Genomic DNA, 144179 nt, shown 5'->3' with positions numbered 1-144179 from the left:
CGTATCGACACATGTGATACAAATAAGCTGGAGTGGGTCAGGTTGGGAAACCTGGTGAGTACATAGGGTTTTCAACCCACAATAATATAACTATATTATATTTAATCATCAAATAATTAACCCAATTACCCATCCCCATTATCTTCCTTATTCTTAAGGATCTACCCTAAGAATCAGCTATTCCTCGTTCATTCATTCCTAAGGATCATCCTAAGGAATCGGCACGAAGTCCATCGTTGCCATAGTTTACACAACGGGCACTAAGTCTGCATAGTCGCCAGGGTTTATACAACAGGCACTAAGTCCGCATAGTCGCAAGGGTTTAGGAACTAAGTCTGCATACTCGCCAGGGTTTATACAACAGGCACTAAGTCCGCATAGTCGCCAGGGTTTAGGCACTAAGTCTGCATAGTCTCCAGGGTTTATACAACAGGCACTAAGTTCGCATAGTCGCCAGGGTTTTGGCACCAAGTCTGCATGATCGCCAAGGTTTAGGCACCAAGTATGCATGATCGCCAGGGTTTAGAGTGCACCGGGTGAACACATCGTTCACAACACCTACATGTTGCGTGCCTACTAGTGTTCCACTGGACTGTCTAGAATAATATGTGGTTGTCATCCATACTCTGCTAGATGACGGGGACATCATTTGGGAAAAAGGCTTCTCACATCGTCCACCTCTCACCCTTACCTCATGGTCTATATCACCTCTCAACTCATCATCCAACTCATATTTCATCTACCCATGTTTTACCCAACATATTATGTAGATATAAAATACATATACAGTTTAAATCATTTAAAACATGTATAAAATTGTTCATCCATCATAGATAGCAAGTATACAGATAATATGCACACATAGCACGTAATTTATATAAAATACTTCATATCTATGTGTAAGATGAAAGTAACTATGCACTCACTTGTTAAAGTGATGATTCCAAACTGGGGCAGCGCTTCGCTTTTAACGATTCTATTTTCCTTCGACGAAACCTAGCATTATTATCGCTAAAGTTTAGTCTAATATTCATCGAGACTAATTAAAAGTCTAGCTATTATTACTATTATATAAGCGTTAAACAATAATATTCACCTACTATGTACAGACAGGGGCCAGCCATGGAACACCGGAGGGCAGGATCATTTTGGCATATAGCACTTCTGAATCCAGCAACCCAAGCGGCCCTCCAAACCAGATTCCCCGTACCGCGAGTGGTTAAAAAGATATTATAACGACACTTATATAACCCATAATAATAGCCCAAATAAATATTATAAGGTCCTAATAACATTACTATATTTAAATAAAAGCTATATTAAATATAGTATAGACGTAGCTCACTTACAACGGGTTTTTATTAAAAGTCGGGCTTCGCTGGAGCAGCGTTTCCGAGCCGAAAGCTTTTCTTCTTGGAGCCGTCGGGCGCTCCGTGGCTTCCTTCTCGTGCTAGGGAGGTTCCCTAGACTTGGGAGGGGTTTAGGGAGGCTAGAGAGAAGTTAGAGAGAGAGAAAGAAAGGCTTATGGTGTGAAGAAAATATGAAGAGTTCACTCTTTATTTATAGGGATTTTATAGTAAAGTAGTCCCTAAGTTTCATCCGTATCTTCCGCGTACGAGCTCCGTTTTCTACGTTCTTTATATCCACACGTTGGTATTTACGAGTACTACAACTTTCATTTAGACCCCTTCGGCTAATTCTCATTCTATCTCGGATTTACAAAACTATATCGAATTCGTCGCGCTCGAAAAGTAGAGACTAAGCTTCGTCCATAACTTTCGCATACGAGTTTTGTTTTTAACGTTATTTATATCCACGTGTAGGTAAAAATAAAATCTACAACTTTACTTTTTACTCCGTCGGCTAATTCTCGACCGATCTTAAATTTAACAGTAGGAGGTGATTACACTGTTAAATGTCCGCGTAAAATTCATAACTTCTACATACGGACTCCATTTTCGTCTATATTTTTATTGTTGAGTTCCTATTAATAACATATTCAACTCTCATTTAGGTTGCGTAGGCCAAAAACCGCTCGAACTAAAATTCGAGTTTCGGGCCATGCATTGCTATGCCAAATCTTAGAAAATTCATAACTTTCTCATACGAAGTCAGATTTTGGCGTTTTTTATGGATGTTCTCAGTTTAACATATTCTATGACTTTCGTTTAGATCACTAAGGCTAAAAGTCGCTCTATCGTAAATTAACTATTTACGTCTCCCGGTGCCGTGCCGGTTTTGCCGAAAAACTTCGACGGGCCATAACTTCTTCGTTATAACTCGGATTTCGGTGTTCTTTATATGTACGGAACCCTTGAAACATATTCTACAACTTGGTTAAGATTATTTATTCTAAATATTATTTTGTCGAAAAGTCGTTTTCGACCCCTATTATCTCTAAATTGACTAGCCCGGATCTACGGACGTTACAGATAGATATCAAAACTGTTTTCCTTAATGTGAACTTAGCTGAGGATGTTTACATGAGCAAGATATAAAGTGTTATGCACGCAAAGTTTCTTAATAAAGTGTGTAAGCTTGAGAAATCCATTTATGGATTAAAACAAGTGTCTCGCAGCTGGAAACTTTGTTTTCATGAGAAAGTCAAAGATTTTGGTTTCTATTGGAGCGAGGACGACTCATGTGTGTATGTCAAAGCTAGTGGGAGTATAGTAACTTTCCAAGTATTGTACGTTGATGACATACTCCATTTGGGGAATGACATTCTAACCTTGTAAGAAGTGAAATGTTGGCTTGGGAAGTGTTTTTCCATGAAGGAGCTAAGGGAAAGAGCCTATATTCTTATGATAAGAATTCTGAGGAATAGAAAGAAAAGACATATTGGTCCTAGTCAAAGTACATAATTGGATAAAATAACCAAAGCATTTTAGTATGAAAACTTCCATGAAAAGGGAACTACCTATTCAGAATAATGCCAAGTTGTGTGAGACTCAAAGCCCTAGTAAAGCTAAAGAGATAGCTGATATGAGTCGATTACCATACGCTTCGACTATAGGTTTGATCATGCATGCTATGACATGTAATCACCCTGATGTGTCTTATGCTTATTGCATGGTTAACCGGTTTCAAAGCAATCCTGGCAGAACTCACTGGAATACAAGAAAGAACATTCTTAAGTATCCGCGGAGGAAGAAGGATATGATTCTAGTCCTTGGTGCCAATGATACGTTATGAGTGACTAGATATAGTGACGCGAGCTTTTAGATAGGTCAAGACAACTTTTGTTCTCATTCAGGCTGGGTGTTTCTGTTAAACGGTGGAGCACTAACTTGGAAAAGTTCCAATCAGGATACAATGTCTATTCTAGTTATGAATTATAGTACATTGTAGTGAGTAAGGCATCAAAGGAGGTGGCTTGGTTGAAGAACTTCATCGGCGATCTCGGAGTAGTCCCGACCATTCAAGAACCATAGGAAGTTTTCTGTGATAATGAAGGAGGGGTTGCTTTGACCAAAGAACCTAAGGATCATGATAGATCCAAACATATTAACAGAAAGTACAATTACATCAGGCATGGTTTTTAAGAAGGTTATCTCCTGGTGAAGAGAGTATCCTCAGAAGATAATCATGCAGATCCTTTCACGAAGGCTTGAGTCAGATTAAGCATAACTAGCATGATAGGAGCATATGCTTAAGAGATGTAGTCACAGCTGGCATTTTAGTCAGGAAATTCTGTGATCATGTAAACGTCATCTATGATAATATTTGTAATTCTAACTTGATATCCTGCACTATGTTCATTCTATGACAACAAACTTAGTCAAGATCCACAATTGTAGTTCAAAACTCTATGCAAAACATTTCAGAAAGTCAATTGGGAGTTGAAAACCCTAAAAATCCCGGTCCAAGTTCTTTATGGACTATGATTTTCTTATTGGGCCTAATGGACCAATAAGCATTCAATTTGACTATTTCGGGCTTAGAAACCCTAATTGGGTTCAAAATGGACCCACATTCACAAAACTTAACATTTTTGACCATTTGGGCCTAGAATGATTCATTCTAACCCTAATGGGCCTTATTGGACCATAAATGAATTAATTAGCCCTAATAGACCATAAACCCCTTCCTTTATACCATAATGGGCCATGAACCACCTTAAGAGCCTAATGGGTCGAAAAATAATATTGGGCCTATGAAATTCGAACAAAGCCAAGAGTTTGAGCCCAAAAACCATTCTTCCTTCATTCCATTTGGCCATTCTCGGCCCAAGTGTCAAAAAAAAGATTAAGGGAGGATTAAGGAGAAGATGACAACTCAAGATTACCCACCATGCATCTAAATATTATCCTTCACACATCCATGCAAAAATATCATGTATCTAGGCAACTCTTATCATTCCTTTCATAAGACAAACCCCGCCTTCTTCTCCCCGCTTATCCTCTCGGCCTAAAAGAACACCAACACCCACACTTCCACTTTCAAACCTTCTCAAAATATGATCTCAAAAACTCTTCCTTCTTCCATCAAAATTTCGAGATTGTGGGTGCTTTCAAGAGGATTCTTCACCAATATCATCATCGTTCGTAACTTTTTGCTTAGATCCATGGATTAGCTTCTTGATTTCTTCAAAAATCTCCTCTTAACTCATGTCATTTCGTAAATCATGCATCTTAGAGCCATTTAAGTTCTAATGTTCTTCAAGAAGCTTGCTAGGACCAAAATCTCTTCACATCTTCACCAAAAACCGAGAACAACAAATCTAGGTGAGTTCATACGCCCTTGTTTTCAGTTTCTATATGTTTTTTTTAGGGGAGAATACAAGTTTTTATGTGTAGATCTATGTATTTATGCATGTTATGAGTGATTTTCTTGGTTTATGTTGTGAATATGTGATAAATCTTGATGAATCTCGAAAACTCTAACAAAAATGGGTGAGATTCATAAACTAAATACTCTAGTCATCATACTACAAAGAATAAAAGTGTTATACATGCTTAAGATGTGAAAAACAAAACAAAAATCTTCTATAAGGATTATTCTTGACAAATAAACAAAAGTTGAGAAAATTATGTCACTTTCGGTTTTATAAGGATTAAAAAGGTCAAATTTGTATAAAAATGAGTTTTCATAATAATCATACTTTTCAAAGGGCCAAAAGTATAAAATTTAGCATTATGGGCCTCAATTTGGGCCTTATGCCTTTTTGGCCTAAATTTGTAAAAATATCAAATTTTAGGGATTAAAATGTTATTTAATGAAAACTTGAGCCAAAAATGAAATAAACGAAAATAAGTGCTGAAATGACTCTTATTTCAAAATTGGGCCAAAAATGTTAATTTTATAAAAATTGGGCCGAAAATGTCATTTTATTCAAATAGGTGCTGAAAATGTAATTTTCCGCAAAAATGAGCTGGAAATGTCAATATATTTATTTTTGGGCAAAATCCGTCAATTACTAAACATTTGGCGCGAAAATATAAATTTTTACAAATTAATGGGCTAAAATGTTATTTTTAATTAAAATAGACCAAAAATGACATTTTATGTAAAAATAAGCCTTTAAATGTTCAAATTAGTTCTTAAGGGACCTAAAGTGTAATTTTTATTAAACACGAGTTCAAATTATAGAATTTTTACGTAACGAGCTAAAAATATCATTATAACAAAACACTGGACTTTTTATAACATTATGGATAAATGTTTTGACTAAATGAACTATACTATAACAAACAAACGAAATACAACAACGGTACGACTATTGTGCCTAGTACTCACTATACATGCTTATTGGGCCTTCGTGATCTATTTGCATGTTTATTGGGCCCAATATAATCATTTCATGTCTATTGGGCCTTCGCGATCCAATTACATGCTTAATGGGCTTAAATTAGCCTTTACATGTTATTGGGCCTGAGTGGCCATTTACATGCTAATTTAGTCTGGAATAATTCATCATATGCTTAATGGGCTTTAAAGTGTCCATTTGCATACTTAACAAGCCTGGAAAATAACTTACATGTCTAATGGGCCACAGTTGTCTTTTTTTTCATGTTTGTTGGGCCTTATCCTTTCACATTCATGTATCATCTGGTGTTCGTAATTCTAAATACATATAACGTTATACATATTCATGTTGCAATAATTGGGATATAGTGAGACTTGTCGGTTGAGACCATTGAGTGTATGGCCGTAGCCTGTAGTTATAATCAGAGTATCCTGGAGGGAGAGCGAGAGTTTGTGTATAGATCTATACGCGGGTGACTCCCCCACACCTGAGTTGTTCGCTACAGTTAGACTAGGCCAGTCTAGGGTGACAAAACCTTGATCAAAATCCGGCGGTTGGAAAAATGCCAAGACATGCGAATCAGTCACTATCATGCATGGTTATAACGACTCATATAGAGATCCATTACCATCACAACATTACGGAAATCAAAACTCGTAAATCATATTGATACAAAACAAATCATATGGTAATGCAAGGACTGCAACATTTTTATAAATCAGAAAATATCGGATTTTCTGGGGAAATACTATCATTCAATTACCTTCTACTCACAACTGAAAGAATGCAAAGAAATTTGGACTGCATACTTATATATGTTTTTACTATGAAATTCACACATGCATCTATACTCGATTTTCACATCATTTTTCAAACTTTTTACAAAAAATATCGGATTTTCTGGGTTTTACAAACAATACAATGACTTTCATTCAAACATGCTTATGAACTCACCAACATTATATATGTTGACCGTTTTCAAAATAACTTGTATTCTCAGGTAATCGTTAAGAGGGGAAACTTTCAAGTGTAGGAACTTATTTTGTGTAATGTCGATCATCGTACAATTAATATTTTGGGAATATGTAATCTAAGACAATGTACTTGATGTGAACAATACCAGTTGTAATATGTAATGTTTGGTGATGATTGTGTTATGTTTCATGTATATTCATTGTGATGATATTTCAATTGATGGTCACACGAGCCCCTGACGATTCAGCCGTCTGGTTCGGGGGTGTGACAGATTGGTATCAGAGCATTGTTTATAGTGAACTGGGATATCTAACCATACTTGATATGCAACTATAAATGCAATGGGACTTAAACACTCTGAATAAAGCTCATACATTAAAAACTATAACATTAAAAGTCTCTGGAGGAAATGGAACACTGTGATTAAACCTGGGCAGTTATGTAGTTATATTGGGGGTAAATATAGCTTGATCAACTATATTTATTCAAAATATGACCAACATGTGTTTGGGGGTAATCATGGCGGGAAATTGACCTAGAAACTTACCTCATATCCAAAACTTCTCAAGAATTCAAACACAAATAATTAAAATACTATAGGAGTAATTTGAAATTTTATACACACCCCCCTTTACACATTTCTCACTCCCAGTTTCTCGCACAGTCGCCATGGACGAAGCACAAAAGGGCATTCTTTTCTACCAGAACCTAATGGCCCACAGAGTAGTTGAGGAAGACCCCGTGGTGGAGGCGGCCCCCGGTGTCGGGCCCGAAGAATACGTGGAGACGGATTATGAGTTTGGGGAATACGATGAGATCACAGAGGGGAATGGGAAAATGAATGAAGAACCTAGCGAACCTCCTACTTCCGAGACAGTGCAGGATCACTCCATAGCACCACGGGATCCCGTAGATAGGACTCACTCCCTAGAGGAGGAGGTTTCCACTCTTCGACAACAACTTTTAGCGACAGAGGCCCAAGCGGTTCAGGCCGAGCATGAGAGAGACGAAGTGGTCAGAGAGATGACCGAGATGGCTAATCTAGTCGCACGACATTTCGGCATATGATATTGTTGGCAGACCCATCCCATCGTAGTTAGCACCTGTTCACGTACTCCCGTTACGATTTCCTTCTTTATGTTTTACTCTATGTACTATTGACCATATGTTTAAGTGATTACACTACTCATAGGTTCGCCATGCTGCCGGATTATATGCTTCCCCATGTACTGTATGCGTTTTAGCAAATTTTCATGTATTAAAAACAATTATGATTAATGGAAATGCTCTATGTTTTTATCGTGATGTTGTTATCTGTTATGTGTTTTATTTCCTTGTTTTATGTTAATACATGGAATCACTTAGATGCACACTCGATTCGCCGACTCTATGGAACTCTAAACTCGGAATAGGATATGTACTCAACATCTTTCCGTTCTTTGATAGAAAGATGCCTCAAAGACCCAACCGTGGAAACAACGCAACACCAACCCCACCTAAAATAAACTCAGTTGCATTCCAAGTAGCAGTGTCCGTTGCGGTCACTGAAGCACTTGCACAGATTCGTAACGGAAACAACGGGGAAGGCAACGGACTGGGAACCCGAACCACAAATCAAGGAACAAACCATGGAACCACACGAACCTACACATACAAGGACTTCACCAACGCCAAACCTCGAACCTTCAATGGAACATGAGGCGTAATAGCCCTGAGGCGATGGATTGAGAAGGTTGAATCAGTTTTTGAAATTTGCGGGTGTCCGAATGGGTGCAAGGTCAAGTTTGCGGCCTGTACATTCATTGATCAAGCTCTCTCCTGGTGGAATGGTCACGTAGAGGTCATGACACTCCCGGTGGCGAACACAATGCCATGGGAAGAGCTTAAGGAAATGATGTTGGCTGAATACTGTCCAAGAGGCGAAATTCAGAAGATGGAACAAGAGCTGTGGAACCTCACGGTTCAAAACTCCGATATCGACGCGTACATATCCAGGTTTAGTGAGCTATCTCTCCTATGTCCCGGAATAATCACATCTGAAGGGAAGAATATTGAGAGGTTTATCTGGGGATTGACCGCACCTATTCAAGGGAATGTCATTGCGGCAAACCCTGAGACGTATTGTCACACCCCCAAACCAGAACGGTGGAATCGTTCGAGGGTGGATGACTTCATGTAGTATCATAACAGTTGAGTAAATAGTAAAGAAAGCAAACACAACCATCATAAATATAATTTAAAAAGTTACATTGTTGATTGTAATACATGTTTCAAAAGAAATTACATTATGATGATATAATAAGTTTGAAATTGACGTCGTAACGTCCCTTCCCCAAAAGCTGTTGTTTACATGTATTACTGAATCCCTGAGAAATACAAGTAGTTTTGAAAAAAGTGTCAACAATTAAGTTGGTGAGTTCATAAGCGTTTTTTTGTATAAGAATTTTATGCCTTTTTGTATAAAGTAACCGAGTTTGTTTCTAGAAAATCCAATATTTTCCATAAATGAATAGTAGTTTTTAAAAGTTTCAAAAACCAGAATGCATAAGTATTTTCCATACCTAAATTACTGTAAGTAGATTTATATATTTATATATAACCACTAAGGCGTTTGATAGTCCCGTAAATCGAATTTTTTAATACTTCATGTGACTTTTATAACCATGCTAATGACCCAGACTGCCTGTAACAATGTTCTTCATGCGTTGAAATGATATGACGTTAGTCACCCCAGACCAACCGGTCCAACTATAGCTAACAGTTTAGGTGCGGGATTGTCAATCCCGTATAGATCTATACACAAGTATCACGCTCTCCCTACATGATATTTTGCTTTATAACACAGGACTTGAAATGCGTACTTGAAAGTACGTGAAGTTAAATGTCTCACAAAAGTTAGTATCAAATAGATTTACTCATGAAAAGTTCATTTTTCTTGTAAATGTAAGTATTTCCTTTTTATAGTGTTCATAGAGTGTAAAATAGCATGAATAACTCGTAAACTATACCTATTATAGTTTTTCAAAAGTGTGTTTCATTTGAATGATAAACCTTGGTGTATTATCAACCTTGCATGTAAAGTATAACATTTGTGATAACGTTATTTTACTTATTTAACATTTATACATAAAATGTAGATAAAGTATTAGAAACTGTATATAACGATTTGCATTTTAACATAAGTTTTTCTTGCGTTTCACTTGTATTTTCCCCACTAAAAAGTAGTAAAGACGTGAAAATATAGGGGTATGAAGTCACCTGGAAAGTGTGATGATTTGAAGAAAACGAGACTTTTCTTGGGCAGCACTTCGACCGGAAAGTGGAAAAGTTCTTGGGAGTTTCGGACCTTCGTCGGAGTTTGGATACGTAACCAGGATGTCGGTATAGTCTCGAGAGGATAGAAGTATGAGATTTGGGAGAGAAGGTGGTAAATTTGCAACTAAAAGTCGGAACCCTCGCATCCTTTTTATGGTGCTGGAAGAGGTCTCGAACGCGGGGCGTTCCCGAACGCGCGACTTTCCCTCGTAAGCAGTGCGTTCCGGAGCCTAGTACGTCACTGCTTACGAACCTCGGATTGGATGGCGATGGGACTCGGTTCTGATCTGCGAACGCGAGGCGTACCTTAGGGAACGCAGGGCATTCCCTTCGGACCAGCCTCGAAGTTTGTGCCCCCATCTTTGAAATTCTGTAACTTTCGCGTACGAGCTCCGTTTTCGACGTTCTTTATATGCACGCGAAGGTGAGCATATACTCTACAACTCTCGTTTAGAATTCGTCGGCTAATTTTGACTTGATTTTTAATATTATATTTTTAAAAGGCCGGGACTGGAAAAGTCCGTTAAAAATCCATAACTTCTTCATCCGACGTCCGTTTTCGTCTGTCTTTTTACCATTATATTACTATTGTCGAGATCTTTAATTCTTGTTTAGGTTGTGTTGGCTAAATATCGTTCGATCTTTATTTCGAGTTTTTAGATGTCCAATACTATTCCGAAACTTAGAAAAATCATAACTTCCTCATACGAAGTCAGATTTGGACGTTCTTTTTATGTACGTTCATGGTTTAATGATATCTATGACATTCATTTAGATACCTAAGGCTAAAAAGTATTTTATTGAAATTTCGCGTTTTACGCATAACAGTGTTTTACCGGTTTTACTGTGGATTTTTGATTGGTCAGAACTTCTTCGTTATAACTCGGATTTTTGTGTTCTCTACATTTCTGAAAACCTTGTTACGATATCTATTACTTTATGCAACCCAATTGAGACTTTTGAACATTTCATTTTGTCGCTATTTTTATTATATCAAAAGTAGATTACAATACTTGACTTAGGTCATTACATTGATTTGAAATACCGGGTTGTCACACGTATGATAGTGAAAAGAGGCCGGCCAAGAAATTATACGATCATGGCAACAAAAAGGGTGCCAAAACAGGAGAAGCGGAAGTTAAGAAAGAAGGTGAGAACAAGAAGGGGAAAAACAACAAGCGGAAAGGAAAACAAAACTCTGAATCATCAAAGAAACAACAACCTGTGACTGTCCATGCTGCAACTCAAGCTACCACCACACCACATGCTCCAGCCTCATCCACACCAAATAATCCCAAGCAATACTCAGGGACCCTACCTAAATGCAGCAACTGTAATTTTCACCATCAGGGAGAATGCAGAGAGATGCATTGCACGAGCTGCAACCGAAAGGGTCACACTGCCAGATTCTGTAGGACTTATCCGCAACAAAACCAACAGTCAAACAACAACAACAACAACAACAACAACAATCACAACAACAACAATAACAACAACAACAACAATAACCGTAACAACAACAACAACAACAATGTTGGGGCCAATTACACCTACTATGAGTGTGGAGAAACCGGCCATTTTCGGCGCAACTGCACCAAAGCAAACTATCAAGGGGCAGGAATATCAGGAAGAGTGTTGACAATGGGTCAAGGCGAAGCAGTGCAGGACCCATAAGTTGTTACTGGTATGTTCCTACTTAACAACTCGTACGCATGCATCTTATTTGATAGTGGTGCGGAGCGAAGTTTTGTTAGAAATAAATTCAAACACTTACTAAATCAACAACCCCAAAAGCTCAACGAAGCCTTCATGGTGGAAATGGCTAATGGGAAAACTGAAACAACCAAAGATATCTATGCAGGGTGCACACTAACGCTAAACAATTATTTATTTCAAATAGACTTGATGCCAGTAAATATTAGGAGTTTTGATGTGATAATCGGCATGGATTGGTTAAGCCCCCACCATGCTGATATAATGTGTTGCGAGAAGGCCGTTTGCCTTCATCTCCCCAATCACAAAACCCTAATAATCTATGGCAATAAACCTGGTGCCAACCTTCGCCTTATCTCGTGTATCAAGGCATAAAAGTGTCTACACAAGAAGAACTACACATTCCTTGCTCATGTGGTGGATAAGACCAAAGAGGAAGTGAACATTCAAGACATTCCATTGGCATGTGATTTCCTGGATATATTTCCAGAAGATCTTCCGGGAATACCCCAAGAAAGACAAGTCGAATTCCGAATCGACCTCGTGCCTGGAGCCACTCCGATAGCCAAATCACCCTATAGGTTGGCTCCCGCTGAAATTCAAGAATTATCAAGCCAACTGAGTGAACTCCTGGATAAAGGATTCATAAGACCAAACTTCTCTCTATGGGGAGCTCAGGTTTTTTTCGTTAAAAAGAAAGACGGGTCCTTCAGGATGTGCATTGACTATAGGGAACTGAATAAGCTCACCATCAAAAACTGGTATCCACTTCCACGAATCGATGATCTGTTTGACCAGATTCAAGGAGCTAACTTGTAACGACCCAAAAATACGACCCATAAATATTTGTTTTAATATTACTAAAAATCACATCATCCAATGTCATATATAACAAGAACCATGGAATGAGTACTCAAAAGTCATAGTAATTGTGTCAAAACAAAACTGAATCAATCATAACAAAATGTCTGGATAAAACTCCTAGGATAAAACTGAAGCTGTGGTGTGTGCGATGCCATCAACCCGAGCTCTTCCCTTTGCTAGCGGAAGTACCTGAAACCAAAACTGAAACTGTAAGCACAAAGCTTAGTGAGCTCCCCCAAACTACCACATACCATACAACAACATATAAACACATATTGGGCCTTGCCCACTGCATCAGACCGAAGTCCGGAAACTGCATCGGACCGGAGTCCGGAACAAACTAGGGCCTTGCCCTCTGCATCAGACCGAAGTCCGGAAACTGCATCGGACCGAAGTCCGGAACTAACTAGGGCGTTGCCCTCTGCATCGGACCGAAGTCCGGAAACTGCATCGGACAAAAGTCCGGAACTAACCAGGGCCTTGCCCTCTGCATCAGACCGAAGTCCGGAACTGACTGAACATAGCATAACATAATCATAACTACTAGCATAAACATAGATACTGCATACTGCATCAGACCGAAGCCCGGAACACATAACACAAAGACATGCTTGAATCACAGAGACATCAAGCACACTGAACTACTGCATCGGACCGAAGTCCGGAACTACTGCTAACTAAACGGGCCGGCATTGTGGCCGTAGACCCGTTCCTACTGGAAGGAAACTCACCTCGTAACGCTGGCTGCCGAGATGCTAAATCTGAAACTGCCTGACTGCTGCTCCGGAACTCCCCGGCTACAAATCCCATAAACACTAAATCAAAAACTGAATACTAATCTCAGGGTAAAATGACTATTTACCCCTGGTCAAGTCAACTTCCTGGTCAAAGTCAACTTCCAGTTGACCGGACTCACCGAGTTGGGCCGCCAACTCGCCGAGTCGCTATCATCCATTCTAATCCTCTACTCGCTTCTACTCGTCGAGTTTGGCAAAGACTCGACGAGTTCTTCTTCGATGCTATCATCGAGTCTAACTTCATCCGACTCGCCGAGTTGTATGAACAACTCCTCGAGTTCTCCTTCAACATATGAACACGTCCAGTCTGCGACTCGCCGAGTCGTATGAACAACTCGTCGAGTCTGAAGAACAACCCGCTGAGTTGAAGAACAACTCGTCGAGTCCCAAGCATGCTATTACTATACAGTCGGTTCTAATCGATTTCAGTGCTTCCAAATCATAGATCTGAGCTTCTAGGACTCGTTTTACACGTAAAGTTTCCAACTTTACGTGCATGCACAAGAGTATGAGGCTAAAATGCCCAAAATCAACAAATACTAAGCACTTAGGGTTTGGAACAAGGCCAAGATTGCATAAAGGTGGCTATAATGAGCTCCTGGAGTTCAATAACGTCCAAATCTAAGGTTTCCATCCAAAGGAGAGTCCATATCTCAAGTTTTGAATCATAAAAGGCTCCAAAGAAGACATAACAAGCATAAAAGAGGGTTTAATGGAGGAATACACAAGGTAATAACTTCATTACCTGTATGAGAAACAGATGGAAGCTAACTCCTGGATCTCCTTTCTCTTCTATGGACCTTCCTTCCTTCCTTCTCTTCCAAAGCTTCCAAACTAGCACAAACACACTCAAACTCAAGAATGGGGGCTAGGGTTTACAGGGGAAATGCTTTAAAGGTGCTGGAGGCTGGGGTGGGAGGCTATAAGGATGTTTAAATAGGGTACAAACCCTTGAAATTAGGGCTTTATTCAGACAAGCAGACTCGCGGAGTCCCAACATATGGACTTGCCGAGTAGCCAACTTAAATCGCGAGCTCATCCCGCTTCTACTCGACGAGTCGGGCTACAGAATCGTCGAGTACCCCTTAAGAAATGGAGATACTTTAACTAAATTTACATACCTGAAATGGAGCGTTACAACTCTCCCCCACTTATCTTAGACTTCGTCCTCGAAGTCTGCTGCCGTTGAATCTGAAAATAACTCAGGATAATGCTCCCTCATCTCCCTCTCGGCCTCCCACGTCCACTCTGAACCCTTTCGGTGCTGCCACTGCACCTTCACTAACTGAACCACCTTGTTCCTCAAGGTCTTCATCTTCCGATCTAAGATCGCAACTGGTCTCTCGATATAATTCAGGCTGCTATCAACCTAAATATCCTCTAACGGTACAACTGCTGACTCGTCCACCAAATACTTCCTCAACTGAGAAACATGGAAAGTGTTGTGGATCTGGCTAAGCTCTGCTGGAAGATCCAACCGATAAGCAACCCGACCCACCCGGGCCAAAACCCTAAAAGGACCAATGAACCTGGGGCCCAGCTTGCCCCTCTTCCGGAACCTGATAACACCCTTCTAGGGTGATACCTTCAGGAGGACCATATCGCCCACCTAAAACTCCAAATCAGAACGCCTCCTGTCGGCGTAACTCTTCTGCCGACTCTACGCAGTCTGCAGTCTGCTAGGGACCTGCTGGATCAACTCTGTGGTCTTGAGTACCACCTCTGTACTCCCCATGACTCGCTGACCGACCTCACCCCAACAGATTGGGATCCTGCACTTCCTCCCGTAAAGCATCTCGAAAGGAGGTCGGTCTATACTGGAATGATAGCTGTTGTTATATGAAAATTCCGCTAATGGAAGATACGTATCCCAACTGCCACCGAAATCCAGTACACATGCCCGAAGCATGTCCTCGAGAGTCTGAATCGTTCTCTCGCTCTGTCCATCCATATGGGGGTGGAAAGCGGTGCTAAAATGAAGACGAGTCCCCATCTCGTCATGAAACCACTTCCAAAACCTGGAAGTAAAACGGACGTCTCGATCTGATACTACTGATACAGGCACTCCATGCCGTGCCACTACCTCACGCACATAAATATCGGCTAGCTTCTCGGCCGATATGCTCTCCTGAATCGGAATGAAATGCACGCTCTTGGTCAGCCGATCCACGATGACCCAAATCGAATCAACTCCACGTGTGGTCCTGGGAAGCTTAGTGATGAAATCCATAGTGATATCCTCCCATTTCCACACGAGAATGTCTAACGGCTGCATCTTGCCTTGGTGTCTCTGATGCTCTGCCTTGACCTTCCTGCAGGTCAGGCATCTCTCCACATACCAAGCTACGTCCCGCTTCATGCAGGGCCACCAATAATCGGGTCGAAGATCTCTGTACATCTTCGTTGCCCCTGGGTGAATGGAGAACCGAGACTTGTGGACCTCATCCATCAGTACCTGCCGTACTCTGCCCTAGTACGGTACCCATACTCTCCCATGAAGGGTCCACAATCCTCGACTGTCATAGTCAAAGGAAGCTACTCGGCCCACAATCCTCTCACACTTCTGCCTCTCCTCCTTCAGGCCCTCAACCTGTGCCTCTCTGATCTGCTCCAACAATGGAGTAATCACTGTCATCCTCATACATATATACCTGATTGGGGCTGCTACCGCCTTGCGGCTCAGGGCGTCGGCCACTACGTTGGCCTTGCCCGGATGATAAAGGATCTCACAGTCGTAATCCTTTACCATGTCCAACCATCGGCGCTGCCTCATGTTCAGATTCGGCTGATCCATGAGGTACCTCAAACTCTTGTGATCCGTGTAAATGATACAACTGACCCCATAGAGGTAATGTCTCCAAATCTTGAGGGTAAACACCACTGCCCCCAGCTCTAAATCGTGCATCGGATAGTTAGCCTCGTGAGGCTTCAACTGTCTAGAGGCATAAGCTATCACATGCCCTCGCTGCATCAACACTGCTCCCATACCTGTGATCGAAGCATCACAGTAAACTACAAAATCCTCTACTCCCTATGGCAGGGTAAGGATTGGTGCCTCGCATAATCTTTGTCTGAGGGTCTAAAATGCTGCCTGCTGCTCAGGCCCCCCAGCGGAACACCACCGACTTCTTGGTCAGTCGGGTGAGTGGAACTGCTATCTTGGAGAAATCCTGAATGAATCTCCTATAGTACCCTACTAATCCTAGGAAGCTCCGAATCTCAGTTGGAGACCTCGGGACCTCCCACTGCATTACGGCCTCTATCTTGGCCGGATCTACTAGTATGCCCTTCTGGTTGACGAGGTGTCCAAGGAACTGCACCTCTTGCAACCAGAACTCGCACTTGGAGAAATTTGCAAAAAGTCTCTCCCTCCTCAGCGTCTCCATCACCTCTCTCAGGTGCTCCTCATGCTACTCCTGAGTCTTGGAATAAACCAAGATGTCATCAATGAACACTATCACAGACCGATCCAGCATCGGTCTGTATACGCGGTTCATGAGATCCATGAACGCGGCTGGAGCGTTGGTGAGCCTGAACGGCATCACCACAAACTCATAATGACCATAGCGGGTCCTAAAAGCGGTCTTCTGCACATCCTCATCCCTGACCCGCATCTGGTGATATCCTGACCGTAGATCAATCTTGGAGAACCAAGATGCTCCCTGAAGCTGGTCAAACAAATCGTCTATCCTCGGGAGTGGGTAACGGTTCTTCACCGTTACCTTGTTTAGCTCCCGGTAATCTATGCACATACGGTGCGACCCGTCCTTCTTCCTCACGAACAGGATCGCGGCTCCCCATGGTGAACTGATCGGCCTGATAAATCCTTTGTCTAGCAGCTCCTGCAGCTGCATAGACAACTCCTGCATCTCGGGAGGAGCCAGCCGATATGGTGCCTTGGCTATCGGAGCCGCACCAGGAACCAGATCAATCCGAAATTTGACCTGTCTCTCCGGAGGTATTCCAGGCAAATCCTCTGGGAATACTTCTGGATACTCTCGTACTACTTGCACATCGTCAACTGTCACCTTACCCTTCTCCCGGGCATCTATGACATAGGCGACGTACCCTGTGCAACCCTGCTGAACGTAGCGTCTCGCTCTCGCTGCTGAACACAGAATCGGTCTGCGCTATGGCCTCTCACCCTGAATCACTAACTCTCCCCCACTGGGAGTGCGAACCCTCACTAACTGCAGCTCACAATCAATCACTTCGCCATTGGGGCTCAGCCAATCCATACCCACTATAACCTTATTCCCTCGCAGGGGAATGGGAACTAAGTCCACTGAAAACTGCTCATCAAATAACTGCAGCGAACACGCCCTATGTACTCTCCCGACCCTGACGGTCCTGTCATCAGCTATCTCAACCTGAAGTGGGCAATCTAGCTCCCCCGGAGCTCTGCTAAACCTCTTGCTAAGTGCAAGCGAAACAAATGATCGGGTAGCCCCAGAGTCAAACAATATTGTAGCTGAAATGCCGTTCACTAAGAACGACCCTATACGACAACATATAACCATGAGAAACAATCAATATCAATAAAGAGATAAGAGGAAAATACATACCCGTCACCACATCAGGAGTCGCTCGCGCCTCCTCTGCTGTCATCTGAAAAGCTCTACTCTTCGCCACTGGCGCCTCACCCCGGCCCTGACGGCCGTCTGTAATCCTCAAAGTAGCAGGGGCAGGTGCTGCCACCTTCCCTGCCGCTGCTAGACTCGGGCATTGGGACTTTTTATGTCCCCACTGATTGCAATAGAAGCAAATCAGATCAGCTGCTGTGGTGGTGGTGGTGGCTGTACAATCTCTACTCATATGCCCGGTCCGGCCGCACTTATAGCAACCGACACTACCTGCCTTGCACGCCCTATCGTGCAATCCCCCACACTTGCCACACCGACTGTGGCTCTGCTGTCCTCTAGATCTGTGATCTGATAACTTGGGCTTTTTGCCCGAACTCCCTGTGCCAGATACCGCCTCCGCTTCCTCTTCTTCTCCATCTCCAAATCTATCTCTCTCTCACGAGCCCTCGCAATCATATCATCCAGCATTTTACATCCGGACCGGCTCACAAACTGGCGGATATCACTCCGCAGCATCTCATGATAACGGGCCTTCTTCATTTCCTTATCAGCTGCATACTGAGGAACGAGAAGAGGCCTCTCCCTGAACTTGGCGGTAATCTCCGCCACTGTCTCTGTAGTCTGGGTGAGATCCTGAAACTCCTTGGCTAACTGCTGCACCTCAATAACCGGTGCAAACTCGGCTCTGAACTTGGTAATAAAATCAGCCCAAGTCATCGCATCAAGCGCTGCGTCATCCCCGATGACATGCCCGATCTCCTCCCACCAATCTCGTGCCCTGTCCTTCAGAAGACAGGATGCTAGTCTGACCTTGTCCCCCTCGGGACATCTGCTGGTGTGGAACGCATTGGCGACATCCGCCAACCACCTGGTACTCGCAATGGGATCCCGCGACCCAAAATTTTTTGTTTTAATATTACTAAAAATCACATCATCCAATGTCATATATAACAAGAACCATGGAATGAGTACTCAAAAGTCATAGTAACTGTGTCAAAACAAAACTGAATCAATCATAACAAACTGTATGGATAAAACTCCCAGGATAAAACTGTAGCTGTGGTGTGTGAATTGCCATCAACCCGAGCTCTTCCCTTTGCTAGCGGAAGTACCTGAAACCAAAACTGAAACTGTAAGCACAAAGCTTAGTGAGCTCCCCCAAACTACCACATACCATACAACAACATATAAATATATATTGGGCCTTGCCCACTGCATCGGACCGAAGTCCGGAAACTACATCGGACAAGAGTCCGGAACTAACTAGGGCCTTGCCCTCTGCATCGGACCGAAGTCCGGAAACTGCATCGGACCGAAGTCCGGAACTAACTGAACATAGCATAGCATAATCATAACTACTAGCATAAACACAGATACTACATACTGCATCGGACCGAAGCCCAGAACACATAACACAAAGACATGCTTGAATCACAGAGACATCAAGCACACTGAACTATTGCATCGGACCGAAGTCCGAAACTACTGCTAACTAAACGGGCCGGCATTGTGGCCGTAGACCCATTCCTACTGGAAGGAAACTCACCTCGTAACGCTGGTTGCCGAGATGCTAAATCTGAAACTGCCTGACTACTGCTCCGGAACTCCCCGACTACAAATCCCATAAACACTAAATCAAAAACTGAATACTAATCTCAGGGTAAAATGACTATTTACCCCTGGTCAAGTCAACTTCCTAGTCAAAGTCAACTTCCAGTTGACCGGACTCGCCGAGTTGGGCAGCCAACTCGCCGAGTCCCTATCATCCATTCTAATCCTCTACTCGCTTCTACTCGTCGAGTTTGGCAAAGACTCGACAAGTTCTTCTTCGATGCTATCATCGAGTCTAACTTCATCCGACTTGCCGAGTTGTATGAACAACTCGTCGAGTTCTCCTTCAACATATGAACACGTCCAGTCTGCGACTCGCCGAGTCGTATGAACAACTCGTCGAGTCTGAAGAACAACTCGCCGAGTTGAAGAACAACTCGTCGAGTCCCAAGCATGTTATTACTATACAGTCGGTTTTAATTGATTTCAGTGCTTCCAAATCATAGATCTGAGCTTCTAGGACTCGTTTTACACGTAAAGTTTCCAACTTTACGTGCATGCACAAGAGTATGAGGCTAAAATACCCAAAATCAACAAATACTAAGCACTTAGGGTTTGGAACAAGGCCAAGATTGCATAAAGGTGGCTATAATGAGCTCCTGGAGTTCAATAACGTCCAGATCTAAGGTTTCCGTCCAAAAGAGAGTCCATATCTCAAGTTTTGAATCATAAAAGGCTCCAAAGAAGACATAACAAGCATAAAAGAGGGTTTAATGGAGGAATACACAAGGTAATAACTTCATTACCTGTATGAGAAACAGATGGAAGCTAACTCCTGGATCTCCTTTCTCTTCTATGGACCTTCCTTCCTTCCTTCTCTTCCAAAGCTTCCAAACTAGCACAAACACACTCAAACTCAAGAATGAGGGCTAGGGTTTACAGGGGAAATGCTCTAAAGGTGCTGGAGGCTGGGGTGGGAGGCTATAATGATGTTTAAATAGGGTACAAACCCTTGAAATTAGGGCTTAATTCAGACAAGCAGACTCGCCGAGTCCCAACATATGGACTCGCCGAGTAGCCAACTTAAATCGCGAGCTCATCCCGCTTCTACTCGACGAGTCGGGCTACAGACTCGTCGTGTACCCCTTAAGAAATGGAGATACTTTAATTAAATTTACATACCAGAAATGGAGCGTTACATAGTTATTTCTAAAAAATAGACCTGAGATCCGGTTATAATCAACTCCGAGTTCGGGACGAGGATATTCCCAAAACTGCTTTTCGAACACGATACGGTCATTACAAATTTGTCGTGATGCCCTTCGGTCTGACGAATGCCCCCGCTGCATTTATGGACCTCATGAATCGAGTCTACCGCCCATTCCTGGATAAATTTGTGATTGTTTTCATCGACGATATTCTTATTTATTCTCGAAGCGAAGAAAAGCATGGTCAACATCTCCGTCAAATTTTGAAAACCCTAAGAGCTGAAAGGCTTGAGGCAAAGCTTTCCAAATGCGAATTCTGGATCCGCAGTGTAAACATTTTGGATCATGTAGTTAGCAAGGAAGGGATCCATGTACATCCTTCCAAGATAAAGGCCATATGAAGGCTGGGCTATCCCGAGAACCCCAAGAGAAATCCGTCAATTCTTGGGTCTCGCAAGCTACTACCGAAGGTTTATCCAGAATTTTTCTAAGATCGCCAAACCCCTTACATCCTTGACACAAAAGGGTGTGTCTTTCAACTGGGCAGAAAAGCAAGAAGCCACCTTCCAAACCCTTAAGTGAGCCCTTTGTAGCGCTCCAATACTATCGTTACCAGAGGGAACCAAAGATTTCTTGGTCTACTGCGATGCTTCGAATCAAGGTTTAGGTTGTGTCCTTATGCAACGCGGGAGGGTAATTGCGTATGCGTCCAGGAAACTAAAAACTCATGAAGTACATTACACCACCCATGATCTCGAGCTGGGAGTTGTGGTCTTCGCCTTGAAGATTTGGAGGCACTACCTTTATGGTACCAAGTGCACCATTTTCACCAATCATAAAAGCCTCCAACACATTTTAAATCAAAAGGAACTAAACATGAGGCAACGGAGATGGGCTGAGCTGCAAAATGATTACAAGTATGAGATCAAGTACCACCCAGGCAAGGCTAACGTGGTAGCCGATGCCCTGAGCCGAAAAGAATATTCAAGTCTTCGCGTGAAAACTCTATCAATCACCATCAAATCTCACCTAACCTCACAGATCAAGGAAGCCCAATTGGACGCATTGAAACCTGAGAATGTCACTAGTGAATCACTGCGTGGAATGGATAAGGGATTTAAAGTTAAAGAGGATGTAACTCACTACTTCATGAATAGAATTTGGGTTCCTAAGATTGGGGGATTCAGAGAAGTAGTCATGCATGAAGCTCACAATACGTGATACTCCATACATCCTGGTTCAGATAAGATGTACCTGGATATCAAGCAACATTATTGGTGGCCAAACATGAAAGTAGAAATTGCCACTTATGTAAGCAAATGCCTCACCTGCGCTAAGGTAAAAGTGGAATATCAAAAGCCCTCGGGACTATTACAACAGTCAGTGATACCCGAGTGGAAATGGGAATGGATTACTATGGACTTTGTAACCAAACTACCCAAGACAAGTGATGCGTTGGATGCCATATGGGTAATTATCGATAGATTAACTAAATCCCTATGTTCCACATCTCGAATCTGAAAAAGTGCCTATCAGATGAAACTCTTGTCATTCCTCTAGAAGAGATCGAGATCAACGAGAATCTCCTGTTCGTCGAAGAACCAGTGGAGATATTGGATAGGGAAGTGAAGCGTACGAAGAAGAGCCGCATTCCGATTGTGAAGGTTCGATGGAACGCCAAGCGTGGACCGGAATTCACATGGGAACGCGAAGATCAAATGAAGCAGAAGTACCCTCACTTATTCTCTCCTTCATAATCCTAGCTTTCAAAAGAATTTTAGGACGAAATTCCCTCTAAAGGGGGAATGATGTCACAGCTGGCATTTTAGCCAGGAAATTCTGTGATCATGTAAACGTCATCTATGATAATATTTGTAACTCTAACTTGATATCATGCACTATGTTCATTCTATGACAACAAACTTAGTCAAGATCCACAATTGTAGTTCAAAACTCTATGCAAAACATTTCAGAAAGTCAATTGGGAGTTGAAAACCCTAAAAATCCCGGTTCAAGTTCTTTATGGACTAGGATTTTGTTATTGGGCTTAATGGACCAATAAGCATTCAATTCGACTATTTCAGGCTTAGAAACCCTAATTGGGTTCAAAATGGACCCACATTCATAAAACTTAACATTTTGGACCATTTGGGCCTAAAATGATTCACTCTAACCCTAATGAGCCTTATTGGGCCATAAATTAATTAATTATCCCTAATAAACCATAAACCCCTTCCCTTATACCATAATGGGCCTTGAACCACCTTAAGAGCCCAATGGACCGAAAAATAATATTGGGCCTATGAAATTCGAACAAAGCGAACAGTTTGAGCCCAAAAACCATTCTTCCTTCATTCCATTTGGCCATTCTCGGCCCATGTGTAAAAAAAACGATTAAGGGAGGATTAAGGAGAAGATGACAACACAAGATTACCCACCATGCATCTAAGTATTATCCTTCATACATCCATGCAAACATACCATGTATCTAGGCAACTCTTATCATTCCTTTCATAAGACAAACCCCCTTCTTCTCCCCTCTTATCCTCTCGGCCCAAAAGAACACCAACACCCACACTTCCACTTTAAAACCTTCTCAAAATATCATCTCAAAAACTCTTCCTTCTTCCATCAAAATTTCGAGATTGTGGGTGCTTTCAAGAGGATTCTTCACCAATATCATCATCCTTGGTAAGTTTTTGCTTAGATCCATGGATTAGCTTCTTTTTTTCTTCAAAAATCTCCTCTTAACTCATGCCATTTCGTGAATCATGCATCTTAGAGCCATCTAAGTTCTAAAGTTCTTCAAGAAGCTTGCTAGGACCAAAATCTCTTCACATCTTCACCAAACACCGAGAACAACACATCAAGGTGAGTTCATACCCCCTTGTTTTCGGTTTTTATATGTTTTTTTTGGGGAAGAATACAAGTGTTTATGTGTAGATTTATGTATTTATGCATGTTATGTGTAATTTTCTTGGTTTATGTTGTGAATATGTGATAAATCTTAATGAATCTCGAAAACTCTAACAAAATAGGTGAGATTCATAAACTAAATACTCTAGTCATCATACTACAAAGAATAAAAGTGTTATACATGCTTAAGATGTGAAAAAAAAATCTTTTATAAGGATTATTCTTGACAAATAAACGAAAGTTGAGAAAATTGTGCCACTTTTGGTTTTATACGGATTAAAAAGGTCACATTTGTATAAAAATGAGTTTTCATAATAATCATACTTTTCAAAAGGCCAAAAGTATAAAATTTAGCATTATGGGCCTCAATTTGGGCCTTACGGCTTTTTGGGCCCGAATTTGCAAAAATATCAATTTTTAGGGATTAAAATGTTATTTAATCAAAACTTGAGCCAAAAATGAAATAAACGATAATAAGGGCTGAAAATGACTCTTATTTCAAAATTGGGCCAAAAATGTTAATTTTATAAAAATAAGGCCGAAAATGTCATTTTATTTAAATAGGGGATGAAGATGTAATTTTTGCAAAAATGGGCTGAAAATGTCAATATATGTATTTTTGGGCCAAATCCGTCAATTACTAAACATTTGGGGCGAAACTATAAATTTTTATAAATTAATGGGCTAAAATGTTATTTTTAATTAAAATACACCAAAAATGACATTTTATGTAAAAATAAGCCTTTAAATGTTCAAATTAGTTCTTAAGGGACCTAAAGTGTAATTTTTATTAAACACGAGTTCAAATTATAGAATTTTGACGTAACGAGCTAAAAATATCATTATAACAAAGCACTGGACTTTTTATAACATTATGGATAAATGTTTCGACTGAATGAACTATACTATAACAAACAAACGAAATACAACAACGGTACGACTATTGGGCCTAGTACTCACTATACATGCTTATTGGGCCTTCGTGATCCATTTGCATGTTTCTTGGGCCCAATATAATCATTTCATGTCTATTGGGCATTCGCGATCCAATTACATGCTTAATGGGCCTAAATTAGCCTTTACATGTTATTGGGCCTTAGTGGCCATTTACATGCTTATTTAGCCTGGCTAATTCATCATATGCTTAATGGGCTTTAACATGTCCATTTGCATACTTAACAAGCCTGGAAAATAACTTACATGTCTAATGGGCCACAATAGTCTTTTTTTTCATGTTTGGTGGGCCTTATCCTTTCACATTCATGTATCATATGGTGTTCGTAATTCTAAATACATATAACGTTATACATATTCATGTGGTAATAATTGGGATCTAGTGAGACTTGTTGGTTGACACCATTGAGTGCATTTTCGTAGCCTGTAGTTATAATCAGAGTCTCCTGGAGGGAGAGCGAGAGTTTGTGTATAGATCTATACGGGGGTGACTCCCCCATACCTGAGTTGTTCGCTACAGTTAGACTAGGCCAGTCTAGGGTGAGAAAACCTTGATCAAAATCCGGCGGTTGGAAAAATGCCAAGACAGGCGAATCAGTCACTATCATGCATGGTTATAACGACTCATATAAAGATCCATTACCATCACAACATTATGGAAATCAAAACTCGTAAATCATATTGATAAAAAACAAATCATACGATAATGCAAGGACCGCAACATTTTTATAAATAAGAAAATATCGGATTTTCTGGGGAAATACTGTCGTTCAATTACCTTCTACTCACAGCAGAAAGAATGCAAAGAAATTTGGACAGCACACTTATACATGTTTTTACTATGAAATTCACACATGCATCTATACTCGATTTTCACATCATTTTTCAGACTTTTTACAGAAAATATCGGATTTTCTGGGTTTTACAAACAATACAATGACTTTCATTCAAACATTCTTATGAACTCACCAACATTATATATGTTGACCATTTTCAAAATAACTTGTATTCTCAGGTAATCGTTAAGCGGGGAAACTTTCAAGTGAACAATACCAGTTGTAATATGTCAATCATCGTACAATTAATATTTTGAGAATATGTAATCTAAGACAATGTACTTGATGTGAAAAATACCAGTTGTAATATGTAATGTTTGGTGATGATTGTGTTATGTTTCATGTATATTCATTGTGATGATATTTCAATTGATGGTCACACGAGCCCCGAACGATTCCGCCGTCTGGTTCGGGGGTGTGACAGATGTTATTAGTTTTAGTAGTTATTTAATATTTTGAAACTTGTAACAAAATAAATGTAATTGACTTTGGTTATTAAATAATAGAGATTATTTATGAGTATGGTTACTGCCTTTTTCAATTATTTATTATTTTGTTTCGTTTTACATGTTTTACTTCCTGAATGATTTGATTATTCAAAATTCCACAGTCGCTTATACATTTAGAAGTAAGTAGTGAATTAAAACTGTCATGAATAAATTGTAGATTGTATATGGTGATTAGACATTGCAATGGTTGGTACAATATTCATGAGTACTTAGAAAATGGAGATTTTGAGTATTGGATAAAACCACACTTGGAGAATTACTTTATATATTATGTCAAAAGCAACTCTGAGATGATAATATCTTATATTCTTGAAATGGAGATATATAAGTTGTAATTTACATGTCGGTTGTACATTGGTGTTATGAAAACGCATCAGTAATATGATGTTATAAATCATAGCGTCATGCATGATTTGGTAAGTAAAAGATATATGCATATGAGTTGAGGTGTATTCGTTCCTTTTTTCCTAATAGGAAAAGTGGTATTATTGGGCCCCTCAGCGATTTATTGTTGACATTATAGTGCCAGGCCCAACCAAGACTGAATTGATGTGTTCAATTGGTAGTCTTATGAGGTCATCAAAAATCAGGAAATCGGGAAATAGAATTTTGGACAATAGATTTATTGTAATCCATGTCTCATGTCCATACCATATCTTGTGGAACAATGAAATATTCGATCACTTATCTTACGACCGATTTTTGATCAAATCAGAATATGGCAATTGCTTTGTAAATCACACTTTGTTGTTTAATTTAGAATCAATACTTGCAATTGTAGTTATAGACTTATCCAAGTGGGAGATAGTTGGATTCGGTGTCTAAGCTAATAACTAAATTGGTATACACTTCAATTAAAAGCAAAGTCCTTTTAGGTTGCCCTCAAATCTGGTAATCGACTAGAATTACTTTTGGAGAGAGAGGCTGATTTATTGTTTTATTATATGATTAATAAATAACAATAAACAATTTTTTAATATATTACGAGATTAATATATTAATTAGAAATAGTATTATTTAATTAATAATTAATCATAAATTAATTGAAATTAATTTTGAGATTATTTGGATTAAGTAAATGTGCAATGACCTAAGCTGTATTTGTTCAATAGTTGAACAAGTGAAAATTCTCGAATATTGTAAAGAGGGCCTAAAATTTGGAGCCTTCTTATGGTTTCTGGATAATTCCATATGGATAATTTGGATAATAAGGAAACTAGATAAAGTCAAGATTTTAAATAATATTATTGTATTTCAAACTAGAGTTATCTAGGGATTTCTTATCAGCTATAAATAGAATCTTAAGCCTATGAATTTCGGCCACCATTCATACCCAAGGAATTGCCGAAAAACCTTCTCCTATCTCCTTTATCATCAAGTGGTCTAATTGTTAGGGTTTGGGTATGAGACATCAGAGGCATTAGATTTTTGGTGCTTACTTTCTAGAGCTTGTTCAAGAAGAATTTGATTGATTACTTACAATAATAATCAAAAGGTATGTAAACCTTAATCCCTTTGTGAATTTCGATTATAATACGATTTTCCTAGGGTTCTTTGATGTTGATAGATTATAACTATCAAAAGAAAAAACTTAAATCCAAATAGGTTGCATGTGAACTTAAGGGTTAAGTTTTTCTGCCACATGTTTTAATTATAACTTATAAAACATATCGATCTTATAAAACATATCAATCGACACATAGGACACCAACTTGTACTCATTTTGATGTTTCTATTTTTACTCTTTTTTATTTTTATTTTTTTTGTTGTAATGGTGATGGTGCCTATATTTCTCATATTAGTTAGCTTAATCAAGACAATCAAGTTGATGTTTTATTACCCTATGTTTCTCATTCAGAACTTTCACAAAAAGTGTAACATCCGGGATTTACCAAGTATTAATATTATTTATTTTATTGAATAATGGGTTGTTTTGTTTTGGTTTATGCCTATTGTATGTGTATGAGAACTGCATGCTAGAATAGGGCTAAGGATCTAGGAAGATGCCTGATATGCCTGTTGTATGTGCTTATTGAGCTGCATGATAGTACTGATTAGACAGTGATATGATAGCCTGAATAGGATATGCTTGGTTTGAGTTACTCAATGCCCGAATGCTGCTTGCCTTGTGCTAATAGGACTTCTAGCTATCTTTAGCCAACTAGTAAACGAATACATTACATTACATATTGCGAGGACTAAATAATTTCAGAAGGTTACGTCTAGCCCTATTTCGCATCTCTTGTTTGAGTCCAACCGTTGTAGGGTAGGATCTCTCATTCGAAGAATTATCTGGTCTTAGTGATATGTAATGGTATTCGCGAGATAGTTAGGTGAAGGTGGCAGGAACTTCTTACGTAGATGATGACGGAGAGTGGGTTGGAGAGTTACCCTAGGGTGAGCCTAGGATGAGCTTAGCAAACAGTGAAGTGGTAGTAGAAGGGACCTGGTGAAGTCGAAGCAATCCTTAAGGAAAGCACGGATAGATGTGGAAGGTAGTATGAGCCCGTACTACTGAAAGAAGAGGATCCATACTCGAATCAAGGAGGGTCGAGATAGAATCGGGGAACTTGTAGAGTGTGTGAGACCACTCGAGATTATGTATGACCCTGACGATTATGTGTTTTTTTTCAGAATGGTGATGATTACGTGTCACGGAGCAGGAGGATCAAGATCAGGATCAGGATCAGGATCAGGATCAGGTTCAGGTTCATGATCCGAATCAGTTGATGAGAGACTGCGCGAGTTCATTGCTTCAGAGATCACGAGAGGCATCCTTGAGGCGACCCCCGGTGATTTTCGGGTCGATCAAGGAGGGGATTGTCGAGTTGATGGAGGATTGCCTTAGGGCGTTCAGGAGTGACATGGCATCCAACCAGTTAGGATCGTGCACCCTGTCCTTCAAGGACTTCAGGGGGTGTGGTGCGCCAGACTTTCACGGGGCGAAGGACCCCATTGTCGCCAGGAGATGGATTGCAGACATGGAGTTTGCCCATTTGACGAGCTTCTGCCCTGAGGGTCGAAGGTCCGGTATGCTGCAGGTTGTTTGAGAGACAGAGCCAGGGATTGGTGGGAGTCAGTTGGTGATTCTTTGGGAGCCTCAACTATTGAGGCTATGACCTGGTCTGACTTTGTGACCAGGTTTAGGGCTTAGTTTGCGCCGACTGTGGAGCTTCAGCAGCCGGCCCGGGAGTTTATCGACATGAGACAGACTACTAAGATGGTGGCGGAGATTACCCCAAGTTTCGGGAGAGGGCCTTACTGGTGCCTCAGTATGTAGGAGATGAGGAGATGTGGAAGACCCGCTATCATGACATGTTGAGATTTGATATTCAGGAGCATGTCAGCTACTCAGCATGCGCGACCCTGGATTCCATGATTACCAGGGCGAGGGAGATGGAGATCAATTTAGAGAACCTCAGTAAGAGGAAGGCAGAGACGGAGCAGGTTGTTGGGGTTTCGGGAAAGAAACCCAAGGGATCCGACACTAGGTCGAAGGGCCATCAGGGTCGGAGCCGCTGCGGAAAATGCGGCAAGCCACACGAGGGAGTACGCAAGGCTGGGGTATCGAGCTGCTACAAGTGTGGCAAGACTGGACACTTCAGCAAGGATTGTACAGCCCCTACCCCAACATTCCACACATCAGATCTGATTTGCTTCCATTGCAATCAGAAGGGCCACAAGAAGGCCGATTGCCCGAGATTGACAGCAGCAGTAATGCCAGTGGTGGCGCCAACTTCAGCGCCCCTGCGGATCACTGATGACCGGTAGGGCAAGACAAAGGCTCCAGTGGCGAGGAGCCATGCCTTCCAGTTCACTACCGAGGAGGCGCGCGTCGCACCCGATGTGGTGACGGGAATGATTTCTTTTCCCTAGATCTTATTTTATGTTGCTTATGATATTTATGTATATATGTTTTATGTGCTGTTTAGGATCGTTCCACGTGAACGGTATCCCGGTCCAAGTGTTATTTAATGCGGGGGCTACCCGATCATTTTTCTCTCTTGCCCTGAGTCCTCAGGCATGTTGGATTGCCCTCTAGAGGTCGAGATTTCCGACGACCGATCAGTGCGAGCATCAGAGGTTTTTAGAGACTGTGTTCTGAGGTTGTATGAGGAGCACTACCTGGTAGATTTGGTTCCCATTCCGTTGTGTGGGAACAAGGTTATTATAGGCATGGATTGGTTGAGCCCCAATGGGGCAGTGATCGACTGCGCGCAACAGTTGGTCCGGGTCAGGACCCCAAGTGGGGGAGGGCTGGTGATTCAGGGCGAAAGGTCACAACATGTACCAGCTTTATGTTCAGCAGCGAGAGCTAGGCGCTATCTCTAGTAGGGATGAACATGGTATGTTGCCTATGTCATGGATACCCAGGAGGCGGGTAAAGCGACGGTGAGTGATGTACCAGTGGTGCGAGTGTATGCGGATGTATTCCCTGAGGAGCTGCCTGGGATACCTCTGGAGAGATAGGTAGAGTTCAGGATCGACCTGCTCCCTGGTGCGGCTCCGATAGCCAAAGCACCCATATCGGTTGGCTCCTCCTGAGATACAGGAGGTTTCTACACAGCTGCATGAGAGGCTAGACAAGGGGTTCATTAGACTGAGCAGTTCACCCTGGGGAGCCCCGATCCTGTTTGTGAAGAAGAAGGATGGGTCACATCGGATGTGTATAGACTACCGAGAGCTGAACAAGGTAACAGTGAAGAACCGTTACCTACTCCCGAGGATTGATAATCTCTTCGACCAGCTTCAGGGGGCATCTTGGTCTTCCAAGATAGATTTGCGGTCAGGCTACCATCAGATAAGGTTTAGAGACGAGGACGTACAGAAGACTGCTTTTCAGACTCGCTATGGGCACTACGAGTTCGTGGTGATGCCCTTCGGGCTCACCAATGATCCTGCCGCGTTCATGGACCTCATGAACTGCGTATGCAGACTGATGTTGGATCAGTCTGGGATAGTTTTCATTGATGATATCTTGGTTTACTCCAAGACGCAGGAGCAGCATGAGGAGCACTTGCGAGAGGTTTTGGGTTCCCTGAGGAGGGAGAGCTTGTACACCAAGTTCTCCAAGTGTGAGTTCTTGTTGCGCGAGGTGCAGTTTCTTGGGCACCTTGTCACCCAGAACGGTATTTTGGTTGACCCGGCCAAAGTGGAGGCCGTGATGAGGTGGGAAGTTCCGATGTCTCCATCTGAGATTTGGAGTTTCCTGGGGTTGGTAGGCTACTATCGGAGATTCATTTAGGACTTCTCCAAGATAGTCGTACCCTTGACCTGGTTGACGAAAAAAGTTGTGTTCTTCCGTTAAGGGCATGAGTAGCAGGTAACGTTCGAGACATTGAGGCAGCGGCTATGCGAGGCGCCGATCCTCGCCCTGCCAGAGGGCGTGGAGGATTTTGTGGTATACTGCGATGTGTCCATCTTAGGGTTAGGTGCGGTATTGATGCAGAGAGGGCATGTTATCGCCTACACCACCAGGCAGTTGAAGCCTCACGAGGCGAACTACCCGACACATGATTTGGAGTTGGGGGCGGTTGTCTTCGCCCTCAAGATTTGGCGACACTACCTCTATGGGGTCCAATGTACCATTTACACGGAGCACAAGAGTTTGAGGTACCTCATGGATCAGCCGAATCTGAACATGAGGCAGCGACGGTGGCTAGATGTGGTGAAGGATTACGATTGTGAGATCCTCTACCCCCCAGGGAAGGCCAATGTTGTGGCCATTGCACTTAGTCACAAGACAACCCCGATCAGAGACATTTGCATGAGGATGACTGTAGTGACTCCGCTATTGGAGCATAACCGAGGGGCGCAGGTCGAGGGTTTGAAGGAGGAGCGTCGAAAGTGCAAGAGGATCATAGGCCAGGTGGCCTTGTTTTAGTACGACAACCGAGGGCTGATGACCCTGCACGGGAGGGGTTGGGTCCCGTACTAGGGAGGAGTATGGCAGATCTTGATGGATGAGGCCCACAAATCCAGGTTTTCTATCCATCCCGGGGCGACGAAGATGTACAAAGATCTTCGTCCTGACTACTGGTGGCCCTGCATGAAGCGGGATGTAGCCTGGTACGTCGAGAGGTGCCTGACCTGCAGGAAGGTCAAGGCAGAGCACCAGCGGCCTCACGACAAGACACAACCATTGGACATCCTCATGTGGAAATGGGAAGATATTACCATGGACTTCATCACAAATATTCCCAAGACCGCACGGGGAGTGGATTCCATATGGGTCATCGTGGATCGGTTGACCAAGAGTCCCCATTTCATACCGATCCAGGAGAGCATTTCGGCCTAGAAGCTGGCTGACATCTATATTCGAGAGGTGGTAGCCCGAAAAGAAGTGCCAGTCTCCGTGATTTCTGACAGAGACGTGTGGTTCACTTCCAGATTCTGGAAGAAGTTTCACGACGAGTTGGGTACTCGTCTGCAATTTAGCATCGCTTTTCACCCGCATGGATGGTCAAAGCGAGTGTACCATTCAGACATTGGAGGATATGCTACGTTCTTGTGTTCTAGACTTCGGTGGTAGCTGGGATACCTACCTTCCCTTGGCAGTGTTTTCCTACAACAATAGCTACTACGCGAGTATTGATCGTCTTCCCTTCGAGATGTTATACGGGAGGAAGTGCAGGACCCCGATATGCTGAGGTGAGGTTGGGGAGAGAGTCATGGGGAGTACCGAAGTGGTACTCAAGACGACAAAGGGGATCCGACAGGTTCAGAGCAGGCTTCAGACTGCTCAGAGTCGGCAGAAAAGTTATGCTGACAAGCATCGTTCGGACCTGGAGTTCTGGGTCAGGGATATGGTCCTCCTGAAGGTGTCACCTTGGAAAGGTTTCATCCGATTCAGGAAGAGGGGCAAGTTGGGTCCTAGGTACATCGGTCCCTTTAGGGTTGCATCCCGGGTGGGTAAGGTTGCATATAGGCTGGATCTACCAGCCGAGCTTAGCCAGATTCACAATACTTTTCACGTCTCCCAGCTGCGGAAGTGACTGGTAGACAACTCTGCAGTGGTGACTCTCGAGGATATTCAGGTGGATGACAGCCTGAACTATACCGAGTGACCGATAGCCATTCTAGATAGGAAGACGAAGGCGCTCAGGAACAAGGAGGTAGAGCTGGTGAAGGTGCAATGGCAACAACACAAGGGTTTGGTATGGATGTGGGAGCCGGAAGAGGAGATAAGGGAACACTACCCCGAATTATTCCCAGTAGCAGCAACGGACTTCGAGGACGAAGTCTAATTCAAGTGGGGGAGATTTGTAACATCCGAGATTTACCAGGTATTAATATTATTTATTTTATTGAATAATGGGTTGTTTTGGTTTGGGCCAGGAATAGTTGGGCTTCAAGAAATGGGGCTGAGAAGGGCGTTACGCGGGGCGTACCATGGCAGGTACGCTCAACGTACTCAAGAGAATTGGGCGGGGAGGCCATGCACGTACGCCCAACATACTAAAGGGTACGCGCAGCGTACGCGTGCAGGTCCTAAACCCTAAATTTTTGGGTTTGATCCCTATTTAAAGGACCTTATGACCTTGGTCCAGCTTCCCTATCACCCTTAAGCAGCCACCTCGAAAACCCTAACCCCCTTTTGTGTATTTTTGCTACTTGAGAGCTTTTTTGTGTGATTTTGGTGTTTTAGAAGAAAAGGAGGTTGAAGAAGGAGCAAGGACTCAAAAGGAGCTTGTAGATCCAGAAGATTGGCACCATTTCTAACTCATTTGAGGTATCTAGCTTCAAACTTGATCATTGCATGTTTAGATTTGATGTTGGGGTGTTTTATGCCACTTTTGGACTCCATTGTTGAGGATTCTTGCATCTTGACGATTTCAGACCATAAGAGTTGTCCTTTTAGTCTTTTAGAGGCACTAAGAGTCATAAAAATCGGACCTTGATGGTCAAGCCACAACCATGCAAGTGTTTGATGGTCATAAAGCTTGTTAAAGGACCAAAATTGTGTTTTGTACCCCAACCACGCATGCAAGCACATAAAGTTTGTGACTTTATGGTTTAGAAGTCTTAAAGGACATGGATCTACATTTTGGACGTGAAGACTTAATGGATTAAGTCACAAATGAATTCCCAAGAAAGCTGGCCAGTACGCTAAGTGTACACCCTGGTACGTTGCACGTAGTGGGTCAACTTCCCCGTTTTTAGTCAAAGCCAGCGTACGTTGGGCGTACGTGCCAGGTACGCCGCGCGTACGCATGCAGAATGGCTACATTGGGCTTTTGGGCCTTAGAGGCTGGGCCTAGACTATTGGGCCCCATGGGCCACTGTGGATTATAGTTTTGGGCCTGGAAACCTGGTAGTAGAGCACTGGGCCTATTGGGCCATGTTGGGTCCTTTGAAATTATTATTGGACTTGTAATGGGCCCATTTGGGCAATACGGCCCAATTCAGAAAATTGGGCCATTAGTGGGCCCTTAGAGAGCCTTTGATTGGCTATAGGTTGGCGGGGTTTAATAAGTTAGAATTAGGCCTTAAGAATGGTTCAAATTATGCCAAGGGGTAAAATGGTCACTTTACCCTAATTAGTATTATAGATTCTGATTGAGTGTTATTGGGATTAGGATAGCCGGGAGTCATCGAAGCAGCTATTAGAGATTACCTTTTGTGAGATTCGATACACAACTTTACAAGGTGAGTTACCTTCCGGTAGAAGTGGGTCGAAGGCACCAATGTCGACCCACTAGTAGTTGATTATAGTTGAGATGATTGTCTTTTTGATAATTGTCTGGTTTGCCACTATCTGTTATGTTTTATGTGCTAGTATGATATGATGCTATGTGATAGTGGTAGTAGGGGGAATAGTCCCCATATCCGGTTGATAGGGCCAAGGGGTAGGTCAGGCACCCCGGTGTGCTTGACAGTATGACTATGTTATGCTTTTATGTGGTAGTAGTAGGGGTGAAATAGTCCCCATAACCTGTTTAGATAAACTGGAGGGGTAGGTCGGACAACCCGGTATGTCTGACAAGGGTAGGTTAGGCACCCCGGTATTGCCTAGCAGGGGTAGGTTAAGCACCCCGATATGCTTAGCAGGGTAGGTTGGGCACCCATATATGCCTGGCTGTATGTGTTATGTATAGTATGTGGTATGATGGGGAAACTCACTAAGCTTTGTGCTTACGGTTTTCAGTTTTGGTTTCAGGTACTTCCTCTTCGAAAGGAAAGGAGCCGGCACGGTAGCAACGTATCGCACACATGATTTACGCACTATGATGTTCATGGGATTGTACTATGACATTATTATTATTCCACGACATGTTTTATGACATTTGACTTATGGGATTATGGATTGATATGATATCGATGATGTTTTTCCGTAAACAGTTTTATAAGTAACATAATTAAAAATGAAATTTTTTGGCCTTGAATTTTGGGATGCTACACAAAGAAAACACTTGCACAAAACATGGCTTATATGTTCTTGAGCACCGTCAGGAAGAATTTTTTGAAAACATTCTTCCAAGTGTTTTCAAGAATTTCATAAAATATGGGGTAGTCAATCAGATCACGTCTCATGGAATTATTTCAATTTTAAAGAAGTTGGGTTGTTTTTCTATTACATTTGTTTTTACCGAACCCACACGTATGCTATTCTTGTTAATTTTCAAAGAGCAAACATTAATTTTCTTTTGACCTCGTTCATTGCACGTCATGTATTTAGTTAACTGTGATTTATGGGGTCCATCTCTTCTTGTGTCTATGGATGTTTTTTGTTATTATACAACCTTTATTGATGATTAATTTAGATTTACCTCGCTCAACCCATGAAGAATAAATTTGACTTTTGTAATGTTCTTGAGATGTATGTTGCCTTATATCAAACTTAATTCTCATGCAAAATTAAAGCTTTTCAATCAGATGATGGGACAGAATTCACCAATAACAGAGTTCGTACCTTTTTCTCCAAGAATAGCACATAAAAGGTTAGCATGCCCTTATACACCTCAAAAAATCTAACATCCCATAAATACAGTCCAAAAATTTCTTTCTTAAATCATTAAGTAAAACCATAGTTATCAAATCTTTTCATCAAACATAGTCAATATCTCAAAACATTATAATCAGAGTATCAAATTATCAGAGTAATTCATCCCAGGCTGAAAACTATGGTGTGTGTCATGCAGTCATCCCGAGCTCTTCCCTCCGCTACCGGAAGTACCTGAAACCAAAACTGAAAACTGTAAGCACAAAGCTTAGTGAGTTCCCCAATCTACCACATACCATACACACAAACACATATACTGGGCCCCCGCCCGCTACATCGGGACTTCCCCGGCATCGGACTTGCTCCGACATCGGGCCCCGCCCGACATCCGCCCCCGAATGGCATCGAGCACCGCTCGGTATACAAATCTGTTTGTATTAGTACTCGCCTGTCTCTGGGCCCCGCCCGCTATACACATGCAAACATATAATCATAATCAAGCTAGTACACAACAAGAAAACACAACACTATATATGCTAGTCTCAAGGCCCCGCCTATCTTGGGCCCCACCCCTACTCTGCTACTAATGTGATACGGAACCCCGTCCACACTCAGCAAGTGATGAGATACGGGCCCCCTCCCACACTCATCTCCCTACCAAACACATACAAGTATCACAAAGACAACAAGTATAACTAAGCATGCATTCCTTCCTCGGGTACTACCCGACATCGAACCTTAGTTCGGTAAAATACATATAATCCTTCCTTGGGCCTCGCCCGACATCGGACTGAAATCCGGAACATATAAACTACATCGGGCTAACGCCGACATTGGATCTAAATCCGGTACACACTAAAATACGTAAGCGGGCCGGCATTGGTGCCTTCGACCCGTTCCTACTGGAGAAAACTCACCTCACAAGTTGACTGTAGAATCCTGCGAGTAACCCTCTCGTTGCTAGCTAGCAGATCCCCGAACTGCTAATCTCTCGACTCCCCGAGCTACTATTACCCAAAATAACAATTAGTCCAAACCAAAAGTCTCCTTAGGGTAAAATGACTATTTTACCCCTAGTCTGACTTGGTCCACATCTAAGGCCCAAAACTATCAATCCATAAATATCAGTCAATGGCCTAATTTTCCAAATTGGGCCCAAACCCTTACATGGGCCTTTCCCTAAAAGCCAATTACTTTTCTGAACCAATGATTTTCCGATGGCCTAAAGTCCAAGCCCAATAGGCCTAATCAAGGCGTAACTACATTGGGCCCAGTAAGGCTCATTTCATAATTTGAGTCCCCTTAGGGCAAGCCCAACAAGGCAAGCCCAACCAGAAGTCCATTACTCTAAAATTCTTAGCCCATTATGAGCCCAAACCAAAAAGACAAGCCCAAAACCAAGCTAGCCCACAATCAAATAGTCCAAAACTTGCACATGGGTTGCTCACATCATGAGCTCTTCATGCTCACATCCTGAGGTCGTGTTTTTCAGTCCAGGAACTTCCTTGAATACGTACTCACATTGTGAGGCTTCATACCTCACGTCGTGAGTCCACTTCTGACCAAAAATGAGCATTAAGCTCTTAATCCTTTAAGCCATAACATGGGACAGTCTAGAGGGTCTTCCTTGACCTCAAGGACCATAAAAATCGCAGCTTTTTAGTCACATATGTCCAATACATGACTTAAATACTAGTTAGGTCAAAAGATGGGTATAAAGATCAAAATTCAAACTTGAAGCCCATAACTTGCACCAAAATCCAGATTTAGGTGTTCTAGCATAGCAAATGACTTAATGGTCCATAAAGTTGCTAAATTCATGGACCCCATGCATGATACTTCAAGATCCCATGCAAAGAAGGTCACCAAAACCTAGATCTAGCAAGATTGAAGGAAAAAGGTGGGATATTTGAGACTTACAGAAGCTTATGAGCTCAAAAGTGTCACTAGGATGAGCCTATCTTGCCAAAAGGAACTTCCCAAGAGCTTCTTCTTCTTCTTCTTCTTCAAAGAAATCAACCACTATAACACACCAACACCACCAACAATGGCTCAAGGGCTCAAGAATGCCGAAATTAGGGTTTTTCAGTGATTTGGGAGTGAAAGAGGCTGAGGAGAAGCAACCCTAATCATCCATACCTTTAAATACCCGAAAATAAGGGTTTTTGTGCATCAGGTGCTTCTCTCGTCGTGAGCCCTTAATGCTCACATTGGGAGCCTCAAATGAACTTGGTCAACAAGTCAACGATCACTCACCCGAACCACTCCAACTCCAAATGACCATAACTTCTTCGTTTCAACTCCGTTTTTGACGTTTTTTATATCCACGGAAATGTGGCGAGAAGCTCTACACATCTATCAACTTATCCTCACCTCAAAACCTTCCAAACTAAAATTCAAAAGTCATAAAAAGCTCAAACTGCCACTCTTACCGATATACCCCTTGGCTCCAAGGCACACCCAAACTCCCGGATCACCTCAATTACATTTTCCGTACTTAAATGGGTCTAGATCTCTCTTTTCCAAAGGCCCTAAGCCTTATGATAACCCATCTTCAGGCCACAGTACCGAATTAGGAAAGCGATTCGGAACATGGCGTTACAAAAAATGATCGAGTTGAATAAAAGCACCATCATATTATTAAAATTGTTTTTGATTTTTTTCCAAACAATATATTTAATAAGAATTGTTATCTGACAAATTTTATGATAATGGATAAATGTCCTAGTCCTTCATGGATGATTAAGTAGATAATCGTCTCACAATTATTTCTTGAGTAAATTACACGAATGGTCCTTATGGTTTACGGTAATTTGCGCGTTTGGTTCCTAACTAATTTTTTTAACTCCGAAGGTCCCTACTATTTGTTTTTGTTACGCGCTTGGTCTCTGTGTTACCTAAAAAAACTATTTTGTCATTAATTTTTAATTTATTTAAATAAACACACACCTAACCCCATCCCCTCACCTTACCTTATATGACCCACCATTTTTCCCTATTTAAATAATAGTCTTTTTAGGTAAGACAGAGACCAAACGCATAACAAAAACAAACAATAGCGACCAAGCGCGTAACAAAAACAAACAATATGGACTTTCCGAGTTAAAAAAGTAAGTTAGGGACCAAACATGCAAATTACCCCAAACCATAAAGACCATTCGTGTAATTTACTCTTATTTCTTATAAATTAAAGAAAAATATATTAATTTTTAACTAAGGGCGTATTTGAAGGAATTGTCATTCTTTGGCTAAAGTCAAAGATTTTAGATTCAATTTCTTATATTTTATTATAAAGAAAAAAAATACACACTTCTTCTTTATTTGTCTTGATTTATAAAATCAAAACATATTATCAACATCTCTTTCACACTAACCATCCATGCCCATCTACCCATCAGTATCACCACCACACCTATCCCCACTCTGCACCCACAAGCATATGGCTACCCCTATCCACCCTAATACCCACATTCCCAAGCATCCTCCCTACTCTCACCCACCATCATTCCACCCGCATAGGCACGTACCCAAGCATCGTCCCTATTCCCACGCCAACGCCAACAAGCTCTACGTCAAAGTCAACGTCCAACACACTCGTACAACCCCACACCCACATACCCACCCCACCCGTGCACTCTATGTATCCCGCTCTACCCCACTCCATCCTACCCTACACCCACCCACTTTTCAATTTAATCATGATTACTTATAAAAAAAGTAAGTTACAAAAATAAACAAAAAGTCATTTTTGTAAGGTCACATAATTTAGTTTTCTATTCATTTGACAAATCTACCATCTAAACCAAAAAAAATTCCATTACATAGCCAAACCCTTAATAGATTCGAATTTCTTCACATTCGAATTCGATCATATTTCAATTCCCTTGACCGATCCAATTCATTTCAAAAACATTATGTGAACTGAAGGCCCCTAAAGTTTTCTAACATGTCCCAAAAAAAAAAAAAACTCAATGACATTGATGAAGAAATAGGTTTGATAGGTAACTCTTGATATTCATTAATCCAATGGTGTCCGGTATCCCGTGCATCAGAAATGGAATTTATTGATTTTCTGGCATGGCCTCATTAGCAATGTCTTGTAGTTGCAATGCAAATTCTAATCCCCATACGACATCCTCCATAGTGGGTCGTTCAGAACCTTCCTCATGCAAGCAACTATTTGCCACCTCACCAAACTTCCGTAAACACTCCCGTGCAATCTCACCACTTAGCTTTGGATCAATTATTTCATGCAAGGTTCCCCTTCGATAGCAAGACTTGCCCCATGTTACCAAGCTCACTTGTTGGTCACTCAGTCGTCGAAGTATAACAGGTCTTGAGCACAACACTTCAAGCAAGACCACTCCAAAAGAGTACACATCAGACTTGTCCGTAAGTTGTTTGGTTTTGCAATATTCCGGATCTATATACCCAAGACTACCCTTCACCAATGTGCTAACATGTGTCTTCAAAGGATCTTTGGACCCGAGTTTTGACAAACCAAAATCAGACAACTTAGCTACCCATTTTTCATCCAGTAAAATATTGGTAGACTTGACATCCCTGTGAATTATTCTGCGCTTTCCACATGTGTGGAGATAATGCAACCCTTTGGCTGCGCCAATGCAAATACGAAGACGTGTTTTCCATGACAAAGGAGGGTTGTTTGTGTTGTAAATATGTTCCTGTAGAGTACCCTGAGCCACGTACTCATACACCAGTATCATCTCTCCATTCTCATCACAGTACCCTATCAGGGATACTAGATGGACATGTCGTAGTTTCGACAGCATCGCTATTTCTGTTTGGAATTCATGAAAACCTTGACTGGATGATTTGTTGAGCCGTTTGATTGCTACAGTGTTTCTAGTCTTCTCCATATACCCTTTATATACTTTTCCAAACCCTCCGTTGCCTATTACACAATTTTCATTAAATTCATCGGTAGCAAATTTCAACTCTTTGAGTGTATAACGATGGCAGCGATCTGATGGAAGTAATGAGCAGAAAGACTTTGGAGACTTTGAGTTACTACAAGTTGGTCGCCATGATGATTTGTCTGTGGCTTGCCTTCGATAACATAAAACCATAAGAACTAGAACAGACAACATGACCAATCCTCCCCCAATAGCTCCTAGTATCAGGACATACGGAGTTTTCTTCTTTTTCCCTTTTATAGGATGTGTCAGCCTTTCTGGTGGGGTGTTACAACAATGTTCTGGATTAGGGCTAGAAAGATTACCAGTCATGTTCAACTTAAAGAGTTCCAAACCGTTTAAATAACCATCATGATAATCTCCATAGAAAGGATGCAATGCAAGCCACAAATCTTGCTTGCTTCGTTTGCCATCTGGGTCTACTACATACACACCGTAATCCTTGTATACCGGACACCCGCTACCTTGAGTCCAAGAGAATGGATCAGCGTCATGCTCAGCAGTTTGATTATTAATGAAGATCTTAAACACCATCTGAAATTTTTTCGTATATTGTGGGATAATGTTGCAAAAATGGAGCCTGAGCAAGTAATAGAACCCAGAATCAACCGGAAGCGCCCACGTTAGGTTGTAGTGCTGAGATAATGGGCCCATACTCCTTTGGATTTGATAAAGTAGCTCAGGTGCTGTATAATTGGGTGTGCTGGTGGTGTACACGATTGAAGTGTTCATAGCCCAAGTTATTCCAATCGAGGCGGCGAATATGTAATTGTCGTCTCCATCCCATGATCGATAGAGACCGGTATCATCCTTACTTGATATTTGTCCCCCACCAACGTTTAGACGATAAATAGTTTCAAGAGCCGTGTACTTATCAATAAAGGGTCCTGAAAGTTGACCAACGAATTTAAATTTTTCTGCATTAAAATGAAGATTTTCGGGCATAGAAACTATTTCAATACCATTGATGAATGCATACGAGTTGGGTGAGGGTGTAAACGTAACGTTTAGAATTTGGGTATCTTTTACATAGATGATAAATTCTTTGAAAAAGCTAGAAACTTTGGGACGTGGTTGAGAGAGAAAGCAGGAGGTTAGGGAAGCGCTGAAGTTGGTCAGGAGAGAGTAGCCATTGGATGATACCGAGAAGAAAGATTGGTTTGCCTTGAGGTCAGAGTAGGTGGCGGGGTAGAAATAGAGGCGGAGGAATTTGGGTCCCTGGGAGACCGGAAACGTGTAGGTGAATGAAGTAGTGTTGAAGATACGAGCGGTGGTGTAAAGGGTTTCAGGTGGTGGAGGACATTGGGCGGTGGGGGTGGATAAAAAGGATGTGACGGGGCTGTTGGAAGGCAGGAATTCAGAATGTTCATCGCCATCCCATCGCCGGGAAAAACTTGTGGTGGTGGAGGATGCACCACAGTCTAAGAGCAAGTGGTCGGTGGCCTTGTAAGGTTGAGCAGTGGCGGTGGTGGTGGAGAAGAGGAGCAAAGAAAAGAGTAGCAAAGTGAAGGTGAACATGGTGTGGTATATATATAGCTTAGCTTAAACAAGAATATTACTCGTCGCTATATATAGTAGTCTCACCAGCATAACTATTGTTCTGTTTCAATGGTACACTTGGATATTGAATTAGTTAAGGCCTTGTAGAAGCTTAACAGGATAATTGCTTTTTAATTAAATATTCACACACTACCTTTTTTTATTGATTGTTCCTGCACATATATTGGCTTTTATCTTTCTCTCATTCTCTCGTCAGAACACCTAGCCGCAAACACTTTTCGACTTATTTACAACGTTCAAACTATTATTTGTATACACATACAACGTACCGATCCAATTTTTTAAACCAAAATGCCTTTGTTGCAAAAGCACTCTCCAATTAAAGAGTTTACACCCACCTAGAGCATTGATTTGTCTCCACTATAACAATGAGAAAGTGACATGTTTAGTTGACAATTTCTGTAGAAAAGTTATGAAGGTTTATATTTTAACGATTGTATTATATCTAACAAAAAAATATTAGATATTATATAAATTTTGTAAGAAATCTAAAGTTTAAGTGATGGTTATCTCTCCATCAAGTAATAGTTTATTGGTGAAAGCTATTAGGACATCCACAATGTATTGAACTCATTAAAGTTCAATAAAGTTTAATAGATTTTCATATTATTTTTTTATATTCTATATAACTCTATCTACTTTTTTCCTACAATGCATTGAACTCTACAAAGTTATATAAAAAGTTACAAAAACTAATTTATACTTCTTCCCATCCAAATTAATTGTCTACTTTTGACTTTTGAAGTATTTTTTTTTCAACTTTCACCTTAAATATTTTTATGTGTTATATATTACTTAACGAAACTTATAAGAATAAAAAGACATTAAAAATAAAAACCGGAAAAGCCAAATATGGACAATTAATTTGGGACGGATGTAGTAGTATACATATTTAAGATTAGAAAAGTTTCTTTTTTTCCAATGAAAAGTCCAATGGTCTTTGAAGTCAAAATCCATTGCATGTCAAGATGACATCTTCATTACGATAGAATTTCATCAATTGAATGACAAACTAGGTTTGTCATCTCATTCAACCTCTCATTAAAGTCACCATTATGAATGCTCTTAGCAAGCTTATGAAGATAATCCAATCCATAGATCAATAATTCTAACTTAATTTTTGTGTATTTAATGTCATCATCGTGGACTACATTTCTTGCTACCTGATCTTCATCCACTTCCGTTTGACTTGATTATCTATTTATGATATTCGATTATATTCCGTGAAACCATATTTTATCCCATTAAAATAGAAATAAAAAGGAATATTTTCCATAGTTGCTATGGGACTAGAATCAAGAACCTCTGGGCAGCAGAATTGTGGCAAAATTGCACGATCTTATCCAACTTTGCAATGTCGTTCAATTCACAGTTGAACGATAAATGGTAGTGGGCCTTGACAACGTCCAAACTTTCTCAATAGGATCACTTAGGTAGGAAATCGAAAAGAAAACTTTTCCTTCGGGAAACGTAGATTTGTATTAGTGGAATAAGTTGGTACCTGGCAAACTATGTATTCTCATTTCGCTCTTTAAAAAAAACTATGTATTCTCATTTGGCCATTCATTCACAAGCGGTCACCTAATACTACTAATCTTAATCGGCTTGGGGTTCAACTTGATGACCTCAAATGCCCCTTATGCAAGTTTGAAGATGAATAGAAAGACCACCTGTTTACAAAATGTTGGTTTTAAAATTCATTTGGGCAGAAACAGCAAAATTGTGGCATATATTTCCATAGACCATAAACTCTTTAGACAAACGTATAAAGTTGGGGTCTAATGTGACTGTTGGATTCTTGAATAAAATGGTGATGGAGGGAGTGGTTTTGTGCTTTGTTTGGGCTATATGGAAACTGAGAAATGAAAGAGTGTTCTCTAAAAGCCATAATCTCAAATGACAAATTGATGTTAGAACTTAAAATGAGTAAATAGAGTACAAAATCCAAGTTTTTATGGAAATGAAGGTTCATATTATAGCATACAGTATGTATGGGCATCCATGCAGCCCGTATTTGACATCTTTGACGTGATGGAACGCAATTATGAACCGTATGGTTTGTGGGAAGAGGGTACATCTTATACAGGCTTGTGCACGTCCTATAACGAACATCTACCAGTTCTTATAATATGTTTCTGGATGACTGCGTACTAAATAAATTGGTATGGTTTGTGTAGGCAACATACAACCCTATGCATAAATTTGTATACTATTGATATGTCATGCATTCAATGGTCAAACATTTGGCCATATTGGTTCCATTATAAGCTTTCAGTGTCCATGGCATGTAAGCAGCTTCTACCTGACTGTGTAAGCCATGCATATGACCTATGAAGTTTGTACAAACTAGAGTAGTAAGGGGTATTAATCGTCTCCGAAATACACTACTAAAAAAAAGGATTTACCTACCGAAAATTTCTGTAGCTAATTACCAACGGAATACCTACGGAATGAAATGTCCTAATCTATTAACGATATTATGATGAAATGGCTTGTAAATAGTGATGAAACTAATTCCATCAGAATCTAATTACCGACGGAAGATGTAACGTCACAAAAATAAGACCTGAAACATTTCATTTTTTAAACCGATAAACCATTAAATCATATCATTTTCATAAGACCAAGGTAATCAAAGTTTTATCAATACAACATCATTATCAGAGTAAAACAAAGGATGCGGAATCATGTGTTGTGTACCTGCAATCATCCTGAGCTCTTCCCTTAGAAAACAAAAGTACCTAAAACATAAAAATGAAAATCGTAAGCAAAAAGTTTAGTGAGTTCCCCACAATACCACATACCATAGATATCATACATATAACGGGCCCCTCCCAAAGTCGTATAACGGGCCCCTACCACTCAATATAACGAGCCCCGTCCAAACTCATATAACGGGTCCCGCCCAACATACCAAATATACAAGCATAACATGATAATCATATGAACATACAAACTCATGCGAAAATCACAAAGGTAATAGCATACCATATAATCATTGGGCCCCGCCTACTAAGTATAACGGTCTCCGCCCAAACTCGCATAAAGCCCCCTCCACCCCTCCCCCCCAACAAATACAAATCATATACAAATAAACCTGATACTAGCATACAAAATAACCATCGGTCCCCCACCCAATAAGCATACAAGCGCATACACATGCAAGAGTCACGCTGTTAGATGCATTTCATGCATCCATTTTATAGTTTTACTCCATAAAAGTGCATTGCATTTAGGTTTAAACTCATTCATGTTGCATATTTTTCGGAATTTTTCATAATGCAATTCCATTCACACGCTTTTCTGATATTTCAGGGACTTTTGGAGGTATGATCTTAGTTGAGGTGATGAATAAGAGATATGGATGAAGTTTCGAGACTTGTGGAGCATCGAGGAGGAAGCTATCAAGAAAATGAAGATTTTAGCTTTACAGAGATTTACACGGCCGTGTAAATGCAAGCCTTGTGTTTACACGGGCCGTGTAAACGCATACTCATGAGCAGTGTACTTCGAAGACCTAGCCAAATTAAGCAATATACGTTTTGTGTTTACACGGCCGTGTAACTTGGTAGTGTTTGTTTACACGGGCCGTGTAACTGGGTAGTGTTAGTTTACACGGGCCGTGTAAACGAGGTCGTCAGTTTAAATCAGTTTTTCTCCTTTCTAAAATGATGCAACCGGTTCCAGAAGAGAAGAGGTCGATTTTGTGAGTTCTAGGAGGTGATTTTGGGAGCATTTTGAAGACAATTGTTGCTTGAAAACATTTGGATTTCACTTGGATTTTAATTTGTAAGACTTTAACTTCAATTTCTAGGTTTGTGCTTGTTCTAGTCGTGAGTGGCTAGAAACTTAACTCTCCAACTTCATGTGTTGACAATTGTGTGTGTGAATTCAATCATTTGACTTGGTGTTTGTTTTAAATGCTATCTAGTGAATTTGATTTTGTTTTAATTGAAGGTTTGATTTCAATTCTAGTTCTTTTTGGCCAATTGAGTTAGGGTTAAATCACTCATGTTATCTATTATACAAAATCCATAATTGTTTTGTAAAATAGAACAAGTAACATGTATTAAATCATACTACTTGCAATGATTCTAGTACAAATCAAATTCATACATTCTAACACTCCCAAGCTTATGAGGAGTATTAAATGTTGTTGGCAAAATTCACATAAATCATAATGCAATCTTTCACCCATTCTAAGAACTTGTTTAGATTAGGTTAGTTAGATTAGAATTAATTAAAGAGCTTATTTTAATTAATTAAAATGGTGAATGTGAATTGCTAGAGCTTATTAGCATTTCTAATACCAACTTAGATGGAATTAAACAAAAATATCATTTCATATTTTGAATCACATTGCTAATTAGTCTTGCATAGAGTTGGAGTACTTACACATCTTGAATTTATTTTACTTAATCAATTGCTATTTATTACTTCAGTCCTTTATTTGAATCATTGTATCTAAACCCCCCTCTTTTGTGATCTCATTTATACCTTACGCAAAAAGGGTATAAGCACTTATCTCGTGTCTCTGAGGATCGACCCTACTTACCTTGTATTATATTTTTAGTACAAAGTAGTAGTGTTTAAGGAGTTATTTTTACCCCTTTATTTGTTAGCTTTGACACGCTTAACAAATTGGCTCCGTTGTCGGGGACACGGTAGTACTAATTGTTTATGCCAAGATCTTTTCGTATAGGTACACCTTTACCAGTTGATTTGGAGATAGAGAAATCTGCAAAACAAAGAAGGAAGCAAGCCAGACTTTTAAAGAAACAACAACAATCCGGAGCTTCTTCATCAAATCATTCAACCACATCTTCACCAACATCAAAAAGTACCTCCCCACCATCTTCACCTTTACCCGAATCTCATACTTTTATCCCTACTCCTACCATGGGAGACAACCATGGAGGGAATCAACCTCCAAATCCCCCACCCGATCAAACCTTTAGACAGTGGGCCACTCAACATGTTACCCAACAACCATTATGCGTCAATTATCCAGCAGCAATAAACTTTGAACTCAAATCCAGACTCATTCACTTGTTAACTTCATTTCGTGGTCTTCAGAATGAAGACCCACATAAATTCCTTAAGGAATTTCATGTCGTTTGTGTAGGTATGAAGCCACATGAAGTTACAGAATATAAAATCAAGTTAACGGCATTCCCCTTTGCTTTACAAGATTCAGCCAAGGAGTGGTTATATGACTTACCACCGGGGTCAGTCACAACATGGAATGAACTTGCAAGGATGTTTTTGGATAAATATTTTCCAGAAATGAGAGCTTCAAATTTACGCAGAGAAATAATTGGTATCAAGCAATAAAAGAGAGAAGCCTTGCATACTTACTGGGAACGATTTAAGAAGTTGTGTTCAGGATGTCCAAAACATGGGATTTCAGAGTATCAATTGTTGCAATATTTTTGTGAGGGAATGTCATCTTGGGATAGAAGATTACACAATGCATCAAGTGGTGGATCAATAGCTGATAAAACTCCAACAAAAATCAGAGCTCTTGTCAACAACATGGCAGAAGAGTCCAAGCATACAACTCAAGAAGAAGAATGGTACAGTGATGCACCAAGAGGAGTGAAAGAAATTTCTACCCCAAAAATTGAGAGTCAACGTTCTGAGTTGACAAAAGTAGTGATGATGCTTGCTAAGGACAAGGGTGTGCAACCACCAGCAGTTAGACCTTGTGGTATTTGTACACAAGTTGGACACCCCAGTGATATGTGCCTAATGTTATAAGAATATATATAGCCAGTTCAAGCTATGGGATTCTCAAGTCAACAACAAGGAAACTTTCAGCCAAGAAGTAATCCAAATTGGCACCAACCCAATGCCAATTTTCAGCCAAGGCCACCATCTTTTCAAGCAAGACCTCCATTTCAAAATCAAATGCATCATCAACAAAATTATCAACCACATTTCCAGCCAAATCAACCACCTCATCAATCTCAATTCCAACCTCAAAACATGCATCAAGGAAGTAGTTCAAGCGGATCAGAAATGTCTTTGGCATACATTGTCAAGAGTTTAGCCACAAGTACTCAAACATTTCAAAATGAGACCAAGGCGAGTATAAAGACTTTGGAGCAACAAATGAATCAACTCGCCACTTCTGTGAGTCAAGGTTGCAGAAATCGCTCGACGGTAGCTCGGCGGTGGACTGGGGTCAAGGGATTAATCGGCTAGGCGGGGATCAATCGGGAGATTAATTGGGGACCATTAATTATTAAAAAATTAATAAATAAAACATTAATCCTAAGAATATAACATTATATCTATTTAAAAGTTACTACAAATTAATAAATATAACATTATAACATGATACTATGATTACAAAAAACCTTTTGATCCCTAATACATCAGATCTAAATAACCAACAATTGCATTTGGATCCAAGTCTGCAGAAAATGGGGAGAAAAAAGTGTTATGAACAATGGGTTCCAATAGCATCGGGAAGAGATGTGGACCTGCAACCTGTTGTCTACTGCATTTGTAACTTTGTGAATGTTGAGGGAATTCAATAGCAGGAGGCTGTGGATATGTGGGAATTCCATGATCGATTATTCCATCCTGATTATTGCTATATAACACACAGGAGGCGGCGACTATTGTAGAAGCTTCAGAAGGCGAAGACCGGTTTAGCTTCGAGGATGACGACTGACGGACTGCGACGACGTGAATGGAAGAAAAAGACGGTGTCGGAGGAGGGAAAGATGGCATCGAAGAAGAAGATGGCGTCGTTTTAGAAGCTTCAGTTCATGCTTTCTTTCGTTCCTTCAGACTACAGAGAGAATTTCAAAAAAGAAAAGAAATGAATGCGATGGAGTGAGAAGAACCCTAGCAGCAATTCTAACAATTTGACACTTTTAACCTTAAAGTTTTTTTTTTTTTTTTTTTACCGATTAGGGCGCCTAGACCCGCCTAGACCCGATAATCTCCGTCTTTGACCGATTTTGACCACGTCCGATAATAGGGTCCGATTAGCTATAAACGTCGACGGTGGAGGACCGCCAAACGCCTAGGCGCCGATTAATCGGCCGCCTAGGCCGATATTTGCAACACTGCTGTGAGTAAATTGGAGTCACAACGCAAACTACCGACACACACCGAAAAGAATCCAAAGCATAGTGCATGTGCCATCACTTTGAGAAATGGCAAAGAATATGAAGGTCCAAAGTTGATTGCAGAAGAAGAAGAGATGGAGTTAGAAAAAGAAGAAGAGAAGTCAAAAGAACCTTCAAAGCAAGTTCCCATTGAAGCAAAAGTCACTCCTCCTCCATTTCCCACAAGGTTAAGCAAGTCAAAGCGTGAAAGGGAAGACAATGAAATCATGGAGATGTTCAGAAAGGTTGAGGTAAATATTCCTCTTATTGACGCCATCAAACAAGTCCCTAGGTATGCTAAATTCCTTAAGGAATTATGCACATCTAAGAAAATATTGAAAGGGAATGAAACTGTCAAAGTGGGTGAAAATGTATCTGCAGTGTTACATAAAAGATTACCTCAAAAATGTAAGGATCCGGGTGTTTTCACGGTTCCTTGCAAGTTAGGTGATCTTCATGTTCCACGAGCTATGCTAGACCTTGGAGCTTCTATCAATGTTTTGCCATATTCTATTTTTAAAACCTTAAATATTGGCACATTGAAGAAGACCGGGGTGATCATTCAATTGGCTGATAGATCTTTAGTACATCCAAAAGGTGTGCTAGAAGACGTGTTAGTCCACGTGAATGAATTAGTACTTCCAGCAGATTTTTATGTACTTGACATGGATGATGATGACTCACCAAATTTGAGTTTAATTTTTTTAGGAAGACCCTTTTTGAAAACAGCCAAGACAAAAATTGATGTTTATGATGGTACATTGTCCATGGAATTTGATGGAGATGTGATAAATTTCAACATATATGATGTTATGAGATATCCAAGTGATATTTCATCTTTGAGTTTTTGTAGATGTCATAGAACCATTAACCGAAGAGTGTTTTAATTTGTCTAATCTCGATGTGCTAGATATTATTTTAGACATGAATCTTCAAAAGGATGGAGTGGAAAAACTTTCCAAGAAATTCAAAATTGATGAAGAGATTTTGAAAGTTGTATCTTGCATGGACCAAAAGAAGAAAATGAGGTTTGATGTTCCAAAGCTGAAATTACCAATGTCTAATGAGAAACTTGTTCCTTCTATTGTGCAGGAACCTGAATTAGAACTCAAGACTTTACCCGAGCATCTCAAATATGCGTATCTTGGAGAGAAAGAGACTTTACCCGTGATCATCTCCACAAAGTTATCAACAAAAGAAGAAGAAGAGCTTGTCACCACCTTGAAGGAGTATAAGGAAGCTATTGGGTGGACTATAGCCGACATCAAAGGGCTAAGTCCTTCACTTTGCATGCACAAAATCCTTATGGAAGAAGATTACAAGCCCTCCCGAGAAGCTCAAAGGCGTTTGAATCCTCCAGTAATGGAGGTTGTGAAGAAAGAAATTTTGAAGTTGTTGAATGCGGGGATGATTTATCCCATATCGGATAGCAAGTGGGTAAGCCCGGTCCAAGTTGTACCAAAGAAGACAGGTATAATCGTTACAAAGAATGACCAGGTTGAATTAGTACCTACTCGTGTGCAAAACGGGTGGAGAGTGTGTATTGATTATAGAAGACTCAATTCCTCAACTCGGAAAGACCATTTCCCAATTCTCTTCATTAACCAAATGTTGGAAAGGTTAGCGGGAAAAACTCACTATTGTTGCTTGGATGGGTATTCCGGTTTCCATCAAATACCCGTTGCACCCGAAGATCAAGAAAAAACCACTTTCACATGCCCCTTCGGAACATTTACACATAGGCGAATGCCTTTTGGACTTTGCAATGCTCCCACCACTTTTCAAAGGTGCATGGTAAGCATATTTTCGGAATATGTTGAGGAAATCATTGAAGTGTTTATGGACAATTTCACTGTATATGGTAATTCTTTTCATGAATGTTTGGGTAATTTGAAAAAGATTTTGCAAAGATGTATTGAGACCAATCTAGTTTTGAATTATGAAAAGTGTCATTTTATGGTTGATGAAGGTCTCATACTGGGTCATATTGTGTCTTCTAAGGGTCTAGACGTAGACAAAGCAAAAATAGATGTCATTAAATCTTTACCTTATCCCACTTGTGTTCATGAGGTACGCTCATTTCTTGGTCATGCAGGATTTTATAGAAGATTCATCAAAGATTTTTTCAAGATATCTCGTCCCATGTGTGAGCTCCTACAAAAAGATGCAGAATTCAAATTTTCCCAAGAGTGCAAGCAAGTTTTTGATCAGTTGAAGGAGTTGTTAATCTCAGCACCAATACCTCAATCACCGGATTGGAGTTTTCCTTTTGAAATCATGTGTGGTGCTAGAAATCATGCAGTTGGTGTAGTGTTGGGGCAAAGAAAGGATCAAGTTCCTCGTGTCATTTATTATGCCTCAAGAACACTTGACAGTGCACAAGCCAATTACTCGACAACTGAGAAAGAGTTGTTATCTATTATTTTTTCTTTGGAAAAATTTCGTCAATATTTGTTAGGTTCTAAAGTGATTGTGTATTCTGATCATGCAGCTATTAGGTACCTACTTGCAAAGAAGGATTCGAAGCCTAGACTCATTCGATGGGTATTACTTTTGCAAGAGCTTGATATTGAAATCAAGGACAAGAGCGGAAAGTGAAACCTTGTAGCTGATCATCTTAGCAGGATTGTTTCTCCCGATGACTCGACTTCCATTCATGATGCATTTCTCGATGAGAACCTATTTTCAGCAAAAGTTGCCCCATTGTATGCCGATATTGTGAACTACATCGTCACAAATCAATTTCCATCAGATTTGACTCGATGGCAAAAAGACAAGATCAAGAAAGAAGCCAAGAGGTACGTTTGGGATGAGCCATATTTGTGGAAATATTGTGCTGACAAAATGATTAGACGATGTGTGGATCAACATGAGGTGCCTTCTATCTTAAGATTTTGTCACTCTTATGCTTGTGGAGGGCATTTTGGTCCTCAAAGAACTACAAGAAAAGTATTAGAGAGTGGATTTTACTGGCCAAGTATTTTCCGTGACTCTTATATCTTTTGTGCAAGTTGTGATAAATGTCAAAATATGGGCTCTTTAAGCTCAAAGAATCAAATGCCCCTCAATCCCATTTTAGTTGTGAGATTTTCGATGTTTAGGGAACTGATTTCATGGGACCTTTTCCATCATCTTCGAGTTTTACTTATATCCTTTTGGCTGTGGATTATGTTTCTAAGTGGGTGGAAGCAAAAGCTACCCGTACTAACGATTCAAAAGTTGTGATAGATTTTTTGAAGGCTAACATCTTTTCCAGATTTGGTGTTCCAAAGGCCCTAATCAGTGATCGTGGTACGCATTTTTGCAATTGTATGCTTGGAAGTGTGTTGAAGAAGTATGGTGTTACTCATAAAGTCTCCACAACATACTACCCACAAACCAATGGACAAGCCGAAGTGAGAAATCGACAAATCAAGGGTATTTTGGATAAAACTGTGAATACAACAAGGAAAAATTGGAGTACACATCTTGATGATGCTTTGTGGGCGTACTGCACTGCATACAAAACTCCAATTGGGATGTATCCATATCGCATTGTTTTCAGAAAGCCATGTCGATTACCCGTTGAGTTGGAACATAGAGCATATTGGGCAATCAAGCAGTTCAACATGGATCTAAGTGAATCGGGAAAGAAGAGGAAGCTTGACCTACAAGAGCTTGAGGACATTCGCAATGAAACATATGAGAATGAAGTTCTTTACAAAGAAAGAACAAAAGCATACCATGACAAGATGATTTCACACAAGGTGTTTGAAAAAGGTCAAAAGGTATTACTCTACCATTCTCATTTTAAAATGATTCCTGGTAAATTAAGGTCCGGTTGGGTGCGACCATTTGTTGTCACTAATGTTTTTGAGCATGGTGCAATAGAAAATAAGTATAAAATTAAAAAAAAAACTCACTAACCAAAACCACTCACAACCCAAATAACACCACCACCATCGCCGCCCACCACTCGTCACCGCCACCCATCACCCACCACCCACGAAAACCACCACCAACCACCATCACCACCACCAACTACCGCCAACCACAACCACCATCCACCACCACCACCACCCGCCACCACCACCCACCACATATTACCATCACCCGTCACCACAACCCATCACCACCACCTACCACCACCCACCACATATTACCATCACCCGTCACCACAACCCATCACCACCACCTACCACCAACCCCACCACCCACCACTACCACCACCATCCATCACCGCCCACCACCACCACCCGCCACCATCAACCCACCTACCACCCCCTAAAACCACCACCCACTACCATTACCGCTACCTGAAACCACCAACCCACCACCAATCCACCTCCACCACCCATCACTACCACCCACACACCACCCACCATTATGACCACCACCAACCACTATCCACAAACCGTCACCACCACCCATCACCACCATAACTACCACCACCAGCCACAACTACCCACACCCATCACCCACCAAGACCACCACCACCTACCCACCACCCACCATTATGACCACCACCAACCACTATCCACAAACCGTCACCACCACCCATCACCACCACGAACCACCATAACCACCACCAGCAGCCACAACTACCCACACCAATCACCCACCAAGACCGCCACCACCTACCCCCATCACCATCACCACTGACCACCGACCACCATCAACACCAACCACCGACCACCACCACCCACCTCCAGCACCCGTCACCACTACCCCTACCACTAACCATCACCACCCATCCACCACAACGCGCCTCCACCACCCATCACCACCACTCGTCATCGCCACTACCACCACCAATCATCCACCAAAATCACCACCGACCACTACCACCCAGCAACCACCACCCACCTCCACTACCTAACACCACCAACCATCGATACTACCCACCACCATCACCCCCACCACCATAACCACCACCCACCACCACCCATCCACCGCCACCCAACACCACTACCGGTTTCCACTATCTATCACCACCACCCGTCACCACCATCCTACCTCCACCACCCGTCACTACTACCCACCACCCTTCCCTACCACCACACACCACCACTCATCTCCACCACACGACCACCACCCACTACCTACGACCACCAACACCACATGTGATTAAATGGATATAATGGCATAAACCATGTGTGATTATATGTATTCAATCTCATAAATCACATGTGATTAAATACATATAATCGCATATGATTATATGTATCTAATCACATATTATTTATATAAACAAGATTCGTTTTCATGTTTACCATTCAATTATTTTTCTCATGTATTTAATCATATCTGGTTATATGTAGTTAATAACATATCATTAATGTGAAAAAAGATTTGTTTTTTCTTTTTTGATTCAATGGTTGTTCCCTTCTATATAATCATATATGATTATATGTATCTAATCACATATGATTTATATAGATAAGATTGTTTTTGTCCATATAAATCATATGTGATTAAATACAGATAATCACATGTGATTAGATGTATTTAATCACATATTATTAAAGTTGACAAAGAACAATTACTAAATCGAGAACAGGATAATGAATCATGTCCACGTAAAGCATATGTGATTCAATAGTTGTTCTCGTGTATTTAAATACATATAATCACATAAATCATATGTGATTATATATATTTAATAAAATAAATCATATGTGATTAAATATATATAAATGCATGTGATTATATATCTCTAATCACCTATTATTTATATAGACAAAATTCGTTTTCGAACTTTCGATTCAATAATTTTATCATGTATTTAATCATGTGTAATTATATGTATTTAATCACATATGATTAATATGGACAAAAAACAACTTTTAAATCAAGAACACAAAAACAAATTTTGAACACATAATTCATATGTAATTTGATACATATAATCATATCTGATTAAATACACGAAAACAATTATTTAATTGAAAACGTCAAAAGAATATTGTATATATAAACATACGTGCTTAGATGCATATAATCTAATCATAAGTGACTAAAGTAAGTAATAAAAATAAATAAATAAGACATTTTTGTAATGTTACATAATTTAGTTTTCTATTCATTTGACAAATCTGTCAGCCAAACAGAAAACAAATTCCATTACATAGCCAAACGCATAATAGATTCTAATTTCTTCACATTCGAATTCGATCATATTTCAATTCCTTTGACTAATCCAATTCATTTCAAAAACAATATGCAAACTAAGGCCCCTAAAGTTTTATAACATGTCCCAACCAAAAGAAATTCAATGACATTGATGAAAAAAATAGGTTTGATAGTTAACTCTTGATATTCATTAATCCAATGTTGTCCGGTCTCCCGTGCCATTACAAGAAGATTGGGCAACAGCTGCGACACGTGTCGCCGCTAAAGGTTAGGCGTGTCGCCGCTAATACCTTTAGCGGCGACGTATCGCCGCTAATGCGTCGCCGGTATTGTTTCGTCGCTAATACACTTATTGTCGCCGCTAATACTCATTGTCGCCGCTAATACTACGTGTCGCCGCTAATACTCATTGTCGCCGCTAATAGGTTGTCGCCGCTAATACGTTCCTGTCGCCACAATAGCTGTCGCCGCTAATACTCTTTTGATTTTTTTAATTTTTTTTTAGTTTATTTATTTAACATTAAATTTATAATCAATCCAAATATTAATCCATATAGCATTTGAAAAATCTGATAAGTTTTTATAGAAATATTAATACATAATATACAATCAATCCAAAATATTAATCCATATATACCAAATTAAGTATTCTTCCAAATTAGAAAACGTTTCATAAAATCCTAAAGTAACTACTCGTCGTCATCATCATCTCCTTCATTATTTGGTGGCGGCAATGAGCAAAACCACTCTTGCAATGCTGCAGAACAGGCCGGGTCCTGTAGTATTGTTTGCAGCATTTGCAACTATAAAGAAAACAAAATATATTAACAACATATCAGAATAACATTATAATTAATTATACCATTCTACAAAATATCAAAATATCAACATATCAAATACACTTAAACATACATCTACTTTCCATTATAGCATTTACTTTCCAAAATATTACCAAACTACAAAATATCAACATATCAAACCATAACCAACATATAATTATACCATTCTACTTTCCATTACAGCATTGTACTTTCCAAAAATTACCAAACTATAAAATATCAACATATCAAACCATAACCAACATATCATTATACCATTCTACTTTCCATTATAGCATTACTTTCCAAAAATTACCAAACTACAAAATATCAACATATCAAATCATAACCAACATATAATTATAGCATTCTACTTTCCATTATAGTATTTACTAACAATTACCTGTGATTGTGGTTGTTCTTGTGTCATTGGTTGTTCCTGATCGTACATGGACACAACGGTAGGGGGTTTACGCCCAATGCCTCTGATATGTCCGCGTCGAACACCCAATATTCTTTCAAAACAATCTTTATATCAGTTGCTGCTAGACCGCTTGCCTCAGAAGAAGCTTGAGTTCGTTGGTTTATCTCTTCGAGTAAAGCATTCTGTATTTTTTAAAAATAATAGAAATCATAAAAATTAGATTACTAAATACCTTTGACGATATAAACACTTATATGAAAAATACAAATTAACCACTTACGTATTGTTTCTATAATTAAATTAAAATTATTAGAAGTACGTTGCTATTAATAACCTAATTAAAGCTAAAGTTGTAATGACCAACATTAAGTCACTAAAAGTATGTTGCTATTAAGTTGGTTTTATAATTGATTTAATTTGATTTTATAAAGGTAACTTAATTTGATTCTAAAGGTAAATTAATTAGATTTTATAATTAATTTAATATTTTCTTTTTTGTTACTAATTTAATTTATTAAACTAATTTTATTTTATTTTAATATTAACATTAACTTGATTTTGAAACTACTTTAAGTTGATTTTACAACTAATTTATTATTTTTTTAATGTTTTTTTTAAATTAATTTAATTTTATTCTATAATTAAATTAAAATTACTAGAAGTACGTTGCTATTAATAACCTAATTAAAGATAAAGTTGTAATGACCAACATTAAGTCACTAAAAGTATGTTGCTATTAAGTTAGCCAAACATTAAGTCACTAACAAAATTAAGCACTTTGAAACCATATACAATACATTACTAGAAGTAAGTTGCTATTAATAATATCTAATTAAGCCAAATGTATACATCCAATTTGCATATTCCAATTTCATCCAATTTCATACAATTAAGCCAAATGTATACATCCAATTTCATACAATTTGCATATTCCAATTTCATCCAATTTGCATATTCCAATTTCATCCAATTTCATACAATTAAGCCAACTGTATACATCCAATTTGCATATTCCAATTTCATCCAATTTCATACAAATATATACATATAAATTTCATTTTAAGGCAATGTGGTATAAACATAAATTACAATCCAACAAATGTATATATTCATGTCGAATTTCGATTTTAAGCCAATGTAATCTAAACATAAATTACAAAACATACACAAAATGCATAATAAAATTCCCACAAATCTGAAAAAACACACAATCCAACAAAATGCATACAATCCAACAAAATAATCCAACAAAATGCATAACCACTTCATATCTCAAAATACAAACATCATCACTCAACAAAATTGAAAAATACTCACAATTTATCATCTAAATTAACACCAAAACAGAAAAATCATAAAAAAAGAGGAGGAATTCGACCTTGATTGGGGGCAATTTCGGAATGTAGCTAAATGTCGCCGGTTTTTGGGGCTGTGGCAGTCTTGTGGCGGTTTTGGGGGAAGGAGGGGCTAGCACCGGTCTAACAAGCAATTCCTAGTCCACCAAGTTGGAAAAATTCGCGAGATTGCAGAAAGAAAGAGAGAAAAACGAGAGAAATGGGTAGTGAGAAAAAAATGGCAGAAAGGTAATCTGGGAAGGGATATCTGCGCCAAGCATTAGCGGCGACGAGCAATAGCGGCGACGCTAGGGCAATAGCGGCGACACGAGGGCAATAGCGGCAACACGCGGAGGGAAAAGTCAGCGCGCCTTTTCGCTTTCCTCTACAACCGTTGGATTGAAAAGTAATCGGACGGATGTGGTTAGAACGACGCGGATCGCTAAAAACAGGCATTAGCGGCGACACCAAGCAATAGCGGCGACATGTAACGCGTCAATTACATGTCGCCGCTATTGCTTGGTGTCGCCGCTAAAGGCGTCGCCGCTAATGCTTTGTTTTCTTGTAGTTGGAATGCAAACTCTAATCCCCATACGACATCCTCCATAGTGGGTCGTTCAGTCCCTTCCTCATGCAAGCAACTATTTGCCACCTCACCATACTTCCGTAAACACTCTGGTGCAATCTCACCACTTAGCTTTGGATCAATTATTTCATGCAAGGTTCCCCTTCGATAGCAAGACTTGCCCCATGTTACCAAGCTCACTTGTTGGTCACTCAGTCGTCGAAGTATAACAGGTCTTGAACACAACACTTCAAGCAAAACCACTCCAAAAGAGTACACATCAGACTTGTCCGTAAGTTGTTTGGTTTTGCAATATTCGGGATCTATATACCCAAGACTACCCTTCACCAATGTGCTAACATGTGTCTTCAAAGGATCTTTGGACCCGAGTTTTGACAAACCAAAATCAGACAACTTAGCTACCCATTTTTCATCCAGTAAAATATTGGTAGACTTGACATCCCTGTGAATTATTCTGCGCTTTCCACATGTGTGGAGATGATGCAACCCTTTGGCTGCGCCAATGCAAATACTAAGACGTATTTTCCATGACAAAGGAGGGTTGTTTGTGTTGTAAATATGTTCCTGTAGAGTACCCTGAGCCACGTACTCATACACCAGTATCATCTCTCCATTCTCATCACAGTATCCAATCAGGGATACTAGATGGACATGTCGTAGTTTTGACAGCATCGCTATTTCTGTTTGGAATTCATGAAAACCTTGACTGGATGATTTGTTGAGCCGTTTGATTGCTACAGTGTTTCTAGTCTTCTCCATATACCCTTTATATACTTTTCCAAACCCTCCGTTGCCTATTACACAATTTTCATTAAATTCATCGGTAGCAAATTTCAACTCTTTGAGTGTATAACGATGGCAGCGATCTGATGGAAGTAATGAGCAGAAAGACTTTGGAGACTTTGAGTTACTACAAGTTGGTCGCCATGATGATTTGTCTGTGGCTTGCCTTCGATAACATAAAACCATAAGAACTAGAACAGACAACATGACCAATCCTCCCCCAATAGCTCCTAGTATCAGGACATACGGAGTTTTCTTCTTTTTCCCTTTTATAGGATGTGTCAGCCTTGCTGGTGGGGTGTTACAACAATGTTCTGGATTAGGGCTAGAAAGATTACCAGTCATGTTCAACTTAAAGAGTTCCAAACCGTTTAAATAACCATCATGATAATCTCCATAGAAAGGATGCAATGCAAGCCACAAATCTTGCTTGCTTCGTTTGCCATCTGGGTCTACTACATACACACCGTAATCCTTGTATACCGGACACCCGCTACCTTGAGTCCAAGAGAATGGATCAGCGTCATGCTCAGCAGTTTGATTATTAATGAAGATCTTAAACACCATCTGAAATTTTTTCGTATATTGTGGGATAATGTTGCAAAAATGGAGCCTGAGCAAGTAATAGAACCCAGAATCAACCGGAAGCGCCCACGTTAGGTTGTAGTGCTGAGATAATGGGCCCATACTCCTTTGGATTTGATAAAGTAGCTCAGGTGCTGTATAATTGGGTGTGCTGGTGGTGTACACGATTGAAGTGTTCATAGCCCAAGTTATTCCAATCGAGGCGGCGAATATGTAATTGTCGTCTCCATCCCATGATCGATAGAGACCGGTATCATCCTTACTTGATATTTGTCCCCCACCAACGTTTAGACGATAAATAGTTTCAAGAGCCGTGTACTTATCAATAAAGGGTCCTGAAAGTTGACCAACGAATTTAAATTTTTCTGCATTAAAATGAAGATTTTCGGGCATAGAAACTATTTCAATACCATTGATGAATGCATACGAGTTGGGTGAGGGTGTAAACGTAACGTTTAGAATTTGGGTATCTTTTACATAGATGATAAATTCTTTGAAAAAGCTAGAAACTTTGGGACGTGGTTGAGAGAGAAAGCAGGAGGTTAGGGAAGCGCTGAAGTTGGTCAGGAGAGAGTAGCCATTGGATGATACCGAGAAGAAAGATTGGTTTGCCTTGAGGTCAGAGTAGGTGGCGGGGTAGAAATAGAGGCGGAGGAATTTGGGTCCCTGGGAGACCGGAAACGTGTAGGTGAATGAAGTAGTGTTGAAGATACGAGCGGTGGTGTAAAGGGTTTCAGGTGGTGGAGGACATTGGGCGGTGGGGGTGGATAAAAAGGATGTGACGGGGCTGTTGGAAGGCAGGAATTCAGAATGTTCATCGCCATCCCATCGCCGGGAAAAACTTGTGGTGGTGGAGGATGCACCACAGTCTAAGAGCAAGTGGTCGGTGGCCTTGTAAGGTTGAGCAGTGGCGGTGGTGGTGGAGAAGAGGAGCAAAGAAAAGAGTAGCAAAGTGAAGGTGAACATGGTGTGGTATATATATAGCTTAGCTTAAACAAGAATATTACTCGTCGCTATATATAGTAGTCTCACCAGCATAACTATTGTTCTGTTTCAATGGTACACTTGGATATTGAATTAGTTAAGGCCTTGTAGAAGCTTAACAGGATAATTGCTTTTTAATTAAATATTCACACACTACCTTTTTTTATTGATTGTTCCTGCACATATATTGGCTTTTATCTTTCTCTCATTCTCTCGTCAGAACACCTAGCCGCAAACACTTTTCGACTTATTTACAACGTTCAAACTATTATTTGTATACACATACAACGTACCGATCCAATTTTTTAAACCAAAATGCCTTTGTTGCAAAAGCACTCTCCAATTAAAGAGTTTACACCCACCTAGAGCATTGATTTGTCTCCACTATAACAATTAAAGAGTTTACACCCACCTAGAGCATTGATTTGTCTCCACTATAACAATGAGAAAGTGACATGTTTAGTTGACAATTTCTGTAGAAAAGTTATGAAGGTTTATATTTTAACGATTGTATTATATCTAACAAAAAAATATTAGATATTATATAAATTTTGTAAGAAATCTAAAGTTTAAGTGATGGTTATCTCTCCATCAAGTAATAGTTTATTGGTGAAAGCTATTAGGACATCCACAATGTATTGAACTCATTAAAGTTCAATAAAGTTTAATAGATTTTCATATTATTTTTTTATATTCTATATAACTCTTTTTTTTTTTTTCCTACAATGTATTGAATTCTACAAAGTTATATAAAAAGTTACAAAAACTAATTTATACTTCTTCCCATCCAAATTAATTGTCTACTTTTGACTTTTGAAGTATTTTTTTTTCAACTTTCACCTTAAATATTTTTATGTGTTATATATTACTTAACGAAACTTATAAGAATAAAAAGACATTAAAAATAAAAACCGGAAAAGTCAAATATGGACAATTAATTTGGGACGGATGTAGTAGTATACATATTTAAGATTAGAAAAGTTTCTTTTTTTCCAATGAAAAGTCCAATGGTCTTTGAAGTCAAAATCCATTGCATGTCAAGATGACATCTTCATTACGATAGAATTTCATCAATTGAATGACAAACTAGGTTTGTCATCTCATTCAACCTCTCATTAAAGTCACCATTATGAATGCTCTTAGCAAGCTTATGAAGATAATCCAATCCATAGATCAATAATTCTAACTTAATTTTTGTGTATTTAATGTCATCATCGTGGACTACATTTCTTGCTACCTGATCTTCATCCACTTCCGTTTGACTTGATTATCTATTTATGATATTCGATTATATTCCGTGAAACCATATTTTATCCCATTAAAATAGAAATAAAAAGGAATATTTTCCATAGTTGCTATGGGACTAGAATCAAGAACCTCTGGGCAGCAGAATTGTGGCAAAATTGCACGATCTTATCCAACTTTGCAATGTCGTTCAATTCACAGTTGAACGATAAATGGTAGTGGGCCTTGACAACGTCCAAACTTTCTCAATAGGATCACTTAGGTAGGAAATCGAAAAGAAAACTTTTCCTTCGGGAAACGTAGATTTGTATTAGTGGAATAAGTTGGTACCTGGCAAACTATGTATTCTCATTTCGCTCTTTAAAAAAAACTATGTATTCTCATTTGGCCATTCATTCACAAGCGGTCACCTAATACTACTAATCTTAATCGGCTTGGGGTTCAACTTGATGACCTCAAATGCCCCTTATGCAAGTTTGAAGACGAATAGAAAGACCACCTGTTTACAAAATGTTGGTTTTAAAATTCATTTGGGCAGAAACAGCAAAATTGTGGCATATATTTCCATAGACCATAAACTCTTTAGACAAACGTATAAAGTTGGGGTCTAATGTGACTGTTGGATTCTTGAATAAAATGGTGATGGAGGGAGTGGTTTTGTGCTTTGTTTGGGCTATATGGAAACTGAGAAATGAAAGAGTGTTCTCTAAAAGCCATAATCTCAAATGACAAATTGATGTTAGAACTTAAAATGAGTAAATAGAGTACAAAATCCAAGTTTTTATGGAAATGAAGGTTCATATTATAGCATACAGTATGTATGGGCATCCATGCAGCCCGTATTTGACATCTTTGACGTGATGGAACGCAATTATGAACCGTATGGTTTGTGGGAAGAGGGTACATCTTATACAGGCTTGTGCACGTCCTATAACGAACATCTACCATTTCTTATAATATGTTTCTGGATGACTGCGTACTAAATAAATTGGTATGGTTTGTGTAGGCAACATACAACCCTATGCATAAATTTGTATACTATTGATATGTCATGCATTCAATGGTCAAACATTTGGCCATATTGGCTCCATTATAAGCTTTCAGTGTCCATGGCATGTAAGCAGCTTCTACCTGACTGTGTAAGCCATGCATATGACCTATGAAGTTTGTACAAACTAGAGTAGTAAGGGGTATTAATCGTCTCCGAAATACACTACTAAAAAAAAGGATTTACCTACCGAAAATTTCTGTAGCTAATTACCAACGGAATACCTACGGAATGAAATGTCCTAATCTATTAACGATATTATGATGAAATGGCTTGTAAATAGTGATGAAACTAATTCCATCAGAATCTAATTACCGACGGAAGATGTAACGTCACAAAAATAAGACCTGAAACATTTCATTTTTTAAACCGATAAACCATTAAATCATATCATTTTCATAAGACCAAGGTAATCAAAGTTTTATCAATACAACATCATTATCAGAGTAAAACAAAGGATGCAGAATCATGTGTTGTGTACCTGCAATCATCCTGAGCTCTTCCCTTAGAAAACAAAAGTACCTAAAACATAAAAATGAAAATCGTAAGCAAAAAGTTTAGTGAGTTCCCCACAATACCACATACCATAGATATCATACATATAACGGGCCCCTCCCAAAGTCGTATAACGGGCCCCTCCCACTCAATATAACGAGCCCCGTCCAAACTCATATAACGGGTCCCGCCCAACATACCAAATATACAAGCATAACATGATAATCATATGAACATACAAACTCATGCGAAAATCACAAAGGTAATAGCATACCATATAATCATTGGGCCCCGCCTACTAAGTATAACGGTCTCCGCCCAAACTCGCATAAAGCCCCCTCCACCCCTCCCCCCCAACAAATACAAATCATATACAAATAAACCTGATACTAGCATACAAAATAACCATCGGTCCCCCACCCAATAAGCATACAAGCGCATACACATGCAAGAGTCACGCTGTTAGATGCATTTCATGCATCCATTTTATAGTTTTACTCCATAAAAGTGCATTGCATTTAGGTTTAAACTCATTCATGTTGCATATTTTTCGGAATTTTTCATAATGCAATTCCATTCACACGCTTTTCTGATATTTCAGGGACTTTTGGAGGTATGATCTTAGTTGAGGTGATGAATAAGAGATATGGATGAAGTTTCGAGACTTGTGGAGCATCGAGGAGGAAGCTATCAAGAAAATGAAGATTTTAGCTTTACAGAGATTTACACGGCCGTGTAAATGCAAGCCTTGTGTTTACACGGGCCGTGTAAACGCATACTCATGAGCAGTGTACTTCGAAGACCTAGCCAAATTAAGCAATATACGTTTTGTGTTTACACGGCCGTGTAACTTGGTAGTGTTTGTTTACACGGGCCGTGTAACTGGGTAGTGTTAGTTTACACGGGCCGTGTAAACGAGGTCGTCAGTTTAAATCAGTTTTTCTCCTTTCTAAAATGATGCAACCGGTTCCAGAAGAGAAGAGGTCGATTTTGTGAGTTCTAGGAGGTGATTTTGGGAGCATTTTGAAGACAATTGTTGCTTGAAAACATTTGGATTTCACTTGGATTTTAATTTGTAAGACTTTAACTTCAATTTCTAGGTTTGTGCTTGTTCTAGTCGTGAGTAGCTAGAAACTTAACTCTCCAACTTCATGTGTTGACAATTGTGTGTGTGAATTCAATCATTTGACTTGGTGTTTGTTTTAAATGCTATCTAGTGAATTTGATTTTGTTTTAATTGAAGGTTTGATTTCAATTCTAGTTCTTTTTGGCCAATTGAGTTAGGGTTAAATCACTCATGTTATCTATTATACAAAATCCGTAATTGTTTTGTAAAATAGAACAAGTAACATGTATTAAATCATACTACTTGCAATGATTCTAGTACAAATCAAATTCATACATTCTAACACTCCCAAGCTTATGAGGAGTATTAAATGTTGTTGGCAAAATTCACATAAATCATAATGCAATCTTTCACCCATTCTAAGAACTTGTTTAGATTAGGTTAGTTAGATTAGAATTAATTAAAGAGCTTATTTTAATTAATTAAAATGGTGAATGTGAATTGCTAGAGCTTATTAGCATTTCTAATACCAACTTAGATGGAATTAAACAAATATCATTTCATATTTTGAATCACATTGCTAATTAGTCTTGCATAGAGTTGGAGTACTTACACATCTTGAATTTATTTTACTTAATCAATTGCTATTTATTACTTCAGTCCTTTATTTGAATCATTGTATCTAAACCCCCCTCTTTTGTGATCTCATTTATACCTTACGCAAAAAGGGTATAAGCACTTATCTCGTGTCTCTGAGGATCGACCCTACTTACCTTGTATTATATTTTTAGTACAAAGTAGTAGTGTTTAAGGAGTTATTTTTACCCCTTTATTTGTTAGCTTTGACACGCTTAACAAATTGGCTCCGTTGTCGGGGACACGGTAGTACTAATTGTTTATGCCAAGATCTTTTCGTATAGGTACACCTTTACCAGTTGATTTGGAGATAGAGAAATCTGCAAAACAAAGAAGGAAACAAGCCAGACTTTTAAAGAAACAACAACAATCCGGAGCTTCTTCATCAAATCATTCAACCACATCTTCACCAACATCAAAAAGTACCTCCCCACCATCTTCACCTTTACCCGAATCTCATACTTTTATCCCTACTCCTACCATGGGAGACAACCATGGAGGGAATCAACCTCCAAATCCCCCACCCGATCAAACCTTTAGACAGTGGGCCACTCAACATGTTACCCAACAACCATTATGCGTCAATTATCCAGCAGCAATAAACTTTGAACTCAAATCCAGACTCATTCACTTGTTAACTTCATTTCGTGGTCTTCAGAATGAAGACCCACATAAATTCCTTAAGGAATTTCATGTCGTTTGTGTAGGTATGAAGCCACATGAAGTTACAGAATATAAAATCAAGTTAACGGCATTCCCCTTTGCTTTACAAGATTCAGCCAAGGAGTGGTTATATGACTTACCACCGGGGTCAGTCACAACATGGAATGAACTTGCAAGGATGTTTTTGGATAAATATTTTCCAGAAATGAGAGCTTCAAATTTACGCAGAGAAATAATTGGTATCAAGCAATAAAAGAGAGAAGCCTTGCATACTTACTGGGAACGATTTAAGAAGTTGTGTTCAGGATGTCCAAAACATGGGATTTCAGAGTATCAATTGTTGCAATATTTTTGTGAGGGAATGTCATCTTGGGATAGAAGATTACACAATGCATCAAGTGGTGGATCAATAGCTGATAAAACTCCAACAAAAATCAGAGCTCTTGTCAACAACATGGCAGAAGAGTCCAAGCATACAACTCAAGAAGAAGAATGGTACAGTGATGCACCAAGAGGAGTGAAAGAAATTTCTACCCCAAAAATTGAGAGTCAACGTTCTGAGTTGACAAAAGTAGTGATGATGCTTGCTAAGGACAAGGGTGTGCAACCACCAGCAGTTAGACCTTGTGGTATTTGTACACAAGTTGGACACCCCAGTGATATGTGCCTAATGTTATAAGAAGATATATAGCCAGTTCAAGCTATGGGATTCTCAAGTCAACAACAAGGAAACTTTCAGCCAAGAAGTAATCCAAATTGGCACCAACCCAATGCCAATTTTCAGCCAAGGCCACCATCTTTTCAAGCAAGACCTCCATTTCAAAATCAAATGCATCATCAACAAAATTATCAACCACATTTCCAGCCAAATCAACCACCTCATCAATCTCAATTCCAACCTCAAAACATGCATCAAGGAAGTAGTTCAAGCGGATCAGAAATGTCTTTGGCATACATTGTCAAGAGTTTAGCCACAAGTACTCAAACATTTCAAAATGAGACCAAGGCGAGTATAAAGACTTTGGAGCAACAAATGAATCAACTCGCCACTTCTGTGAGTCAAGGTTGCAGAAATCGCTCGACGGTAGCTCGGCGGTGGACTGGGGTCAAGGGATTAATTGGCTAGGCGGGGATCAATCGGGAGATTAATTGGGGACCATTAATTATTAAAAAATTAATAAATAAAACATTAATCCTAAGAATATAACATTATATCTATTTAAAAGTTACTACAAATTAATAAATATAACATTATAACATGATACTATGATTACAAAAAACCTTTTGATCCCTAATACATCAGATCTAAATAACCAACAATTGCATTTGGATCCAAGTCTGCAGAAAATGGGGAGAAAAAAGTGTTATGAACAATGGGTTCCAATAGCATCGGGAAGAGATGTGGACCTGCAACCTGTTGTCTACTACATTTGTAACTTTGTGAATGTTGAGGGAATTCAATAGCAGGAGGCTGTGGATATGTGGGAATTCCATGATCGATTATTCCATCCTGATTATTGCTATATAACACACAGGAGGCGGCGACTATTGTAGAAGCTTCAGAAGGCGAAGACCGGTTTAGCTTCGAGGATGACGACTGACGGACTGCGACGACGTGAATGGAAGAAAAAGACGGTGTCGGAGGAGGGAAAGATGGCATCGAAGAAGAAGATGGCGTCGTTTTAGAAGCTTCAGTTCATGCTTTCTTTCGTTCCTTCAGACTACAGAGAGAATTTCAAAAAAGAAAAGAAATGAATGCGATGGAGTGAGAAGAACCCTAGCAGCAATTCTAACAATTTGACACTTTTAACCTTAAAGTTTTTTTTTTTTTTTTTACCGATTAGGGCGCCTAGACCCGCCTAGACCCGATAATCTCCGTCTTTGACCGATTTTGACCACGTCCGATAATAGGGTCCGATTAGCTATAAACGTCGACGGTGGAGGACCGCCAAACGCCTAGGCGCCGATTAATCGGCCGCCTAGGCCGATATTTGCAACACTGCTGTGAGTAAATTGGAGTCACAACGCAAACTACCGACACACACCGAAAAGAATCCAAAGCATAGTGCATGTGCCATCACTTTGAGAAATGGCAAAGAATATGAAGGTCCAAAGTTGATTGCAGAAGAAGAAGAGATGGAGTTAGAAAAAGAAGAAGAGAAGTCAAAAGAACCTTCAAAGCAAGTTCCCATTGAAGCAAAAGTCACTCCTCCTCCATTTCCCACAAGGTTAAGCAAGTCAAAGCGTGAAAGGGAAGACAATGAAATCATGGAGATGTTCAGAAAGGTTGAGGTAAATATTCCTCTTATTGACGCCATCAAACAAGTCCCTAGGTATGCTAAATTCCTTAAGGAATTATGCACATCTAAGAAAATATTGAAAGGGAATGAAACTGTCAAAGTGGGTGAAAATGTATCTGCAGTGTTACATAAAAGATTACCTCAAAAATGTAAGGATCCGGGTGTTTTCACGGTTCCTTGCAAGTTAGGTGATCTTCATGTTCCACGAGCTATGCTAGACCTTGGAGCTTCTATCAATGTTTTGCCATATTCTATTTTTAAAACCTTAAATATTGGCACATTGAAGAAGACCGGGGTGATCATTCAATTGGCTGATAGATCTTTAGTACATCCAAAAGGTGTGCTAGAAGACGTGTTAGTCCACGTGAATGAATTAGTACTTCCAGCAGATTTTTATGTACTTGACATGGATGATGATGACTCACCAAATTTGAGTTTAATTTTTTTAGGAAGACCCTTTTTGAAAACAGCCAAGACAAAAATTGATGTTTATGATGGTACATTGTCCATGGAATTTGATGGAGATGTGATAAATTTCAACATATATGATGTTATGAGATATCCAAGTGATATTTCATCTTTGAGTTTTTGTAGATGTCATAGAACCATTAACCGAAGAGTGTTTTAATTTGTCTAATCTCGATGTGCTAGATATTATTTTAGACATGAATCTTCAAAAGGATGGAGTGGAAAAACTTTCCAAGAAATTCAAAATTGATGAAGAGATTTTGAAAGTTGTATCTTGCATGGACCAAAAGAAGAAAATGAGGTTTGATGTTCCAAAGCTGAAATTACCAATGTCTAATGAGAAACTTGTTCCTTCTATTGTGCAGGAACCTGAATTAGAACTCAAGACTTTACCCGAGCATCTCAAATATGCGTATCTTGGAGAGAAAGAGACTTTACCCGTGATCATCTCCACAAAGTTATCAACAAAAGAAGAAGAAGAGCTTGTCACCACCTTGAAGGAGTATAAGGAAGCTATTGGGTGGACTATAGCCGACATCAAAGGGCTAAGTCCTTCACTTTGCATGCACAAAATCCTTATGGAAGAAGATTACAAGCCCTCCCGAGAAGCTCAAAGGCGTTTGAATCCTCCAGTAATGGAGGTTGTGAAGAAAGAAATTTTGAAGTTGTTGAATGCGGGGATGATTTATCCCATATCGGATAGCAAGTGGGTAAGCCCGGTCCAAGTTGTACCAAAGAAGACAGGTATAATCGTTACAAAGAATGACCAGGTTGAATTAGTACCTACTCGTGTGCAAAACGGGTGGAGAGTGTGTATTGATTATAGAAGACTCAATTCCTCAACTCGGAAAGACCATTTCCCAATTCTCTTCATTAACCAAATGTTGGAAAGGTTAGCGGGAAAAACTCACTATTGTTGCTTGGATGGGTATTCCGGTTTCCATCAAATACCCGTTGCACCCGAAGATCAAGAAAAAACCACTTTCACATGCCCCTTCGGAACATTTACACATAGGCGAATGCCTTTTGGACTTTGCAATGCTCCCACCACTTTTCAAAGGTGCATGGTAAGCATATTTTCGGAATATGTTGAGGAAATCATTGAAGTGTTTATGGACAATTTCACTGTATATGGTAATTCTTTTCATGAATGTTTGGGTAATTTGAAAAAGATTTTGCAAAGATGTATTGAGACCAATCTAGTTTTGAATTATGAAAAGTGTCATTTTATGGTTGATGAAGGTCTCATACTGGGTCATATTGTGTCTTCTAAGGGTCTAGACGTAGACAAAGCAAAAATAGATGTCATTAAATCTTTACCTTATCCCACTTGTGTTCATGAGGTACGCTCATTTCTTGGTCATGCAGGATTTTATAGAAGATTCATCAAAGATTTTTTCAAGATATCTCGTCCCATGTGTGAGCTCCTACAAAAAGATGCAGAATTCAAATTTTCCCAAGAGTGCAAGCAAGTTTTTGATCAGTTGAAGGAGTTGTTAATCTCAGCACCAATACCTCAATCACCGGATTGGAGTTTTCCTTTTGAAATCATGTGTGGTGCTAGAAATCATGCAGTTGGTGTAGTGTTGGGGCAAAGAAAGGATCAAGTTCCTCGTGTCATTTATTATGCCTCAAAAACACTTGACAGTGCACAAGCCAATTACTCGACAACTGAGAAAGAGTTGTTATCTATTATTTTTTCTTTGGAAAAATTTCGTCAATATTTGTTAGGTTCTAAAGTGATTGTGTATTCTGATCATGCAGCTATTAGGTACCTACTTGCAAAGAAGGATTCGAAGCCTAGACTCATTCGATGGGTATTACTTTTGCAAGAGCTTGATATTGAAATCAAGGACAAGAGCGGAAAGTGAAACCTTGTAGCTGATCATCTTAGCAGGATTGTTTCTCCCGATGACTCGACTTCCATTCATGATGCATTTCTCGATGAGAACCTATTTTCAGCAAAAGTTGCCCCATTGTATGCCGATATTGTGAACTACATCGTCACAAATCAATTTCCATCAGATTTGACTCGATGGCAAAAAGACAAGATCAAGAAAGAAGCCAAGAGGTACGTTTGGGATGAGCCATATTTGTGGAAATATTGTGCTGACAAAATGATTAGACGATGTGTGGATCAACATGAGGTGCCTTCTATCTTAAGATTTTGTCACTCTTATGCTTGTGGAGGGCATTTTGGTCCTCAAAGAACTACAAGAAAAGTATTAGAGAGTGGATTTTACTGGCCAAGTATTTTCCGTGACTCTTATATCTTTTGTGCAAGTTGTGATAAATGTCAAAATATGGGCTCTTTAAGCTTAAAGAATCAAATGCCCCTCAATCCCATTTTAGTTGTGAGATTTTCGATGTTTAGGGAACTGATTTCATGGGACCTTTTCCATCATCTTCGAGTTTTACTTATATCCTTTTGGCTGTGGATTATGTTTCTAAGTGGGTGGAAGCAAAAGCTACCCGTACTAACGATTCAAAAGTTGTGATAGATTTTTTGAAGGCTAACATCTTTTCCAGATTTGGTGTTCCAAAGGCCCTAATCAGTGATCGTGGTACGCATTTTTGCAATTGTATGCTTGGAAGTGTGTTGAAGAAGTATGGTGTTACTCATAAAGTCTCCACAACATACCACCCACAAACCAATGGACAAGCCGAAGTGAGAAATCGACAAATCAAGGGTATTTTGGATAAAACTGTGAATACAACAAGGAAAAATTGGAGTACACATCTTGATGATGCTTTGTGGGCGTACTGCACTGCATACAAAACTCCAATTGGGATGTATCCATATCGCATTGTTTTCAGAAAGCCATGTCGATTACCCGTTGAGTTGGAACATAGAGCATATTGGGCAATCAAGCAGTTCAACATGGATCTAAGTGAATCGGGAAAGAAGAGGAAGCTTGACCTACAAGAGCTTGAGGACATTCGCAATGAAACATATGAGAATGAAGTTCTTTACAAAGAAAGAACAAAAGCATACCATGACAAGATGATTTCACACAAGGTGTTTGAAAAAGGTCAAAAGGTATTACTCTACCATTCTCATTTTAAAATGATTCCTGGTAAATTAAGGTCCGGTTGGGTGCGACCATTTGTTGTCACTAATGTTTTTGAGCATGGTGCAATAGAAAATAAGTATAAAATTAAAAAAAAAACTCACTAACCAAAACCACTCACAACCCAAATAACACCACCACCATCGCCGCCCACCACTCGTCACCGCCACCCATCACCCACCACCCACGAAAACCACCACCAACCACCATCACCACCACCAACTACCGCCAACCACAACCACCATCCACCACCACCACCACCCGCCACCACCACCCACCACATATTACCATCACCCGTCACCACAACCCATCACCACCACCTACCACCACCCACCACATATGACCATCACCCGTCACCACAACCCATCACCACCACCTACCACCAACCCCACCACCCACCACTACCACCACCATCCATCACCGCCCACCACCACCACCCGCCACCATCAACCCACCTACCACCCCTAAAACCACCACCCACTACCATTACCGCTACCTGAAACCACCAACCCACCACCAATCCACCTCCACCACCCATCACTACCACCCACACACCACCCACCATTATGACCACCACCAACCACTATCCACAAACCGTCACCACCACCCATCACCACCCATCACCACCATAACTACCACCACCAGCCACAACTACCCACACCCATCACCCACCAAGACCACCACCACCTACCCACCACCCACCATTATGACCACCACCAACCACTATCCACAAACCGTCACCACCACCCATCACCACCACGAACCACCATAACCACCACCAGCAGCCACAACTACCCACACCAATCACCCACCAAGACCGCCACCACCTACCCCCATCACCATCACCACTGACCACCGACCACCATCAACACCAACCACCGACCACCACCACCCACCTCCAGCACCCGTCACCACTACCCCTACCACTAACCATCACCACCCATCCACCACAACGCGCCTCCACCACCCATCACCACCACTCGTCATCGCCACTACCACCACCAATCATCCACCAAAATCACCACCGACCACTACCACCCAGCAACCACCACCCACCTCCACTACCTAACACCACCAACCATCGATACTACCCACCACCATCACCCCCACCACCATAACCACCACCCACCACCACCCATCCACCGCCACCCAACACCACTACCGGTTTCCACTATCTATCACCACCACCCGTCACCACCATCCTACCTCCACCACCCGTCACTACTACCCACCACCCTTCCCTACCACCACACACCACCACTCATCTCCACCACACGACCACCACCCACTACCTACGACCACCAACACCACATGTGATTAAATGGATATAATGGCATAAACCATGTGTGATTATATGTATTCAATCTCATAAATCACATGTGATTAAATACATATAATCGCATATGATTATATGTATCTAATCACATATTATTTATATAAACAAGATTCGTTTTCATGTTTACCATTCAATTATTTTTCTCATGTATTTAATCATATCTGGTTATATGTAGTTAATAACATATCATTAATGTGAAAAAAGATTTGTTTTTTCTTTTTTGATTCAATGGTTGTTCCCTTCTATATAATCATATATGATTATATGTATCTAATCACATATGATTTATATAGATAAGATTGTTTTTGTCCATATAAATCATATGTGATTAAATACAGATAATCACATGTGATTAGATGTATTTAATCACATATTATTAAAGTTGACAAAGAACAATTACTAAATCGAGAACAGGATAATGAATCATGTCCACGTAAAGCATATGTGATTCAATAGTTGTTCTTGTGTATTTAAATACATATAATCACATAAATCATATGTGATTATATATATTTAATAAAATAAATCATATGTGATTAAATATATATAAATGCATGTGATTATATATCTCTAATCACCTATTATTTATATAGACAAAATTCGTTTTCGAACTTTCGATTCAATAATTTTATCATGTATTTAATCATGTGTAATTATATGTATTTAATCACATATGATTAATATGGACAAAAAACAACTTTTAAATCAAGAACACAAAAACAAATTTTGAACACATAATTCATATGTAATTTGATACATATAATCATATCTGATTAAATACACGAAAACAATTATTTAATTGAAAACGTCAAAAGAATATTGTATATATAAACATACGTGCTTAGATGCATATAATCTAATCATAAGTGACTAAAGTAAGTAATAAAAATAAATAAATAAGACATTTTTGTAATGTTACATAATTTAGTTTTCTATTCATTTGACAAATCTGTCAGCCAAACAGAAAACAAATTCCATTACATAGCCAAACGCATAATAGATTCTAATTTCTTCACATTCGAATTCGATCATATTTCAATTCCTTTGACTAATCCAATTCATTTCAAAAACAATATGCAAACTAAGGCCCCTAAAGTTTTATAACATGTCCCAACCAAAAGAAATTCAATGACATTGATGAAAAAAATAGGTTTGATAGTTAACTCTTGATATTCATTAATCCAATGTTGTCCGGTCTCCCATGCCACTACAAGAAGATTGGGCAACAGCTGCGACACGTGTCGCCGCTAAAGGTTAGGCGTGTCGCCGCTAATACCTTTAGCGGCGACGTATCGCCGCTAATGCGTCGCCGGTATTGTTTCGTCGCTAATACACTTATTGTCGCCGCTAATACTCATTGTCGCCGCTAATACTACGTGTCGCCGCTAATACTCATTGTCGCCGCTAATAGGTTGTCGCCGCTAATACGTTCCTGTCGCCACAATAGCTGTCGCCGCTAATACTCTTTTGATTTTTTTAATTTTTTTTTAGTTTATTTATTTAACATTAAATTTATAATCAATCCAAATATTAATCCATATAGCATTTGAAAAATCTGATAAGTTTTTATAGAAATATTAATACATAATATACAATCAATCCAAAATATTAATCCATATATACCAAATTAAGTATTCTTCCAAATTAGAAAACGTTTCATAAAATCCTAAAGTAACTACTCGTCGTCATCATCATCTCCTTCATTATTTGGTGGCGGCAATGAGCAAAACCACTCTTGCAATGCTGCAGAACAGGCCGGGTCCTGTAGTATTGTTTGCAGCATTTGCAACTATAAAGAAAACAAAATATATTAACAACATATCAGAATAACATTATAATTAATTATACCATTCTACAAAATATCAAAATATCAACATATCAAATACACTTAAACATACATCTACTTTCCATTATAGCATTTACTTTCCAAAATATTACCAAACTACAAAATATCAACATATCAAACCATAACCAACATATAATTATACCATTCTACTTTCCATTACAGCATTGTACTTTCCAAAAATTACCAAACTATAAAATATCAACATATCAAACCATAACCAACATATCATTATACCATTCTACTTTCCATTATAGCATTACTTTCCAAAAATTACCAAACTACAAAATATCAACATATCAAATCATAACCAACATATAATTATAGCATTCTACTTTCCATTATAGTATTTACTAACAATTACCTGTGATTGTGGTTGTTCTTGTGTCATTGGTTGTTCCTGATCGTACATGGACACAACGGTAGGGGGTTTACGCCCAATGCCTCTGATATGTCCGCGTCGAACACCCAATATTCTTTCAAAACAATCTTTATATCAGTTGCTGCTAGACCGCTTGCCTCAGAAGAAGCTTGAGTTCGTTGGTTTATCTCTTCGAGTAAAGCATTCTGTATTTTTTAAAAATAATAAAAATCATAAAAATTAGATTACTAAATACCTTTGACGATATAAACACTTATATGAAAAATACAAATTAACCACTTACGTATTGTTTCTATAATTAAATTAAAATTATTAGAAGTACGTTGCTATTAATAACCTAATTAAAGCTAAAGTTGTAATGACCAACATTAAGTCACTAAAAGTATGTTGCTATTAAGTTGGTTTTATAATTGATTTAATTTGATTTTATAAAGGTAACTTAATTTGATTCTAAAGGTAAATTAATTAGATTTTATAATTAATTTAATATTTTCTTTTTTGTTACTAATTTAATTTATTAAACTAATTTTATTTTATTTTAATATTAACATTAACTTGATTTTGAAACTACTTTAAGTTGATTTTACAACTAATTTATTATTTTTTTAATGTTTTTTTTAAATTAATTTAATTTTATTCTATAATTAAATTAAAATTACTAGAAGTACGTTGCTATTAATAACCTAATTAAAGATAAAGTTGTAATGACCAACATTAAGTCACTAAAAGTATGTTGCTATTAAGTTAGCCAAACATTAAGTCACTAACAAAATTAAGCACTTTGAAACCATATACAATACATTACTAGAAGTAAGTTGCTATTAATAATATCTAATTAAGCCAAATGTATACATCCAATTTGCATATTCCAATTTCATCCAATTTCATACAATTAAGCCAAATGTATACATCCAATTTCATACAATTTGCATATTCCAATTTCATCCAATTTGCATATTCCAATTTCATCCAATTTCATACAATTAAGCCAAATGTATACATCCAATTTGCATATTCCAATTTCATCCAATTTCATACAAATATATACATATAAATTTCATTTTAAGGCAATGTGGTATAAACATAAATTACAATCCAACAAATGTATATATTCATGTCAAATTTCGATTTTAAGCCAATGTAATCTAAACATAAATTACAAAACATACACAAAATGCATAATAAAATTCCCACAAATCTGAAAAAACACACAATCCAACAAAATGCATACAATCCAACAAAATAATCCAACAAAATGCATAACCACTTCATATCTCAAAATACAAACATCATCACTCAACAAAATTGAAAAATACTCACAATTTATCATCTAAATTAACACCAAAACAGAAAAATCATAAAAAAAGAGGAGGAATTTGACCTTGATTGGGGGCAATTTCGGAATGTAGCTAAATGTCGCCGGTTTTTGGGGCTGTGGCAGTCTTGTGGCGGTTTTGGGGGAAGGAGGGGCTAGCACCGGTCCAACAAGCAATTCCTAGTCCACCAAGTTGGAAAAATTCGCGAGATTGCAGAAAGAAAGAGAGAAAAACGAGAGAAATGGGTAGTGAGAAAAAAATGGCAGAAAGGTAATCTGGGAAGGGATATCTGCGCCAAGCATTAGCGGCGACGAGCAATAGCGGCGACGCTAGGGCAATAGCGGCGACACGAGGGCAATAGCGGCAACACGCGGAGGGAAAAGTCAGCGCGCCTTTTCGCTTTCCTCTACAACCGTTGGATTGAAAAGTAATCGGACGGATGTGGTTAGAACGACGCGGATCGCTAAAAACAGGCATTAGCGGCGACACCAAGCAATAGCGGCGACATGTAACGCGTCAATTACATGTCGCCGCTATTGCTTGGTGTCGCCGCTAAAGGCGTCGCCGCTAACGCTTTGTTTTCTTGTAGTTGGAATGCAAACTCTAATCCCCATACGACATCCTCCATAGTGGGTCGTTCAGTCCCTTCCTCATGCAAGCAACTATTTGCCACCTCACCATACTTCCGTAAACACTCTGGTGCAATCTCACCACTTAGCTTTGGATCAATTATTTCATGCAAGGTTCCCCTTCGATAGCAAGACTTGCCCCATGTTACCAAGCTCACTTGTTGGTCACTCAGTCGTCGAAGTATAACAGGTCTTGAACACAACACTTCAAGCAAAACCACTCCAAAAGAGTACACATCAGACTTGTCCGTAAGTTGTTTGGTTTTGCAATATTCGGGATCTATATACCCAAGACTACCCTTCACCAATGTGCTAACATGTGTCTTCAAAGGATCTTTGGACCCGAGTTTTGACAAACCAAAATCAGACAACTTAGCTACCCATTTTTCATCCAGTAAAATATTGGTAGACTTGACATCCCTGTGAATTATTCTGCGCTTTCCACATGTGTGGAGATGATGCAACCCTTTGGCTGCGCCAATGCAAATACTAAGACGTATTTTCCATGACAAAGGAGGGTTGTTTGTGTTGTAAATATGTTCCTGTAGAGTACCCTGAGCCACGTACTCATACACCAGTATCATCTCTCCATTCTCATCACAGTATCCAATCAGGGATACTAGATGGACATGTCGTAGTTTTGACAGCATCGCTATTTCTGTTTGGAATTCATGAAAACCTTGACTGGATGATTTGTTGAGCCGTTTGATTGCTACAGTGTTTCTAGTCTTCTCCATATACCCTTTATATACTTTTCCAAACCCTCCGTTGCCTATTACACAATTTTCATTAAATTCATCGGTAGCAAATTTCAACTCTTTGAGTGTATAACGATGGCAGCGATCTGATGGAAGTAATGAGCAGAAAGACTTTGGAGACTTTGAGTTACTACAAGTTGGTCGCCATGATGATTTGTCTGTGGCTTGCCTTCGATAACATAAAACCATAAGAACTAGAACAGACAACATGACCAATCCTCCCCCAATAGCTCCTAGTATCAGGACATACGGAGTTTTCTTCTTTTTCCCTTTTATAGGATGTGTCAGCCTTGCTGGTGGGGTGTTACAACAATGTTCTGGATTAGGGCTAGAAAGATTACCAGTCATGTTCAACTTAAAGAGTTCCAAACCGTTTAAATAACCATCAAGATATTGTCCGTAGAAAGGATGCAATGCGAGCCACAAATCTTGTTTGTTTCCTTTGCCATCTGGGTCTACTACATACACACCGTAATCCTTGTATACAGGACACCCGCTACCTTGAGTCCAAAAGAATGGATCAGCGTCATGCTCAGCAGTTTGATTATTAATGAAGATCTTAAACACCATCTGAATTTTTTTCGTATATCGTGGTATAATGTTGCAAAAATGGAGCCTGAGCATGTAATAAAACCCAGAATCAACAGGAAGCGCCCACGTTAGGTTGTACTGCTGAGATAGTGAGCCCATACTCCTTTGGGTTTGATAAACTAGCTCAGGTGCTGTATAATTGGGTGTGTTTGTGGTGTACACGATCGGAGTGTCCATAGACCAAGTTACTCCGAAAGCGGCTGCGAATACGTAATTGTGATCTCCATCCCATGATCGATACATACCCGTATCATCCTTACTTGATATTTGTCCCCCACCGACGTTAAGACGATAAATAGTTTCAAGAGCCGTGTAGTTATCAACAACGGGTCCTGAAAGTTGACCAACGTATTTAAATTTTTCTTCATTAAAATGAAGATTTTCGGGCATAGAAACTATTTCAATACCATTGATGAAAGCATACGAGTTGGGTGAGGGTGTAAACGTAACGTTTAGAATTTGGGTATCTTTTACATAGATGATAAATTCTTTGAAAAAGCTAGAAACTTTGGGACGTGGTTGAGAGAGAAAGCAGGAGGTTAGGGAAGCGCTGAAGTTGGTCAAGAGAGAGTAGCCATTGGATGATACCGAGAAAAAAGATTGGTTTGCTTTGAGGTTGGAGTAGGTGGCGGGATAGAAATGGAGGCGGAGGAACTTGGGTCCTTGGGAGACCGGAAACTTGTAGGTGAATGAAGAAGTGTTGAAGATACGAGCGGTGGTATAAAGAGTTTCTGGTGGCGGTGGATATTGGGTGGTGGGGGTGGATAGAAAGGATGTGACCGGGCTGTTGGAAGGCAGGAATTCAGAATGTTCATCGCCATTCCATCGCCGGGAAAAACTGGTGGTGGTGGAGGATGCACCACAGTCTAGGAGGAAGTGGTCTGTGGCTTTGTATGGTTGAGTAGTGGCTGTGGATGTGGTGGAGAGGAGGAGCAACGAAAAGAGTGGCAAAGTGAAGGTGAACATGGTGTGGTAGATACCTTAGGTTAAACAAGAATAACACTAGCTTGTTGCAATATATATTGTAGTCTCACCAGCATTATATTTCTGCTCCAATGGTAGACTTGAAAATCAAAGCCTTTTGGAAGTTCAACACGGTATATCCTGGCTAAAATAAATGGATTTGGATTAATTAGTTTTTTTAGTTTTTTATTTAAACTCTTTTGCTTCCTTAATGGTCAAGTTAATTAGCTTATTAATTAAATAATTGCAGATAATTGCACTGTACGCTTTTATATTGATTGTTGCAGCGCAGCAGCACATTGATTTTTATCTTTCTCTCTTCTGTCGACAGTACTAACACCGATCCACAAACACTTTTTGACTTGTTTACACCTTTCAAACCATTATTAGTATACACATACAAAGGAGCGCTCCAATTTTTTAAACCAACAAGCTTTTGTTGAAAATGCACCAAGCACTGTCCAATTAAAGACTTTACACCCACCTTGACCATTGATTTGTCTCCACCATAACAATGGGAAAGTGACATACTTAGTTGACATTTTCTGTAAAAAAGTTTTAAAATATTTCTTTTTTAATGATTGTAATATGTCGAACAAAATATTAGATATCGGATAATTTTTGTAAGAAATCTAAACTTTAAGTGACGGTTATCTCTCCACCAAGACATAGTTTTTTGTTTGACGCTATTAGGTATTGGACTTGATTTATTCTTGTCATATATCTCCTATTGCTAGCTAAATATCCTATCCTTTTATATCCTTTATTGCATTCTATATAAAGGATATTTTTGATCTCTATCGAAATAAGGTCATCTCCAATGGATTAAAACCATGGAGAATTGTATGGATTGTCATATAGAAAAGAGAATATACACATTCAATTTAATTCTTAAAAAATTCATAAATTTTCATTACAATTCTATTGCACGCTTTAATGGTCATTCAACTCCACACTCTCTCTTCTCTATATTATATTCATATTTAATCTATTAAACCCTCATACAACTCCTATTGTGGATGACTTAAGAATGAACGAAATTTAAGATGGTATCAGAGCACGAAACCTAGCTGCTCTACGAAACCCTAAATCTCCATAACCATGGCCGGTGACAGTGTCGAATCTTCCAACAAGAACAGTAGCAACAACTCGGCAGATCATGACTCTCCTTACTATATTCACCCATCCGATTCTCCTAGACAAATGCAAGTCAACGAAGCTTTGCGTGATAAGAACTACAGTGATTGGTCAAAGAGATGGAGAATTTCTTGTTCGCCAAGAATAAGATTGGGTTCATAGACGGCACCATTGTGAAACCAGAGAAGCCATCAAAGCACTACATGGCGTGGATGAGATGCGATGTGATGATAAAGGGATGACTTACTACAACCATAGAAAAAGAAATAACAAGCAACGTCAAATACGCCAATTACACGGCTTCAAAAATATGGTTGGATCTTCGTGAAAGATTTGGGAAAGTGCTCCTAGAGCTGATGAACTGAAGAACCAACTCACCACCACTCGACAAGATGGGACTTCTGTGTCTGCCTACTACACTAAGCTACGATCACTATGAGATGAAATTCAATCTGCGTGCCCTACACCGAAGTGCACCTGCAATGGGTACACCTGTGGAATTGGAAGACGTCTCGTTGAACATCAAGAAAATGAGAGATTGTATGAGTTTCTCATGGGCCTCGATGGTGACTTTAATATCATCAAAACCCAAATACTTGCTACTTCTCCAACACTAGGTCTAGGATCCACCTATCACCTTATCGCTGAAGACGAACGTCAAAGAAACATCACCAACAACAAAAAATCCTCCATAAAGGCTGCTGTCTTCAAGACTTTTTTGCCAAAGAAACGAGACGGGAACTCTTGGTAAAAGAACACGTCAAATCAAAGTTCCACAAAGTGAGAGTCTGAAACACAACACTGCACGTTTTATAATAAAGATGGTCACAGTCGTTATGGATGTTTTAAACGCATTGGGTATCTAGATTGGTGGCCAGTCAAAGGCAAACTAGAGAAAGACAAACCGAGAGCTGCTTGTGTCGACATCAGTCTCATCCCAAGTCTTACAATAGATCAGTACGAAGCCTTCTTGAAGCACTTTGGAGGATCCACTAAACTTGAAGGTGAAGAAACTATGCCAACCGCTAACATGACAGGTAGATGGGATGATGAGGATGATTGGGTCGTTGATTCCAGTGCAACCGAACATATGACTTATAGAGTTGACATTCTCAACAACAAAACTAAACATGAAGGTAAGACAACTGTTGTGATTCCTAATGGATATGCAAGACTTTTGTTCGGTTTTTATTCAAAAATCCGGTTTCACAACCGGTAAAATTGACAACGGGAGCTTTAAAAATGTTCAATAAAACTAAAACTATTTTACCACCAAGGATCATTTTGCAAGAGTTAGAAAAATTAAAATAACCATAGAAGGGAAAGCATAACAACCTTTGAAGACTTTGATCCTCATGAGAGGTTGGAAGTTGATGAAGTGTGGCATGAAACTCTAAAGCAAGAGTTCTCTACAAATATCCACCAAGCAAGAGTAGAACCATCAAAACATGCAAGTATTCACTTGTAATTTGTTGTTCACAAGCCTTTGAAATATATATCAAATATATGTTCAAAGGTGAAGCAACAAAGGGGATTGTCTAGCATTAAAATGCCAGAGAATGGAGGAGAAGAAGAGCTTGTAAAGCTCGAAATCTGGCAACCCTCTTAGAGAGCACATTGCTCTCGAATTTGGATCAAAGAAGAAGAGAAATGAAGCTTGCAAGAAGTGTATCAAAAACCCTTCCATGCTCTCTCTTATATAATTGCCAAAAAGTGAAAGGAGACCATAAGGTAAAAGGAGAGACAACTTTGTCCCAAGCATGACAAAAGAATAGACAAGGCATGCATGCCTTGTCTCCTCCCATTTTTCGAAAAAGGCATGTGCAAAAGAAGACAATAGTTGTCTCATGGCTAGTTTATATACACATACATGTTATCTTTATAAAAAGACAAAATTACAAAAATGGTCCCTGTGGTTTGCCAAAAGTCACAAAGTCAGTCCCTGCTAATTTTTTTTGATGTAAATGGTCCTTGTTGTTTGCAAAACTTGCAAAGATGACCCTTTTTACTAAGGTCGTTAGTATTCAGCCGTTACGGACTGAATCTGTAAGGTTATTTTCGTCTTTTCAAGTATAAAGGGACTGAATTCGTGACATTTGATAAACCATAGGGACCATTTTTGTAATTTGTCTTAAAGTAATATAAATAATAGAAAATGAAGGGTACTAGATTCGAACTTTGGACCTCCTACCTTTCTCCCTTAATCAACCAAAGCCTTAACCAACTAGGCTAGAGCCACATTTGATTTATATTTTCGAAAACTAACTAATATTATCTATAATTCGTAAATAAATTAATAATAAAATATTTAAAAAAACATATTTTTACAAAAAAAAAATTAATAAAACAAAATATATTTTTAGCGTATTGTAAAAAAAATACGAACAATTATTTGTTTTTTTACGTATTTGTTTTCCGTATTTAAAAAAATAAGTTTTCGTATACTTTTAAATACATAAAAAAACGTAATAACATATTATACAAAAACCTAATCCTAAAAAACATAAAAAAAGTTTTTTGTATATATTTATTTTATGTGAAGTATGTTTTTTATATTTTTTTATGTTTTTATTTTATGTAAATATGTTTTTTTATGTAATTAAAAAAATACGTTTTTATATAATATGTTATTACGTTGTACTGGAATACAAAATCGGTCAAATAAGTTTTTGTATTGGCCCAATCGGTTTTCTAAAAACCGTTTTTCGGTTTAAAAAATACATATTAAAAACGGTTTTTAGAAAACCGATTGGGCCAATACAAAAACTTATTTGACCGATTTTGTATTCCAGTACAACGTAATAACATATTATATAAAAACGTATTTTTTTAATTACATAAAAAAACATATTTACATAAAATAAATACATAAAAAAATATAAAAAACATACTTCACATAAAATAAATATATACAAAAAACTTTTTTTATGTTTTTTATGATTACGTTTTTGTATAATATGTTATTACGTTTTTTTATGTATTTAAAAGTATACGGAAACTTATTTTTTTAAATACGTAAAACAAATACGTAAAAAAACAAATAATTGTTTGTATTTTTTTTACAATACGCTAAAAATATATTTTGTTTTATTAACTTTTTTTTTGTAAAAATATGTTTTTTTAATATTTTATTATTAATTTATTTACGAATTATAGATAATATTAGTTAGTTTTCGAAAATATAAATCAAGTGTGACTCTAGCGTAGTTGGTTAAGGCTTTGGTTGATTAAGGGAGAAATGTAGGAGGTCCAAAGTTCGAATCTAGTACCCTTCATTTTCTATCATTTGTATTATTTTAAGACAAATTACAAAAACGGTCCCTATGGTTTATCAAATGTCACGAATTCAGTCCCTTTATACTTGAAAAGACGAAAATACCCTTACATATTCAGTCCCTAACGGCTGAATACTAACGACGTTAGTAAAAAGGGCCATCTTTGCAAGTTTTGCAAACCACAAGGACCATTTACATCAAAAAAAATTAACAGGGACTGACTTTGTGACTTTTGGCAAACCACAGGGACCATTTTTGTAATTTTGTCTTATAAAAACCAATCATTTTTATGAAGAATTCCCAATATATATATATATATATATATATATATATATATATATATATATAGTCATATATAAATATCTTATTTTATTTAAACTATTTTTTATATAAATTGTAACTAGCTTATTAAGATATAAATATGAATATATAAATATCTTATTTTACATAAAACTACATTTTATATAAATTGAACTAGTTTATTAAGATATAAATATATAACTTACAAATAATCATACTTTATGATATATTTCATAAGTTGTTATTTCTCCAATAAATATTATGTCCACAAATAATAAATTTCCAATTAGTAAAATATTATTTCCATGAAATAATAAATTTCCAATTAAATACAAGTGTTGATATATTTATTAATAATCAAATTATACTAATAAATAATCAATTGACGGTAACTTGTTATATGGTGTGACCCTATAGAATCATATATTATTAGCAATATTATTCTATAATGACTCTTGGACATACTAGATCTTTCAATCTCCCACTTGCACAAGAGTCATTATAGATTGATATAGACAGTGGTGAACGTCTAACAATATTTCACTGCCCCCAATAGCATATGATGAAGAATGTCATTCATCAACATCCAATTCCTCAAAGCTCTAAGCTTCAATTGATGTATTAAGGTAAGTTTATTAATTATCCATTTGTTACAGACATCCTGTTGAACATGAGCCTTGGATCACAATCAATCTCATTTGTAATTCAACTTTGAGTAACGCGCGTTAGATGTCTAACTCTCAACCCATAAGAGGAACAAATCCCATGTAGACTACATAAGCCTCTTGCATAGTTCACACCATACCCGAAAATGACTTTTATAACTGCCCGGTCAAGGAACAACATTTGCTCATATCAAAGCACAACACTCCATACACTTAAGTTCCACTATGTGTCTCAGGTGTTAAGGATACAAAGATAATACCTTTTAATCAAGGTTCACTCATGACTGTGATCTATGAGTTGATCTTGATGCAGCTCAGTTCAATACTAGCTCTCTAACAAGTACCTATGAAACTTGGTTACAACTTCTTGCCTACTTTCATCTGGTGAGAGTCAACCAATCCACTTCATATTAGTCTTACTTCATAATTGTTCCCACAATCAAGACCGACTATGAACCTTTACAATAATAAGATTATTCATGGATTAAACATGTTAATATAGAACACAACAAGTATTAATGTAATGATCATATCCTAGTATATCAAAACATTATTTAATAGTTGTTGTTACAATGTTCCAATATCCAAATACTAAATTCAAATCAAAATCCCATTACTATAATATTAAAAGTCTTATGGCTTAAGTGTGACCACTCATACTTAGCTTTAAAAGGAAAGACTTTATTAATGGGTTCGACTAAATTTAATTTGTGTAAATTTTGCGAATACTATATCTCCATATTTGACTTTTACTCTAGGTATAGAGTAATATCTTGGAGAATATGATTGGTGTTCTTTCATGACATAGAGTCCCTTAGCTTGATTAAGTCAACTCTCTAAGTCACAAAGATTTCTATGTGATCCTTGAATGACATAAATCAACATAGTTTTTCAATGATCTGGTTCATCCAATTATATTTGATTTCAACTTCTAAAAGTAGTGTATTCTTATTTAGTAGATTGTGCTATTTTGTTTTGCTTGGACCTCATTCCAACTAAACTTACTCTTCATTCCATAATAAAGTCATAATCCAATTATAATTCATAATTATCTATATTTATTTAGAATCAAAATTATATATAGCTCTTTACATTTAGATTTTTTCTAAACTAATTATCGCATATACATTCTCTCAGCTCTTGTTAACTACTCTAGAATGTTCCCACAATCATCTAGTGACTTAACAATGTATTCAATTTTGTACCTCATGATATGACAAAAATGATGGATTCATTTGCCAAGCAGAGAGAATATTAATCATTTTATCTATCTCAAACCTATGTGCTAGATCTTTTGAGATAAACTCAAAAATGGTGTGATGTGACAATGTCAAGAATCTTCCAAAGGAATCTTGTATATTGACCTCTTTCAAAATATTGCCATTTTATGCAAAAAGAATTTTAAAACCTTTAACATTCATCCTTATCTATATATTATAGATTTTACACTCCAAGAATGTATCTTGTCATTCCTAAGTCTTTCATTTTATAAATACTTTCTGAGTCAAAGTGAAAACCACCTCGCATAGTCGGAATGTGATTTCAAATGATTAAGTATGTCTCTTTCATACAAGATTAGGAATATCACTATCCTCCCACTAGTTCTTAGTAAACACAGACACGTTCCTTTCATTTTGATATAGAAGCATACCTTGTATCTTTATATTAAAATGACTATTCCAACCTTGATATGTTTGCTTTATATCCACAAGTAGATCTTAAGCCTTACACATTTGGTTAGGATAACATGGATTAAGAAAACCTCCAGGCTAAGCTATATAGATATCTTCTAGTAGATGTCTATTAAAAAAGGGTCTTTCTTCAAATCTATTTGCTATATCTCATATTAAGAATAAGAAGTTATAGTAAATAATATCCTTGTTGATCTAATCATAGCTACTTGTGAAAAGGTTTGATCATAGTCAATGTCATGAGTATGATAAGGACCATAGTCAATGACATGAGTATGAGAAAATCCTTATATAACAAGTATACTAAATGTGTATATATATCCATGTATATATTCTTTCTAGAAGAATCTCTTACTCCTTCTAGCCTTGTTATAGAGAGAAAGGTTAATCAAGCCCATACTTGATTATTAAACATATATTACATCTCCATGTTCATGACTCTAAGTCATTTGTCAGATCCACGATTTGATATAACATTTTGATAGTTGATGGTTTAACTAGAAACTATCAAGAACTCATCAATGAGAGATTCCACATTTCTCAAGTCATAGATGATTTCTACCATAATTGTGAACAATTTGTGTTTATGAATAGCTACTATTCATGTTCAACAATTCCTTGTTGAAACTAGTGCCAACAACTGTTACATCCGACTATGGTTCTTGAGCTGCTTCAAGTTCCACGTGCCTCCCACTTGCTTTGTCGTTAGAAGCTTGCTTTATGCTAACTTAGCTTTCAGAGGAATAAATGAACTTATTCTTGGTGGGTTTGTACATAATAATCTAAATGGCCTTTTATAATATTCTACAATTATGTAATTAGTTGGTGTTTGTATTCTAGATACAATTAATAGTGATTGAAGTATAATCCCAAAAAGGTTAAAAGGAGGACATTTCTACCGATTAGAAAGTAAACTATATCAAGTAAAGTTTAATTCACCATTTATCATCACGAAGGCTTTACATGGTACTACTAGGTTGTATCTTGTGCTCAATCATAGACATTCATTAGAAAGTAAGTCATACACCAAAGTGTATAGTTCCTTAATAATTATTTTCTCTACACTTTACTGAAAACATTATTAGGAATCTTTTGTATATAAATAACATTCACATATGTCAAATAAACTACATTATTTTCCTTCAAAGATCCATTTCTTGAAGTTGGAATATATGGATTTCATTTATACAATAAAGAAAACAATGTCATGAATAACTTTGATTTAAAACAAGTTTAAGTCAAAAGTGTTTGCGTATATAACTTAACTTTATTTATAGAATGTTAATATTTACTTTGTAATTCTATTAAGAGATCTAGTCTCAGAAATAGAATTCAATCATTTCGGAATATGAGTATTATCGTTATGAAAAACGATCTAGTAAATAATCAATCATTTAAATAAATAACCGAGACATAAAATATTTATACATGCTAAAATAAAACATACATTGTTCCAAAACAAACATTGTTTTATATTACAAGCAATTTATGTTCTAAGCATAAATAATAAACTAAACTTCGAGAGTGTAGTTCCAACTTGCTTATGCTCAGCTAGTTACTCTTCTGTAAATATTTGCAATCAAGTTACAAATATTAGATTAACATTTAAATACCAAGTACTTGAGTGTTACACGAAAAGTATGAGTTCTATCCAGTAGATACATAAGGTACTAGTCTCTTCCAGACTTTCTTTCTAGATAAGAGGAGCAGTTCCTCTACCAGTGTTCAGTTTCTTCACAAAAGAAACAAGATCCATCTATGTGGTCCTTATTGGATTTCTTGGGCTTAAAGGTGTTTATTCCATAAAACATCGGCCTTTTAGATCACACAAGGTGATTCTTTTAGCCTTGCATTATTCCAATGTTTAAAATAGCTTTAAATAAAATATCATTGTATTTATTGGAATATTGCTTGACCTGTTATATCATCAGATATATGTTTAAATTATGCAAGACTTCCTAGAAGTCATGAATAATTGTTCCTAGTATGATGTTAGATGCATCTTGAGCATCACTGTGATTCATTTACTATGTATCATATTCAGGTCTATTGCTTAAAGCAAATTGTTTAGGAATAGGTCCTTTAAGTGTATACAATTTCACATCTCTCACGAGATTGTCTCTTAAGACATGAACCGGTTCATTGAAGTTGTATCTATTGAATGTTATTATGTCATTTAAAGATAAATGATATTTCATGGTTATGAGAGTGGATTATAAATCTACAAAATTTTTAACAAAATTCATTTACTATTTTTAATATTTAATCTTTAATAATTAAAACCCCTTTTACTTTCTAAAAATATGAATTATCAAAGCCTAGGATCCAAGTTGCAAAATAAATAAATGGTTAGGTATCATTTATCCCATTCATCCGAATTCAACCAGGTAGATATCAATTATTAATTATATCTTACCATATAATTCCTAGATTTATGGGATCGCTAATAACAAATTTAATTAGACATGTTTGATCTCATCTATGCCTCGGAACTCTCTTGCTTGAGAATCCTTTATCACAAAATATTTCCGATCAAATCATCCAATTTGAAAGTTGTGTAATCGACCTATAACTTGGTTATAAAAATTGCAAAAACACCTCAGTTATCAAAAGAAAACACTAAGTGGTTAAGTATCTTTTATCCCACTAGTGCATATAAGAGACGTGTGGGTGTTCTTTAAAAAGGATTGCATAGATCTGAGGTTTGTAAGGGGTCTTTGATGTTTTTTATAATTCTAGTTTAAAAAACATGTTATATCATGGTTATTGCATTCATTTAATAAACCATGGTATACTTTAAAAAACTTATTTCATTTTAAAATCACATTTTTAACAATGTTCTATATATAAAACCCAGTTTTATATAATTGATGCGATCAAAGTTTTAAATTAATAACTAGTATTAGGTTATATCGTTTGAGCGCTTTAGAACATTTGAAAACATTTTAATAAAACTTCCTTTTATAAAATAAGGTTTGAAGTTTGATAAGTTTACAAATCTCTATTATAGACTTATACAATTTAATCCCGAAATTTAACCTGTTACTAGTTTTAACGATAAAGCTTGTTTTATTGTAAAACTATTTTTAGCATCTTATGTTAAAATGTAAATTTCATTAATACCAAACTCCTTGTGATGTTTATTTATGTTCAAATATTATTTTTCATTTGAAAAACTAATTTTATCAACCATAATATAATAATAATATCATAAACATAAAACAACACAAGCATGCATAACAATTATAACATATCTGCATAAACCAAGCCATTAACTAGTAATAATTTTGTGAGACATCACAAAATTATCAAGTGCATTCCTAAAGGGACATAAGGGACCTTTATCTTGTAAAGTCTTCATGTGCGCCGACTTGCTTCAACACCTTGTAGCAAGTTTATAAAAATAAATTTATAAAGTTTGACAAACTTTAATAAAATCAACTTTATAAACTTTTGATCTTCAAAATGGCCATCATCGCCATTCTTGTTACATTTTTATAAAAATAAACTATTTCTAAAACTAATCTATTACCTACAAAAATTAACAAATGAAAACTATCTATTTAATTATTACATACCATATGAATAAATAAATAATTACGACCATTTTAAATAAATCAACACAATCAACAACACAAATGTCCATGGCTAGTTTATGTTCATCATATATATATATATATATATATATATATATATATATATATATATATATATATATATATATATATATATATATATATATATATATATATATATAACAACTCTTTGTTTTTCTAAGAACACTTTTATGACCAAAAAGATGCATGTAAACTGTTGGTCAAAAATAACAATTATAAACGTTTTAAAGTTGTCATAAAAAAGATATATGAATTTTTTTTTGCAAAGAGAAAACCATCAATGTTTTCCAAAAACAAAGATTTCATCAACTAAACAAATAATCTAACTAATCTTGCAAAAATGGCTCTGATACAAATTGTTGGGTTTTTATTCAAAAATCCGGTTTCACAACCGGTAAAATTGACAACTGAAGCTTTAAAAATGTTGAATAAAACTAAAACTATTTTACCCACCAAGGATAATTTTGCAAGAGTTAGAAAGATTAAAATAACCATAGAAGGGAAATCATAACAACCTTTGAAGACTTTGATCCTCATGGGAGGTTGGAAGTTGATGAAGTGTGGCATGAAACTCTAAAGTAAGAGTTTTCTACAAGTATCCACCAAGCAAGAGTAGAACCATCAAAACATGATAGTATTCACTTGTAATTTGTTGTTCACAAGCCTTTGAAATATATACCAAATATCTGTTCAAAGGTGAAGCAACAAAGGGGCTTTGTCTAGCATCAAAATACAAGAGAATAGAGGAGAAGAAGAGCTTCTAAAGCTCGAAATCTGGCAACCCTCTTAGAGAGCACATTGCTCTCTGATTTAGATCAAAGAAAAAGAGAAATGAAGCTTGCAAGAAGTGTATCAAAAACCCTTCCATGCTCTATTTTATATAATGGCCAAAAAGTGAAAGGATACCATAAAGTAAAAGGAGAGACAACTTTGTCCCAATCATGGAAAAAGAATAGACAATGCATGCATGCCTTGTCTCCTCCCATTTTTCGAAATAGGCATGTCTAAAAGAAGACAAAAGTTGTCTCATGGCTAGTTTATATACACATATGTGTTATCTTTATAAAAATCAATCATTTTTATAAAGAATTCCCTATATATATCTATATATATATATATATATATATATATATATATATATATATATATATATATATCTTATTTTATATAAAACTATCTTTTATATAAGTTGTAACTAGCTTATTAAGATATAAATATGAATATATAAATACCTTATTTTATATAAAACTACATTTTATATAATTGAACTAGTTTATTAAGATATAAATATATAACTTATAAATAATCATACTTTATGATATATTTCATAAGTTGTTATTTCTCTAGTAAATATTATTTTCACAAATAATAAATTCCCAATTAGTAAAATATTATTTCCATTAAATAATAATTTTCCAATTAAATACAAGTGTTGATATATTTATTAATAATCAAATTATATTAATAAATAATGAATTGATGGTAACTTCCTATATAGTGTGACCTTATACGATAATATATTATTAGCAATATCATTATATAATGAATCTTGGGCATACTAGATATTTCAGAAGGAAGAGGCAATTACACATTACCGTGTGGCACAAAAATTGAAGGAATCCTTCATGTCCCTCAATTTAATTGCAATATTTTGTCTATTGTCGGTTAACAAAAAACATTTAGTGTGCCATAACCTTTTTTCCAAATTTTTATGTAATACACGGTCTCCAATCGAGGAACTTGATTGGTGCGGGTGATTATCGAACGGGGCTATATCGTATGGGGATTTTTGAAGAAAAGAGAAAGGTAATGCATGTTACGCTTGATAGATGGCATAACAGATTGGGTCATGCTTCAGAAGGAAAGTTAGTTAAATTAGATTTTCTTAAAAACACTACTTCTAGTTTTAAGAATAAAGTATGTGATTTTTGCTCCAAGGGATAACACACCAGGTCTCCTTTTGTTTTGAGTAAAATAAAGACAAGTCAATGTTTTGAATTAATTCATTGTAATGTTTGGGGAAATTACTGCATACCTTTCCAAACGGGTGGCAATTATTTCCTTACTATTGTTGATGATTTCAGTAGGATTGTATGGATTTTCTTGATAAAAAATAAAGATGATGTTGGTAGGTGTTTAATCGATTTTCATAAAATGGTTGAAAATCAATTTAGGTAATAAATCAAAAGACTAATAAGTGATAATGGGGGTGAGTTCACTTCCCATGCCATGACTGGTTTTTACAAAAAACAAGGCATTCTATTTGAAACAAGTTGTCTTCACACACCCCAACAAAATAGGGTTGTTGATTGCACTACTAGAATACAACCTTTTATGACGCGCAATGCGTGTCCTAAAACGATCAGATGATGCGCAAATGCGTGTTAAGGAAGGCCCTGTCATAACGAGAGACGATACGCTTTTGCGCGTCGTCTGTTTACGACGTGCATTTATGACACACATTTACGACGCGCAGTTGTGACACGCAATGTGTATCAAGGAAGGCCATGTCATAAAGGAAGATGACACGCATGTTGGATTAGTGTCTAAGCCCGTAACTATATTTGGTAAGTACTTGACCCGGTTGTGCATGGTCCTTTTGGGTTGCCTTCACCATAGCAACTTGACAGGTTGATTTATATAGAGAGAAGAGATATTATTATATTAATATGTTATAAGAATAATATATTAAAGGAATAATAATATTATTTAATTAATTTGGTGACTAAAAGAGATTAATTGAATAAAAGGGCTTAAATTGTCAATTGTGTGATAGTTAGTTTTTGGGATATGGATCCTTGTGAATATAGGGTGGCCGAAATTAAGGAGTATGGGCTCCTTGAATTCGTCCAAGCCTTACTCTAGAAGGATCCTTGGATTGCTTAAGGCCTAAGTTATTCAATTAGTGTTAAGGATGTAACCCTAGTAGCTCATAGTATAAATAGACCCTATGGGTTGCAGAAATCGACCACCTTGCTTCCTTGGGAACCCTAGAGCCGATTTCTACACCTCTCCTCTCTCTCCAAATCATCCTCTTGCTAGTTGGTGTTTGTAAGCCATTAGAGGAGTGACAATTGTGACTCTAAGCTCCAAGAACAAGAAGAATCAAGCAAGCAACTTAAGGTATTCTTCTAGATCTGATTTCATGTGTTATGATTCAATTATTATCTCTACATCTAGCATTGTAAGCCTTGGAAACATTGCATGTTCAATTAGAGAAACCTAGATCCAAGCATTAGGGTTTGCATGTGCACATAGGAAAGTTCTTATGGCTCAAACCCATCAGTGGTATCAGAGCCAGGTTGATTTCTATTGAATTGATGCTTTGGTTGATTGCTTTTTACATGAAAAATCGTTTTTTTGTGCCCCTGACTGGTGAACTCGGCGAGTCCCATTGTGGACTCGGCGAGTAGCATGAGCTCGGCGAGTCCATGATGGAACTCGGCGAGTTCGAGCGTCAGTTAGAGTAGATTTCGGGATTTCTTGTTGTTTTGCTTGAGGATACTTGCCTTAATTGTTTTGGGTCATTAAAATCCGAATTTTATCATATATTTGAGTATATACTTGACCAAACAAAAGATAATTACCATTTGATTGAATAATAATTTTCTTATATGATTATAATTGATTATTTGAATTAAATTGGTAAATTGTCTTGCAAGTAATGTTGACTAGGTCAAATTTAGATAATCATTAAATTAATTAGTTGATTTATATTATTTGCTATTTGATCCTTTATGTTTTGAAAAGTTCAAAACTTGGCCTCAAGTTTTGAAATTTAAGTTTTGTGATTAAAAGTTTAATTTTGAATAATTTAAATTTCAAACCCTAGAATTTTACAAGTTTTAAAATTCAACCCTATACTTATAATATTATAAGATTAATATATATATGTATAACTTAAATGCTAGTCTTACCGTTAGTAGGCCTCATTCACGAAGCCAATCTATAAGGGGGGTATAAGGTTATGGCCTATAAAATGGTCGTTTAATGGGTGTCCATTCTCACCCACCGCTTCCTTGATTGGTGGAGGGTCGTTAGCCGAACGGGTAGGATCGGGCAAACCTTTCCTCATTAAAAGTATAATGAATCTATATTAAGTAACTAAATGTTTTTACAAAATTCCCTATCTTAGTTACTTTAGGCAAAAGTGAATTGATGCAATTCCATGAAATTACACTTTGCACCCTTGCTAAGACGTTAATGAAGCGCGTGTGGTTAACCGGCACATTAATTGGGTTCTAAGCAAAGGTGGCAAAGGGTGACTCGTTGTTTGTTATAGTTCAATGGAGCGTGTGTGGTTAACCAGCACATTGAATAGGTAACTATAACAATGAGGGCACCATGTACATTTGCATGGTCATTCACACCCACTTTGTGATCCTCGGCATCCCAGTGACAAACGAGAGGGGCATATCGAGATTTAAACATGCCATTGAAAAGTTCAAGGTATCTTAAAAGATCTAGGAGTTTTCAATACATTTAAAACCTAATTTCTTTTCGTTTTTCATGGTGGAGAATTAGTGAATCGACATTCACTTGCCTTCAAGTTATTTACTTATTAGATTACGACATCCCTCTTCTAATTAGTGAATAATGTTGTTGGTTCCTAGCCCTAATTTTTCATTTGGGTGATTAATTTGGGAAATTCATTTCTAATCAACTTTGTTCCTTTTTCTTTTTCCATTTCAGATGTCGAACGCAAACAACAACACTTTTGGGTCAAACTCCTCTGGTTCATTCTCACTCATGAACTTGTGTGGGAAAGTGATCTTCGATGGGACCAATTTCAGTAATTGGATCCGCAACATTCGCATGGTCACTCGCTACGAGGACAAAGAGTATGTCCTTGACGAGAAGCTTAAGGAGATTGACATTGAAACTGCTACTGCCGATGAGATCGCGGCCTAGGAGGCCTACGAGCGTGATGCCACGAAAGTCCATTGCATCATGCTCGCGACTATGATTGCTGAACTTCAAAAGTCCTATGAGGACAAGTACCCCTACGAGATGCATCAGGATCTGCTGGAATGCTACCACCAGAGCGCCAGGCAAGAAAGGTATGAGATCATCACTTCGATGATCACTACCAAAATGGGAAATAGAGAGTCTCTTACTGCCCATCTGCAAAAGATGCAGAGATATGTTGATCGCCTGCTGAAGTTGAATGTGAACTTCAATGAAGAGCTAGAAATTGAGATTATCCTTCACTCATTGCCTTCCTGCTATAGCCAGTTCCGCATGACCTATCACATGAATAAAGAAGAAGTATCCTTGAGCAAGCTTCAGGGCTTGTTGAGGACTACTGAGAGCAACCTCAAGGATAAATCTGTTGTATCACCTCCCACTCCAGCTGCTGTCCCTGTCTTGGCAATAGGGCAAGGGAAGGGTAAGAAGAGGAAGGCCTCCTCAAGGAGCCACCACAAGGGAAAGTCTCAAGATGGAACCTCTTCTCGTGGAACCAAAGTTGGTTCTGCTAAACCCAACTCAAACCCTAAGGAGGCAGAGTGCCACCACTGCCACAAGATAGGACATTGGAAGAGAAGCTGCCCAGAATATCTGCAGGCCATCAAGGATGGAAAGATCAAGCCATATTTCGCAGGTATTTACACAATTAAATCTAATAGTTTGTCACATGCTACTTCTTGGGTTCTTGATACAGGATGTGGTTTTCACATTTGTTCTGATTTGCAGGGACTAAGAAGAAATAGGGATGTGGAGCATGGAAGGATGAATCTGATCATGGGAAACAGAAGATCGTCGCCTGTGACCAAGATTGGAGTTTATTCCTTAGTGCTTAGTAATGGTTTAGATTTAAATTTGAATAATTGTTGCTATTCGCCAGATATGGCTAGAAACATCATTTCATTTCATGGTTTATATAAACAAGGCTTTAGATATTCATTTGATAATGAAACAGGTTCTATTTATGCTTATTTTAATAATGTTTTGTATTTTGAAGCATTGCCTTGTAATGGAATATATGAAACTGTAATGGTTGTAGACAACTTAGGAAATGATGTATTATGTGTGGATTCTTCCAATAGTATGGATAGAGCATGCTTGTGGCATTGTCATCTTGGACATGTCATTAAGAAACGCATAGCCCAACTCCAAAAGGATGGAGTGTTGGAGTCATTCGACATTAGGGACGATGACGTATGCGAGTCTTGTTTACTTGGAAAGATGACTAAGTCACCCTTCACTGGCACTTGTGCGAGGGGTGAGGGTTTATTGGATCTCATACATACAGATGTATGTGGACCCTTTAGATCCACCACAAGGGATGCGAATCGCTTCTATGTGACTTTCACAGATGATTATAGCAGATATGGGTATATCTACTTGATCAAGCACAAGTCAGAAACCTTTGAAAAGTTCAAAGAGTTTAAAAAAGAAGTGGAGAATCAATTGGGCAGGAAAATCAAGATGCTTCAATCTGATCGAGGTGGAGAGTACCTAAGTCTTGAGTTCCACGACTACCTCAAGGAATGTGGAATAGTTTCACAATTGACGCCACCTAGAACACTACAATTGAATGGTGTAGCTGAGAGGCGTAATCGAACCTTGCTAGACATGGTTCGTTCCATGATGAGTCGTGCTTCACTACCTATCTCATTCTGGGGGTATGCCTTAGAGACTGCCGCCCATATCCTTAACTTAGTACCTACGAAGAAGGTTGCCAAAGCACCTCACGAGATGTGGACAGGGAAAGCTCCCTCGTTAGCACATATCAAGGTTTGGGGTTGCGAAGCTTTCGTAAGACGAGATACTCACGACAAGCTCGAACCTCGTAGTGAGAGATGTATTTTCATCGGCTACCCACAGAAATCCTTTGGATATCTCTTCTACAGACCGAGTGACAATGTAGTCTTCGTTGCGACGAGAGGGGTTTTCCTAGAGCGAGAACTCATAAACCAAGGAGACAGTGGGAGGCAGATCAATCTTGAAGAACTTCAAGAGTCGAGCGATGAAGGAACCTCTAACACTGGCGCTCAACCCGAGGAGGAAACTCCAGTTGAACCGATTGACGAATCCTTACCTCTTAGACGTTCCGAAAGAGTTAGTGTTCCACCCCAGTTTTATGGTTTTCATATTACTATGGAAGGGGATACGTTCATTAGTGATAGTACACTAGTGAATATGGACGAACCTAACAGCTATAAGGAAGCCATGGCAGGCCCAGAGTCTGCAAAGTGGAAAGAGGCTATGGATAGCGAAATCCAGTCCATGTATGAAAACAAAGTTTGGAATTTGGTTGACAATGTACCAGGTCGTAAGATGGTCGGGTGCAAGTGGATCTTCAAGAAGAAGACTGACGTGGATGGAAACGTGCACACTTATAAAGCGCGATTGGTTGCGAAGGGTTTCACTCAAACTCCTGGAGTTGACTACGATGAAACCTTCTCACCAGTTGCGAAGATAAAGTCTATCAGGGTGATGCTGGCCATTGCTGCATTTCATGACTATGAAATATGGCAAATGGATGTCAAAACCGCTTTTCTTAATGGGAAGTTGGCTGAGGATGTTTACATGGCTTAGCCAGAGGGTTTTGTCAATGAGAAGCATCCCAATAGAGTGTGTAAGCTTGAGAAGTTTATTTATGGACTTAAGCAAGCGTCTCGCAGATGGAATCTTTGTTTCGACGAGAAGGTCAAAGAGTTTGGTTTTCTGCGAAGCGAAGATGAGTCTTGTTTATATGTCAAAGCCAGTGGGAGTGTAGTAAGCTTCCTCGTATTGTATGTCGATGACATACTACTCATAGGAAACGACATCCCGACACTGCAGGAGGTTAAGTCCTGGCTCGGGAAGTGCTTCGCTATGAAGGACCTCGGAGAGGCTTCCTATATTCTGGGAATAAGGATAGTGAGAGACAGAAGTAAGAGACTAATAGGACTTAGTCAGAACACTTACTTGGACAAGGTACTAAAACATTTTAGTATGGAGAATTCAAAGAAAGGGGAGTTACCAATCCAAAGTAATGCCAAGTTGAGTAAGACTCAGAGTCCGAGTACTGAAGTCGAGATAGCAGAAATGAACCGAGTACCTTACGCTTCTGCAGTCGGCTCGATCATGTACGCTATGGCTTGCACTCGACCTGATGTGGCCTTCGCTTTGAGCATGGTCAGCAGATATCAAGGGAACCCTGGCAGAGCGCATTGGATCGCAGTCAAGAACATTCTTAAGTACCTTCAGAGGACCAAGGAATGGTTTCTAGTCCTCGGTGGGAGTGATGAGTTAAAGGTGCGAGGGTACAGCGACGCCAGTTTTCAGACCGACAGGGACAACTATCGTTCGCAGTCGGGCTGGGTCTTTACCCTCAATGGAGGAGCAGTAACTTGGAAGAGTTCCAAGCAGGAAACTGTAGCTGATTCAACGTGTGAATCAGAGTACATTGCAGCAAGTGAAGCGTCAAAGGAGGCAATATGGTTGAAAAACTTCATTGGAGACCTTGGAGTTGTGCCAACCATAAAGGAGCCCATGGAGATTTTCTGTGATAATGAAGGAGCGGTTGCCTTGACCAAGGAACCAAGAGATCATGGTAGATCTCGACATATCGACAGAAAATATCACTTTATTCGACATCGGGTGGAAGAAGGACTCCTCGTAGTGAAGAGGGTATCGTCAGAAGATAACCCAGCAGATCCGCTTACGAAGGGACTGAGCAGGGTTAAGCATTTGCAGCATGCTAGGAGCATTGGGCTAAAGGACGATATTAGTTTAGATTAGATAGTTTGGAAACATGTAATAGATAAGTTATTATTAACATTTGATGATTAAATAAATGAGTATTATTTATTAGTAATGTTACTGTCTTATGTTAATATTTTACCTATTGTTTCATTTTGCATGTTTTGACTTCCTGAATAATTAAGTTATTTGATAATAATCGAATTATTCGAATGGTCCACAGTCGTTCATATGTTGGAAGTAGATATGAATGAAGACTGTCATGAATTGGTGTGTAGATTGTCTAAAGTGTATTAGACATAGCAAAGGTTTGCTACAACGTTCATGAGTGCTTATGAACTTGATTTGAGCATTGGAATAAACCCACACTTGCTGGAATCACTTCATGGAATTTATCACGAGTGATCGCAAGATGGTAATATAATATGGTCTTAAAACCTAGATATATGGTTTATTGTTTGTTAATTGGTTATGCATTGATAATGCACAAACACATCAGTAACTTGATATTATAAAACGCATTGCTGTGTGTGATTTGATTAGTGGATAGTAGATGCATATAAGTCGAAGTTTATCTGTTCCTTTTATCCTAAGAGGGTAAAAGAGATATCAGGGCCCCTCAATGATTTGATTTGACTTATGTGCCGGGCCCGGTCAGGACTAAATTGATGTGTTCAATTAAGTTCTATGTCAAATGAATCTTAGATCGAGAAACCAATTGCAGGACAATAAGTATGACCATGTTCCATGTAATTGTCCGCACGATATTTAGAACAAAGGATTATACGATCCCTTATCTGAAGGACATGATACTGATAAGATCAGAGTTTGACAGCGTCTTTGAGAGCTACGATTGCTAATCGGATTGTGTTTGCATCTATAGTTACTGGACTTATCCAAGTGGGAGACTGTTGGATTAGTGTCTAAGCCCGTAACTATATTTGGTAAGTACTTGACCCGGTTGTGCATGGTCCTTTTGGGTTGCCTTCACCACAGCAACTTGACAGGTTGATTTATATAGAGAGAAGAGATATTATTATATTAATATGTTACAAGAATAATATATTAAAGGAATAATAATATTATTTAATTAATATTTGTCATAAATTAATTAGGAATTAATTTGGTGACTAAAAGAGATTAATTGAATAAAGGGGCTTAAATTGTCAATTGTGTGATAGTTAGTTTTTGGGCTATGGATCCTTGTGAATATAGGGTAGTCGAAATTAAGGAGTATGGGCTCCTTGAATTCGTCCAAGCCTTACTCTAGAAGGATCCTTGGATTTCTTAAGGCCTAAGTTATTCAATTAGGGTTAAGGATGTAACCCTAGTAGCTCATAGTATAAATAGACCCTATGGGTTGGAGAAATCGACCACCTTGCTTCCTTGGGAACCCTAGAGCTGATTTCTACACCTCTCCTCTCTCTCCAAATCATCCTCTTGCTAGTTGGTGTTTGTAAGCCATTAGAGGAGTGACAATTGTGACTCTAAGCTCCAAGAATAAGAAGAATCAAGCAAGCAACTTAAGGTATTCTTCTAGATCTGAATTCATGTGTTATGATTCAATTATTATCTCTAGATCTAGCATTGTAAGCCTTGGAAACATTGCATGTTCAATTAAAGGAACCTAGATCCAAGCATTAGGGTTTGCATGTGCACATAGGAAAGTTCTTATGGCTCAAACCCATCAACACGTTTGTGTGTCGTAACCTTACGACACACGTGTTTATGACACGCGATGCGTATCAAGGAAGCCCCTGTCATAAATGAAGATGACACACATTTGCGTGTCATAAACTTCAGTAACCATTTACGATATGCATTTACGACGCGTCTTTACGATATTCATTTACACATAATACAAAAATATGTAAACATATATATACCAAAACAATCAATTTCACCCAATAACATCATGTCAAGAAATTGTAATACATTGATATTAAAGGGATCTAATTGTACATTGTTATTAAGAGGTTTTCCTTAACTATATAACCTAATACTACATTGCTATTAAGGGACACCTTCTGCAATGCATTGCTATACAAACTAAAAAGATATACACAAATATGATAAACATCAAATTCCAACTAAGTAGAGTTGCATCTTGCCTTTCATTATTCTTTAAGACTAATGAACCCCTGCTCCGATAATTCTTGTGACCTGATCAAATAAAATTCAAAAAATTAATATGCTAATATAATTATTAGAAAAAAAAGAAGTGAAATAAATAAAAAATAGTAAGTACCAATAATGATATATTATTTCCATTGAGTTGGAGCTTGTAAACTATCCCGTATTGAAATATGAAGAACCTCAAGCACAAGATAATTTCAAGTACACGCCAATATGCACTCAATTCCTCACGAATCTGAACACATATAATAAAAAAATTGAAAATTTCCCAAATTCAGAAAAATATTAAACAAAATTTCAGATTAAGATGTTTGCTTACTTCTTTGATTACTCTCTAAGTGGATTCAATGGATAAATCTCAAAGGGTTCAAAAATATGTTTGTCTTCTAATAGAAATTGTACACAAGAAAGTACTGAATTTGCTATTGAGTTGAGATTGTATCCTCCCCCCAATGAAGAATCATACTCAGTCAAGATGTAGAGAAATCAATGATAGAAATCACAATTCACAAATAATAATAATAATAATAATAATAATAATAATAATAATAATAATAATAATAATAATAATCGAGTAGAAGTAATGGTACTCATAGAACAGAGTGACTTATATTTAGAAGTTTTAGTTGCTTCCTTTGGCTGTTTATTTGTTGCACAAGAAACAAAGCTTAGGACCTAGAAAACACATGCATGGTAGATTTAAAGTGTCAAAAATCATTTCATACACTAATATAAAACTATATCAAGCATATAAGAAATACATATATATATACTATAAACAACATTCTTCAGCTAGTAGGATTTAATGAATATTATAAGAATATAACTTACCAAAATTGTAATAACAAATCATAAAGTGCAGAAAGTCTTATATTCTTCATATATACCATTTCCTGTGTTGCAGTGTTGTTTATCGGATGAAGGTCTACATTTTAGGTGATGAAGGTAATCAAGAATAAAAGAGCGAAGATAAAAAAATGCAGATTTTGTTACCATTTATATACAAGATGTTGGTGTGAAATCCATTTTTATTTTCAAGAACCAACTCGTCTAAGTCCATGGATCAACCACAACCTGAACAACTTCTACCTATCAAAATGAATTCAAATGCTTTTAGGATCAAATCAACATGGATTCCATCATACATTATCTTTGTTATGAATCCAAAAATTAAACAATGAAACTGCAAAAGGCATACCTTAGACTTCCCATTAGGATAGTTTGAACATCTAATAAAATCAACATAGTAAGTAGGGTGGGTAGAACATGATTTTGCTTGAGGTTTCAGTTCCATAAATTAAAGCTCCTACTACATTATGAAATAACAACCAAATTCACATCAGATGATCGATCAATAATATAAACATAAACATGATGTAATCAAACACTTTATCTTTAATGATAGACTTGACCTTTGCTTTCAGTGTCACAAGGTTTAACAACTGATGAATCGCAACCTCAGTAGACTTCTACCTGCACATAGTAAAAGCACTATAAAAAGCTGTTTGTGGAAAAAAGTTTTTTCATCTCCTTCTTTTTCAGAAAGACTTTCCATAATAAACTGTGAAAATACCTTTTCTTTCTTGGTTGTGTCTTTGTTTGCTTTGCTGGAGAAAAAGATTCTTCTCTGTACCCTGTACAAACATCCTTCCATTAGAGTAGCAATGAAATTACATGTATGCCCATGATCATCTGACATTTGAAGATTTATGTTCACACCTTTGGTTTGTTAGGAGTCTCACTACTCCAACTGGACCTCATGCAGGGATTTACTTTTAATGATTCCAACCTGTTAACAAAAAAAAATATTCAAGATCTTCAAAAGAAAAATATAAATTAACAATCAAAATATATTTAGTCAACTCTTACCAGGATTTAAAACACAATAGCAACAAATGTCAACCCAATTGACCAGTTATTTTAGTCAACTCCTACCAGGAGCAAAAATATACAGGCTCTCTAACCACAACATATCACCCTTCATAGTTTCAAGATTAATTCTATATTCTTAACTAATAAATAAACAGAAAATGATTCAAAATAATCTAAAACCATCTTACTTTTTGTACAAGATCCAACAAATACATTGCATAAGCCACACCCACAATGTTATCAATCTACTCCCAAATACTGGCACCCAATGAGTCCAATTTAACAATTGTTAAATAAATCTTTCATGGAAAGTTCCTTTCTTTAAAATAATTGTTTCAAATTTACCCATACTACTGATGAGTTACCCGTAGGTGATGTAAATAAACCAAACTTGCACCAGAATCAACCACATTTACATCTACATGAGGAGTCTTATATAACATCTCCAACACATTTTGAGGAAATAGTGAAACTTTGAGACAAATGTGACATGAACGTTATGCATCTTGCTCTTCTTTCTCAATAACCTGAATCAACTTTTCATTTTGTGTCATAGATGGCTCACTGGTGCAAAATCTAAATGGAAATCATTAATTTAAATGAAACTTAAAGTATTTAATTTGAAATAAATGGCTAACCTTTTTTGTTTTAAACCAACAACTTTAAGCATCTTCCTCCCATGTTGACCACTCTAAAAAAAGATTATGCTTTGCTTGTTAAAAAGATTATTTCATTAGAAACAGAAATGAAATTTAACACCATAGTTTACCCAATGAATCCCATAACTAGAGAAAATGGACCTGAAGAAGATTCTTCAATAAAAGAAGATTTATTTTGGGTTTGTTGGTTTTGAGGGGTATATCGATGTCAAAGAGTTCTTGCGTTCGTTCTGGGCAGCATTGTCAGCTTCTTCTTGTGGTTTGCATTTGGGTTTATATATGCTACAGAAGAATCATACTCAGTCAAGATGTAATGGGAAATCACCAAAATCTAACACAAACATAAAATGGACACTAAAAAATTTTAAATCTAAACACCAAAACCCTGTATTTGCAGATTTTCAACATGTATTTTCAGTTAGTGGAGGTTATAACTCCTTTTACAAATCTAAAATCAATCCATGTGTTGATAATATTAGTTTCCTTGTCCAACATTAACTTTATTTGTACATAGGAAAAATCACCTCTCGATATCAGAAAAAACACAAAAGTAAAGAATAAAAAACTATTAGAATGAAAAGATGAAGAAGAAAAAACCCCAGTGAAAAGATGCAGACCAAGAACCCCAAAGATCAACAAACTGCAGTTTTTTTACGTTGTAATGCATCTGAAGCATTTAGTTAAACTGAAAATCAGAGTTTACAAAAAAAAACGTAAACGAAAAGATTAAGAGGAGTGCATGGTTTCTAAACCCCAACCAGAATAAAAAAAACAATTAACCTATGATTCTTTCTTAATCAAACATCAATTTTAATTTTACAAGAAAATTAAAATATTTTAATCACAAAAAAACCCCAGAGAAAACTTAAATTGATCTTGATAATTTCTTGGACTAGACAGGTGAATGAGAGTCTACTGCGAAGGTTGGGGGTGTTTTGGTCTCGTGCAGTGGAATTACATAGATCGCTATGGGTCTCTAAATATTTTAATAAGATTTGTTGAGAGCGTAATGACTGAAGAACGCAACCGTTTCGATTTCAATCGATTTTTAGATCTCCGACGAAGGATGGCGGAGCTACTGTAATCACTATGTGTCTGTTGGGGGTGTTTTGGGGTCTATGAGGGAGCGGGATACCTGAAGAAGAAGAACGTATAAATAGCGGGAATACTAAGCCAACACTTTCAACTTATAACGGTTAAATTTTATAAAAGCTTTCCAAAACTAAGATTAAAATTGCGCTGAAGAAGGTCGATGGCAGACGAAGGCGTTGAAAAAGATGCGACGTTGGTGGAGGGTCGACGATGGAAGAGGGTCGACAACCAGGAAAGAGCACAAAGTGGTGGTCTGAGTGTGAGGGGAGTAGTTAGCGGTCGATGTGGGGAGGGGAAAGAAGTATCGTCGATTAGGGTAAAGAGGGAAGTGACAACGGACTTTTCTAATTTTTGGGTTTTTCTTTTTCCCGCTTGTTACTAAACAGCGCGTTTCATTAAAAATTATAAAGCGACATGTTTAGATGACACACATTTTATAATAAGTGCCCTCAGTGTTGTTTTTTCTAACACTAATTTTAGGGCACACAAAAATGCGCATCCTAAATCCTTAAAATTTCTAGAGAGCTGACATTATTTTTAGGTCACACACTTTTGTGTATCATAAATCACTGCGTGTCATAAATTGCATGTCATTAAAGGTATGTTTTCTAGTAGTGGCGGAAACACAGACATCTTTTGGAGACAGCTCGAGCTTTAAGGTTTAAAGCTGGTCCTCCAAAGCAATTTTGGGGAGAGTGTGTGTTGATTGTTGCCTAGATCGTCACTCGATTTCCATCTACATCCTTTTCAAACAAAACCTCATATGAAGTGTTATTTGGTCAAAAATTTGATTATGAACACAAGAAGGTATTTGGTTGTTTAACATATTACAGGAGCAATGAAACCAAAGGTGACAAATTCGAATTAACGGGGAGACCATGTATCTTCTTGGGCTATCCACATGGGACGAAAGGATATAAGATTTCCGACATAGAGAAAAAGAAAATTGTGGTATCCAAAGACACCAAGTTTCATGAGGACATTTTTCCTTTTCCTACAAATTCTATAATTAACAATGAGGGACCAAGTGATTTTTTTATGACACCTCAGTTCAATTTTCACAAGAAAACAATCATGGAACACAGATTAAAGAACCTGAACTAGAGATTGAGAACCCATCTAGTAGTCCAGGCTCATGAGTCCAAGATGAGATCATGAGCGCACAAGACGACAATGTGGTCACTAGCCCACAATTTTTGGATGATGACCCTTCTCTTGAGAGTTCAGAAACCCAAACCACCATGAGGCCTCAAAGAAATTGTGCTCCTCCAAAACATTTGAGTGACTATATTTTGCAGCATCCCCCTTCGATCAATCCCACACAATCCGCATCAAATCAATGCTCCTCGATGGTACATCTGATTGCTAATTTCTTATCTTATGATAAATTCTCCGACTCTCACAAAATTTTCTTAGCGACCATCACCTCAAATGATGAGCCAACTTGTTTCAAACAAGCCATGTACGATCCACGTTGGATTAACCCTATGAAAAAAAAGGATATCCAAGCTCTTGAACAAAATGAGACGTGGACGTCGGAGACTCTGCCAAAAGGCAAACGTGCTATTAACTCCAAGTGGGTCTACAGAATAAAGTATAAGCATAATGGAGAAATTGAAAGATACAAGACGAGACTTGTCGCAAAAGGTTTCACACAAACCAAAGGAGTTTATTTTCAGGACACTTTTGCACCTGTTGTGACACTTGTTACTTTTCAAACCTTACTGGATGTTGTCACCAAGAAGGATTGGATTATACTTCAACTTGATGTCAACAATGCCTTCTTACATTGAAATTTAGATGAAGAAGTCAACATGAAAGTTCCTCGACGATTTTCTAAAAACAATGACACGAGGGTTTGTCGTTTACGAAAGTCTCTCTATAGTCTCAAGCAAGCCTCTAGGAATTGGTACAAGAAATATACTACTACTCTCTTGGGTATTAATTTCAAACAGTCAAAATCTGATCAGTCACTTTTTCTTCTTAAACACGATAGCACTTTCATCGTTATTCTTATTTATCTTAAAGACGTGATCCTTGTGGTTAATAATGCCAAGAAGATCCAAGAAATAAATACTTGCGTACATGCTAAGTTTAGCATCAAGGATCTTGCAGTCCTAAAGTATTTCCTTGGGATCGAAGAGGCCAAAACTTCCAACGGTTTGGTTCTCAGTCAAAGAAAATTCACTCTTGACATCTTAAAGAACAATGGTATCATAGGAGCTCGTCCTAGGTCGTTCCTAATCGAGCAAAATCTTAAAAATTTTCAAGATGAGAACCAACCAAACGTTGATTGCAAATCAATACCGACGAATGATTGGCAGACTTATTTATTTACAAGCACCGAGACCTGACATAGCTTACTTAGTCAACATTCTAAGCATGTGTGTCGTTGATGCTAGACAACATCATCTTCATGCTCTTCTTCGTATCATTCGTTATCCCAAAACTACCCCTGGTCAAGGAATTCTTCTACCGCGATTAGGTGGAAATGACCTTGTGGCTTACTCTGACTCAGATTGGCTTGGCTGCCCCTTTAAAAGCCGTTCTCAGACATGTTATCTTCTTCTTTTAGGAGGAGCCCCGATCTCATGGAAAACACAAAAAACAATATGTGGTTTCCTAATCTTCTGCTGAATCTGAATACCGTTCCATGGCCACTATTGTTAGTGAAATCATTTGGATGTGTTGGTTGTTAAATGAGCTTAGTGTTGATCAACATGGCTCTACTACTCTTTTTTGTGACAATCAAACTGCTCATCATATTGCCAATAACCTTGTCTTTCATGAACGCACCAAACATGAAGAGATGGATTTCTTTTTGTTCGTGAGAGAATAGATTCTAATAAAGTTCAACCTATGCACGTTGATACCAAATTCTAGCTTGCTAACTTGTTCACGAAAGGATTAGGTGGTCAGAATCTTCATTTTCTTCTAGACAAGCTGGGCAATTGTGACCTTCATGCTCCAGCTTGAGGGGAGTATTGGATTTGATTTATTCTTGTCATTTATCTCCCATTTTCTAGCTAGATATCCTATCCTTTTATATCCTTTATTTTATTGTATATAAACGATATTTTTGATCTCTTTTGAAATAAGTATGAACGAAATTTAAGATTAGGAAGCTTATGAAGATAATCCACTAGATTAACTCTAATTTCAGTTTTGTGTATTTAACGTCATTATCATATACTATATTTCTTGCTTCCTGATCTTCATCCACTTCCGTTTGACTTGATTATCCATTTATGTCATTCGGCTATATTAGGTGAAACCCTATTTTGTCCCATTAAAACCTAAAATAAAATGAAATTTTTCCATAGTGGATATAGGACAAGAATCAAGATCAACCTCTGGGCATCAGAACTGTGGCAACATTGTACGATTTTATCCAACTTTGCAATGGTGTTCAATTCACAGTTGAACCCGACAAATGGTAGTGGGCCTTTGTGAGTACAAGAAACGTTGCGCAAGGACAACGTTTGAAAAATCAACCCTTGAGTTAATCAAAAGAGTGATGTCTGCTCTTAATTGATGTTCCAGTCAAGTCTGGTAAAACCAGTCGATACTTAAAGTTAATATTCAACAAAGTACACAAGTCTTTAATGAAGAAACTATGATTATAATGAATGTAAAGACAATAAATGAACAAGAAGAATGTTTGAAAGTTATTGACTTGAGAGAAAAGTGAAAGAGAGTTAGGAGAAGTATGTTCTATCTTTGGAGGAACAATCCATGCAATTCATGTCATTAAAAACACTCCTTATATAGGAAAATGAGTTACATCGTTCAAACCATATTTTATACTAAGGACTGGATAATAAACTACTTCTGACAACTGATTATCCATCTGATACAAAAAGGTAATTCCTATGAAATGTTACATCACATAAAAGACAAGGAAAGATAAATACACAAGCATACAAACAATCTCGGATCATTGATCCATCTAGGAATGCTCTTTACTTCGGACTCTATCTTTACTTCGGAACTGGCTGACTTCGGATCTTCAATATTTGGGATTGCTAGAGGTTCACTCTCAGGTTCCAACAATTTCCCCCTAAATGAGCTTAGCAATCTAGTTAGCTAGTAGGATTCTTCTTGCATAAACACATGGGCTCGGAACAACCAATCTCAGACTTGGATATACCATTGGAGTTGACTTATGAACTTGGACTTAACATGTTCCGGGGCATCTGACTTAGCTGCATTTTTGATGAACTTTTGAAGAGATTTGGTGGGGACGAGTTGTTTATCAAGGACTCGGAAGAAGTCCTTCTTATTTGTCTTCTTCTGAAGGTAGACAAATACCAACACCGGTTCATCGATTGGCCCTTCTACCAAGAGTTCAACTTGTGGAAGTTTAAAGTCGATCTTTGCCAAGAACTTTTCAATTCTGAAAAAGTGAGCTAATTCGAAGTTGCATCTACAGACTCAGCGACATAGTCCTTAAAGTAACTCATTGTAGCGTTATATGCAGCCATGCTCATCTGATGCTCTTGACGTGTTCGGAAGTGAGCAGCAATTGTTAGAATATCGTTAGGATTGATGGCTGGGAAGTCGGCGTCTGTGATAGTGAGTTGTGTTGCTTTGTTCTGATACACATAGAAGAGGTGTAAGAGGCATGCCAAATCAAACTTCGTCAACACTTTCCTTGCAAACCCATAGATCTTGGTGATTCTCCTCTGAGACCACACTTCCTTTTGGGGACGTGCGTTCAGGGAGTAGAAACTCATCAAACAATATCTTTCAGTTTGGATGATCATTTGAGGATCATCTTTCGGGTGGAGAGGAGCGTATTTGATGTAAAACTTGTCGTATGGAGAGATGGGTAGATCAAGTCGGTCTGAATCCTGAGTTGGGAGGTAATAATAGATGAAAGGAACGATATCCAGATCATGAATTATTCCTTCTTTGTAGAGAGGAGAAAGACCTAGCATCAGATTGGGGTTATCTTTCAGAGCTTGAATTAGGATGCTCTCTTCAAGAGCTTGAGCGATCTATTCCTGAGACCAACCATCAGGCTTCTTAGTGGTCTTTTTGGAACTTTGAAATTCCGAGATGGGATTTTTTTCCCTTATCTTGTTGCTTGTTGATGACTGAGATGATGTGCTGCATGTTTTCATCAATGTTGAATTCTGGAGGAGGGGGAATCAGGGGCTCTTCAGGAATGTTATCTGGTTTTAGAAATGGAGAACCTTCATCGATAGGAGCGGTTCTTAGTGAGGGAATTAGAGGTATCATCGACTGAGTGTCTCGGAAAGCTTTGACTGTGATCTCAGTCTTTGCCTTAGCCATTTCGCGGCTTCATTTCAAAACTTCAGCTAGAGATGATGGCCATGATACAGCAGACCATATCCGTTGCTCTTCCTCAGAAAGAATTTTGGCAGGGAACTTCCTTGGAACTTGAATCGTTATCACTACATTAGTGATATACTTATCATCATCATCATCATCATCATCATCATCATCATCAGTGGATGGGGTACCTGTGGAAAGAATTTTAACTGACTCATCATCAGACTCATCTCAGAGTTTTGATTCCATGACGGGCTTCCAAGAGATAAACTGATCTCTTCTACTTAGGACTTCTCCTCCTCTTGCATCGGATGGCCTAGCAATCGAGGCAAGCAATGCAAATTGTTGAAATTCCAAGAGTCGATTGAACACCTTCTGAAAGCTAGTGTTCATCTGCAGGGTAAGATCGTCATAGGCTTCAGCAGTTGGATCCTGAGCCTTGTAATGATCAAATAGAGAAGCAAGAATGGAGAACATTTCATCGAACTTGTTGTTTGGAACGTCCATTATATTCCAGCAGGCCCTGAGGAGTTTGATTAAAACCTGTTGCATGATGAGATTCATCTCATCTTTCTTCTTAATCTCCTTCTTTATCCTCTGAATTTGTTTCTCATGCCTCACATGCGTATGTTTGATCAGCTTATTGGTAGCACTGATCATATCATCGTGTCATTTCAGCATGGTGGTGATGGTGTCAAGATAGTGATCGAGACTAGAATTATACTTTTGTTCAACCTCCTCGATAGTGTGCTTGAGACGGGGGGAAATAAGTTGATCCAACTGTTGAACTGGTTCTTCATCTGAGGGGCCTGGCTTCTTGACATCCTAGAGAGATTGGAAAATTACATCCATCTTAGTGTCAAGACTATACACTTTGGCATCAAACTTGCAGTCAAGTTGGGAAACCGATTTGTCCAGTGATTCGACTTTAGATACTGCAATTGAGATATTGTCTCAGAGTTCCATCAAGGCAAAGGGCCCAGCATAGTTTCATGTTGATGATCCCGTGTCCGAAGAGGAACTTGCAGTCTTAGCTTTATCACGGTCTTGATTCACCGGTGGTTCAGAAGGGCCTGGATTGTAGATAGTTGTGGCTTGATCATCCTTTGGAGGATTGGTTTTAGCTTCTCCCTCAACTAGAATTTATTCCTTAACTGGTTCGGACGAGGATGATGAGATTCTAAAGTCATAAGCTAGTCTGGAGGAGGATGGTTTCTGAAAGGGATGAATGGATGAGCGAACAACAGGAGCAGCAATGGACACACTGTCATCATCGAACATAAATTTGGATGAGTGTTCCTCATCAGGATCAGCATGGAGTGCATCATGGTGGGGAGACTTCGGAGTGTTGTCCGAGATGATGTTGTCGTGGTAAGTCTCTCCAGATGCAAAATCTTGATCAGCAACTTCATCTGATGGAGCAACAAATGGAAGATTGCTTTGGATTTCTCTGTTCCTCATTGAAATAAGAATAGCTTCAACCTATGATCTGGTAAGCTCAGGATGCCTTGTATGAGCCCTGCTGATAAAATCTAACCATTTTGGATCATTAAAACCTGGTCGTGTACCATTTCCAGGTATCAGTCCAGTTGTGGCATCCGAGGTAGGAGGGACAACTCCCGCTTTGGAATGCTTGGGATCCGAGACAGAGGTCTCAGATCGTGCTTGTGTGAAAGAATGAGGGATTTCGGAGATGACTGGTGGGTTTGTTCTAGGGAGTGCAAGGAGTTGTTTTCAACACCGACATCACCTAGTTGGGAAGGTGAGGGTGGATTATTAGGTGACTCCCCGTGAGTGTGCGCAGTTGTTTTTGAAACTCCGAAGGGTAATTTGGAAGAGTGGGTAGGTGGGGTGAGCTGATCACCAGATTCAGTCGGAATGTCTTTGACAGATTCCTTTTTAGAGGAAGTGTCGACTTTGGTTCTCTTTCTAGCTTTAGGTTTCCAGGTAGATATCTTCCTTTTTGCAGCCTTCTTTTTCTTTCCCCCACAGGGAACTGGCTTGGCCACATCGGAGGTGGGCTCAACGGAGACATGGGTACACTGTGTAGGCCTATACATAATCGAAGTCTCCAAATGTTGTTTAAAATGGTGGGACTCGGATGGTAGAGTGGCCAACATATGCTCAACTAATCTACGAATGGGTCTGAAAGATGCCTGACTTGGAAGGCGATAAGTCTTAATAGTTTTGAAAGATAGAAATACCTCTTTCGGAATGGTGAAAGTTTAAGATCACACAGAAAGTCTTTCAGCCCCGTCATGTGCATGGAACAAGCACTATAAATATATCATATTGTATCTTGTTCCGAAGCACAGAGTGCCTGCAAAGATTAGTGAAGTTTGGAGTTTTTAGGCTCCGAGTTAGGTTTTGGGACTTGGGCACGAGCTTTGGACTTTGGCTGTGACTTTTGAGCAACAGGTGTTTCGGTAGACTTCTTCCGAGATCCTTTGGGAAAGAAGCAAAATGCTAAGGTATTTTCGTTAATACATAAATCATATTCGACAATAGGTTGTTTCGAAACAACCTTTCTCGTACCAACTGTTTTTGAAGCTGTAGGAATCACAATGTTACTTGAAGTTGCAAAATCTTTTTCAAGACTCTTAGCTCTCCACTTAAGTTTTTGTTTTGAAATCTTTGAAAATGTTTGAGTGATAGTGTTTTCAATCAAACTTTCTTTGTTAACTGTTTTTGATGGTGCATTTGGTTTTGAAAGTTGTTGAGGTTTAAAAATCGTACCATCAGATTTAGCAATGAAAACAACTGAAATAGTCCGAGGAAGGTTATTTCTTGTGGGACAAGTATCAACAGTTTTTTTGAAATAGGACTGCCAGCTTTGTTTTGAACAACAATACTAGAAAGATTTGTGGGCCTTTTCAGAATATTGACAGGAACAAAAGGTTTTATGGTTTCTAGTGGTTGGGCTTACAGTTGGAGATACTTTATTTTTGGAATTTTCAATGAACCTGGATTTTTTTCTTGACCTAATTTACTTTTTGAGTGCATTTTTGGCTTCTATCTTTGGTTCTACAACATCTTTTCTATTTAATGAAGGTTTCTTCCTAGGGTCAGATGTTGACTTGGAATTTTAGCTGAAGGTTGGGTTGTTAAAGTTAGGTTTGATTGGTACTAAGGTGGTTTTAGAAATCACTTAAGAGTCCAAATCACACGAATCGGATGAATTGTCGCTTATGGTTTCTACATCAACGTCATTATCTAAGGATGCCTAAACAAAAGTTGATTTTTCAGAGTCAGGTCCAGTTGTCTACTGAGTAATTTCCTCAAGAAGGTAATTGTTAGGAGGACTGGGGTTCGGAATGTGAACTACAATGTTTGATATGCTAAGAGAAAATAATGAGGTGTGATTCAGCTCCAGGGGTATCAGAGGTGCAAGAGGCGTGGAATCAGGACATTTGACAACTATTGGTTGAAACTTAGGAATTAGTGAAGAAAAGCTGTCCGAGGTATCATGAAGGGTTGGCAAAGGTGAGACAGGGGTATCCGAATTCTTGTAGTTCGGAATGTCTCCCATAAAATTTAGGTTTTGTAATTCCTTCCAGGGACGAGCAATTGGTTTCAGAAACTCGCTTCCGAGACCAGGTGCTTTGGACCAAGGATGACGAAAATTGTGAGTCATTTTTTCATTCGCTTCGAGAATGTCTAAAGCATCAATTTTGGCATTTAGACGTTTTTTATCAGAAATTAAAACATTCCTTTCAGAATAAGTGATTTCACATTTGTATTTAAGAATGATACATTCATTTTTTGAGGATACAAGTTCATGTTCTAAAGACTCTATTTTAAGCTTCTTATCCTCGAAACGTAATCTAAGTGTAATGACCAAAAATTTTAAAATAAAATTTTCATTTTTAATTAGCCAAACATTCCCATAAAATGTGAAGTAACATTAACCACTGTTTTCAAAATTCATAACATTAATATTTTATTCAAAACATCAGAGTGTCCCATCAAAACATATGTCGGAGAGTGCACGCCGCGCCATCAAGCCTTGCCCTTGTCCTTAGGCTCAGATGTACCTGAAACAAATCAACAAACTGTAAGTTAATGCTTAGTGAGTTCCCCGAAGCATACCCCACACAATCCACATAAACACATAATCATATTAGCTATAAAAGTTACATATATCACAACAGCCATGCATACAAACATATAGGGATGACGTGGGCTCGTCCCCAGGGTCTTACTCCAGGATGCCATGGCCTCCCCACATGGTCTTACACCTAAGTTCCATGGGCTCTACCATGGTCTTTTAGTAGGAAATACATGGGCTCTCTACATGGTCTTACATCCATGTATCATGGGCTCTCCCATGGTCTTCCATACAAGCACACCACATATACCACTAACATACTTCCTAGCTCATGCCAACTAACATGCCACATAATACAAATTCAGCTAGGATACCACATATCATAAAATGGGTCGGCCTTGGTGCCTTAGACCCATTGGTATGGTGAGGAGACTCACCTTTGTCTGCTGAATCCGAGAGCTGCTCTCTTAACAGTCCATAACCACCCGTGATGAACAATAATAACATTACCCAAGGTTAGGACTGAACACAATCTAACTGAAGAAGCCAAGCCCCAAGTCCTTTCACAATGGCCCAAAAAGTCTTCCTTTGCTAATGGGCCCAAAGTCCGTGTCCAAAATCATTATTGGGCCTCATGACCCAATAAAGCCCAACCATAGTATCCATGGCCCAAAACAGATAAGCTGGCCCACTAACTCCAAAACGTGACCAGGCCCAATGACTAATTAAGGCCCAAAAGCATACAAGTCCAAAAGAAGTCCGAGCCCATCTGATGTGCGTACGCCTTCCGTACCACCCTACTACGCACATTGTACTGAGTCCCTGAGCCGTACGCGCTGCGTACTGTAAGTTACGCCCAACGTACAAGCAGATTAAGCTTATTTTCCATTAAGTGCTTAATACTCGATGTTGTAACATCCAAACCTTAGATCTGATCTCATTAAGACGTCCTAAGGGATAAAGTTGGCAACTTTATGCCTTTTCATGTCCCCTATGCTCCCAACAACCCATTAAGACCTTTCCAAGAGTCTTAATCCAGGCATGAGGTCAAAACACCCATCAAGACTCCATTTTTATGCTATGAATGGACCAAAGGACTTCAGATCTATCCTCCCTAAGCTCTGGATTTACTCAAACTCTCAAGAGGAGGTCCAAAACCAAATAAAGGGACCAAATAGAAAACCCTAGCTACATCTAATGAATAAGATGGCAATATCAGTACTTTATACCTCTAGAAGCTCTTTAAGGTGAACTAGATGCAGATTGTTGAAGCCCAAAGTCACTCCAAGCTTGCTTAGCAACTCCTTCTTCTTGAATGGACACTAAAAGGGCTACAAATGCACTCCTTAAGCTCAAAAACACTCTTACAAGGTATCTCTGGTGTAGAAGGGAGAAATAAGTCTAGGGAGGCTGACTAGGGTTTAGTCCAAGAGGCTTAAGGGTGCTTAAATAGGAGTCAAGTCCGAGAATTAGGGTTTTGGCCCTCTGTTGCTTACACCCCGCGTACCTATGCGTACACCCTGCGTACGCGGCCACCTTCCACGATCATGCATCCACAGTACGCTAAGTGTACTCTTGGAGTATGCCTCACGTACTAAGGGGCATTTTTTGCCATATTTTCCTCCTCAAGGGTCTAAAGTATAATACCTAAATTGGAGTATTACACTAAGACGACTTAATTCACTCTCCATCTTCTCACTCGCTTCTATGGATCACTCATAGGCTTTGTAAATGATGTTTATATCTGATTGGATCTGGGTTAGATATGGTTTTCAAAGAGATAAATCAAAATTATTATCAGTAATCATAGATTTTACCTGTTGAACGATACTCCTACCGGGTTGGTCGTTGGTCACCATGTAGCAGTACTAGTAGCCTTCATCATATTCGATGGTTTGTCTAGCCATAAGAAAGATGTTTCTATCAGTACCCATATCATCTTCATCTCCAGATGACCAGTATCCTTCCACATCTCTCGACACAGTGATAACGAAAGCTTTCTCATTAGCAGCCATTTCTTGAGCTCGACGTGCATAGTATGCAGAGTCCTTGACTTTTGATTTTTGTGGTGCTTCAGCCAAGCAATCTTTGGCAAAGTGGTTTGCATGACCACACTTGTGACAAAAAAAATTTGGTTTGTCTGGCTTCGGAGCCTCGTGAGATTCCGATGAGTGAGTTTGTGTTGGAATGTTTGGCTTGTATGCAGATAGATTTTTGGGAAGGTTTAGGGTACAGTTGGGGATTACTTTGATGAGGAGCTTGGAAACGGTTATGGTATGGTTTGTGAGTGGGATTAAAAGGACATTTATATTTCATGGAGAGTAAAGCAAACTCTTGTTGAAAATGTAGTTCGGAGTCCATTGATGTGACATCCCCATTTTCACGGCCAGAAAGGACCGATGTTGTTTATGCTTTGTTTAAAAATCAGAGTAACATTTTAAATAAAAGTGTTGCGGAATTTGTTCCCTTAATAAAATATGATAAAGATTTATCAAAGAATTTCCGTAGAAATGTATTTCATTAAAAACCTCGAGATGTCATGTTCGATACAGATCAAAAGCATAAACAGTACAATATAAGCCTTACTTCATTTATTCATATCTACAGGCCTATATCCGTAATCCCTCATCCAAAACATCACATCTATGCTCGAGCGCCACTACCTGTAATACATGAAACTGAGTGGGTCAGGCATGGGAGCCTGGTGAGCACATAGGGTTTTCAACCCACAATAAATAAGTTATTTAATTTCGTCAACCAACAATAACCCGATCACCCGTTCCCGTAATCCACACTTTACGTCCCTAAACACCTATCGTAAGGGACCTAGCCTACGGTTCATCATCGGGATGGACACTACTGCTAAGGGGATTCCTGAGTAATAAATGCCCTTAAGGCAGCCATGAGGAGGATGGAGTACACCGGTGAACACATCGTTCACAAACACCTACATGTTGCGAGCCTGCTAGCGTTCCACTGGACTGTCCAGAACAGTCCGTGGTCGTCATCCATACTCCGCTAGATGATATAATCAACAAAAACAACATCGAGGCCTCTCATTATTTTATCACACATCGTCTATTACATCTACCCATGTTTTACCCCAACATGTTTGTAGATATAAAATACATATACAGTTTAAATCATTTAAAACATGTATCAAAATCTTTCATCAGCATAGAGAGCAAGTATTTAGACAATATGCACACATAGTACGTAGTTTATATTAAATACTTCATATCTATGTGTAAGATGAAAGTGACTATGCACTCACCTGGTAAGGTGGTGACTCGGTACTCGGACAACACTTGGTTATCTCAAAACAATTTTCCCTTGACAAAACCTAGTATCAATACCACTAGAGTTTAGTCTGACGTTAACCGCGAACTAATTAATAGTCTAGCTATTATTAATATTATATAAGCGTTTAAACAATATTTTCAAACCACTATGTACAGATAGGGGCCAGGCATAAAACACCGGAGGGCAGGACCATTTTAGCATATAGCACTTCTGAAATCCAAAAACCCTATGCGGCCCTTTAAACCAGATTCCCCGTACCGCGACTGGTCAAAAAAGATATTATAACTACACTTATATAACTCATAATAATAGCCCAAATATTTATTATAAGGTCCTAATAACATTACTATATTAAAACATAAGCTATACTTAAGGTAGGGTAAGCATATCTCACTTACCAGGGGTTTGGCTAGGAGCCGGGCTCTGCAGGGGAAGAACTTCCGACCCGAAAGCTCTTCTTCTCGGAGCCTTCCGGCGCTCCGGGACTCGCCTCTAACACCTAGGAGGTGCTAGGGAGGGGGGAAGAGGGTTTGGAGGTAATGGGAGAGAAAGAGTATGAAAGGTGTGAGTTTTGGGGGTGATTTACGCCGCTATTTATAGGCTGTCTGGGCCGATTCACGTCGTGAGAAAGGGTGCTCACGTCATGAGCCTTGCGTAGGCTCCAAGGCGAAGTTTGGTGCTGACACGTGGCGCCGGACGCAGGTAAAACAGCCAATCTTTCAAAATTCAGAACTTTCGCATACACACTCCGTTTTTGACGTTCTTTATATACACGCGTAGGTAAAGACAAGATCTACAACTTTCCTTTTGACTCCATCGGCTAATCCTAAATGTCCGCGTAAAATTCGTAACTTCTTCATATAGACTCCGTTTTCGTCTATCTTTTTATCGTTGAGTTCCTATTAATGAGATCTTCAACTCTCATTTAGGTTGCGTAAGCCAAAAACCGCTCGAACTAAAATTCGAGTTTCAGGTTTACACTGCTAAGTCGAAACTTCGAAAAATCCTAACTTCCTCATACGAAGTCAGATTTGGACGTTCTTTTTATGGACGCTCTCAGCTTAACATATTCTACGACATTTGTTTAGATCGCTAAATCTAAAAGTTGTTCTATCATAAATTCACTATTTACGCCTCCTGGTGCCGTGCCTGTTCTGTCGCGAAACGTCGACATGTCATAACTCCTTCATTATAACTCGGATTTCGGCGTTCTTTATATTTATAGAATCCTTGTCACGACCACTACCACTTCATGTAAAGATATCGGGTTTATTCAAAACTTAAATTTTGACGTTTATTTTTATTCTTTATTAATTATATATTTATAATTAAGTAAAAAAGCACATAAATTCACATAATTCACATAGTACTCAAGTAATTCATCTTTATTACTTCAAAAAGAGTTACAATAGTTGACCTAGACTATTATATCGTCTAATAATTCTTAGCACCGACACACGGGCGTTACAATTCTCTCACCCTTAGGATGATTCCATACCGGAATCACGCATCAGCAAACAGATGTGGGTAGCGACTCATCATTTCATTCTCTGTTTCCCAAGTGAGATTTGGCCCATTCGAATGTTTCCAATGGACTAGCACTAAATCGACAATCTTGCATCGTAACTTCTTAGTCTTACGGTCTACGATTACCTCGGGCTCTTCGATTAGCCTCTTATTCTCATCCATTCTTAACTCAGAGATTGGAATTATGTCGGGAACTTCTCCCGTGAGCTTCCTCAAATAACACACATGGAAGGTGTTATGAATTCCATCCAATTCTTCGGGTAATTCGAGCTTCTAAGCTTGGTTCCCAATCTTCTGAAGAACCTTAAACGGTCCAATAAACCTTGGACTTAGCTTTCCTCATTTCTAGAATCTTATAAGTCCCTTACATGGTGAGACTTTAAGCAAAACCGAATCGCCAACTTCAAAAGTCATTGGTCTTCTTTTCTTGTCAGCATAGCTCTTCTGACGATCCTAAGCAGCTAACATTCTTTCCCTAATCACCTTCAGCTTCTCAGCAGTCTCATGGACTATCTCGGGGCCCATAAACTACTTTTCTCCGGCCTCAAGACAATAAGACGGCGTACGACACTTTTGTTCGTACAAAGCTTGATAGGGTGTCGTCTTGATGCTCGAGTGGAAACTGTTGTTGTAGGAAAATTCTACCAAAGGTAAGTGCTCATCCCAGTTACATTGGGACTCGAGGGTACATGCTCTCAGCATATCTTCTAGTGTTTGAATCTTTCATTCGCTCTGACCATCAGTCTGCGGATGGTAAGTTGTACTCAAACACAATTTCATACCCAATTCCTCTCGTAGACTTCTCCAAAACCTCGACGTGATACAATCGTTAGCGGAACACCATGAAGTCTTACCACTTCCTCCACGTAAGCATTTGCAAGCTTATCCTTAGACCACCTCTCGATGGCTGCTATGAAGTGTACACTCTTGGTGAAACGATCCACGACTACCCAAATCATGTCGTGACCGTTCTTTGTGCTGGGTAGTTTAGTCACAAAATCCATGGTGATGTCTTCCTATTTACCCTTGGGTACAGGTAAAGGTTCTAAACTACCATACAGTTTCTGATGTTGTGCTTTAACTCTTGCACAAGTTACACACTCGGCCAGATACTTTGCAACATCGAGCTTCATCGTCGGCCACCGGTAGTAGAGTTTTAGGTCCGTATACATTTTTGTGCTGTTGGGATGAATTGATTACATGGTCTTGTGCGCTTCTTCCATCAGAAGATATCTCATTCCTCCCATCTTAGGTACCCAAAGATCTTGGAATACCTTCAGTCCTTGACTGTTTGTACCGAACACTAACGTTTTGCCCAAACGTTCTTCCTTTCGGTCATCCTTCTCTGAAGCTTCTTCTTGAGATTTTCTGATACTTTCCACAATTGTCGAGACAACTTCTATTCTCAACGCTCTTGACCTTTTTCTTTCAAGATTTACTTTTCGACTTAGAGCATCAGCGACGATATTCGCTTTACCGGGGTGGTAAAGTATCTCACAGTCGTAGTCCTTGAGTAATTCCATCCATCGTCGTTGCCTCATATTCAGTTCCTTCTGATTAAAGAGATACTGGAGACTCTTATGATCAGTGAAAAGCTTGCACTTCGTGCCATAGAGGTAATGCCTCCATATCTTCATGGCAAAAACTACCTCTGTCAACTCCAAATCATGAGTGGGGTAGTTCTTTTCATGCTCCTTCAATTCTCGAGATGCATATGCTATCACCTTTTCTCTTTGGGTCAGAACATAACCCAACCCGACTCCAGATGCGTCACTATAGAGCGCGAAGTCTTTAACTCCATTGGGTAGAGAAAGAATCGGTGCTTCACATAATTTCTTCTTTAGCTTCTCGAATGCTTCTTCGTGCTTCTCACTCAATGTATAAGTAGCTCCTTTGTGGGTCAAAGCTGTTAATGGAACAACTATCGAAGAAAAGCCTTGGATAAACCTTCGATAATATCTGGCTAGTCCCAAAAAGCTTTGAATTTCCGTGGAACTTTTCGGTCGTTTCCACTTCATCACAACCTCGATCTTTGCTGGGTCAACCATTATCCCTTCTTGGTTAACCACATGACCCAAGAATTGGACTTCTCGGATCCAAAAATCACATTTGGAGAACTTTGCATACAACTTCTCCTTCTTCAATACTTCTAACACTTCTCGCAAGTGTCTGCCATGCTCCTATTGACTTTTCGAGTAAATCAGAATGTCATCTATGAACACTATCACAAATTTATCGAGGAATGGTTTACAAACCATGTTCATCAAATCCATGAAAGCTGCTGGAGCATTGGTTAGTCCAAATGACATAACCAAGAAATTGTAGTGTCCATATCTTGTTCTGAATGCAGTCTTCTCAATATCCTGCTCTCTTACCATTACCTGATGATATCCTGACCTGACATCGATCTTTGAGAAATTGCTCGAACCTTGCAGTTGATCGAATAGGTCATCAATCCTCGGCAATGGGTACTTGTTCTTCATCGTTGCCTTGTTCAGCTTTCGTTAAACTATACACATTCTCATGCTTCCATCTTTCTTCTTAACGAATAACACCGGAGCTCCCCAGGGCGATGAACTAGGTCGAATGAAACTATGGTCCAACAACTCCTAAAGTTGCGTCATAAGCTCCTTCATCTCCGTCGGTGCTAATCGGTACGGTGCTTTTGCTATTGGTGTCGTTCCTGGTAACAAGTCTATTCGGAACTCAACTTGTCTATCAGGTGGTAATCCGGGAAGATCTTCGGGAAAGACTTCCGGATAATCACACACCATTGGTATACTCTGCACCTCTTTTTTCTCCTACTTTGCATCAATTACGAATGCCAAATATGATGTGCATCCTTTGGACAAACATTTCCTGGCTTTCATCAGGGAGATGATTCCAGAATTCACTCTGTGTTTGTCCTCGTACACCATAAATGACTCCTTTCCAGGGGGATTTACCTTTAATATCTTCTTTCGGCATAATGTCTTGGCATCGTTGGCGCTAAGCCAATCCATTCCCAGAACGATGTCGAAACCGTTCAACTCTATAGGCAACAACTCTTCATGGAATTCGTTTCCGTTTAAGTCGATGACGATGTTCTTAATATGATCACTAATAGGTACGAACTTGCCACTGGCAACTTCTACAATCAGGGCATTATCAAGTTTTTCTACGGGCAATGCTAGTTTCCTACCAAACTTATGTGACATAAAGGAGTAGTTTGCTCCCGAATCAAATAGTATATTAGCTGGTAATCCATTTACACGAAAGGTACCTAAAGCGACATCTGATGCCTCCTTTGCAGCCTCGAGCGTCATCTGGAAGGCTCTTGCCTTCGGCTTCGGTGGAATGTTGGTTCTTCCTGCCTCCTTCTTCTTCGCGCAGTCCCTCGAAATGTGCCCTTCCTTGTTGCACATATAACAGACCTTCTAAGTGAATGTGAACTCATTGACATAGTGCCCGCGCTTTCCACACTTGAAACAGGTGACCCCTCCGTCAGATTTTCCTTGGTGCTTCTTCTTGCATTTGTCGCACCATTTTTCTTCGGCTCCTCCTCCTCTCGAACCAGACTTCGAGAATTTACTCTTCTTGCTGGACCTCGAGGATCCATCAAATTTCCTTTTCTCACCAACCTCCGCCCTCTCCAGACCCCTTTCCTTCTGTTGGGTCTCCACATTCTTAGCTGCTCGAATCGCTGATTTTAGAGTGGTTGCCATCTTGACCGTCGGGCCAAAGTCGGTTGGCAGTCCATTTGCGAACCTCTCAATTTTGGAGAGTTCAGTTGGAACCAGGTATGGAAATAACTTCATCTTCTCAGTGAATGCAGTAGCATAGTCTTCAATGCTCATCCTCCCATTTTTCAAGTTTTGGAACTCATTGTTCAAATCAATCAGATCTATCTCTGAACAGTACTGCATCTTCAGTTGTTCCAAGAACTCTTCCCATGACATCTTCATGGCTTCTCCTCGTGGCATCGTATCTGCCAATAACTTCCACCAGCTCAAGACTCTGGTCTTCAGTTGCCTAACTACAAAGACTGTCTTCTGTTTCTCGCTACAATTGTTGCTCTCGAACACCATCTCCATTTCGGAGATCCAATCCATAATCTCAACATGCTTTGGGCTTCCTGAAAGACTTGGTGGCTAGGCACCCAAGAAATTCTTATACATCCGCACATCCTTATCGTTTCCCCTCTCCGGGTCATTCCTTCGTTCTCCTTGAGTCCCAACTTGAATCACATAGCAGCTATAGTTCCCTTCCTCTGATTGCTCAGGAATAAGCTCGGGTTGCTCAATTGGCATGGTAGGTTCGTCCCTATTTTCGTGCCACATCTGCCTCATTTCCTCCATTTGTTCTGCTAACATAGCCCGAATCATGGCTTGTAATCCAGCCATGGTGATTGGCTCGGGTGCAACTTTTACTACAACAAGTATTTGCTGAATCACTGGGGTTGATTCCTATTCTCATTTGCATTCCCAGATCCACTGCAGGTTCTTGCCATTTTGATCTATATACCGAATAAGGTGAATTTAGATCTTTATTTAGGGCAGACGTTTAAATCATCCTTATTGCTCTGAAACGTTTACATGTTAGTCCAAATATCGTATTCATACGTTTAGAATCCTGAACACATAATGTTTCCAGATCCGGTCGGCAACAGACCATAGATCCGAACAAAATAACAACATATAATGCATAAATCATTTAGCACATAAAGCATATTAGGCATACTTTCCTAAATAAGTTAGTGCTCACATCTCATAATCATCGCTTAGCATTCTAAGTTTAAGTCTAGAAATCCTACAAATTCCTATTTCGCTTAAACTAATGCTCTGATAGCAACTGTGACATCCCCATTTTCACGGCCATAAAAGACCGATTTTGTTTATGCTTTGTTTAAAAATCAGAGTAAAATTTTAAATAAAAGTTTTGCGGAATTTGTTTCCATAATAAAATATGATAAAGATTTATCAAAGCATTTCCGTAGAAATGTATTTCATTAAAAACCTCAGGATGTCATGTTCGATACAGATCAAAAGCATAAACAGTACAATAGAAGCCTTACTACATTTATTCATATCTACAGGCCTATATCTGTAATCCCTCATCCAAAACATCACATCTATGCACGAGCGCCACTATTTGTAATACATGAAACTGACTGGGTCAGGCTTGGGAGCCTGGTGAGCACATAGGGTTTTCAACCCACAATAAATAAGTAATTTAATTTCATCAACCAACAATAACCCAATTACCCGTTCCTGTTATCCTCACTTTACGTCCCTAAAAACCTATCATAAGGGACCTAGCCTAAGGATCATCATCGGGATGGACACTACTGCTAAGGGGATTCCTCAGCAATAAATGTCCTTAAGGCAACCATGAGGGGGATGGAGTACACCGGTAAACACATCGTTCACAAACACCTACAGGTTGCGAGCCCGCTAGCGTTCCACTGGACTGTCTAGAAGAGTCCGTGGTCGTCATCCATACTCCACTAGATGACATAATCAACAACAACAACATCGAGGCCTCTCATCATTTTATCACACATCGTCTATTACATTTACCCATGTTTTACCCCAACATTTTTGTAGATATAAAATACATATACAGTGTAAATCATTTAAAACATGTATAAAAATCTTTCATCAGCATAGACAGCAAGTATTCAGACAATATGCACACATATCACGTAGTTTATATTAAATACTTCATATCTATGTGTAAGATGAAAGTGACTATGCACTCACCTGGTAAGGTGGTGACTCGGTACTCGGACAACACTTTGTTATCTCAAAACAATTTTCCCTTAACAAAACCTAGTATCAATACCACTAGAGTTTAGTCTGACGTTAACCGCGAACTAATTAATAGTTTAGCTATTATTACTATTATATAAGCGTTTAAACAATATTTTCCTAACACTATGTACAGACATGGGCCAGACATAAAACACCGGAGGGCAGGACCATTTTGGCATATAGCACTTCTGAAATCCAAAAACCCTATGCGGCCCTTTAAACCAGATTCACCGTACCGCGAGTGGTAAAAAAAGATATTATAAAGACACTTATATAACTCATAATAATAGGCCAAATATTTATTATAAGGCCCTAATAACAATATTATATTTAAACATAAGCTATACTTAAGGTAGGGTAAGCATATCTCACTTACCAGTGGTTTGGCTAGGAGTCGGGCTCTGCAGGGGCAGAACTTCCGACCTGAAAGCTCTTCTTCTTGGAGCCTTCCGGCGCTCTGGGACTCTATTCTAACACCTAGGAGGTGTTAGGGAAGGGGGAAGAGGGTTTGGGGGTAATGGGAGAGAAAGAGTATGAAAGGTGTGAGTTTTGGGGGTGAGTTACGCCTCTATTTATAGGCTGTCTGGGCTGATTCACGTCATGAGAAAGGGTGCTCACGTCGTGAGCCTTGCGTAGGCTGCAAAGCGAAATCTGGTGCTGACACGTGGCGTCGGACGCAGGTAAAACAACCAATCTTTAAAAATTCATAAGTTTCACATACAAACTCCGTTTTTGACGTTCTCAAATCCACGCATAGGTAAAGACAAGATCTACAAGTTTACTTTTGAATCCATCGGCTAGTTCGCGACCGATTTTAAATTTAATAGTATGAGAAGATTACACTGTTAAATGTCCGCGTAAAATTCGTAACTTCTTCATACAAACTCCGTTTTCGTCTGTATTTTTATCGTTGAGTTCCTATTAATGAGATCTTCAACTCTCATTTAGGTCGCGTAAGCCAAAAACCGCTCGAACTAAAATTCGAGTTTCGGGTTCTACACTGCTAAGCCGAAACTTCGAAAAATCATAACTTCTTCATACGAAGTCATATTTGGGCGTTCTTTTTATGGACACTCTCGGTTTAACGTATTCTACGACTTTCATTTTGATCGCTAAAGCTAAAAGTCGCTCTATCGTAAATTCACTATTTACGCCTCCTGGTGTCGTGCCGGTTCTATCGTGAAACTTCGACAGGTCATAACTCCTTCGTTATAACTCGGATTTCGGCGTTCTTTATATGTCCGGACTCCTTGTCACGACCACTAACAATTCATGTAAAGATATCGGGTTTATGCAAAACTTAAATTTTGACATTTATTTTTAATCTTTATTAATTATTTCTTTATAATTAAGTAAAAAGCACATAAACTCACATAATTCACATAATACTCAAGTAATTCATCTTTATTACTTCAAAAAGAGTTACAGTAGTTGACGTAGACTATTACATCATCTAATAATGCTTAGCCCCGAAACACGGGCGTTACAATTGCTTCAGGATCTAGATCTCCATCAAAATGATAGTTTGAACTAGCAAGAGCTGGTAATGTTGGTGGAAAGGGTTGAACAGGTGGGATAGATGGGATAACAGCTTTCAAGGGGTCCGAAACAGAGAGGTTCAGAACTTGATGATCATAAGAACTGACAAGAGCGAGAAGACCTCCTGAGAGTTCTCTCAAAGTTTGTGCAACATTTGATTCATTACCTTGAAGTTCGTCAAATAGTTGGTAAAGCTTAAGTTTCTTCCGAGATCCATTACTTTGAAGACACGATTTCATGTTTCCCCATCCTTTACCAAGGCTGTTGATGAACTTGAGATTGTACTTTTGAGGAGTTTGGACAATCCCATGAGCTGATATGCTGTTAAAGACGATTCGGTATTTGTTAGAGGCCGACGCAACTGATTCACCAGGAGTAGTGGTGAAAGTATCGATGTCATTGACGACGGAAGTAAAACGTTTATCTTTCATGTTTTCTGATCCTTTGAACAGGTCTTGGAGAGTGTCCCAAATCTCTTTAGCATATTTGCACAACTTGATGTGCTCAAAGAGAGAAGGTGGAACACCAAACACCATCTTGGAAAATGCAACTTGATATGCATGCAATTTCTAGATGTCATCAGCAGTAAGAGGTGCTTGACGTTGTTCATCATGTCCCATGAGAGTTACAGCTGCATCTCTCATCGTTTGTCTCACAGGAACATGAGTACCTTCTTTAACGGATCTTTACATAGCTTCACCTTTTTCTTTACCAAGTAAGAACCCTTCCATTCTGACTTTCCAGTGATCATACTCTTCAATAACTAGCAATGGGGCACGAGAAATCCAACCCACACTATTTTCTATTTACATTGAATACATTTGTTGAGAATTAGGAGTAGCCATTGAATCTCTTATGTAAGAGCAGAAGCGGTATATAGAAGAACTTTTATCCTGAACACAAAAATGATCGAAATACCAAGGTAATTTTGAATCAACTATAATATATTCTTATCGATTCAAAGGGAAACACTCAAGCTCTTATACCAATTGTGAGTACAAGAAACGATGCGCAAGGACAAGGTTTGAAAACTCAAACCTTGAGTTGATCAAAAGATCAATGTCTGCTCTTAAGTGATGTTCCAGTCAAGTCTGGTAAAACCCGTCGTGACTTGAAGTTAATATTCAACAAAATATACAAGTCTTTAATGAAGAAACTATGAGTATGATGAATGTAATGACAATAAATAAACAAGAAGAATGTTTGAAAGTTACTGACTTGCGAGAAAAGTGAAAGAGAGTTAGGAGAAATATTTTCTATCTTTGGAGGAACAATCCGTGTAATTTATGTCATTAAAAACACTCCTTATATAGGAAAAGGAGTTACATCGTACAAACCACATTTCATACTAAGGACTGCATAATAAACTACTTCTGACAAATGATTATCCATCTGATACAAAAAGCTAATTCCTATCAAATGTTACATCACATAAAAGACAAGGAATCATAAATACACAAATAGCCAAACAATCTCGGATCGTTGCTCCATCTCGGAATGCTCTTTACTCCGAACTCCATCTCTACTTCGGAACTGGATGACTTTGGATCTTCAATATTTGAGATTGCTAGAGGTTCACTTTCAGGTTCCAACAGGCTTGACAACCTCCAAAACTTTCTCAGTAGAATCACTTAGGTAGGAAATGGACAAGAAAACTTCGCCTTCGGGAAACATAGTATGGAAATGGAATAAGTTGGTACTAGGGAAACTATGTATTCTCATTTGGTGTAGCATTCACAAGCATTTACCTACTATTACTAATCTTAATCAGCTTGGGGTTCAACTTGATTACCTCAAATACCCCTTTTATCATGTTTCAAGATGAATAATGTTGGTTTTAAAATTCATTTGATCAAAAAAAGAAAAATGGTGGCACATACTTGCATAGACCATAAAATATTTAGACAATCATGTGAAGTTGGGGTGTAATGTAATTGTTGGATTGTTGAATAGAAAAGTCAAAAAGGTGATGGAATCAGTATTTTTGTGCTCTATTTGGGCTATATGGAAACTTAGAAATGAAAGAGTGTTCTCCAAAAACCATAATCTTAAATGACAAATAGATGTTAGAATTAATAAATGAAGTATAAAATCCAAGTTTTCATGGAAATGAGGTTCATATTTTAGCATAAGGTTCGTATGGGCATCCATGCAGCCCGTAATTGACATCATTGACATGAAGGAACACAATTATGAAGTGTATGGTTTGTGCGAAGATGGTACATCTTGTATGGGCTTATGTACGTCCTATAACGAGCATCTAAAAGTTTATATAATATAGTTCTAGATGAGGGGTACTAAATGAATCGGTATGTTTTCTGTAGGGAACATACAAGCCTATGCAAAAATTTGTGTGGTCTTGATATGTCGTGCATTCAATGGTCTGAAATTTGGCCATATTAGCTCCGGTTTAGGCTTACAACGTGAATGATATGTAAGCAGCTTCTACTTGGATGTGTATGCTCCGGTTTAGGCTTACAACGTGAATGATATTAGCTCGTACAAACTAGAGTAACGAGTATTATTGAACTCTGAAATATCTCATATGACAATTAGCCTAGTGTGTATGATTGGAGACGTGGTCGATAAGCTCAATGTGCATCCTATAAAGACCAATCAGGTAAAAAAACGTTCTAGACATGCTTCTTGTAAGTGTTTATTGATTGTGCCATTTTGATTTAAACACTACAAGAATATTAGGCTTTAGCATGGACACCAATAGAAGTGACATGTAAATTGTTACATGGCGTCGTTAATAGTCGTGTCGTTGTTATTGACGTCTAAGCTAAAGCCATCCGCCCGTATCTGTGAGAGGTTAACCCTAACTGTCACACCCCGTTAAAGCGGAAACACAAGGCATGACAGTGATAACGGTTTCATAGCAAAACTTAAAGATACATAACCATAATAAAAACTTTTATAGTTTACAATACATGTTTAAAACACATCAAAGACAAATCTCAAAACGAGATATGAAGTTCTTATGTGCATATTGATCAAACCATGAGTAATAAAGTTTATTGTTGTAATGAGTAATAATCTTTTCCCGTATGTTTAAAGATGTTCAAGAATGAGTCCACAACCAAACCTAACGGCCGAGGGGTGCCCTATCGAGATTTACGTGTATCACCCACATAGATAGAAATGGTAAAATGCACTCCTCGAACCATGCGAGTGAGGAGTTGTCTACCTCCTAATCGCGTTTTCCATAATGACCATCAGCTCAAAAGAGTTAATTGGTTGTGAGTAGAGTATTCCAGGGACTTAGTGCGATGAGGTCTCATTAAGCAACATTAGCATACACATATATAGAAAATCACATTTGATACAATATAAAATAAATACAACGAACATAATTGAATAACCGACATACTTTTCTAACCCAAACTATTAAAAATTGAAAATAGGTCCATGAATACTCACAATGCTTCAAAAGTTAAAAGTGATGCCTCGGGATACACGAACACGTCTTACTATCAGGATCCTATGATAACAACACACTCTAGTGAGTCTATATCAAAAATCTAACACTAATATACTAAATTCTACATATAGAGAAATGCCAAATTTTATTCTAAGAATTAGGTTTTAGTTACTTGGTAACAAATTTTTCTGAAAAAGTTGGAATTTTATAAATCTTGTAGTTTGAAGACAACTTTAAGTCATATTTTCCAAAATTTTGTATTATTCATTGCAAGGCATTTTAATACTTTCAAAGGTATTTTAACTAAGTAAAATCCAAAATATTATCAAACAGTTTCCAAAAATTTTTAAACTCTAATATGGTCTTCATATTAGAGTCTGGTTTTCATGATTTATGTATATTAAATGTAAGTAAAATATCATAAATAGTAAACCGATTAGATACTTTTTCAAAAAATTTGTACAATTTTTATTTAATGAATAAAAACTAAGAAAAATATCGAAATTGGTTTTTAAATAGTTTAACCTGATTTTATGATTTTTGTGTATTTATTTTAACAAAAATGACAGTAAATATTAAACATTTTAGAAAATTCCCCAAACATTTTATTTGTGGTTAAACTTTAATATAGGATGTTATGATAATTTCTTGTAATTCTAAGAAAAGTTTATCTTTTTTTCCTTGATTTATTCTCATAAATAAGCATTAATTCATGAAAAATTACTTTATCAGTAAATAAAATTCACTAAACCGTTTATTTACGATTAATATGTAATATAAGATATTATGATAAAGTTTTATAATTTTTGGATAAGTGTGGCTATTTTATATCAATTTAACCCCTTCAACAATCATTAAATTTGGGAAACATAAGAAACTGGCATAGAAAAATCTTTATATTTTTTCGTAGAGTTTTTGTGATGTCTATAAGGTATGAAAATTATTACATATGCTTTTTGACATTCATAACTATATTTTACTATTTATTTTTCTTCAAACAAAATAAAATCGAAATAAACGGAAAACAGATATATAAATGCATGAAACATAAAAAAAAGGTTTTTTTTTCAATTTATGGGTCGTTTGAAATTTTCTCAGAATTTATTGACCATAAAAAGTATTTTATGTGAATTATTCCTCTATATTCTTGCAATAATTATAATAATTCGAGAAAACTAATTTATATTCTGAAAATTTCCAGAAATTTTCATTTAGTTGGTGGGATTCTGGGAAAAATCAGATTTGGGTTAAAAATGAGTTTTAGATAGTTTTGGTGGATTTAAATTACTTCATGTATGAATTTGAACCTTTTAAAAACATATTTTGATTATCAAGCATCTTAGGCTAGAAGATCAACACATGCATGTTGGTTTAAGGCCATGCATGAGTTTTTAAAGTTTATAAATCATTTTCGAAAGAAAACCTTGGTTCATGTTGCGATTTTTCCATCAAAACTAGTGTAAAAATGGTTTACTTTGATTTTGACATACATTTGCATCATGTGATTTCACCATTTGCAACATGCATGTTGTTTTTGATGGGTTTTGAGCATTCTATCACTCCTATGGTGTACATGCAACCCTAGATGCTTTGGATCTATGTTTTCTCCATTATACATGCAAACTTTTAATTTTTCCAAAGCATCATTCTAACAAACATACTGTGGAGTATATACACTACAAAATCTAGTTAGATGACTTACCTTTGTTGTAGCTTGTGAACTTGGAGCTATAAGAGCCTAGCACCAATAATGTGAATGCGTCAAATGGAACCACAAATCACCACCAACAATTGGAGGAGTTGAGAGAATGTTACTTGGACACGAAATCAGATATGCTCTTCCAAAGACTCACTAGTGTCGATTTCATAAGCTAGAGGGTTTCTTATATAGTGTGTCGTGATTAGGGTTACACCATGCAAACCCTAATGTGCATGACTTTCCACATTCCTTAGGCTCCATGGGTTTTAACCTCCATGGAGTATCCATGGGTCACCACATGGGTTTAGCCCAACATAAGAATTGTGGATCATAAGCCCACTTTATAAGAATGAATGATTTACACAATCAATCCCCATATATTTAATTAGTCTCTTTCGATCACAAAATTAATTCCAAATTAATTCTTGATCAATACTAATTAAATAATATGATTTCATATTAATATATTATAACTTATAATATATTAATAAATCATAAATAACCTCTTCTCAAAAGTCCATCCTTACAAATTGTTCCAGTGAAATGCAACCCAAACGGACCATGGCTACTCTCGGTTCAGGTACATACCAAATATAGTTATGGACTTAGACACCTTATTCAACAGTCTCCCACTTGGGTAAGTGTAGTAACTATAGTTGCAAGTATGACCTCTGGATCCGACTAGCAATCGTGGTTCTTAAATGCCTTTGTCGAACTTAGAGGTACCATTTTAGATAAGTGATCATATAATCCTCTGTTCTCAAGATATCAGCCGGGAAAATACAAGGAACAACGTCATACTCATTGTCCAGCAGTTTGTTTCCCGATTTCCGATTTGTTTGACATAGAACTTATTCGAGCACATTAATTTAGTTCTGACCGGGCCCGACACATAAGTCAAAATAAAATCATCGATGGGCCGAATATATCATTTTTAATCCTCCAAGGACTAAAAGGAACAGATAAACTTCGACAGTATATGATTGTACTAACTATTCATTGAATCATACACAACATCACGTTTTATGATATCGAGTTACCGATGCGTTTTCGTACTATTAATGTACAACCAACTCATAGTCAACAACTCATATATATAGGTTTGAAGACTTATATGATATTATCGTCTCAAGATCACTCGAGATGAATTCCACGAAGTGATACAAGTGAGTGTGGGTTTAATCCAATACTCAGACCTTATGAGCACTCATGAATGTTGCAGCAAACTTTGTTATGTCTAATACCGTTCACACAAATCTACAAGCCAAATTCATGATAGTCTTGATTCAATACCTACTTCCAATGTATGATCGACTATGGATAGTTTGAATAATATAATTATTATGGAAGTCAAAACATGCAAAGTGAAACAATAGTAAATGATTGACACAAGACCGTACCATACTAATAAATAAAAAACACATATTATTTAAGCATCAAATGTCAATTACATTTCAACTATTACAAGTTTCAAGTGCTATCTAATAATTAAAACTAATATCATCCTTCAGTCCAACGCGCCTCGCATGCTATAAATGCTTAACCCTACTCAGTCCCTTCGTGAGGGGATCTGTCGGGTTCTCATCTGATGATACCCTCTTTGCCACGAGGAGTCCTTCTTCTATCTTGTGTCTTATGAAGTGATATTTCCTGTCAATGTCTGGACCTGCCATGATCCCTTGGTTCCTTGGCTAAGGCAACCAGACTATCGCTATCACAGAAAATCTCCACATGCTCCTTTATAGCTGGTACAACTCCAAGGTGTCCGATGAAGTTCTTCAGCCATATCGCCTCCTTCGTCGCTTCGATTGCTGCTATGTACTCTAATTCGCACGTTAAATCAACTACAGTCTCCTGCTTAGAACTTTTCCAAGCAACTGCTCCTCCATTCAGGGTAAACAACCAGCCCGAATGAGAGCGGAAATTATCTCTGTCGGTTTGAAGGTTGGCGTCACTATACCCTGTCACTCTCAAGTCATCACTCCTACCAAGGGTAAGGACCCAGTCCTTAGTCCTCCGCAGGTACTTGAGAATATTTTTCACCGCAGTACAGTGAGCCTTGCCAGGATTCCCTTGATATCTGCTGACCATGCTCAAAGCAAAGGCCACATCATGGCGAGTACAAGTCATAGCATACATGATCGAGCCAACAACAGAAGCATATGGTATTCGACTCATCTCAGCTGTCTCAGCCTCTGTACTCGGACTCTGAGTTTTACTCAGTTTGGCATTGCTCTGGATCGGTAAGTCACATTTCTTGGAATTATACATGTTGAACCTCTTCAACACTTTGTCCAAGTAGGTACTTTGACTAAGTCCAATTAGTCTCTTACTTATGTCTCTTAATATCCTTATCCCAAGAATATAGGAAGCTTCCCCAAGGTCCTTCATAGCGAAACACTTCCCAAGCCAGGACTTAACCTCCTGCAAGGTTGGGATGTTATTTCCTATTAGTAGTATGTCAGCCACATACAACACCAGAAAGATAACTATACGCCCACTAACTCTGACATATACACATGACTCATCCTCGCTTCTCGAAAAGCCAAACTCTTTGACTTTCTCATCGAAACAAAGATTCTATCTGCGAGATGCTTGTTTCAACCCATAACTGGATTTCTCAAGCTTACACACTCTATTAGGGTACTTTGCATCGACAACACCCTCTAGCTGACTCATGTAAACATCCTCAGCCAACTTTCCATTAAGGAAAGCGGTTTTGACATCCATTTTCCATATTTCATAATCATGAAATGCATGTATGGCTAACATAACCGTAATAGACTTAATCTTCGCTACTGGCAAGAAGGTCTCATCATAGTCAACTCCTGGAGTTTGAGTAAAGCCCTTCGCAACCAGTCGCGCCTTATAAGTGTGTACCTTTCCATCCATGTCAGACTTCTTCTTGAAGATCTATTTTCACCCGACTGTCTTACGGCCTTCTACATTGTCAACCAAGTTCCAAAGTTGATTGTCATACATGGACTGAATCTCGCTGTCAATCGCCTCTTTCTGTTTAGCAAAATCGGGGCCTCCCATGGCTTCCATGTAGTTGTTAGGTTCATCCAAATTTACCAGTGTGCTATCATTGATAAATGTATCACCTTCTACAGTAATATGGAAACCATAAAACTCAGGTGGAACACTAACTCTACCGGAACGCCTCAGAGGCACAAATTTGTCAATTGTCTCAACAGGAGTTTCCTCCTCAGGTTGATCGTAAGTGTTTGAGGTTCCTTCACCACTTGACTATTGAAGTTCTTCAAGATCAATTTTCCTCCTACTATCTCCTTGTCCTATGAGCTATCGCTCGCGAAAGACTCATCTCCTCGCAACGAAGACAACATTGTTGCTCAGTCTGTAGAAGAGATGACCAAAGGATTTCTGTGGGTAGCCGATGAAAATACACCGCTCACTTAGAGGTTCGAGCTTGCCGTGAGTCTCGCATCTCATGAAATCCTAGCAACTCCAAACCTTGATGTGGTCTAATGTGGGAGCCTTCCCAGTCCACATCTCGTGAGGTGTTTTGGCAACCTTCTTAGTTGGCACTAGATTAAGGATATGGACGGAAGTCTCTAAGGCATACCCCCAAAATGAGATAGGTAACGAAGCTCGACTCATCATGGAACGAATCAACAAGGTTTGATTACACCTCTCAGCCACACCATTAAGCTGTGGTATCCTATGTGACGTGAACTATGGAACAATTCCACACTCCTTAAAATAGTCTAAGAACTTGATACTAATATACTCACCACCTCGATCGGACCGGAGCATCATTATCTTCCTGCCCAGCTGATTCTCCACTTCTTGCTTAAACTCGTTGAATCTTTCAAAGATGTTTGACTTATGCTTGATTAAGTAGACATAGCCATATCTACTGTAATCATCAGTAAAAGTTACATATAAGCGGTTAGCATCCCCTGTGGTGGTTCTGAAGGGCCCACACACATCGTTGTGTATGAGATCCAACAAACCTTCACCCCTCTCACAAGTACCAATGAAGGGTGATTTAGTCATCTTTCCAAGCAAACAAGATTCACAAGTGTCATCCGACCTTAAGTCGAATGACTCCAAAACTCCAGCCTTTTGGAATTGTCCTATGCGCTTCTTGTTGACATGTCCAACACGACAATGCCACAAGCATGCCTTCTCCAATCCATTGGAAGAATCAATGTGCAACATATTATTTCCTAAGTTTTCTACAACCATCACAGTTTTATATACACCATTACAAGGTAATGCTTTAAAATAAAAAAAACACCATTATAATAAGCATTAATAGCACCACATTCATTATCAAATGAAAAACTAAATCCTTGTTTGTACAAACCATGAAAGGAAATAACATTTCTCGCCATTTCAGACTAGTAGCAACAATTATTCAAATCTATTTCTAACCCACTACTAAGCAATAAAGAGTAAACTCCAATCTTGGTGATAGGTGAAATCTTCCTATTCCCCATGATCAAGTTTATCTTCCCGTGCTCCACATCCTTACTTCTTTTTAGCCCCTGCAAATCAGAACAAATGTGAATTCCACAACCTGTATCAAGGACCCAAGAACAAGAATGTGATGAGTTACTAGATAGAATAGCATAAATACCTGCATGGGTGGCCTTAACCTTCCCATCCTTGACATCCTGCAAGTATTTGGGGCAGCTTCGCTTCCAGTGCCTTTTTTCATGACAGTAGAAACACTCCGCTTCCTTAGGAATGGAAGAGGAAGCAGCAGAACCATCCTTGGTCCTACTAGAAGAGGATCTATCAAGAGACTTTCCCTTGCGGCTCTTTGAGGGAGCCTTCCTCTTCTTCCCTTTCCCTTGCCCAATTGCCAGAACAGGGGCAGTAGCATTAGGAGTAGATACAACATTTTTACCTTTGTGACCTCCTCCTTGTTCATATGATAAGTCATACGAAATTGATCATAACAGGGAGGTAAAGAGTGTAGAATCATGTCTATGGCAAACTCTTCATGGAAGTTAACATTCAACTTCAGCAGATGGTCCACAAGCCTTTGTATTTTCTGCAAGTGGCCCGTGATGGGTTTACCATCCTTCATCTTTGTTGTAATCATGGAGGAGATGATTTCATACCTCTCTTGGCGAGCATTCTGATGGTATCTTTCCATCAGGTCCTGGTGCATCTCAAAAGGGTAGAAATCGTCATAGGACTTTTGGAGTTTAGCTGACATAGTGGAAAGCATGATACAAGCTACCTTGGTAGCATCCTTATCATGTGCCCTAAACTCAGCAATCTCCTGAGGAGAATTTACAAAAGGTTTAGGTACTTTATTACTAACATTATACTTTTAACGAAAATTAATGCCTTTTCATACCCGTTCGGCTAACGACCCTCCACTAGTCAAGGAAGCGGTGGGTGAGAGTGGACACCCATTAAACTGCCATTTTATAGGCAGTAACCTTATACCCCTCCCCCCCTTATAGACCAGCTTCGTGAATGAGGCCTACTAACGGTAAGACTGACTTCTCTTATACATATATATAAATATTAAGCCTATAATATTATAATAGTGTAAGGGTTGAATTTTAACTTTTAAAATTCTAAGGTTTGGAATTAAAGTATTCAAAAGTGTAACTTTACAAATTCCAAAACTTGAGGGCAAGTTTTGAAACTTGTCAAAACCCTTCAAATTCATAACTTATGAGTTTCAATGCATTTTAAAGAAGTGTCTCTTCATTTTACATAACTTGAGGACAAGTTATGGAGCACATTTAAAAGCATTTAGATCACTATTTTAATTAATACAATAATCAAATAATTCATGCATGATCTATTCTAACTCATAAGAACAAGATAATTCATATCAAACAAATTTCATGAAATTAGCCTAATCATATAAACTAATACAAAACAAGAAACTTTGACAATTATCTTTGAAATTGGATAAGCATAATCATTACCACATCAAAAACAGGTTTATTTGATAAAAAACAGTTTAGGGTAATGATTCTAGTCCAATTCTGGCTTTAAAACTCGAAATTCTGCATTCTGGAGCATCAACTCATCAAGTGCATGAACTAACTCAGAGAGCTGGTCAGTTTTTAGGGTGGACTTGGCTAGTCTGTCAGTGGACTCCGCGAGTGCTCTGTCCAGAAAGCAGAAAATTGATTTTTTCAAGCTTTGAAAACAAGTAGCATCAAGTATAATGGAAAACAATCCTAGGCTATGATACCACAAATGGGTTTTGAGCATTCTAACACTCCTATGGGGTACATGCAAACCTAGATGCTTTGTATCTATGTTTTCTCTATTATACATGCAAACTTTCAATTTTTCCAAAGCATCATCCTAACTAGCATACTGTGGAGTATATACACTACAAAATCTTGTTAGATGACTTACCTTTGTTGTAGCTTGTTAACTTGGAGCTTTAAGAGCCTAGCACCAATAATGTGAATGCCTCAAATGGAACCACAAATCACCACTAACAATTAGAGGACTTGAGAGAATGTTTCTTGCACACAAAATTAGATATGCTCTTCCAAAGACTCACTAGTTCCGATCTCATAAGCTAGATGGTTTCTTATATAGTGTGTTATGATTTGGGTTACACCATGGAAACCCTAATGTGCATGACTTTCCACATTCCTTAGGCTCCGTGGGTTTTAACCTCCATGGAGTATCCATAGGTCACCAAATGGTTTTAGCCCAACATAAGATCTATGGATCATAAACCCACTTTATAAGAATGAATTTTTTACACGATCAATCCCCATATATTTAATTAGTCTCTTTCGATCACAAAATTAATTCCAAATTAATTCTTGATCAATACTAATTAAATAATATGATTTCATATTAACATATTAGAACTTATAATATATTAATAAATTATAAATAACCTCTTCTCACAAGTCCATCCTTACAAATTGTTCCGGTGAAATGCAACCCAAATGGACCATGCTACTCTCGGTTCAAGTACATACCAAATGTAGTTATGGACTTAGACACCTTATCCAACAGTTTTTAGGTGTAATACTACCACCATCAGCATCAAAATCGTAGTTATGAACATCTGATTCATAATCTTTTCATAGAATGGAGTAGAAGTAGAAAGAAATGCATAAAATGGTGTAACTTTGAAAGAGGAAGAAGGTGTTTTCAATTTCTACTTTAAGAATATACTCGAGGAAGATGATTTTTAGTGTTAAAAGTATGTTCTTGGCTGAAATATTGTGATGGTGGCTGATGAATCCGAAAATGAGAGGGTTAGAGAGAGTTTTAGTGGAGAAAAAAATGAGAAAGAGAAAGAATTATGAAAAGGGAAGAATGTGAAGGAGGGTAATATGATTCGGTGTTTTTGGGAATTTAAAAGAGTATCTTGGGAGAGGGGGCCGATATTGGGGGCATGATTACCTCTCTCTTTCTTTTAGTTGTATAAAAAAAATTTATTTTATAAATTATGCTTCCATATTTTTATAAAATCTTTCCATTTGAATTTTATTGAGTTAAATTTTGCCTAGAATTTAAGGTTTATGCCAGGTTTTTGAAAATTTTAAATTTTCCTTATTTATAACCTAGTTTTAATCAACTTGAATAGATTTTATAAGTTCATAATAAATTTTACGGAGTTTTTGATAATAAAGTTTATAAATTTTGGATTTTAGAGCTTTTTAAGGTTTTATGATCTTGTTAGATATTTACCAACATACTGAAGTGAAATTAAAAGGTTTTAAATTTATTTTTGGGTTTGATACCCATTTTCAATTATAACAATGTTTGAAGTTGGTTCTAATTCAGGTATTGGCATTTCTTATAGTAGTTGAACTATTCACTTGAAGTGTAAGAGTCAAGTATATTAGCCCTAGATTTTTATTGGATCCATGCTTCTACAAGATTTTGAGCTAATTTATATTGCTAGGTCAAATGTATGAGGTTTGTATATGGTTTATGAAAAGGTGTCCGAGTCATAGAATGACCTGAATTTGACAGTTTTCACAGTAACCCCTAGTCAAAATAATTTCGTCCTGAAATTTAGTTTACGTCATCGTTCAACACATGGAATAGTCGAGGATATTTTCCTTCATGAATTCCTCACGTTCCCTTGTGTACTCTGGCCCGCGTTTCGAGTTCCATCGAACTTTCACAATTTGAATCTTGCTCCGCTTGAGCTATTTCACCTCTGTGTCAAGGGTTTCTATCGGTTCCTCGATGAAATTCAGCTTATCATTGATATGGATTTCCTCAAAAGGTACTATCAATGATTTTCCGGCTAAGAATTTCTTGAGATTTGAGATGTTAAATGTGTCGTGAATAGCGCCGAACTCCTGGGGTAGCTTGAGTTTGTACGCTATCTGAACGATCCTTTCAATGATCTTAAATGGTCCAACGTGTCTTGGGCTTAGTTTTTCTTTATTTCCAAAGAGAACAAGCCCTTTCTGAGGCGATATCTTTAGAAGCACTTTGTCTCCGACTTGGAATTCTAAATGTTTCCAACGGTTGTATGCGTAACTTTTCTGGCATTCCCTATATATTTTAAGCATATCCCTAATGATAGAAATCTTTTCAGTTGTTACCTGGATAAGTTCGATTCTAGTTAACTGTCTGTCTCCGATTTCTGTCCAACATAATAGAGAATGACACTTACGTCCATACAATGCTTCATACGGAGCACATTGGACACTCGTATGGTAATTGTTATTGTAGGAGAACTCGATTAGAGGTAAATGATTATCCCAATTTACCCTAATTCGATAACACATGACTAGAACATGTCTTCCAAGGTTTGTATCGTTCTCTCTGTTTGACCGTTTATCTGAGGATGGTAAGTTGTGCATAAATTTATCTATGTTCCTAGAGCCTTCTGTAACATCCACCAAAATCGTTATGTGAAATGACAATCTCTATCAGAAATGATAGATATAGGTACACCATGCAGAGCCATAATTTTGTCGATGTAGATTTGGGCCAGTTTTTCCATCTTGAATTCTTCACGAATAGGGAGAAAGTAAGCAGACTTCATCAGTCGATCCACTGTGACCCAAATCGAATCATGACCTCTAGAAGTACTAGGGAGTTTGGTGATGAAATCCATGGATATTTGCTCCCATTTACATTGTGGAATTTCAGGTTGTTGTAGTAATTCAAATGGTTTCTGATGTTCAATTTTGACTATTGATCATGTCAAACAACTACCCACATACGAGAAAATATCCTTTTTCATTCCAGACCACCAATAGTACTCTTTAAGATATTTATACATCTTATCCGCTCCAGGGTGAAAAGAGTATTTAGATCAATGACATTCATCTAGTATAATGTCTCTCAGATTGTTAACCCTTGTAATCCATGCTCTATTCTTAAAATAACGTACTTCGTCAGGTTTGGTTTCAAATCTCTCTTCTAAACCATGCAAAGTTTCACCTTGAAGATTTTCCTTTATCAAGGCTTTCTCTTGAGCATCAATGATTTGAGATTTCAAGCTTGGTTTTATTATAATTCCCAAGCCTCTCAAACGGGAAGGTTTCACTATTTCTTTCTTGTTAAGCGCGTCGGTTTCTACGTTAGCCTTGCATGGGTGGTATCGTATTTCACAGTCACAATCTCTAAACAACTCTACCCATCTCCTTTGTCGCATATTTAACTATTAGGTGCATTTTGTGCACCTTTTTGCACAACCTTTAGCCCTTTGTATGTATGTTTTTAGCTTAATTGTTCTTTCCTTTTTCTTGCATTTCATCATATTCATGTTAGTCTCTAGAACAACCTTATTTGCACACTTTTATGTCTTTTTCAGGCAAACCGGAGCTTGGAATGTGCTTTGGGAGGTGCCGGGAAGCATTGGTAAAGATTTCGGGATGATCGGGCGAAGAACGAAAAAGTTGGAAAAATCAAGTTTGGATTCGGAGTCAGAGGGGAACACGGGCCGTGTCAAATTTACTCTATGTCCAACACGGGCCGTGTTGACCAAAATGTGAGCTGTTGACCATGCTGAACACGGGCCATGTCAGATTTACTCTATGTCCAACACGGGCCGTGTTCGACCCAGAAACCAACTTTTGGCAGTTTTTCCTATGTTTCATATTACGGGTTAAGGGCCATTTTTAAAAACACACAACATATCAGAGCACCATTGGAGAGGAGAATTCGAAGGTTTTTGCAAGGGTTTGTCCGTTAATCATTTGGAAATATTAATTCTCGTTTTTGTAAGTTGTAATTACACTTAATCTCATCTTTTAGACTTGTGATCTTGTTCTAGCCATGTGTGGCTAGAACCCTAACTTCTCCAATTTCATGTTTTCAGTTTTTGGTTGTGAATCAAATCATATGACCTGATGTTTGTGTTTAATTTCTATCTAGTGAAATTGATTTTACTTCAATCGAATGTTTGATTCTAATAATGATTCTTATTGGCCATTTGAATTGGGGTTAGGTCATTCAAGTTATTCATTTTGCAAAATCCGTAATTGTTTTGTGAATTGAACTAAGTAACAAGCATTAAATTGATTTCTTATGAATGAATTTAGTGTAAATCTTTTCACACATTCTTACGCTCCCGAGCTTGTTAGGAGTATTGGGTGTTGTTGGGAACATTCACAATAAGCTTAATGCAATCTTTTAATCTACTTCTAAGAGCTTGTTTAGATTAGGTTAGTAAGGTTAGGATTAATCAAAGAGCTTGTTTTGATTGATTAATGTGGTGAATGAAAAGTGTTAGAGCTTGTTAACACTTTCAAGTACCAAATTAGATAGAATGAAACAAATGTCTTGTCATCTTTGATTCACATTGCTAGATTGTCATACATGGAGTTGGAGTCCATACAAAATTTGAACTTAATTCATTGGTTTAATTGTTTACTCGTGTTTTAAATTGATTTTCTACATCATTACACTCAAACCCCCCTTATTTAATCTTTTGTGAACAAATACCTTACGCAAAGAGGTATATACTAATTATCCCGTGTCTCTGTGGATCGACCCTACTTGCCTTGTACTATTTTTCTAGTGCAATAGAGTAGTGTACTTGGAGTCATTTGTACCCCTTTATTTGTTGGGTTTGACACGCCTAACAAATTGGCGCCGTTGCCGGGGACACGATGTTACTAATTGTTTATGCCTAGTTCTTTCCGTACAGGTACACCATTGCCAATTGACTCGGAGATAGAGAAGACTGCAAAGAAGCTAAGGAAGCAAGCCAAGCTTCGTAAGAAGCAACCGGGTTCCGGGACTTCTTCGTCATCTACTCCCCCGGTCATCAACATCTGGGAGGACATACCCCTCTTGTCACACCCCAAAACCGAGAACGGCAGAAACGTTATGGGGCGGAGGACGTCACGTAATGTATCACAACAATGTAAAGTAGTAAACAAGCAACAACGTCATCCATTGCATTAATAGAATAATTTTGCTTACAAGTGTATTCTTTCATAGTATAAAACAACATAATGAATTCTCAAAATAAAAGACGAGTCTTGACTGCTCCGTCTTCTCTAAACCTTGCATCGGTACCTGTCTATTTGTGACCTGAGAATACAAGTTATTTTGAAAGCGAGTATCAGCAATAAAGCTGGTGAATTCATAAGTATTTTAGTGTCATTACTTCGAAAAGTGATTATGAAAGACTGGTGAATGTCTAATGAAACCTTTAGTATAAGTGTGAAAACCCTAGAAAATCCCATATCTCCTACTAGTATAAAAGGTAGTCTTCTACCAAGACGCGAATGTTTTGAAAGTAGTCTTCTACCAAGATCCGACTGTTTTGAAAGTAGTCTTCTACCAAGACCCTACTGTTTTGTAAGTACGCATCACTGTAAATGTGACGATTTTTCCTTGTTTAACTATTATTATAAAACTATAGTCTACCTCAAAGGTATTAATATAATAACTTAGGTTGTATCCTTTGGTACTAGGATATTCTAGTATAATCTACCTCGTCGGTTATGTGAATATGTCACAAAATAAAGGTAGTAATATAATTATATAAGTATTAGTCTACCTCGTCGTTTATGTGAATGTATCACAAAATAAAGGTAATGAGCTAATAACTTAAGTATTATCCTTTAGTACTAGGATAAACACGACATAGAAATTACCGAATAGTATTAACCGTAGACATCCGTAGATGTGCATTTACCTCTATTTCTAACAGCTGGGTGTAGGAATAGTTAGTCCCTTAAAGTATACCTATAATGGTATCAACCGTAGAGATCCGTAGATGTGCATTTACCTCTGTGGCTAACAGATGGGTGTAGGAATGGTTAGTCCCTTACAGTATCCTTTGGTACTAGGATAGACAGATCCAAACTACCTCATCGTTTATGTGAAGGTGTCACAAAATAAAGGTAGTAATATAATAATATCTACACATATAATATGTAATAGTATCTTATCATATAGTATCTATGTAATAGTATCTACATAATATAACCCTATAAGTGTATCCATGTAAGAGGATCACTGACTAATTAGAACTAGCATGCCT

General features: G+C 38.3%; 2 protein-coding genes, 2 long non-coding RNA genes and 3 pseudogenes across 4 annotated transcripts; 2 read left to right on the top strand and 5 right to left on the bottom strand.

Moving 5' to 3' along the window:
- Positions 1-39851: 39851 nt before the first annotated feature.
- On the bottom strand, positions 39852-42397 carry LOC145169398 (receptor-like protein kinase FERONIA pseudogene; annotated as a pseudogene).
- A 7232-nt stretch (positions 42398-49629) lies between these two features.
- LOC145106974 (uncharacterized) lies at positions 49630-50421 on the top strand. Its single transcript, XM_079043883.1, has one exon. It carries the CDS (start codon positions 49630-49632, stop codon positions 50419-50421), a length of 792 nt encoding a protein of 263 aa, XP_078900009.1.
- Positions 50422-56286: 5865 nt separating this feature from the next.
- On the bottom strand, positions 56287-58694 carry LOC145109324 (uncharacterized). The gene is made up of 3 exons (XR_013708930.1): positions 58266-58694; positions 56867-57069; positions 56287-56448 (listed from the first exon to the last, which is right to left on the bottom strand). It is a non-coding gene; the product is annotated as an uncharacterized LOC145109324 (long non-coding RNA).
- A 5-nt stretch (positions 58695-58699) lies between these two features.
- On the bottom strand, positions 58700-61170 carry LOC145109323 (receptor-like protein kinase FERONIA pseudogene; annotated as a pseudogene).
- Positions 61171-68448: 7278 nt separating this feature from the next.
- On the top strand, positions 68449-69240 carry LOC145106973 (uncharacterized). Its single transcript, XM_079043882.1, has one exon. It carries the CDS (start codon positions 68449-68451, stop codon positions 69238-69240), a length of 792 nt encoding a protein of 263 aa, XP_078900008.1.
- Positions 69241-75114: 5874 nt separating this feature from the next.
- LOC145169396 (uncharacterized) lies at positions 75115-77516 on the bottom strand. Its single transcript, XR_013742468.1, has 3 exons — positions 77094-77516; positions 75695-75897; positions 75115-75276 (listed from the first exon to the last, which is right to left on the bottom strand). It is a non-coding gene; the product is annotated as an uncharacterized LOC145169396 (long non-coding RNA).
- A 32-nt stretch (positions 77517-77548) lies between these two features.
- LOC145106972 (receptor-like protein kinase FERONIA pseudogene) lies at positions 77549-79972 on the bottom strand (annotated as a pseudogene).
- Positions 79973-144179: the final 64207 nt, after the last annotated feature.

The sequence above is a fragment of the Lactuca virosa genome, chromosome 4 (assembly GCF_052849685.1).
Source record: "Lactuca virosa cultivar CGN04683 chromosome 4, Lactuca_virosa_CGN04683_v6, whole genome shotgun sequence".
Classification (NCBI taxonomy): domain Eukaryota; kingdom Viridiplantae; phylum Streptophyta; class Magnoliopsida; order Asterales; family Asteraceae; genus Lactuca; species Lactuca virosa.
The sequence above is the reverse complement of the archived record's forward strand: the minus strand, read 5'-3'. Positions and strand labels throughout refer to the sequence as shown.

What these genes read in the sequence shown, in the direction of transcription:
- LOC145106974 (XM_079043883.1), top strand. Translation starts at nt 49,630, where the DNA reads ATGGAGTTAGAAAAAGAAGAAGAGAAGTCAAAAGAACCTTCAAAGCAA.
- LOC145106973 (XM_079043882.1), top strand. Translation starts at nt 68,449, where the DNA reads ATGGAGTTAGAAAAAGAAGAAGAGAAGTCAAAAGAACCTTCAAAGCAA.